Source organism: Dermacentor albipictus, chromosome 1 (assembly GCF_038994185.2).
Source record: "Dermacentor albipictus isolate Rhodes 1998 colony chromosome 1, USDA_Dalb.pri_finalv2, whole genome shotgun sequence".
Classification (NCBI taxonomy): domain Eukaryota; kingdom Metazoa; phylum Arthropoda; class Arachnida; order Ixodida; family Ixodidae; genus Dermacentor; species Dermacentor albipictus.
Window position 1 is genome coordinate 471,395,959 of NC_091821.1, and position 127,314 is coordinate 471,523,272.

Here is a 127,314-nt window from a genome sequence, read left to right on the forward strand (position 1 = left end):
CTCACTATATCAATAATGAGGGGCTGTTTTCATGGCGAAACGGAGTTACTAGCCTATAGGCGGAACAGGTTGTGTCCTAGGTATGTGGCATTGCATATGCAGCTGTCTTCAGCTGACCCATTTGACGCGAACGTGTTTTACTGCCTACATTTCGCTGATTACACGTAGATCTTTCATAAAATCAATGTAACCTCACTTTAAATGCGTTGCCGAGACGGGGTGTGTGCCACAATTCAATGAAAGTACATACCAGGAATCAGTGTGACTGAAAAGGAGACAGTTTTCGTGTGCTTTTCTTCAACAAAACGGGCGCCGCCAGACTTGCATGACTCAATAGACGAAAGCAGCCTAGTGCCAGATTCAATGTACATCTTTAACCTGATTGTCGGTCACATCATAGGTGCCACTGCCATGTGCTTTTCTTCAAACAACCTTATCTCACTTAAACTTGCATAAGTGAGTATACAAGACTAGGTGTGTACCAAGCTGCAATGAACTTGCGTGACGAGCGTTTGCGTCACTGGATATGGGCGACGAGGTTGTGCCCCTCTTTGATAAAGCTTGTTGACCCCAACATGCACCGCTACGTATGAGCCGCACTTCAATGTTGTGAAACTGGAAGATCAGGAAAGTAGTCAGTTATACAAAAAAGAAAGGCGTTCGTGCAACCTCGATGATTTGACCATTCCGTCTGCTCTCACTGGTACGTAAGATAATTCTTAGCCACATGGGCCGATCGCTGTGGCAAAATATAGGCGTTTTTTTAACAAGCTCGAGAAAAGAATTCTTTAGGAACAGACGCGGTAAAGTAACGATAGTTTTATAGCCAATAGGGGAGGGACATTACGTCCCGCGGACGCCGTAGTCGAGGTCTACGGAGAATTTTGCCCATCTGGGGATCTTTAACGTGCGCTACGATGTACACGGGCGTCTTCGCAGTTTGCTTCCATTCAAGCTGCAATCTCCAGAGCCGGGGATTAGCCCGCAATTTCGAGCCGAGTATACTAGCGCCTGAGGTACTCGGCTACCCCGAAGGGTGAGAGAGTAATGTTATACAGGCTTATGAATGTGATGAGTCCAGGTAGGTGTGCAGCGATCCTCCTGCACTGTGGGTCGAAAGTGTATTTGGCCCAGGTTCTCGAGCTAGTAGCTGAACATCTAGGCGTCGTCACGAAAGCGGCGGTTTGACATCATTAGGGCAGTTCCTGGACTTTCTCTGGTTTCTCGCCTACACGAACCGTTGGGTCGTCCACTATCCCCTCACTATATCAATAATGAGGGGCTGTTTTCATGGCGAAACGGAGTTACTAGCCTATAGGCGGAACAGGTTGTGTCCTAGGTATGTGGCATTGCATATGCAGCTGTCTTCAGCTGACCCATTTGACGCGAACGTGTTTTACTGGCTACATTTCGTTGATTACATGTAGATCTTTCATAAAATCAATGTAACCTCACTTTAAATGCGTTGCCGAGACTGGGTGTGTGCCACAATTCAATGAAAGTACATACCAGGAATCAGTGTGTCTGAAAAGGAGACAGTTTTCGTGTGCTTTTCTTCAACAAAACGGGCGCCGCCAGACTTGCATGACTCAATAGAGGAAAGCAGGCTAGTGCCAGATTCAATGTACATCTTTAACCTGAATGTCGGTCGCATCTTAGGTGCCACTGCCATGTGCTTTTCTTCGAACAACCTAGCTCACTTAAACTTGGATAAGTGAGTATACAAGACTAGGTGTGTACCAAGCTGCAATGAACTTGCGTGACGAGCGTTTGCGTCACTGGATATGGGCGACGAGGTTGTGCCCCTCTTTGATAAAGCTTGTGGACCCCAACATGTACCGCTACGTATGAGCCGCACTTCAATGTTGTGAAACTGGAAGATCAGGAAAGTAGTCAGTTATACAAAAAAGAAAGGCGTTCGTGCAACCTCGGTGATTTGACCATTCCGTCTGATCTCACTGGTACGTAAGATAATTCTGAGCCACATGGGCCGATCGCTGCGGCAAAATATCGGCGTTTTTTTTAACAAGCTCGAGAAAAGATTTTTTTAGGAACAGACGCGGTAAAGTAACGATAGTTTTATAGCCAATAGAGGAGGGAGGTTACGTCCCGCGGACGCCGTAGTGGAGGTCTACGGAGAATTTTGCCCATCTGGGGATCTTTAACGTGCGCTACGATGCACACGGGCGTCTTCGCAGTTTGCCTCCATTCAAGCTGCAATCTCCGGAGCCGGGGATTAGCCCGCAATTTCGAGCCGAGTATACTAGCGCCTTAGGTACTCGGCTACCCCGAAGGGTGACAGAGTAATGTTATACAGGCTTATGAATGTGATGAGTCTAGGTAGGTGTGCAGCGATCCTCCTGCACTGTGGGTCGAAAGTGTATTTGGCCCAGGTTCTCGAGCTAGTAGCTGAACATCTAGGCGTCGTCACGAAAGCGGCGGTTTGACATCATTAGGGCAGTTCGTGGAGTTTCTCTGGTTTCTCGCCTACACGAACCGTTGGGTCGTCCACTATCCCCTCACTATATCAATAATGAGGGGCTGTTTTCATGGCGAAACGGAGTTACTAGCCTATAGGCGGAACAGGTTGTGTCCTAGGTATGTGGCATTGCATATGCAGCTGTCTTCAGCTGACCCATTTGACGCGAACGTGTTTTACTGCCTACATTTCGCTGATTACACGTAGATCTTTCATAAAATCAATGTAACCTCACTTTAAATGCGTTGCCGAGACGGGGTGTGTGCCACAATTCAATGAAAGTACATACCAGGAATCAGTGTGACTGAAAAGGAGACAGTTTTCGTGTGCTTTTCTTCAACAAAACGGGCGCCGCCAGACTTGCATGACTCAATAGACGAAAGCAGCCTAGTGCCAGATTCAATGTACATCTTTAACCTGATTGTCGGTCACATCATAGGTGCCACTGCCATGTGCTTTTCTTCAAACAACCTAGCTCACTTAAACTTGCATAAGTGAGTATACAAGACTAGGTGTGTACCAAGCTGCAATGAACTTGCGTGACGAGCGTTTGCGTCACTGGATATGGGCGACGAGGTTGTGCCCCTCTTTGATAAAGCTTGTTGACCCCAACATGCACCGCTACGTATGAGCCGCACTTCAATGTTGTGAAACTGGAAGATCAGGAAAGTAGTCAGTTATACAAAAAAGAAAGGCGTTCGTGCAACCTCGATGATTTGACCATTCCGTCTGCTCTCACTGGTACGTAAGATAATTCTTAGCCACATGGGCCGATCGCTGTGGCAAAATATAGGCGTTTTTTTAACAAGCTCGAGAAAAGAATTCTTTAGGAACAGACGCGGTAAAGTAACGATAGTTTTATAGCCAATAGGGGAGGGACATTACGTCCCGCGGACGCCGTAGTCGAGGTCTACGGAGAATTTTGCCCATCTGGGGATCTTTAACGTGCGCTACGATGTACACGGGCGTCTTCGCAGTTTGCCTCCATTCAAGCTGCAATCTCCAGAGCCGGGGATTAGCCCGCAATTTCGAGCCGAGTATACTAGCGCCTGAGGTACTCGGCTACCCCGAAGGGTGAGAGAGTAATGTTATACAGGCTTATGAATGTGATGAGTCCAGGTAGGTGTGCAGCGATCCTCCTGCACTGTGGGTCGAAAGTGTATTTGGCCCAGGTTCTCGAGCTAGTAGCTGAACATCTAGGCGTCGTCACGAAAGCGGCGGTTTGACATCATTAGGGCAGTTTGTGGACTTTCTCTGGTTTCTCGCCTACACGAACCGTTGGGTCGTCCACTATCCCCTCACTATATCAATAATGAGGGGCTGTTTTCATGGCGAAACGGAGTTACTAGCCTATAGGCGGAACAGGTTGTGTCCTAGGTATGTGGCATTGCATATGCAGCTGTCTTCAGCTGACCCATTTGACGCGAACGTGTTTTACTGGCTACATTTCGTTGATTACATGTAGATCTTTCATAAAATCAATGTAACCTCACTTTAAATGCGTTGCCGAGACTGGGTGTGTGCCACAATTCAATGAAAGTACATACCAGGAATCAGTGTGACTGAAAAGGAGACAGTTTTCGTGTGCTTTTCTTCAACAAAACGGGCGCCGCCAGACTTGCATGACTCAATAGAGGAAAGCAGGCTAGTGCCAGATTCAATGTACATCTTTAACCTGAATGTCGGTCGCATCTTAGGTGCCACTGCCATGTGCTTTTCTTCGAACAACCTAGCTCACTTAAACTTGGATAAGTGAGTATACAAGACTAGGTGTGTACCAAGCTGCAATGAACTTGCGTGACGAGCGTTTGCGTCACTGGATATGGGCGACGAGGTTGTGCCCCTCTTTGATAAAGCTTGTGGACCCCAACATGTACCGCTACGTATGAGCCGCACTTCAATGTTGTGAAACTGGAAGATCAGGAAAGTAGTCAGTTATACAAAAAAGAAAGGCGTTCGTGCAACCTCGGTGATTTGACCATTCCGTCTGATCTCACTGGTACGTAAGATAATTCTGAGCCACATGGGCCGATCGCTGCGGCAAAATATCGGCGTTTTTTTTAACAAGCTCGAGAAAAGATTTTTTTAGGAACAGACGCGGTAAAGTAACGATAGTTTTATAGCCAATAGAGGAGGGAGGTTACGTCCCGCGGACGCCGTAGTGGAGGTCTACGGAGAATTTTGCCCATCTGGGGATCTTTAACGTGCGCTACGATGCACACGGGCGTCTTCGCAGTTTGCCTCCATTCAAGCTGCAATCTCCGGAGCCGGGGATTAGCCCGCAATTTCGAGCCGAGTATACTAGCGCCTTAGGTACTCGGCTACCCCGAAGGGTGACAGAGTAATGTTATACAGGCTTATGAATGTGATGAGTCTAGGTAGGTGTGCAGCGATCCTCCTGCACTGTGGGTCGAAAGTGTATTTGGCCCAGGTTCTCGAGCTAGTAGCTGAACATCTAGGCGTCGTCACGAAAGCGGCGGTTTGACATCATTAGGGCAGTTCGTGGAGTTTCTCTGGTTTCTCGCCTACACGAACCGTTGGGTCGTCCACTATCCCCTCACTATATCAATAATGAGGGGCTGTTTTCATGGCGAAACGGAGTTACTAGCCTATAGGCGGAACAGGTTGTGTCCTAGGTATGTGGCATTGCATATGCAGCTGTCTTCAGCTGACCCATTTGACGCGAACGTGTTTTACTGCCTACATTTCGCTGATTACACGTAGATCTTTCATAAAATCAATGTAACCTCACTTTAAATGCGTTGCCGAGACGGGGTGTGTGCCACAATTCAATGAAAGTACATACCAGGAATCAGTGTGACTGAAAAGGAGACAGTTTTCGTGTGCTTTTCTTCAACAAAACGGGCGCCGCCAGACTTGCATGACTCAATAGACGAAAGCAGGCTAGTGCCAGATTCAATGTACATCTTTAACCTGAATGTCGGTCACATCATAGGTGCCACTGCCATGTGCTTTTCTTCAAACAACCTAGCTCACTTAAACTTGCATAAGTGAGTATACAAGACTAGGTGTGTACCAAGCTGCAATGAACTTGCGTGACGAGCGTTTGCGTCACTGGATATGGGCGACGAGGTTGTGCCCCTCTTTGATAAAGCTTGTTGACCCCAACATGTACCGCTACGTATGAGCCGCACTTCAATGTTGTGAAACTGGAAGATCAGGAAAGTAGTCAGTTATACAAAAAAGAAAGGCGTTCGTGCAACCTCGATGATTTGACCATTCCGTCTGCTCTCACTGGTACGTAAGATAATGCTTAGCCACATGGGCCGATCGCTGCGGCAAAATATAGGCGTTTTTTTAACAAGCTCGAGAAAAGAATTTTTTAGGAACAGACGCGGTAAAGTAACGATAGTTTTATAGCCAATAGAGGAGGGAGGTTACGTCCCGCGGACGCCGTAGTGGAGGTCTACGGAGAATTTTGCCCAGCTGGGGATCTTTAACGTGCGCTATGATGCACACGGGCGTCTTCGCAGTTTGCCTCCATTCAAGCTGCAATCTCCGGAGCCGGGGATTAGCCCGCAATTTCGAGCCGAGTATACTAGCGCCTTAGGTACTCGGCTACCCCGAAGGGTGACAGAGTAATGTTATACAGGCTTATGAATGTGATGAGTCCAGGTAGGTGTGCAGCGATCCTCCTGCACTGTGGGTCAAAAGTGCATTTGGCCCAGGTTCTCGAGCTAGTAGCTGAACATCTAGGCGTCGTCACGAAAGCGGCGGTTTGACATCATTAGGGCAGTTCGTGGAGTTTCTCTGGTTTCTCGCCTACACGAACCGTTGGGTCGTCCACTATCCCCTCACTATATCAATAATGAGGGGCTGTTTTCATGGCGAAACGGAGTTACTAGCCTATAGGCGGAACAGGTTGTGTCCTAGGTATGTGGCATTGCATATGCAGCTGTCTTCAGCTGACCCATTTGACGCGAACGTGTTTTACTGCCTACATTTCGCTGGTTACACGTAGATCTTTCATAAAATCAATGTAACCTCACTTTAAATGCGTTGCCGAGACGGGGTGTGTGGCACAATTCAATGAAAGTACATACCAGGAATCAGTGTGACTGAAAAGGAGACAGTTTTCGTGTGCTTTTCTTCAACAAAACGGGCGCCGCCAGACTTGCATGACTCAATAGACGAAAGCAGCCTAGTGCCAGATTCAATGTACATCTTTAACCTGATTGTCGGTCACATCATAGGTGCCACTGCCATGTGCTTTTCTTCAAACAACCTAGCTCACTTAAACTTGCATAAGTGAGTATACAAGACTAGGTGTGTACCAAGCTGCAATGAACTTGCGTGACGAGCGTTTGCGTCACTGGATATGGGCGACGAGGTTGTGCCCCTCTTTGATAAAGCTTGTTGACCCCAACATGCACCGCTACGTATGAGCCGCACTTCAATGTTGTGAAACTGGAAGATCAAGAAAGTAGTCAGTTATACAAAAAAGAAAGGCGTTCGTGCAACCTCGATGATTTGACCATTCCGTCTGCTCTCACTGGTACGTAAGATAATGCTTAGCCACATGGGCCGATCGCTGCGGCAAAATATAGGCGTTTTTTTAACAAGCTCGAGAAAAGAATTTTTTAGGAACAGACGCGGTAAAGTAACGATAGTTTTATAGCCAATAGAGGAGGGAGGTTACGTCCCGCGGACGCCGTAGTGTAGGTCTACGGAGAATTTTGCCCAGCTGGGGATCTTTAACGTGCGCTACGATGCACACGGGCGTCTTCGCAGTTTGCCTCCATTCAAGCTGCAATCTCCGGAGCCGGGGATTAGCCCGCAATTTCGAGCCGAGTATACTAGCGCCTTAGGTACTCGGCTACCCCGAAGGGTGACACAGTAATGTTATACAGGCTTATGAATGTGATGAGTCCAGGTAGGTGTGCAGCGATCCTCCTGCACTGTGGGTCGAAAGTGTATTTGGCCCAGGTTCTCGAGCTAGTAGCTGAACATCTAGGCGTCGTCACGAAAGCGGCGGTTTGACATCATTAGGGAAGTTCGTGGCAGTCCAGGTAGGTGTGCAGCGATCATCCTGCACTGTGGGTCGAAAGTGTATTTGGCCCAGGTTCTCGAGCTAGTAGCTGAACATCTAGGCGTCGTCACGAAACCGGCGGTTTGACATCATTAGGGCAGTTCGTGGACTTTCTCTGGTTTCTCGCCTACACGAACCGTTGGGTCGTCCACTATCCCCTCACTATATCAATAATGAGGGGCTGTTTTCATGGCGAAACGGAGTTACTAGCCTATAGGCGGAACAGGTTGTGTCCTAGGTATGTGGCATTGCATATGCAGCTGTCTTCAGCTGACCCATTTGACGCGAACGTGTTTTACTGGCTACATTTCGTTGATTACATGTAGATCTTTCATAAAATCAGTGTAACCTCACTTTAAATGCGTTGCCGAGACTGGGTGTGTGCCACAATTCAATGAAAGTACGTGCCAGGAATCAGTGTGACTGAAAAGGAGACAGTTTTCGTGTGCTTTTCTTCAACAAAACGGGCGCCGCCAGACTTGCATGACTCAATAGACGAAAGCAGGCTAGTGCCATATTCAATGTACATCTTTAACCTGAATGTCGGTCACATCATAGGTGCCACTGCCATGTGCTTTTCTTCAAACAACCTAGCTCACTTAAACTTGCATAAGTGAGTATACAAGGCTAGGTGTGTACCAAGCTGCAATGAACTTGCGTGACGAGCGTTTGCGTCACTGGATATGGGCGACGAGGTTGTGCCCCTCTTTGATAAAGCTTGTTGACCCCAACATGCACCGCTACGTATGAGCCGCACTTCAATGTTGTGAAACTGGAAGATCAGGAAAGTAGTCAGTTATACAAAAAAGAAAGGCGTTCGTGCAACCTCGATGATTTGACCATTCCGTCTGCTCTCACTGGTACGTAAGATAATTCTTAGCCACATGGGCCGATCGCTGTGGCAAAATATAGGCGTTTTTTTAACAAGCTGGAGAAAAGAATTCTTTAGGAACAGACGCGGTAAAGTAACGATAGTTTTATAGCCAATAGGGGAGGGAGGTTACGTCCCGCGGACGCCGTAGTGGAGGTCTACGGAGAATTTTGCCCATCTGGGGATCTTTAACGTGCGCTACGATGCACACGGGCGTCTTCGCAGTTTGCCTCCATTCAAGCTGCAATCTCCGGAGCCGGGGATTAGCCCGCAATTTCGAGCCGAGTATACTAGCGCCTTAGGTACTCGGCTACCCCGAAGGGTGACAGAGTAATGTTATATAGGCTTATGAATGTGATGAGTCCAGGTAGGTGTGCAGCGATCCTCGTGCACTGTGGGTCGAAAGTGCATTTGGCCCAGGTTCTCGAGCTAGTAGCTGAACATCTAGGCGTCGTCACGAAAGCGGCGGTTTGACATCATTAGGGCAGTTCGTGGAGTTTCTCTGGTTTCTCGCCTACACGAACCGTTGGGTCGTCCACTATCCCCCCACTATATCAATAATGAGGGGCTGTTTTCATGGCGAAACGGAGTTACTAGCCTATAGGCGGAACAGGTTGTGTCCTAGGTATGTGGCGTTGCATATGCAGCTGTCTTCTGCTGACCCATTTGACGCGAACGTGTTTTACTGCCTACATTTCGCTGATTACACGTAGATCTTTCATAAAATCAATGTAACCTCACTTTAAATGCGTTGCCGAGACTGGGTGTGTGCCACAATTCAATGAAAGTACATACCAGGAATCAGTGTGACTGAAAAGGAGACAGTTTTCGTGTGCTTTTCTTCAACAAAACGGGCGCCGCCAGACTTGCATGACTCAATAGACGAAAGCAGCCTAGTGCCAGATTCAATGTACATCTTTAACCTGATTGTCGGTCACATCATAGGTGCCACTGTCACGTGCTTTTCTTCAAACAACCTAGCTCACTTAAACTTGCATAAGTGAGTATACAAGATTAGGTGTGTACCAAGCTGCAATGAACTTGCGTGACGAGCGTTTGCGTCACTGGATATGGGCGACGAGGTTGTGCCCCTCTTTGATAAAGCTTGTTGACCCCAACATGCACCGCTACGTATGAGCCCCACTTCAATGTTGTGAAACTGGAAGATCAGGAAAGTAGTCAGTTATACAAAAAAGAAAGGCGTTCGTGCAAACTCGATGATTTGACCATTCCGTCTGCTCTCACTGGTACGTAAGATAATTCTTAGCCACATGGGCCGATCGCTGTGGCAAAATATAGGCGTTTTTTTTAACAAGCTCGAGAAAAGAATTCTTTAGGAACAGACGCGGTAAAGTAACGATAGTTTTATAGCCAATAGGGGAGGGATGTTACGTCCCGCGGACGCCGTAGTGGAGGTCTACGGAGAATTTTGCCCATCTGGGGATCTTTAACGTGCGCTACGATGCACACGGGCGTCTTCGCAGTTTGCCTCCATTCAAGCTGCAATCTCCGGAGCCGGGGATTACCCCGCAATTTCGAGTCGAGTATACTAGCGCCTTAGGTACTCGGCTACCCCGAAGGGTGACAGAGTAATGTTATACAGGCTTATGAATGTGATGAGTCCAGGTAGGTGTGCAGCGATCCTCCTGCACTGTGGGTCGAAAGTGTATGTGGCCCAGGTTGTCGAGCTAGTAGCTGAATATCTAGGCGCCGTAACGAAAGCGGCGGTTTGACATCATTAGGGCAGTTCGTGGACTTTCTCTGCTTTCTCGCCTACACGAACCGTTGGGTCGTCCACTATCCCCTCACTATATCAATAATGAGGGGCTGTTTTCATGGCGAAACGGAGTTACTAGCCTATAGGCGGAACAGGTTGTGTCCTAGGTATGTGGCATTGCATATGCAGTTGTCTTCAGCTGACCCATTTGACGCGAACGTGTTTTACTGGCTACATTTCGCTGATTACATGTAGATCTTTCATAAAATCAATGTAACCTCACTTTAAATGCGTTGCCGAGACTGGGTGTGTGCCACAATTCAATGAAAGTACATACCAGGAATCAGTGTGACTGAAAAGGAGACAGTTTTCGTGTGCTTTTCTTCAACAAAACGGTCGCCGCCAGACTTGCATGACTCAATAGAGGAAAGCAGGCTAGTGCCAGATTCAATGTACATCTTTAACCTGAATGTCGGTCGCATCTTAGGTGCCACTGCCATGTGCTTTTCTTCGAACAACCTAGCTCACTTAAACTTGGATAAGTGAGTATACAAGACTAGGTGTGTACCAAGCTGCAATGAACTTGCGTGACGAGCGTTTGCGTCACTGGATATGGGCGACGAGGTTGTGCCCCTCTTTGATAAAGCTTGTGGACCCCAACATGTACCGCTACGTATGAGCCGCACTTCAATGTTGTGAAACTGGAAGATCAGGAAAGTAGTCAGTTATACAAAAAAGAAAGGCGTTCGTGCAACCTCGGTGATTTGACCATTCCGTCTGATCTCACTGGTACGTAAGATAATTCTGAGCCACATGGGCCGATCGCTGCGGCAAAATATCGGCGTTTTTTTTAACAAGCTCGAGAAAATATTTTTTTAGGAACAGACGCGGTAAAGTAACGATAGTTTTATAGCCAATAGAGGAGGGAGGTTACGTCCCGCGGACGCCGTAGTGGAGGTCTACGGAGAATTTTGCCCATCTGGGGATCTTTAACGTGCGCTACGATGCACACGGGCGTCTTCGCAGTTTGCCTCCATTCAAGCTGCAATCTCCGGAGCCGGGGATTAGCCCGCAATTTCGAGCCGAGTATACTAGCGCCTTAGGTACTCGGCTACCCCGAAGGGTGACAGAGTAATGTTATACAGGCTTATGAATGTGATGAGTCCAGATAGGTGTGCAGCGATCCTCCTGCACTGTGGGTCGAAAGTGTATGTGGCCCAGGTTGTCGAGCTAGTAGCTGAATATCTAGGCGTCGTAACGAAAGCGGCGGTTTGACATCATTAGGGCAGTTCGTGGACTTTCTCTGCTTTCTCGCCTACACGAACCGTTGGGTCGTCCACTATCCCCTCACTATATCAATAATGAGGGGCTGTTTTCATGGCGAAACGGAGTTACTAGCCTTTAGGCGGAACAGGTTGTGTCCTAGGTATGTGGCATTGCATATGCAGCTGTCTTCAGCTGACCCATTTGACGCGAACGTGTTTTACTGGCTACATTTCGCTGATTACATGTAGATCTTTCATAAAATCAATGTAACCTCACTTTAAATGCGTTGCCGAGACTGGGTGTGTGCCACAATTCAATGAAAGTACATACCAGGAATCAGTGTGACTGAAAAGGAGACAGTTTTCGTGTGCTTTTCTTCAACAAAACGGGCGCCGCCAGACTTGCATGACTCAATAGACGAAAGCAGGCTAGTGCCAGATTCAATGTACATCTTTAACCTGAATGTCGGTCACATCATAGGTGCCACTGCCATGTGCTTTTCTTCAAACAACCTAGCTCACTTAAACTTGCATAAGTGAGTATACAAGACTAGGTGTGTACCAAGCTGCAATGAACTTGCGTGACGAGCGTTTGCGTCACTGGATATGGGCGACGAGGTTGTGCCCCTCTTTGATAAAGCCCCGCAGGGGCCGTCTGCATCAGCAGGCGTTTGGTGCGTTGCGACACCACGGACCCGAGCACACGAGGGTTGGCCCCTCCCGCGTGTAGCCGTGCGCGGCTTAGCCGTGTCTGGGGAAAAGGGGATCCTGGGGGTTGAGCTGAAGCTGGGTGTTTGGACCTTTAAGGCCCCCCGGCGGAGGCAACACACCTCTTCGGCCTCGGCTTCACATAGACGGCACCTCCAGGCTGACCCACCTGGGGGAAATCGGCAGTCGCCTTTTCCTGTCTCTCTCTTCGCACACCTTCGTCTTTCCCTTTCCCTTTAAGTCTTTCCTGTCTTCTTTTTCTTCTGATAACTTCCAACATTCCTGGCGGCGAGGGTTAACCTGGTGTGCTATGACCTACCTTGGTTATAACATATGTGGTTATAGCGACGACGTACAGTTGGCATGGCAGGGCTTGTTTCACCACATACCTTGCCTTGTCCCCTTGTTGGGCTCGGTGGTGGGTGACTGGCGTCGTCGCAGAATACTCAACATATCTCATGGGAACTTCCAACCCTTTTTCAACCGATCGTCCCTCTAAAAGGGGGCGCACCGATGCTACATTTCAATTTTCTTTCAAAGCCACTCAGACATTCCCGAAATTTCACGTTGTTCACAGTGAAAAACCTGACAAGAAGGCAAGAACGATTTCACCATTCGTTGTGACGAAGTATCTCACAGAGACCATTGGAGGCGGTTATAAAATCACCAAGCTGGCCAGTGGCGACTTATTACTCGAATTGAAAGACAAAACACAACATGACAAGCTAACGAACCTTGTAGAACTTGGAGACATCCCCGTCAGTGTAACAGCCCACCGAACCATGAATTCGTCCAAAGGCGTAATTTCTGACATTGACTTAATGGACTTGACCGAAGAAGAACTTCTGGAAGGATGGAAGGACGAAAACGTCATAAACGTACAAAGAATAAAGATCAGACGGGACAACAAAGAGCTGCCAACTAAGCACCTGATAGTTACCTTTGGCTCTAGCACATTACCAGAGACATTAGAAACTGGATATATCAAAATCAGAGTACGACCGTACATCCCCAACCCGCGACGTTGTTTTAAATGCCAGAGGTTTGGCCACGCTTCCCAGAGCTGCCGAGGGCGGCTAACATGTGCGAAATGCGGCATCAACGATCATTCTGCAGATGACTGTAAGGCTGAGCCCCGTTGTAGCAATTGTAATGGTGGCCATCCTGCATACTCTCGAACATGCGAAGTCTGGAAAAAAGAAAAAGAAATAATTGCGATAAAGGTAAAAGAAAACATAACTTTCAGAGAAGCAAGACAACGCATCTCATCAACATTTACACAGACCGCATCTTTCGCCGAAGTGGTACGTCGGGGGGCAGCACCACAACGGCACTTGGCGAACGCCAGCACCACGCATAGCGAGCGTGCGGCAACGCCACCCGCCCCCACGGTGGGAGCAGCGAAGGCTGCCCTACCTCTCCCGAATTTGACCACAGTGGAGGCCTCTGCTAGTGCTGGCACCAGTCAGCCCAGCTCCGAGGCCAAGAAAAACCCACCAACCACCAGGATGGTGGGCTCCAAGGCCTTGTCTTCCGAGACTAGGCTTTCACGTAAAACACACCGCTCGCAAGAGCGGCTGTTCAGTGCCTCTCAAGAGGCCATGGACACAACACCGAGTCAGAAGGCGCAGTTGACGCCTAAGGAGCGGCGCGACTTTGTCGACCGCTCCAGGAAAGACAAAACTCCAATTACAGGGCCTCAAAAGGGCGTTTTAAGCTAAATCAAGTTCTCTTTGACACATAGCACAACATTTATTTTAATATGGATACACTAATTATTCAATGGAATATCAGAGGCCTGCTTTGCAACCTCGATGATATCCAAGAACTCCTCAAAGAACTAACTCCAAAAGTGCTGTGTGTCCAAGAGACTCATTTGAAATCTAATCATAAACACTTCCTACGTCAGTATGTTATTTTTCGGAAGGATCGCGATGATGCCCTCGCATCATCCGGTGGTGTAGCTATCATAGCTGACAAATCTGTAGCCTGTCAACACTTACGGCTACAAACACCCCTTGAGGCAGTGGCCGTTCGTGCTGTACTTTTAAATAAACTGATAACCATTTGCTCTTTATACATACCGCCGCATTTTCAGCTTCACAAACAAGAATTCCACACATTAATAGACCAGTTACCCGAACCATATCTTGTGCTTGGAGACTTAAATGCACACAGCAACCTATGGGGCGACTCGCGCTGCGACGCGAGAGGTCGCTTGATTGAACAGTTCCTTTTTTCCTCAGGTGCATGTCTTTTGAATGAGAAGGAGCCCACGTATTATAATGTGGCAAACAAAACATACTCCTCAATAGACCTTAGCATTGCATCTCCTACTCTTCTACAATACTTTAAATGGAAAGTTATTAAAAACCCTTACGGGAGTGACCATTTCCCTGTAGCTCTATGCACACCAATGTCTAATGAAGGTCCCCCACAATTACCTCGCTGGAAAACTGACTCAGCTGACTGGGAAAAGTTCAAAAAACTTGCTTCTTTATCCTGGGACGACATGAGTGCTTTAAGCATAGATGCTGCGATTCAATATTTTACGGGATTTCTCCTTGACACCTCCACCAAATGTATCGCTGTAACAAGTGGATTGTCCACAAAACGCCGTCTACCGTGGTGGAATGACGAGTGTCGATTAGCGCGTAAGAAGCAGAACAAGGCATGGCGTTTACTTCGGGATTCTCCGACGGCAGAAAATCTAGTCAATTTCAAGCAGGTCAAATCCCAGGGTCGAAGAACGCGGCGACAAGCTAGAAGAGAGAGTTGGAGAAAGTATATATCAGGCATTAACTCTTACACGGACGAAACAAAGGTTTGGAACAGAGTTAATAGAATAAAGGGTCGACAGTCTTACTCTCTGCCTTTAGTGAATACTCAAGGCGACAGCATGGAAGATCAGGCGAACTTTCTTGGCGCACATTTCGAACAAATATCCAGCTCGTCGCACTACTCTGAAACATTCCAAAGGTACAAAAGGCAAATAGAAGGACAACCATTAGAACGGAAAAGCACAAAATACGAGGCATACAATAGACCCTTTTGCATGGCAGAGCTTCAGGCAGCCCTAAACAGCTGCAACCAATCTGCCCCCGGATCTGACCGCATCCTATACGAAATGCTTAAACACCTGCCGCCTGAAACACAAAAAACCCTTCTTTGCCTCTACAATTCTATATGGTCGTCCGGCCGCATTCCCTCTGCTTGGAAAGAGGCCATCATAATTCCTATTTTGAAACAGGGTAAGGACCCTTCCTTGGCAAATAATTATAGGCCTATAGCACTGACGAGCTGCTTATGCAAAGTTTTTGAGAAGATGGTAAACAGCCGCCTGGTCCACTATCTAGAAATAAACAAGAAATTAGACCCATATCAATGTGGTTTCAGAGAAGGCAGATCGACGACAGATCAGCTTGTGCGCATGGAAATGTACATCAGGGATGCCTTTGTCCACAAACAGCTTGTATTATCAGTGTTTCTTGACATGCAGAAGGCGTATGATACTACGTGGCGCTTCGGGATCCTTCGGGATCTTTCTGCAATGGGTATTCGCGGCAACCTGCTGAGAATAATTGAAAGCTATCTCTCTGACAGGACATTTCGTGTTAGAGTTGGCAACGTGCAGTCTCGACCATTCACACAAGAGACAGGTATACCGCAGGGTGGAGTACTGAGCTGTACGCTATTTATTGTTAAAATGAACTCTCTCCACACCGTATTACCTCGCACACTCTTCTACTCCGTCTATGTAGACGATGTACAGATAGGGTTCAGGTCAGGCAATCTTAGCATTTGCGAGAGGCAGCTTCAACTCGGCTTGAATAGACTCTCAAAGTGGGCGGACGAGAATGGTTTTAAATTGAACCCCCAAAAAAGCACATGTGTCCTATTTTCAAATCGGAGAGGTGTATTACCACAACCAGACATTAACCTTAATGGAGAAAGACTAACTGTTAGCCCTGAACACAAATTCTTAGGTGTCATCCTGGACACAAAGCTTAACTTCGTTCCCCACCTAAAATATCTTAAAGAAAAATGCCTCAAGACCATGAACCTCCTCAAGTTGCTCTCTCGAACAACCTGGGGCAGTGACAGGAAGTGTCTGCTGAGCCTGTATAAAAGTCTCGTACAATCACACCTCGACTACGGAGCCGTGGTGTACCACTCCGCAACAGAGAGTGCGCTAAAGTTTCTCGACCCAGTCCACAACCTCGGTATACGACTGGCAACAGGCGCCTTTAGAACGAGCCCTGTTGAAAGTCTCTACGTTGAGTCCAATGAATTGTCCTTACATCTACGCAGAACATTCCTAAGTTTATCATACTACACGAAGGTAAAATCAGACACCGAGCATCCATGTCATTCCATAGTTAGCGACCTGTCCACTTCCAGACTTTACACTAACCGCCCACGTATTAGAACTCCATTGAGCTTGCGCTTGGAAGCAATGGCAGAAGAAACAGACATCCATATCCCAGAAAATATCCTTATGCCTCCCACTCGCGTGCCACCTCCTTGGGAATGGCAGACCATGCAATGCGATATCTCTTTTGTCGAAATAACAAAACATGCACCAGAGGCACACTTACGGTCACACTTCTTCGAACTGCAAGCGAAATACTGCTGTGCCTAGTTTTATACAGATGCTTCCAAGTCATCTGCAGGTGTCGCGTATGCAGCTCTTGGCCCATTTTTTTCCACCTCCGGTACTCTAAATCCCAACACAAGTATTTTTACGGCTGAAGCGTACGCAATACTTTCAGCTGTAAAGCACATCAGACATAAAAATCTGAATAAGGCAATCATCTTCACAGACTCATTAAGCGTAGTAAGGGGTTTAATGAGTTTTCGAAAACATAAAAACCCTATTTTTAATAATCTGTACACAAAACTATGCCTAGGCTTAACATACAACCAAAACATAGTCATATGTTGGGTGCCTGGCCATAGGGGCAGAAAAGGTAATGTAGCTGCTGACGAAAGTGCAACGTCAATCGTCTTTAATGAAACGGATGTGAATAAACCCATAGCAGCTACAGAACTTAAGCCATTCTTACGCCACAAACTGAGGAAGCACTGGCAGGACCAATGGGATAATGCAGTAGAGAATAAGTTACACCTTATCAAACCAAAATTAGGGAACTGGATATCTGAACGAACAGCAAGACATAAGGAAGTGCTTCTTTGTAGGTTAAGAATAGGACATACTTACGCCACTCACTCCTACCTTTTGACGGGAAGCGAACCTCCGACATGTACCAAATGTGGCAAGAGGCTTACAGTTATCCATGTTCTTATACAATGCACAGAAATAGAGGCAGAAAGAAAAAAGCACTTTCCCTCTGCTTATCTCCAACACACACCGTTACATCCAGCATTCTTTCTCAGCAATGAACCCCTTTTTACTTTTCAATCAGTATTAAACTTCTTAACTGAAACGGGCACCTTACAAGTGATTTGGCCAGGCTACCTGTAGCACGGCCTCCACCAGGAGGTCGTAGCTGCAACGAAAGCATTATTTAGAGCACGTGTCTCCCAGCCCTTGCTTTCAAGGCCTTGCTGAGGCACTAGTGCTACAGATTCTACATATTTTACTGATCATCCCTATCTCGTGGAACATCTATTGTCATCGGAGAAACGATCAATCACTGTCATTTTTAATATGTAGATATTCTTGTTTTACGCACTTTAGAGCGAATAAATTTTAGGTCCTTTTACATCTTCATTGCACCACATGCATGTTTTGCACATTTTAGAGAATATTTTAGGCCACTATACAGCCGCGTTTTATTACTCCTCGCATTTAACAGTCACAAATCATTGAGAAGCACTGATCATCGACTTGGCGCTCTTTGGCCACATCTGGCCCTTGCGCCAAAAAACTCTACTAATCAATCAATCTCTTTGATAAAGCTTGTTGACCCCAACATGTACCGCTACGTATGAGCCGCACTTCAATGTTGTGAAACTGGAAGATCAGGAAAGTAGTCAGTTATACAAAAAAGAAAGGCGTTCGTGCAACCTCGGTGATTTGACCATTCCGTCTGATCTCGCTGGTACGTAAGATAATTCTGAGCAACATGGGCCGATCGCTGCGGCAAAATATAGGCCTTTTTTCAACAAGCTCGAGAAAACAATTTTTTAGGAACAAACGCGGTAAAGTAACGATGGTTTTATAGCCAATAGAGGAGGGAGGTTACGTCCCGCGGACGCCGTAGTGGAGGTCTACGGAGAATTTTGCCCATCTGGGGATCTTTAACGTGCGCTACGATGCACACGGGCGTCTTCGCAGTTTGCCTCCATTCAAGCTGCAATCTCCGGAGCCGGGGATTAGCCCGCAATTTCGAGGAGGAGAGGAGGAGACAAAGGAGGGGAAAGACAGGGAGGTTAGCCAGTGTATAGTACCGGCTGGCTACCCAGCCGGTACTATACACTGGCTAACCTCCCTGTTTCGATCGAGTATTTCGAGCCGAGTATACTAACGCCTTAGGTACTCGGCTACCCCGAAGGGTGACAGAGTAATGTTATACAGGCTTATGAATGTGATGAGTCCAGGTAGGTGTGCAGCGATCCTCCTGCACTGTGGGTCGAAAGTGTATGTGGCCCAGGTTGTCGAGCTAGTAGCTGAATATCTAGGCGTCGTAACGAAAGCGGCGGTTTGACATCATTAGGGCAGTTCGTGGACTTTCTCTGCTTTCTCGCCTACACGAACCGTTGGGTCGTCCACTATCCCCTCACTATATCAATAATGAGGGGCTGTTTTCATGGCGAAACGGAGTTACTAGCCTATAGGCGGAACAGGTTGTGTCCTAGGTATGTGGCATTGCATATGCAGCTGTATTCAGCTGACCCATTTGACGCGAACGTGTTTTACTGGCTACATTTCGCTGATTACATGTAGATCTTTCATAAAATCAATGTAACCTCACTTTAAATGCGTTGCCGAGACTGGGTGTGTGCCATAATTCAATGAAAGTACATACCAGGAATCAGTGTGACTGAAAAGGAGACAGTTTTCGTGTGCTTTTCTTCAACAAAACGGGCGCCGCCAGACTTGCATGACTCAATAGAGGAAAGCAGGCTAGTGCCAGATTCAATGTACATCTTTAACCTGAATGTCGGTCGCATCTTAGGTGCCACTGCCATGTGCTTTTCTTCGAACAACCTAGCTCACTTAAACTTGGATAAGTGAGTATGCAAGACTAGGTGTGTACCAAGCTGCAATGAACTGGCGTGACGAGCGTTTGCGTCACTGGATATGGGCGACGAGGTTGTGCCCCTCTTTGATAAAGCTTGTGGACCCCAACATGTACCGCTACGCATGAGCCGCACTTCAATGTTGTGAAACTGGAAGGTCAGGAAAGTAGTCAGTTATACAAAAAAGAAAGGCGTTCGTGCAACCTCGGTGATTTGACCATTCCGTCTGATCTCACTGGTACGTCAGATAATTCTGAGCCACATGGGCCGATCGCTGCGGCAAAATATAGGCGTTTTTTTAACAAGCTCGAGAAAAGAATTTTTTAGGAACAGACGCGGTAAAGTAACGATGGTTTTATAGCCAATAGAGGAGGGAGGTTACGTCCCGCGGACGCCGTAGTGGAGGTCTACGGAGAATTTTGCCCATCTGGGGACCTTTAACGTGCGCTACGATGCACACGGGCGTCTTCGCAGTTTGCCTCCATTCAAGCTGCAATCTCCGGAGCCGGGGATTAGCCCGCAATTTCGAGCCGAGTATACTAGCGCCTTAGGTACTCGGCTACCCCGAAGGGTGACAGAGTAATGTTATACAGGCTTATGAATGTGATGAGTCCAGGTAGGTGTGCAGCGATCCTCCTGCACTGTGGGTCGAAAGTGTATTTGGCCCAGGTTGTCGAGCTAGTAGCTGAACATCTAGGCGTCGTCACGAAAGCGGCGGTTTGACATCATTAGGGCAGTTCGTGGACTTTCTCTGTTTTCTCGCCTACACGAACCGTTGGGTCGTCCACTATCCCCTCACTATATCAATAATGAGGGGCTGTTTTCATGGCGAAACGGAGTTACTAGACTATAGGCGGAACAGGTTGTGTCCTAGGTATGTGGCATTGCATATGCAGCTGTCTTCAGCTGACCCATTTGACGCGAACGTGTTTTACTGGCTACATTTCGCTGATTACATGTAGATCTTTCATAAAATCAATGTAACCTCACTTTAAATGCGTTGCCGAGACTGGGTGTGTGCCACAATTCAATGAAAGTACATACCAGGAATCAGTGTGACTGAAAAGGAGACAGTTTTCGTGTGCTTTTCTTCAACAAAACGGGCGCCGCCAGACTTGCATGACTCAATAGACGAAAGCAGGCTAGTGCGAGATTCAATGTACATCTTTAACCTGAATGTCGGTCACATCATAGGTGCCACTGCCATGTGCTTTTCTTCAAACAACCTAGCTCACTTAAACTTGGATAAGTGAGTATACAAGACTAGGTGTGTACCAAGCTGCAATGAACTTGCGTGACGAGCGTTTGCGTCACTGGATATGGGCGACGAGGTTGTGCCCCTCTTTGATAAAGCTTGTTGACCCCAACATGTACCGCTACGTATGAGCCGCACTTCAATGTTGTCAAACTGGAAGATCAGGAAAGTAGTCAGTTATACAAAAAAGAAAGGCGTTCGTGCAACCTCGATGATTTGACCATTCCGTCTGCTCTCACTGGTACGTAAGATAATGCTTAGCCACATGGGCCGATCGCTGCGGCAAAATATAGGCGTTTTTTTAACAAGCTCGAGAAAAGATTTTTTTAGGAACAGACGCGGTAAAGTAACGATAGTTTTATAGCCAATAGAGGAGGGAGGTTACGTCCCGCGGACGCCGTAGTGGAGGTCTACGGAGAATTTTGCCCATCTGGGGATCTTTAACGTGCGCTACGATGCACACGGGCGTCTTCGCAGTTTGCCTCCATTCAAGCTGCAATCTCCGGAGCCGGGGATTAGCCCGCAATTTCGAGCCGAGTATACTAGCGCCTTAGGTACTCGGCTACCCTGAAGGGTGACAGAGTAATGTTATACAGGCTTATGAATGTGATGAGTCCAGGTAGGTGTGCAGCGATCCTCCTGCACTGTGGGTCGAAAGTGTATTTGGCCCAGGTTCTCGAGCTAGTAGCTGAACATCTAGGCGTCGTCACGAAAGCGGCGGTTTGACATCATTAGGGCAGTTCGTGGACTTTTTCTGCTTTCTCGCCTACACGAACCGTTGGGTCGTCCACTATCGCCTCACTATATCAATAATGAGGGGCTGTTTTCATGGCGAAACAGAGTTACTAGCCTATAGGCGGAACAGGTTGTGTCCTAGGTATGTGGCATTGCATATGCAGCTGTCTTCAGCTGACTCATTTGACGCGAACGTGTTTTACTGGCTACATTTCGCTGATTACATGTAGATCTTTCATAAAATCAATGTAACCTCACTTTAAATGCGTTGCCGAGACTGGGTGTGTGCCACAATTCAATGAAAGTACATACCAGGAATCAGTGTGACTGAAAAGGAGACAGTTTTCGTGTGCTTTTCTTCAAGAAAACGGGCGCGGCCAGACTTGCATGACTCAATAGACGAAAGCAGGCTAGTGCCAGATTCAATGTACATCATTAACCTGAATGTCGGTCGCATCATAGGTGACACTGCCATGTGCTTTTCTTCGAACAACCTAGCTCACTTAAACTTGCATAAGTGAGTATACAAGACTAGGTGTGTACCAAGCTGAAATGAACTTGCGTGACGAGCGTTTGCGTCACTGGATATGGGCGACGAGGTTGTGCCCCTCTTGGATAAAGCTTGTTGACCCCAACATGTACCGCTACGTATGAGCCGCACTTCAATGTTGTGAAACTGGAAGATCAGGAAAGTAGTCAGTTATACAAAATAGAAAGGCGTTCGTGCAACCTCGATGATTTGACCATTCCGTCCGCTCTCACTGGTACGTAAGATAATGCTTAGCCACATGGGCCGATCGCTGCGGCAAAATATAGGCGTTTTTTTAAGAAGCTCGAGAAAAGAATTTTTTAGGAACAGACGCGGTAAAGTAACGATAGTTTTATAGCCAATAGAGGAGGGAGGTTACGTCCCGCGGACGCCGTAGTGGAGGTCTACGGAGAATTTTGCCCAGCTGGGGATCTTTAACGTGCGCTATGATGCACACGGGCGTCTTCGCAGTTTGCCTCCATTCAAGCTGCAATCTCCGGAGCCGGGGATTAGCCCGCAATTTCGAGCCGAGTATACTAGCGCCTTAGGTACTCGGCTACCCCGAAGGGTGACAGAGTAATGTTATACAGGCTTATGAATGTGATGAGTCCAGGTAGGTGTGCAGCGATCCTCCTGCACTGTGGGTCGAAAGTGTATTTGGCCCAGGTTCTCGAGCTAGTAGCTGAACATCTAGGCGTCGTCACGAAAGCGGCGGTTTGACATCATTAGGGCAGTTCGTGGACTTTCTCTGGTTTCTCGCCTACACGAACCGTTGGGTCGTCCACTATCCCCTCACTATATCAATAATGAGGGGCTGTTTTCATGGCGAAACGGAGTTACTAGCCTATAGGCGGAACAGGTTGTGTCCTAGGTATGTGGCATTGCATATGCAGCTGTCTTCAGCTGACCCATTTGACGCGAACGTGTTTTACTGGCTACATTTCGTTGATTACATGTAGATCTTTCATAAAATCAATGTAACCTCACTTTAAATGCGTTGCCGAGACTGGGTGTGTGCCACAATTCAATGAAAGTACATACCAGGAATCAGTGTGACTGAAAAGGAGACAGTTTTCGTGTGCTTTTCTTCAACAAAACGGGCGCCGCCAGACTTGCATGACTCAATAGACGAAAGCAGGCTAGTGCCAGATTCAATGTACATCTTTAACCTGAATGTCGGTCACATCATAGGTGCCACTGCCATGTGCTTTTCTTCAAACAACCTAGCTCACTTAAACTTGCATAAGTGAGTATACAAGACTAGGTGTGTACCAAGCTGCAATGAACTTGCGTGACGAGCGTTTGCGTCACTGGATATGGGCGACGAGGTTGTGCCCCTCTTTGATAAAGCTTGTTGACCCCAACATGTACCGCTACGTATGAGCCGCACTTCAATGTTGTGAAACTGGAAGATCAGGAAAGTAGTCAGTTATACAAAAAAGAAAGGCGTTCGTGCAACCTCGATGATTTGACCATTCCGTCTGCTCTCACTGGTACGTAAGATAATTCTTAGCCACATGGGCCGATCGCTGTGGCAAAATATAGGCGTTTTTTTAACAAGCTCGAGAAAAGAATTCTTTAGGAACAGACGCGGTAAAGTAACGATAGTTTTATAGCCAATAGGGGAGGGACATTACGTCCCGCGGACGCCGTAGTGGAGGTCTACGGAGAATTTTGCCCATCTGGGGATCTTTAACGTGCGCTACGATGTACACGGGCGTCTTCGCAGTTTGCCTCCATTCAAGCTGCAATCTCCGGAGCCGGGGATTAGCCCGCAATTTCGAGCCGAGTATACTAGCGCCTTAGGTACTCGGCTACCCCGAAGGGTGACAGAGTAATGTTATACAGGCTTATGAATGTGATGAGTCCAGGTAGGTGTGCAGCGATCCTCCTGCACTGTGGGTCGAAAGTGTATTTGGCCCAGGTTCTCGAGCTAGTAGCTGAACATCTAGGCGTCGTCACGAAAGCGGCGGTTTGACATCATTAGGGCAGTTCGTGGAGTTTCTCTGGTTTCTCGCCTACACGAACCGTTGGGTCGTCCACTATCCCCTCACTATATCAATAATGAGGGGCTGTATTCATGGCGAAACGGAGTTACTAGCCTATAGGCGGAACAGGTTGTGTCCTAGGTATGTGGCATTGCATATGCAGCTGTCTTCAGCTGACCCATTTGACGCGAACGTGTTTTACTGCCTACATTTCGCTGATTACACGTAGATCTTTCATAAAATCAATGTAACCTCACTTTAAATGCGTTGCCGAGACGGGGTGTGTGCCACAATTCAATGAAAGTACATACCAGGAATCAGTGTGACTGAAAAGGAGACAGTTTTCGTGTGCTTTTCTTCAACAAAACGGGCGCCGCCAGACTTGCATGACTCAATAGACGAAAGCAGCCTAGTGCCAGATTCAATGTACATCTTTAACCTGATTGTCGGTCACATCATAGGTGCCACTGCCATGTGCTTTTCTTCAAACAACCTAGCTCACTTAAACTTGCATAAGTGAGTATACAAGACTAGGTGTGTACCAAGCTGCAATGAACTTGCGTGACGAGCGTTTGCGTCACTGGATATGGGCGACGAGGTTGTGCCCCTCTTTGATAAAGCTTGTTGACCCTAACATGCACCGCTACGTATGAGCCGCACTTCAATGTTGTGAAACTGGAAGATCAGGAAAGTAGTCAGTTATACAAAAAAGAAAGGCGTTCGTGCAACCTCGATGATTTGACCATTCCGTCTGCTCTCACTGGTACGTAAGATAATTCTTAGCCACATGGGCCGATCGCTGTGGCAAAATATAGGCGTTTTTTTAACAAGCTCGAGAAAAGAATTCTTTAGGAACAGACGCGGTAAAGTAACGATAGTTTTATAGCCAATAGGGGAGGGACATTACGTCCCGCGGACGCTGTAGTGGAGGTCTACGGAGAATTTTGCCCATCTGGGGATCTTTAACGTGCGCTACGATGTACACGGGCGTCTTCGCAGTTTGCCTCCATTCAAGCTGCAATCTCCAGAGCCGGGGATTAGCCCGCAATTTCGAGCCGAGTATACTAGCGCCTGAGGTACTCGGCTACCCCGAAGGGTGAGAGAGTAATGTTATACAGGCTTATGAATGTGATGAGTCCAGGTAGGTGTGCAGCGATCCTCCTGCACTGTGGGTCGAAAGTGTATTTGGCCCAGGTTTTCGAGCTAGTAGCTGAACATCTAGGCGTCGTCACGAAAGCGGCGGTTTGACATCATTAGGGAAGTTCGTGGCAGTCCAGGTAGGTGTGCAGCGATCATCCTGCACTGTGGGTCGAAAGTGTATTTGGCCCAGGTTCTCGAGCTAGTAGCTGAACATCTAGGCGTCGTCACGAAAGCGGCGGTTTGACATCATTAGCGCAGTTCGTGGACTTTCTCTGGTTTCTCGCCTACACGAACCGTTGGGTCGTCCACTATCCCCTCACTATATCAATAATGAGGGGCTGTTTTCATGGCGAAACGGAGTTACTAGCCTATAGGCGGAACAGGTTGTGTCCTAGGTATGTGGCATTGCATATGCAGCTGTCTTCAGCTGACCCATTTGACGCGAACGTGTTTTACTGGCTACATTTCGTTGATTACATGTAGATCTTTCATAAAATCAATGTAACCTCACTTTAAATGCGTTGCCGAGACTGGGTGTGTGCCACAATTCAATGAAAGTACGTGCCAGGAATCAGTGTGACTGAAAAGGAGACAGTTTTCGTGTGCTTTTCTTCAACAAAACGGGCGCCGCCAGACTTGCATGACTCAATAGACGAAAGCAGGCTAGTGCCAGATTCAATGTACATCTTTAACCTGAATGTCGGTCACATCATAGGTGCCACTGCCATGTGCTTTTCTTCAAACAACCTAGCTCACTTAAACTTGCATAAGTGAGTATACAAGACTAGGTGTGTACCAAGCTGCAATGAACTTGCGTGACGAGCGTTTGCGTCACTGGATATGGGGGACGAGGTTGTGCCCCTCTTTGATAAAGCTTGTTGACCCCAACATGCACCGCTACGTATGAGCCGCACTTCAATGTTGTGAAACTGGAAGATCAGGAATGTAGTCAGTTATACAAAAATGAAAGGCGTTCGTGCAACCTCGATGATTTGACCATTCCGTCTGCTCTCACTGGTACGTAAGATAATGCTTAGCCACATGGGCCGATCGCTGCGGCAAAATATAGGCGTTTTTTTAACAAGCTCGAGAAAAGAATTTTTTAGGAACAGACGCCGTAAAGTAACGATAGTTTTATAGCCAATAGAGGAGGGAGGTTACGTCCCGCGGACGCCGTAGTGGAGGTCTACGGAGAATTTTGCCCAGCTGGGGATCTTTAACGTGCGCTACGATGCACACGGGCGTCTTCGCAGTTTGCCTCCATTCAAGCTGCAATCTCCGGAGCCGGGGATTAGCCCGCAATTTCGAGCCGAGTATACTAGCGCCTTAGGTACTCGGCTACCCCGAAGGGTGACAGAGTAATGTTATACAGGCTTATGAATGTGATGAGTCCAGGTAGGTGTGCAGCGATCCTCCTGCACTGTGGGTCGAAAGTGTATTTGGCCCAGGTTCTCGAGCTAGTAGCTGAACATCTAGGCGTCGTCACGAAAGCGGCGGTTTGACATCATTAGGGCAGTTCGTGGACTTTCTCTGGTTTCTCGCCTACACAAACCGTTGGGTCGTCCACTATCCCCTCACTATATCAATAATGAGGGGCTGTTTTCATGGCGAAACGGAGTTACTAGCCTATAGGCGGAACAGGTTGTGTCCTAGGTATGTGGCATTGCATATGCAGCTGTCTTCAGCTGACCCATTTGACGCGAACGTGTTTTACTGCCTACATTTCGCTGATTACACGTAGTTCTTTCATAAAATCAATGTAACCTCACTATAAATGCGTTGCCCAGACGGGGTGTGTGCCACAATTCAATGAAAGTACATACCAGGAATGAGTGCGACTGAAAAGGAGACAGTTTTCGTGTGCTTTTCTTCAACAAAACGGGCGCCGCCAGACTTGCATGACTCAATAGAGGAAAGCAGGCTAGTGCCAGATTCAATTTACATCTTTAACCTGAATGTCGGTCGCATCATAGGTGCCACTGCCATGTGCTTTTCTTCAAACAACCTAGCTCACTTAAACTTGCATAAGTGAGTATACAAGACTAGGTGTGTACCAAGCTGCAATGAACTTGCGTGACGAGCGTTTGCGTCACTGGATATGGGCGACGAGGTTGTGCCCCTCTTTGATAAAGCTTGTTGACCCCAACATGCACCGCTACGTATGAGCCGCACTTCAATGTTGTGAAACTGGAAGATCAGGAAAGTAGTCAGTTATACAAAAAAGAAAGGCGTTCGTGCAACCTCGATGATTTGACCATTCCGTCCGCTCTCACTGGTACGTAAGATAATGCTTAGCCACATGGGCCGATCGCTGCGGCAAAATATAGGCGTTTTTTTAACAAGCTCGAGAAAAGAATTTTTTAGGAACAGACGCGGTAAAGTAACGATAGTTTTATAGCCAATAGAGGAGGGAGGTTACGTCCCGCGGACGCCGTAGTGGAGGTCTACGGAGAATTTTGCCCAGCTGGGGATCTTTAACGTGCGCTACGATGCACACGGGCGTCTTCGCAGTTTGCCTCCATTCAAGCTGCAATCTCCGGAGCCGGGGATTAGCCCGCAATTTCGAGCCGAGTATACTAGCGCCTTAGGTACTCGGCTACCCCGAAGGGTGACAGAGTAATGTTATACAGGCTTATGAATGTGATGAGTCCAGGTAGGTGTGCAGCGATCCTCCTGCACTGTGGGTCGAAAGTGTATTTGGCGCAGGTTCTCGAGCTAGTAGCTGAACATCTAGGCGTCGTCACGAAAGCGGCGGTTTGACATCATTAGGGCAGTTCGTGGACTTTCTCTGGTTTCTCGCCTACACGAACCGTTGGGTCGTCCACTATCCCCTCACTATATCAATAATGAGGGGCTGTTTTCATGGCGAAGCGCAGTTACTAGCCTATAGGCGGAACAGGTTGTGTCCTAGGTATGTGGCATTGCATATGCAGCTGTCTTCAGCTGACCCATTTGACGCGAACGTGTTTTACTGCCTACATTTCGCTGATTACACGTAGATCTTTCATAAAATCAATGTAACCTCACTTTAAATGCGTTGCCGAGACGGGGTGTGTGCCACAATTCAATGAAAGTACATACCAGGAATCAGTGTGACTGAAAAGGAGACAGTTTTCGTGTGCTTTTCTTCAACAAAACGGGCGCCGCCAGACTTGCATAACTCAATAGACGAAAGCAGCCTAGTGCCAGATTCAATGTACATCTTTAACCTGATTGTCGGTCACATCATAGGTGCCACTGCCATGTGCTTTTCTTCAAACAACCTAGCTCACTTAAACTTGCATAAGTGAGTATACAAGACTAGGTTTGTACCAAGCTGCAATGAACTTGCGTGACGAGCGTTTGCGTCACTGGATATGGGCGACGAGGTTGTGCCCCTCTTTGATAAAGCTTGTTGACCCCAACATGTACCGCTACGTATGAGCCGCACTTCAATGTTGTGAAACTGGAAGATCAGGAAAGTAGTCAGTTATACAAAAAAGAAAGGCGTTCGTGCAACCTCGATGATTTGACCATTCCGTCTGCTCTCACTGGTACGTAAGATAATGCTTAGCCACATGGGCCGATCGCTGCGGCAAAATATAGGCGTTTTTTTAACAAGCTCGAGAAAAGAATTTTTTAGGAACAGACGCGGTAAAGTAACGATAGTTTTATAGCCAATAGAGGAGGGAGGTTACGTCCCGCGGACGCCGTAGTGTAGGTCTACGGAGAATTTTGCCCAGCTGGGGATCTTTAACGTGCGCTACGATGCACACGGGCGTCTTCGCAGTTTGCCTCCATTCAAGCTGCAATCTCCGGAGCCGGGGATTAGCCCGCAATTTCGAGCCGAGTATACTAGCGCCTTATGTACTCGGCTACCCCGAAGGGTGACAGAGTAATGTTATACAGGCTTATGAATGTGATGAGTCCAGGTAGGTGTGCAGCGATCCTCCTGCACTGTGGGTCGAAAGTGTATTTGGCCCAGGTTCTCGAGCTAGTAGCTGAACATCTAGGCGTCGTCACGAAAGCGGCGGTTTGACATCATTAGGGAAGTTCGTGGCAGTCCAGGTAGGTGTGCAGCGATCATCCTGCACTGTGGGTCGAAAGTGTATTTGGCCCAGGTTCTCGAGCTAGTAGCTGAACATCTAGGCGTCGTCACGAAAGCGGCGGTTTGACATCATTAGGGCAGTTCGTGGACTTTCTCTGGTTTCTCGCCTACACGAACCATTGGGTCGTCCACTATCCCCTCACTATATCAATAATGAGGGGCTGTTTTCATGGCGAAACGGAGTTACTAGCCTATAGGCGGAACAGATTGTGTCCTAGGTATGTGGCATTGCATATGCAGCTGTCTTCAGCTGACCCATTTGACGCGAACGTGTTTTACTGGCTACATTTCGTTGATTACATGTAGATCTTTGATAAAATCAATGTAACCTCACTTTAAATGCGTTGCCGAGACTGGGTGTGTGCCACAATTCAATGAAAGTACGTGCCAGGAATCAGTGTGACTGAAAAGGAGACAGTTTTCGTGTGCTTTTCTTCAACAAAACGGGCGCCGCCAGACTTGCATGACTCAATAGACGAAAGCAGGCTAGTGCCAGATTCAATGTACATCTTTAACCTGAATGTCGGTCACATCATAGGTGCCACTGCCATGTGCTTTTCTTCAAACAACCTAGCTCACTTAAACTTGCATAAGTGAGTATACAAGACTAGGTGTGTACCAAGCTGCAATGAACTTGCGTGACGAGCGTTTGCGTCACTGGATATGGGCGACGAGGTTGTGCCCCTCTTTGATAAAGCTTGTTGACCCCAACATGCACCGCTACGTATGAGCCGCACTTCAATGTTGTGAAACTGGAAGATCAGGAAAGTAGTCAGTTATACAAAAATGAAAGGCGTTCGTGCAACCTCGATGATTTGACCATTCCGTCTGCTCTCACTGGTACGTAAGATAATTCTTAGCCACATGGGCCGATCGCTGTGGCAAAATATAGGCGTTTTTTTAACAAGCTCGAGAAAAGAATTCTTTAGGAATAGACGCGGTAAAGTAACGATAGTTTTATAGCCAATAGGGTAGGGAGGTTACGTCCCGCGGACGCCGTAGTGGAGGTCTACGGAGAATTTTGCCCATCTGGGGATCTTTAACGTGCGCTACGATGCACACGGGCGTCTTCGCAGTTTGCCTCCATTCAAGCTGCAATCTCCGGAGCCGGGGATTAGCCCGCAATTTCGAGCCGAGTATACTAGCGCCTTAGGTACTCGGCTACCCCGAAGGGTGACAGAGTAATGTTATATAGGCTTATGAATGTGATGAGTCCAGGTAGGTGTGCAGCGATCCTCCTGCACTGTGGGTCGAAAGTGCATTTGGCCCAGGTTCTCGAGCTAGTAGCTGAACATCTAGGCGTCGTCACGAAAGCGGCCGTTTGACATCATTAGGGCAGTTCGTGGAGTTTCTCTGGTTTCTCGCCTACACGAACCGTTGGGTCGTCCACTATCCCCTCACTATATCAATAATGAGGGGCTGTTTTCATGGCGAAACGGAGTTACTAGCCTATAGGCGGAACAGGTTGTGTCCTAGGTAGGTGGCGTTGCATATGCAGCTGTCTTCAGCTGACCCATTTGACGCGAACGTGTTTTACTGCCTACATTTCGCTGATTACACGTAGATCTTTCATAAAATCAATGTAACCTCACTTTAAATGCGTTGCCGAGACTGGGTGTGTGCCACAATTCAATGAAAGTACATACCAGGAATCAGTGTGACTGAAAAGGAGACAGTTTTCGTGTGCTTTTCTTCAACAAAACGGGCGCCGCCAGACTTGCATGACTCAATAGAGGAAAGCAGGCTAGTGCCAGATTCAATGTACATCATTAACCTGAATGTCGGTCGCATCATAGGTGACACTACCATGTGCTTTTCTTCGAACAACCTAGCTCACTTAAACTTGCATAAGTGAGTATACAAGACTAGGTGTGTACCAAGCTGCAATGAACTTTCGTGACGAGCGTTTGCGTCACTGGATATGGGCGACGAGGTTGTGCCCCTCTTTGATAAAGCTTGTTGACCCCAACATGTACCGCTACGTATGAGCCGCACTTCAATGTTGTGAAACTGGAAGATCAGGAAAGTAGTCAGTTATACAAAAAAGCAAGGCGTTCGTGCAACCTCGATGATTTGACCATTCCGTCCGCTCTCACTGGTACGTAAGATAATGCTTAGCCACATGGGCCGATCGCTGCGGCAAAATATAGGCGTTTTTTTAACAAGCTCGAGAAAAGAATTTTTTAGGAACAGACGCCGTAAAGTAACGATAGTTTTATAGCCAATAGGGGAGGGAGGTTACGTCCCGCGGACGCCGTAGTGGAGGTCTACGGAGAATTTTGCCCAGCTGGGGATCTTTAACGTGCGCTACGATGCACACGGGCGTCTTCGCAGTTTGCCTCCATTCAAGCTGCAATCTCCGGAGCCGGGGATTAGCCCGCAATTTCGAGCCGAGTATACTAGCGCCTTAGGTACTCGGCTACCCCGAAGGGTGACAGAGTAATGTTATACAGGCTTATGAATGTGATGAGTCCAGGTAGGTGTGCAGCGATCCTCCTGCACTGTGGGTCGAAAGTGTATTTGGCCCAGGTTCTCGAGCTAGTAGCTGAACATCTAGGCGTCGTCACGAAAGCGGCGGTTTGACATCATTAGGGCAGTTCGTGGACTTTCTCTGGTTTCTCGCCTACACGAACCGTTGGGTCGTCCACTATCCCCTCACTATATCAATAATGAGGGGCTGTTTTCATGGCGAAACGGAGTTACTAGCCTATAGGCGGAACAGGTTGTGTCCTAGGTATGTGGCATTGCATATGCAGCTGTCTTCAGCTGACCCATTTGACGCGAACGTGTTTTACTGCCTACATTTCGCTGATTACACGTAGTTCTTTCATAAAATCAATGTAACCTCACTTTAAATGCGTTGCCCAGACGGGGTGTGTGCCACAATTCAATGAAAGTACATACCAGGAATGAGTGCGACTGAAAAGGAGACAGTTTTCGTGTGCTTTTCTTCAACAAAACGGGCGCCGCCAGACTTGCATGACTCAATAGAGGAAAGCAGGCTAGTGCCAGATTCAATTTACATCTTTAACCTGAATGTCGGTCGCATCATAGGTGCCACTGCCATGTGCTTTTCTTCAAACAACCTAGCTCACTTAAACTTGCATAAGTGAGTATACAAGACTAGGTGTGTACCAAGCTGCAATGAACTTGCGTGACGAGCGTTTGCGTCACTGGATATGGGCGACGAGGTTGTGCCCCTCTTTGATAAAGCTTGTTGACCCCAACATGCACCGCTACGTATGAGCCGCACTTCAATGTTGTGAAACTGGAAGATCAGGAAAGTAGTCAGTTATACAAAAAAGAAAGGCGTTCGTGCAACCTCGATGATTTGACCATTCCGTCCGCTCTCACTGGTACGTAAGATAATGCTTAGCCACATGGGCCGATCGCTGCGGCAAAATATAGGCGTTTTTTTAACAAGCTCGAGAAAAGAATTTTTTAGGAACAGACGCCGTAAAGTAACGATAGTTTTCTAGCCAATAGAGGAGGGAGGTTACGTCCCGCGGACGCCGTAGTGGAGGTCTACGGAGAATTTTGCCCAGCTGGGGATCTTTAACGTGCGCTACGATGCACACGGGTGCCTTCGCAGTTTGCCTCCATTCAAGCTGCAATCTCCGGAGCCGGGGATTAGCCCGCAATTTCGAGCCGAGTATACTAGCGCCTTAGGTACTCGGCTACCCCGAAGGGTGACAGAGTAATGTTATATAGGCTTATGAATGTGATGAGTCCAGGTAGGTGTGCAGCGATCCTCCTGCACTGTGGGTCGAAAGTGCATTTGGCCAAGGTTCTCGAGCTAGTAGCTGAACATCTAGGCGTCGTCACGAAAGCGGCGGTTTGACATCATTAGGGCAGTTCGTGGAGTTTCTCTGGTTTCTCGCCTACACGAACCGTTGGGTCGTCCACTATCCCCTCACTATATCAATAATGAGGGGCTGTTTTCATGGCGAAACGGAGTTACTAGCCTATAGGCGGAACAGGTTGTGTCCTAGGTATGTGGCGTTGCATATGCAGCTGTCTTCAGCTGACCCATTTGACGCGAACGTGTTTTACTGCCTACATTTCGCTGATTACACGTAGATCTTTCATAAAATCAATGTAACCTCACTTTAAATGCGTTGCCGAGACTGGGTGTGTGCCACAATTCAATGAAAGTACATTCCAGGAATCAGTGTGACTGAAAAGGAGACAGTTTTCGTGTGCTTTTCTTCAACAAAACGGGCGCCGCCAGACTTGCATGACTCAATAGAGGAAAGCAGGCTAGTGCCAGATTCAATGTACATCATTAACCTGAATGTCGGTCGCATCATAGGTGACACTGCCATGTGCTTTTCTTCGAACAACCTAGCTCACTTAAACTTGCATAAGTGAGTATACAAGACTAGGTGTGTACCAAGCTGCAAGGAACTTTCGTGACGAGCGTTTGCGTCACTGGATATGGGCGACGAGGTTGTGTCCCTCTTTGATAAAGCTTGTTGACCCCAACATGTACCGCTACGTATGAGCCGCACTTCAATGTTGTGAAACTGGAAGATCAGGAAAGTAGTCAGTTATACAAAAAAGAAAGGCGTTCGTGCAACCTCGATGATTTGACCATTCTGTCCGGTATCACTGGTACGTAAGATAATGCTTAGCCACATGGGCCGATCGCTGCGGCAAAATATAGGCGTTTTTTTAACAAGCTCGAGAAAAGAATTTTTTAGGAACAGACGCCGTAAAGTAACGATAGTTTTATAGCCAATAGAGGAGGGAGGTTACGTCCCGCGGACGCCGTAGTGGAGGTCTACGGAGAATTTTGCCCAGCTGGGGATCTTTAACGTGCGCTACGATGCACACGGGCGTCTTCGCAGTTTGCCTCCATTCAAGCTGCAATCTCCGGAGCCGGGGATTAGCCCGCAATTTCGAGCCGAGTATACTAGCGCCTTAGGTACTCGGCTACCCCGAAGGGTGACAGAGTAATGTTATACAGGCTTATGAATGTGATGAGTCCAGGTAGGTGTGCAGCGATCCTCCTGGACTGTGGGTCGAAAGTGTATTTGGCCCAGGTTCTCGAGCTAGTAGCTGAACATCTAGGTGTCGTCACGAAAGCGGCGGTTTGACATCATTAGGGCAGTTCGTGGACTTTCTCTGGTTTCTCGCCTACACGAACCGTTGGGTCGTCCACTATCCCCTCACTATATCAATAATGAGGGGCTGTTTTCATGGCGAAACGGAGTTACTAGCCTATAGGCGGAACAGGTTGTGTCCTAGGTATGTGGCATTGCATATGCAGCTGTCTTCAGCTGACCCATTTGACGCGAACGTGTTTTACTGCCTACATTTCGCTGATTACACGTAGTTCTTTCATAAAATCAATGTAACCTCACTTTAAATGCGTTGCCCAGACGGGGTGTGTGCCACAATTCAATGAAAGTACATACCAGGAATGAGTGCGACTGAAAAGGAGACAGTTTTCGTGTGTTTTCTTCAACAAAACGGGCGCCGCCAGACTTGCATGACTCAATAGAGGAAAGCAGGCTAGTGCCAGATTCAATTTACATCTTTAACCTGAATGTCGGTCGCATCATAGGTGCCACTGCCATGTGCTTTTCTTCAAACAACCTAGCTCACTTAAACTTGCATAAGTGAGTATACAAGACTAGGTGTGTACCAAGCTGCAATGAACTTGCGTGACGAGCGTTTGCGTCACTGGATATGGGCGACGAGGTTGTGCCCCTCTTTGATAAAGCTTGTTGACCCCAACATGCACCGCTACGTATGAGCCGCACTTCAATGTTGTGAAACTGGAAGATCAGGAAAGTAGTCAGTTATACAAAAAAGAAAGGCGTTCGTGCAACCTCGATGATTTGACCATTCCGTCCGCTCTCACTGGTACGTAAGATAATGCTTAGCCACATGGGCCGATCGCTGCGGCAAAATATAGGAGTTTTTTTAACAAGCTCGAGAAAAGAATTTTTTAGGAACAGACGCCGTAAAGTAACGATAGTTTTATAGCCAATAGAGGAGGGAGGTTACGTCCCGCGGACGCCGTAGTGGAGGTCTACGGAGAATTTTGCCCAGCTGGGGATCTTTAACGTGCGCTACGATGCACACGGGCGTCTTCGCAGTTTGCCTCCATTCAAGCTGCAATCTCCGGAGCCGGGGATTAGCCCGCAATTTCGAGCCGAGTATACTAGCGCCTTAGGTACTCGGCTACCCCGAAGGGTGACAGAGTAATGTTATATAGGCTTATGAATGTGATGAGTCCAGGTAGGTGTGCAGCGATCCTCCTGCACTGTGGGTCGAAAGTGCATTTGGCCCAGGTTCTCGAGCTAGTAGCTGAACATCTAGGCGTCGTCACGAAAGCGGCGGTTTGACATCATTAGGGCAGTTCGTGGAGTTTCTCTGGTTTCTCGCCTACACGAACCGTTGGGTCGTCCACTATCCCCTCACTATATCAATAATGAGGGGCTGTTTTCATGGCGAAACGGAGTTACTAGCCTATAGGCGGAACAGGTTGTGTCCTAGGTATGTGGCGTTGCATATGCAGCTGTCTTCAGCTGACCCATTTGACGCGAACGTGTTTTACTGCCTACATTTCGCTGATTACACGTAGATCTTTCATAAAATCAATGTAACCTCACTTTAAATGCGTTGCCGAGACTGGGTGTGTGCCACAATTCAATGAAAGTACATACCAGGAATCAGTGTGACTGAAAAGGAGACAGTTTTCGTGTGCTTTTCTTCAACAAAACGGGCGCCGCCAGACTTGCATGACTCAATAGAGGAAAGCAGGCTAGTGCCAGATTCAATGTACATCATTAACCTGAATGTCGGTCGCATCATAGGTGACACTGCCATGTGCTTTTCTTCGAACAACCTAGCTCACTTAAACTTGCATAAGTGAGTATACAAGACTAGGTGTGTACCAAGCTGCAATGAACTTTCGTGACGAGCGTTTGCGTCACTGGATATGGGCGACGAGGTTGTGCCCCTCTTTGATAAAGCTTGTTGACCCCAACATGTACCGCTACGTATGAGCCGCACTTCAATGTTGTGAAACTGGAAGATCAGGAAAGTAGTCAGTTATACAAAAAAGAAAGGCGTTCGTGCAACCTCGATGATTTGACCATTCCGTCCGCTCTCACTGGTACGTAAGATAATGCTTAGCCACATGGGCCGATCGCTGCGGCAAAATATAGGCGTTTTTTTAACAAGCTCGAGAAAAGAATTTTTTAGGAACAGACGCCGTAAAGTAACGATAGTTTTATAGCCAATAGAGGAGGGAGGTTACGTCCCGCGGACGCCGTAGTGGAGGTCTACGGAGAATTTTGCCCAGCTGGGGATCTTTAACGTGCGCTACGATGCACACGGGCGTCTTCGCAGTTTGCCTCCATTCAAGCTGCAATCTCCGGAGCCGGGGATTAGCCCGCAATTTCGAGCCGAGTATACTAGCGCCTTAGGTACTCGGCTACCCCGAAGGGTGACAGAGTAATGTTATACAGGCTTATGAATGTGATGAGTCCAGGTAGGTGTGCAGCGATCCTCCTGCACTGTGGGTCGAAAGTGTATTTGGCCCAGGTTCTCGAGCTAGTACCTGAACATCTAGGCGTCGTCACGAAAGCGGCGGTTTGACATCATTAGGGCAGTTCGTGGACTTTCTCTGGTTTCTCGCCTACACGAACCGTTGGGTCGTCCACTATCCCCTCACTATATCAATAATGAGGGGCTGTTTTCATGGCGAAACGGAGTTACTAGCCTATAGGCGGAACAGGTTGTGTCCTAGGTATGTGGCATTGCATATGCAGCTGTCTTCAGCTGACCCATTTGACGCGAACGTGTTTTACTGCCTACATTTCGCTGATTACACGTAGTTCTTTCATAAAATCAATGTAACCTCACTTTAAATGCGTTGCCCAGACGGGGTGTGTGCCACAATTCAATGAAAGTACATACCAGGAATGAGTGCGACTGAAAAGGAGACAGTTTTCGTGTGTTTTCTTCAACAAAACGGGCGCCGCCAGACTTGCATGACTCAATAGAGGAAAGCAGGCTAGTGCCAGATTCAATTTACATCTTTAACCTGAATGTCGGTCGCATCATAGGTGCCACTGCCATGTGCTTTTCTTCAAACAACCTAGCTCACTTAAACTTGCATAAGTGAGTATACAAGACTAGGTGTGTACCAAGCTGCAATGAACTTGCGTGACGAGCGTTTGCGTCACTGGATATGGGCGACGAGGTTGTGCCCCTCTTTGATAAAGCTTGTTGACCCCAACATGCACCGCTACGTATGAGCCGCACTTCAATGTTGTGAAACTGGAAGATCAGGAAAGTAGTCAGTTATACAAAAAAGAAAGGCGTTCGTGCAACCTCGATGATTTGACCATTCCGTCCGCTCTCACTGGTACGTAAGATAATGCTTAGCCACATGGGCCGATCGCTGCGGCAAAATATAGGCGTTTTTTTAACAAGCTCGAGAAAAGAATTTTTTAGGAACAGACGCCGTAAAGTAACGATAGTTTTATAGCCAATAGAGGAGGGAGGTTACGTCCCGCGGACGCCGTAGTGGAGGTCTACGGAGAATTTTGCCCAGCTGGGGATCTTTAACGTGCGCTACGATGCACACGGGCGTCTTCGCAGTTTGCCTCCATTCAAGCTGCAATCTCCGGAGCCGGGGATTAGCCCGCAATTTCGAGCCGAGTATACTAGCGCCTTAGGTACTCGGCTACCCCGAAGGGTGACAGAGTAATGTTATATAGGCTTATGAATGTGATGAGTCCAGGTAGGTGTGCAGCGATCCTCCTGCACTGTGGGTCGAAAGTGCATTTGGCCCAGGTTCTCGAGCTAGTAGCTGAACATCTAGGCGTCGTCACGAAAGCGGCGGTTTGACATCATTAGGGCAGTTCGTGGAGTTTCTCTGGTTTCTCGCCTACACGAACCGTTGGGTCGTCCACTATCCCCTCACTATATCAATAATGAGGGGCTGTTTTCATGGCGAAACGGAGTTACTAGCCTATAGGCGGAACAGGTTGTGTCCTAGGTATGTGGCGTTGCATATGCAGCTGTCTTCAGCTGACCCATTTGACGCGAACGTGTTTTACTGCCTACATTTCGCTGATTACACGTAGATCTTTCATAAAATCAATGTAACCTCACTTTAAATGCGTTGCCGAGACTGGGTGTGTGCCACAATTCAATGAAAGTACATACCAGGAATCAGTGTGACTGAAAAGGAGACAGTTTTCGTGTGCTTTTCTTCAACAAAACGGGCGCCGCCAGACTTGCATGACTCAATAGAGGAAAGCAGGCTAGTGCCAGATTCAATGTACATCATTAACCTGAATGTCGGTCGCATCATAGGTGACACTGCCATGTGCTTTTCTTCGAACAACCTAGCTCACTTAAACTTGCATAAGTGAGTATACAAGACTAGGTGTGTACCAAGCTGCAATGAACTTTCGTGACGAGCGTTTGCGTCACTGGATATGGGCGACGAGGTTGTGCCCCTCTTTGATAAAGCTTGTTGACCCCAACATGTACCGCTACGTATGAGCCGCACTTCAATGTTGTGAAACTGGAAGATCAGGAAAGTAGTCAGTTATACAAAAAAGAAAGGCGTTCGTGCAACCTCGATGATTTGACCATTCCGTCCGCTCTCACTGGTACGTAAGATAATGCTTAGCCACATGGGCCGATCGCTGCGGCAAAATATAGGCATTTTTTTAACAAGCTCGAGAAAAGAATTTTTTAGGAACAGACGCCGTAAAGTAACGATAGTTTTATAGCCAATAGAGGAGGGAGGTTACGTCCCGCGGACGCCGTAGTGGAGGTCTACGGAGAATTTTGCCCAGCTGGGGATCTTTAACGTGCGCTACGATGCACACGGGCGTCTTCGCAGTTTGCCTCCATTCAAGCTGCAATCTCCGGAGCCGGGGATTAGCCCGCAATTTCGAGCCGAGTATACTAGCGCCTTAGGTACTCGGCTACCCCGAAGGGTGACAGAGTAATGTTATACAGGCTTATGAATGTGATGAGTCCAGGTAGGTGTGCAGCGATCCTCCTGCACTGTGGGTCGAAAGTGTATTTGGCCCAGGTTCTCGAGCTAGTAGCTGAACATCTAGGCGTCGTCACGAAAGCGGCGGTTTGACATCATTAGGGCAGTTCGTGGACTTTCTCTGGTTTCTCGCCTACACGAACCGTTGGGTCGTCCACTATCCCCTCACTATATCAATAATGAGGGGCTGTTTTCATGGCGAAACGGAGTTACTAGCCTATAGGCGGAACAGGTTGTGTCCTAGGTATGTGGCATTGCATATGCAGCTGTCTTCAGCTGACCCATTTGACGCGAACGTGTTTTACTGCCTACATTTCGCTGATTACACGTAGTTCATTCATAAAATCAATGTAACCTCACTTTAAATGCGTTGCCCAGACGGGGTGTGTGCCACAATTCAATGAAAGTACATACCAGGAATGAGTGTGACTGAAAAGGAGACAGTTTTCGTGTGCTTTTCTTCAACAAAACGGGCGCCGCCAGACTTGCATGACTCAATAGAGGAAAGCAGGCTAGTGCCAGATTCAATTTACATCTTTAACCTGAATGTCGGTCGCATCATAGGTGCCACTGCCATGTGCTTTTCTTCAAACAACCTAGCTCACTTAAACTTGCATAAGTGAGTATACAAGACTAGGTGTGTACCAAGCTGCAATGAACTTGCGTGACGAGCGTTTGCGTCACTGGATATGGGCGACGAGGTTGTGCCCCTCTTTGATAAAGCTTGTTGACCCCAACATGCACCGCTACGTATGAGCCGCACTTCAATGTTGTGAAACTGGAAGATCAGGAAAGTAGTCAGTTATACAAAAAATGGCTGTGGCTTAGGTAAGGTTAAGCCCAGGATGCGAAGCATACTAGCCTTTATTTTAGTTGTTGAACCACTGTTTAGCCTGGTGAACTGCTGTTGCTTGGCTATATTTGGTTCGGCTAGACGAAGAAACAACTCATGCATTACTTCTTCGCCTTCAAGAGTGGAACGCGACAGCGTTCCCGTCGACCCGCCAAGGGGTGTAAGACAATGGGCTACAGGGCAGCGACTACGCGCCCCGCATTGGACGCGGTGAGCGTCGAGCAAAGCAGCGTTCGGCGCGGCAACGAAATGTGCGCCTGAGCAAGAGACGCACGCCTTAGAAACAGCGCGTTTCTAAGGCAACACCGCATTCACTAGAGGCGCTTTTGTACCGCTTTGAAGCGTTGTACTCGTGGCTCAGTGGTAGCGTCTCCGTCCCACACTCCGGAGACCCTGGTTCGATTCCCACCCAGCCCGTCTTGCAAGAGTTGAGCCAAAGCCACTTCTCCTCTGTCGTGACGTCACGGTGTCACGTGATTTCATGGTCACCGCCGCGCCTGAGGAGCTGGGTTGAGCCCTCGTAATATGCTTCGCATAAAAAGAAAGGCGTTCGTGCAACCTCGATGATTTGACCATTCCGTCTGCTCTCACTGGTACGTAAGATAATTCTTAGCCACATGGGCCGATCGCTGTGGCAAAATATAGGCGTTTTTTTAACAAGCTCGAGAAAAGAATTCTTTAGGAACAGACGCGGTAAAGTAACGATAGTTTTATAGCCAATAGGGGAGGGAGGTTACGTCCCGCGGACGCCGTAGTGGAGGTCTACGGAGAATTTTGCCCATCTGGGGATCTTTAACGTGCGCTACGATGTACACGGGCGTCTTCGCAGTTTGCCTCCATTCAAGCTGCAATCTCCAGAGCCGGGGATTAGCCCGCAATTTCGAGCCGAGTATACTAGCGCCTTAGGTACTCGGCTACCCCGAAGAGTGACAGAGTAATGTTATACAGGCTTATGAATGTGATGAGACCAGGTAGGTGTGCAGCGATCCTCCTGCACTGTGGGTCGAAAGTGTATTTGGCCCAGGTTCTCGAGCTAGTAGCTGAACATCTAGGCGTCGTCACGAAAGCGGCGGTTTGACATCATTAGGGCAGTTCGTGGACTTTCTCTGGTTTCTCGCCTACACGAACCGTTGGGTCGTCCACTATCCCCTCACTATATCAATAATGAGGGGCTGTTTTCATGGCGAAACGGAGTTACTAGCCTATAGGCGGAACAGGTTGTGTCCTAGGTATGTGGCATTGCATATGCAGCTGTCTTCAGCTCACCCATTTGACGCGAACGTGTTTTACTGGCTACATTTCGTTGATTACATGTAGATCTTTCATAAAATCAATGTAACCTCACTTTAAATGCGTTGCTGAGACTGGGTGTGTGCCACAATTCAATGAAAGTACATACCAGGAATCAGTGTGACTGAAAAGGAGACAGTTTTCGTGTGCTTTTCTTCAACAAAACGGGCGCCGCCAGACTTGCATGACTCAATAGACGAAAGCAGGCTAGTGCCAGATTCAATGTACATCTTTAACCTGAATGTCGGTCACATCATAGGTGCCACTGCCATGTGCTTTTCTTCAAACAACCTAGCTCACTTAAACTTGCATAAGTGAGTATACAAGACTAGGTGTGTACCAAGCTGCAATGAACTTGCGTGACGAGCGTTTGCGTCACTGGATATGGGCGACGAGGTTGTGCCCCTCTTTGATAAAGCTTGTTGACCCCAACATGTACCGCTACGTATGAGCCGCACTTCAATGTTGTGAAACTGGAAGATCAGGAAAGTAGTCAGTTATACAAAAAAGAAAGGCGTTCGTGCAACCTCGATGATTTGACCATTCCGTCTGCTCTCACTGGTACGTAAGATAATGCTTAGCCACATGGGCCGATCGCTGCGGCAAAATATAGGCGTTTTTTTAACAAGCTCGAGAAAAGAATTTTTTAGGAACAGACGCGGTAAAGTAACGATAGTTTTATAGCCAATAGAGGAGGGAGGTTACGTCCCGCGGACGCCGTAGTGGAGGTCTACGGAGAATTTTGCCCAGCTGGGGATCTTTAACGTGCGCTACGATGCACACGGGCGTCTTCGCAGTTTGCCTCCATTCAAGCTGCAATCTCCGGAGCCGGGGATTAGCCCGCAATTTCGAGCCGAGTATACTAGCGCCTTAGGTACTCGGCTACCCCGAAGGGTGACAGAGTAATGTTATATAGGCTTATGAATGTGATGAGTCCAGGTAGGTGTGCAGCGATCCTCCTGCACTGTGGGTCGAAAGTGCATTTGGCCCAGGTTCTCGAGCTAGTAGCTGAACATCTAGGCGTCGTCACGAAAGCGGCGGTTTGACATCATTAGGGCAGTTCGTGGAGTTTCTCTGGTTTCTCGCCTACACGAACCGTTGGGTCGTCCACTATCCCCTCACTATATCAATAATGAGGGGCTGTTTTCATGGCGAAACGGAGTTACTAGCCTATAGGCGGAACAGGTTGTGTCCTAGGTATGTGGCGTTGCATATGCAGCTGTCTTCAGCTGACCCATTTGACGCGAACGTGTTTTACTGCCTACATTTCGCTGATTACACGTAGATCTTTCATAAAATCAATGTAACCTCACTTTAAATGCGTTGCCGAGACTGGGTGTGTGCCACAATTCAATGAAAGTACATACCAGGAATCAGTGTGACTGAAAAGGAGACAGTTTTCGTGTGCTTTTCTTCAACAAAACGGGCGCCGCCAGACTTGCATGACTCAATAGAGGAAAGCAGGCTAGTGCCAGATTCAATGTACATCATTAACCTGAATGTCGGTCGCATCATAGGTGACACTGCCATGTGCTTTTCTTCGAACAACCTAGCTCACTTAAACTTGCATAAGTGAGTATACAAGACTAGGTGTGTACCAAGCTGCAATGAACTTTCGTGACGAGCGTTTGCGTCACTGGATATGGGCGACGAGGTTGTGCCCCTCTTTGATAAAGCTTGTTGACCCCAACATGTACCGCTACGTATGAGCCGCACTTCAATGTTGTGAAACTGGAAGATCAGGAAAGTAGTCAGTTATACAAAAAAGAAAGGCGTTCGTGCAACCTCGATGATTTGACCATTCCGTCCGCTCTCACTGGTGCGTAAGATAATGCTTAGCCACATGGGCCGATCGCTGCGGCAAAATATAGGCGTTTTTTTAACAAGCTCGAGAAAAGAATTTTTTAGGAACAGACGCCGTAAAGTAACGATAGTTTTATAGCCAATAGGGGAGGGAGGTTACGTCCCGCGGACGCCGTAGTGGAGGTCTACGGAGAATTTTGCCCAGCTGGGGATCTTTAACGTGCGCTACGATGCACACGGGCGTCTTCGCAGTTTGCCTCCATTCAAGCTGCAATCTCCGGAGCCGGGGATTAGCCCGCAATTTCGAGCCGAGTATACTAGCGCCTTAGGTACTCGGCTACCCCGAAGGGTGACAGAGTAATGTTATACAGGCTTATGAATGTGATGAGTCCAGGTAGGTGTGCAGCGATCCTCCTGCACTGTGGGTCGAAAGTGTATTTGGCCCAGGTTCTCGAGCTAGTAGCTGAACATCTAGGCGTCGTCACGAAAGCGGCGGTTTGACATCATTAGGGCAGTTCGTGGACTTTCTCTGGTTTCTCGCCTACACGAACCGTTGGGTCGTCCACTATCCCCTCACTATATCAATAATGAGGGGCTGTTTTCATGGCGAAACGGAGTTACTAGCCTATAGGCGGAACAGGTTGTGTCCTAGGTATGTGGCATTGCATATGCAGCTGTCTTCAGCTGACCCATTTGACGCGAACGTGTTTTACTGCCTACATTTCGCTGATTACACGTAGTGCTTTCATAAAATCAATGTAACCTCACTTTAAATGCGTTGCCCAGACGGGGTGTGTGCCACAATTCAATGAAAGTACATACCAGGAATGAGTGCGACTGAAAAGGAGACAGTTTTCGTGTGCTTTTCTTCAACAAAACGGGCGCCGCCAGACTTGCATGACTCAATAGAGGAAAGCAGGCTAGTGCCAGATTCAATTTACATCGTTAACCTGAATGTCGGTCGCATCATATGTGCCACTGCCATGTGCTTTTCTTCAAACAACCTAGCTCACTTAAACTTGCATAAGTGAGTATACAAGACTAGGTGTGTACCAAGCTGCAATGAACTTGCGTGACGAGCGTTTGCGTCACTGGATATGGGCGACGAGGTTGTGCCCCTCTTTGATAAAGCTTGTTGACCCCAACATGCACCGCTACGTATGAGCCGCACTTCAATGTTGTGAAACTGGAAGATCAGGAAAGTAGTCAGTTATACAAAAAAGAAAGGCGTTCGTGCAACCTCGATGATTTGACCATTCCGTCCGCTCTCACTGGTACGTAAGATAATGCTTAGCCACATGGGCCGATCGCTGCGGCAAAATATAGGCGTTTTTTTAACAAGCTCGAGAAAAGAATTTTTTAGGAACAGACGCCGTAAAGTAACGATAGTTTTCTAGCCAATAGAGGAGGGAGGTTACGTCCCGCGGACGCCGTAGTGGAGGTCTACGGAGAATTTTGCCCAGCTGGGGATCTTTAACGTGCGCTACGATGCACACGGGTGCCTTCGCAGTTTGCCTCCATTCAAGCTGCAATCTCCGGAGCCGGGGATTAGCCCGCAATTTCGAGCCGAGTATACTAGCGCCTTAGGTACTCGGCTACCCCGAAGGGTGACAGAGTAATCTTATATAGGCTTATGAATGTGATGAGTCCAGGTAGGTGTGCAGCGATCCTCCTGCACTGTGGGTCGAAAGTGCATTTGGCCCAGGTTCTCGAGCTAGTAGCTGAACATCTAGGCGTCGTCACGAAAGCGGCGGTTTGACATCATTAGGGCAGTTCGTGGAGTTTCTCTGGTTTCTCGCCTACACGAACCGTTGGGTCGTCCACTATCCCCTCACTATATCAATAATGAGGGGCTGTTTTCATGGCGAAACGGAGTTACTAGCCTATAGGCGGAACAGGTTGTGTCCTAGGTATGTGGCGTTGCATATGCAGCTGTCTTCAGCTGACCCATTTGACGCGAACGTGTTTTACTGCCTACATTTCGCTGATTACACGTAGATCTTTCATAAAATCAATGTAACCTCACTTTAAATGCGTTGCCGAGACTGGGTGTGTGCCACAATTCAATGAAAGTACATTCCAGGAATCAGTGTGACTGAAAAGGAGACAGTTTTCGTGTGCTTTTCTTCAACAAAACGGGCGCCGCCAGACTTGCATGACTCAATAGAGGAAAGCAGGCTAGTGCCAGATTCAATGTACATCATTAACCTGAATGTCGGTCGCATCATAGGTGACACTGCCATGTGCTTTTCTTCGAACAACCTAGCTCACTTAAACTTGCATAAGTGAGTATACAAGACTAGGTGTGTACCAAGCTGCAATGAACTTTCGTGACGAGCGTTTGCGTCACTGGATATGGGCGACGAGGTTGTGTCCCTCTTTGATAAAGCTTGTTGACCCCAACATGTACCGCTACGTATGAGCCGCACTTCAATGTTGTGAAACTGGAAGATCAGGAAAGTAGTCAGTTATACAAAAAAGAAAGGCGTTCGTGCAACCTCGATGATTTGACCATTCCGTCCGCTCTCACTGGTACGTAAGATAATGCTTAGCCACATGGGCCGATCGCTGCGGCAAAATATAGGCGTTTTTTTAACAAGCTCGAGAAAAGAATTTTTTAGGAACAGACGCCGTAAAATAACGATAGTTTTATAGCCAATAGAGGAGGGAGGTTACGTCCCGCGGACGCCGTAGTGGAGGTCTACGGAGAATTTTGCCCAGCTGGGGATCTTTAACGTGCGCTACGATGCACACGGGCGTCTTCGCAGTTTGCCTCCATTCAAGCTGCAATCTCCGGAGCCGGGGATTAGCCCGCAATTTCGAGCCGAGTATACTAGCGCCTTAGGTACTCGGCTACCCCGAAGGGTGACAGAGTAATGTTATACAGGCTTATGAATGTGATGAGTCCAGGTAGGTGTGCAGCGATCCTCCTGCACTGTGGGTCGAAAGTGTATTTGGCCCAGGTTCTCGAGCTAGTAGCTGAACATCTAGGCGTCGTCACGAAAGCGGCGGTTTGACATCATTAGGGCAGTTCGTGGACTTTCTCTGGTTTCTCGCCTACACGAACCGTTGGGTCGTCCACTATCCCCTCACTATATCAATAATGAGGGGCTGTTTTCATGGCGAAACGGAGTTACTAGCCTATAGGCGGAACAGGTTGTGTCCTAGGTATGTGGCATTGCATATGCAGCTGTCTTCAGCTGACCCATTTGACGCGAACGTGTTTTACTGCCTACATTTCGCTGATTACACGTAGTTCTTTCATAAAATCAATGTAACCTCACTTTAAATGCGTTGCCCAGACGGGGTGTGTGCCACAATTCAATGAAAGTACATACCAGGAATGAGTGCGACTGAAAAGGAGACAGTTTTCGTGTGCTTTTCTTCAACAAAACGGGCGCCGCCAGACTTGCATGACTCAATAGAGGAAAGCAGGCTAGTGCCAGATTCAATTTACATCTTTAACCTGAATGTCGGTCGCATCATAGGTGCCACTGCCATGTGCTTTTCTTCAAACAACCTAGCTCACTTAAACTTGCATAAGTGAGTATACAAGACTAGGTGTGTACCAAGCTGCAATGAACTTGCGTGACGAGCGTTTGCGTCACTGGATATGGGCGACGAGGTTGTGCCCCTCTTTGATAAAGCTTGTTGACCCCAACATGCACCGCTACGTATGAGCCGCACTTCAATGTTGTGAAACTGGAAGATCAGGAAAGTAGTCAGTTATACAAAAAAGAAAGGCGTTCGTGCAACCTCGATGATTTGACCATTCCGTCCGCTCTCACTGGTACGTAAGATAATGCTTAGCCACATGGGCCGATCGCTGCGGCAAAATATAGGCGTTTTTTTAACAAGCTCGAGAAAAGAATTTTTTAGGAACAGACGCCGTAAAGTAACGATAGTTTTATAGCCAATAGAGGAGGGAGGTTACGTCCCGCGGACGCCGTAGTGGAGGTCTACGGAGAATTTTGCCCAGCTGGGGATCTTTAACGTGCGCTACGATGCACACGGGCGTCTTCGCAGTTTGCCTCCATTCAAGCTGCAATCTCCGGAGCCGGGGATTAGCCCGCAATTTCGAGCCGAGTATACTAGCGCCTTAGGTACTCGGCTACCCCGAAGGGTGACAGAGTAATGTTATATAGGCTTATGAATGTGATGAGTCCAGGTAGGTGTGCAGCGATCCTCCTGCACTGTGGGTCGAAAGTGCATTTGGCCCAGGTTCTCGAGCTAGTAGCTGAACATCTAGGCGTCGTCACGAAAGCGGCGGTTTGACATCATTAGGGCAGTTCGTGGAGTTTCTCTGGTTTCTCGCCTACACGAACCGTTGGGTCGTCCACTATCCCCTCACTATATCAATAATGAGGGGCTGTTTTCATGGCGAAACGGAGTTACTAGCCTATAGGCGGAACAGGTTGTGTCCTAGGTATGTGGCGTTGCATATGCAGCTGTCTTCAGCTGACCCATTTGACGCGAACGTGTTTTACTGCCTACATTTCGCTGATTACACGTAGATCTTTCATAAAATCAATGTAACCTCACTTTAAATGCGTTGCCGAGACTGGGTGTGTGCCACAATTCAATGAAAGTACATACCAGGAATCAGTGTGACTGAAAAGGAGACAGTTTTCGTGTGCTTTTCTTCAACAAAACGGGCGCCGCCAGACTTGCATGACTCAATAGAGGAAAGCAGGCTAGTGCCAGATTCAATGTACATCATTAACCTGAATGTCGGTCGCATCATAGGTGACACTGCCATGTGCTTTTCTTCGAACAACCTAGCTCACTTAAACTTGCATAAGTGAGTATACAAGACTAGGTGTGTACCAAGCTGCAATGAACTTTCGTGACGAGCGTTTGCGTCACTGGATATGGGCGACGAGGTTGTGCCCCTCTTTGATAAAGCTTGTTGACCCCAACATGTACCGCTACGTATGAGCCGCACTTCAATGTTGTGAAACTGGAAGATCAGGAAAGTAGTCAGTTATACAAAAAAGAAAGGCGTTCGTGCAACCTCGATGATTTGACCATTCCGTCCGCTCTCACTGGTACGTAAGATAATGCTTAGCCACATGGGCCGATAGCTGCGGCAAAATATAGGCGTTTTTTTAACAAGCTCGAGAAAAGAATTTTTTAGGAACAGACGCCGTAAAGTAACGATAGTTTTATAGCCAATAGAGGAGGGAGGTTACGTCCCGCGGACGCCGTAGTGGAGGTCTACGGAGAATTTTGCCCAGCTGGGGATCTTTAACGTGCGCTACGATGCACACGGGCGTCTTCGCAGTTTGCCTCCATTCAAGCTGCAATCTCCGGAGCCGGGGATTAGCCCGCAATTTCGAGCCGAGTATACTAGCGCCTTAGGTACTCGGCTACCCCGAAGGGTGACAGAGTAATGTTATACAGGCTTATGAATGTGATGAGTCCAGGTAGGTGTGCAGCGATCCTCCTGCACTGTGGGTCGAAAGTGTATTTGGCCCAGGTTCTCGAGCTAGTAGCTGAACATCTAGGCGTCGTCACGAAAGCGGCGGTTTGACATCATTAGGGCAGTTCGTGGACTTTCTCTGGTTTCTCGCCTACACGAACCGTTGGGTCGTCCACTATCCCCTCACTATATCAATAATGAGGGGCTGTTTTCATGGCGAAACGGAGTTACTAGCCTATAGGCGGAACAGGTTGTGTCCTAGGTATGTGGCATTGCATATGCAGCTGTCTTCAGCTGACCCATTTGACGCGAACGTGTTTTACTGCCTACATTTCGCTGATTACACGTAGTTCATTCATAAAATCAATGTAACCTCACTTTAAATGCGTTGCCCAGACGGGGTGTGTGCCACAATTCAATGAAAGTACATACCAGGAATGAGTGTGACTGAAAAGGAGACAGTTTTCGTGTGCTTTTCTTCAACAAAACGGGCGCCGCCAGACTTGCATGACTCAATAGAGGAAAGCAGGCTAGTGCCAGATTCAATTTACATCTTTAACCTGAATGTCGGTCGCATCATAGGTGCCACTGCCATGTGCTTTTCTTCAAACAACCTAGCTCACTTAAACTTGCATAAGTGAGTATACAAGACTAGGTGTGTACCAAGCTGCAATGAACTTGCGTGACGAGCGTTTGCGTCACTGGATATGGGCGACGAGGTTGTGCCCCTCTTTGATAAAGCTTGTTGACCCCAACATGCACCGCTACGTATGAGCCGCACTTCAATGTTGTGAAACTGGAAGATCAGGAAAGTAGTAAGTTATACAAAAAAGAAAGGCGTTCGTGCAACCTCGATGATTTGACCATTCCGTCTGCTCTCACTGGTACGTAAGATAATTCTTAGCCACATGGGCCGATCGCTGTGGCAAAATATAGGCGTTTTTTTAACAAGCTCGAGAAAAGAATTCTTTAGGAACAGACGCGGTAAAGTAACGATAGTTTTATAGCCAATAGGGGAGGGAGGTTACGTCCCGCGGACGCCGTAGTGGAGGTCTACGGAGAATTTTGCCCATCTGGGGATCTTTAACGTGCGCTACGATGTACACGGGCGTCTTCGCAGTTTGCCTCCATTCAAGCTGCAATCTCCAGAGCCGGGGATTAGCCCGCAATTTCGAGCCGAGTATACTAGCGCCTTAGGTACTCGGCTACCCCGAAGAGTGACAGAGTAATGTTATACAGGCTTATGAATGTGATGAGACCAGGTAGGTGTGCAGCGATCCTCCTGCACTGTGGGTCGAAAGTGTATTTGGCCCAGGTTCTCGAGCTAGTAGCTGAACATCTAGGCGTCGTCACGAAAGCGGCGGTTTGACATCATTAGGGCAGTTCGTGGACTTTCTCTGGTTTCTCGCCTACACGAACCGTTGGGTCGTCCACTATCCCCTCACTATATCAATAATGAGGGGCTGTTTTCATGGCGAAACGGAGTTACTAGCCTATAGGCGGAACAGGTTGTGTCCTAGGTATGTGGCATTGCATATGCAGCTGTCTTCAGCTCACCCATTTGACGCGAACGTGTTTTACTGGCTACATTTCGTTGATTACATGTAGATCTTTCATAAAATCAATGTAACCTCACTTTAAATGCGTTGCTGAGACTGGGTGTGTGCCACAATTCAATGAAAGTACATAGCAGGAATCAGTGTGACTGAAAAGGAGACAGTTTTCGTGTGCTTTTCTTCAACAAAACGGGCGCCGCCAGACTTGCATGACTCAATAGACGAAAGCAGGCTAGTGCCAGATTCAATGTACATCTTTAACCTGAATGTCGGTCACATCATAGGTGCCACTGCCATGTGCTTTTCTTCAAACAACCTAGCTCACTTAAACTTGCATAAGTGAGTATACAAGACTAGGTGTGTACCAAGCTGCAATGAACTTGCGTGACGAGCGTTTGCGTCACTGGATATGGGCGACGAGGTTGTGCCCCTCTTTGATAAAGCTTGTTGACCCCAACATGTACCGCTACGTATGAGCCGCACTTCAATGTTGTGAAACTGGAAGATCAGGAAAGTAGTCAGTTATACAAAAAAGAAAGGCGTTCGTGCAACCTCGATGATTTGACCATTCCGTCTGCTCTCACTGGTACGTAAGATAATGCTTAGCCACATGGGCCGATCGCTGTGGCAAAATATAGGCGTTTTTTTAACAAGCTCGAGAAAAGAATTTTTTAGGAACAGACGCGGTAAAGTAACGATAGTTTTATAGCCAATAGAGGAGGGAGGTTACGTCCCGCGGACGCCGTAGTGGAGGTCTACGGAGAATTTTGCCCAGCTGGGGATCTTTAACGTGCGCTACGATGCACACGGGCGTCTTCGCAGTTTGCCTCCATTCAAGCTGCAATCTCCGGAGCCGGGGATTAGCCCGCAATTTCGAGCCGAGTATACTAGCGCCTTAGGTACTCGGCTACCCCGAAGGGTGACAGAGTAATGTTATACAGGCTTATGAATGTGATGAGTCCAGGTAGGTGTGCAGCGATCCTCCTGCACTGTGGGTCGAAAGTGTATTTGGCGCAGGTTCTCGAGCTAGTAGCTGAACATCTAGGCGTCGTCACGAAAGCGGCGGTTTGACATCATTAGGGCAGTTTGTGGACTTTCTCTGGTTTCTCGCCTACACGAACCGTTGGGTCGTCCACTATCCCCTCACTATATCAATAATGAGGGGCTGTTTTCATGGCGAAGCGCAGTTACTAGCCTATAGGCGGAACAGGTTGTGTCCTAGGTATGTGGCATTGCATATGCAGCTGTCTTCAGCTGACCCATTTGACGCGAACGTGTTTTACTGCCTACATTTCGCTGATTACACGTAGATCTTTCATAAAATCAATGTAACCTCACATTAAATGCGTTGCCGAGACGGGGTGTGTGCCACAATTCAATGAAAGTACATACCAGGAATCAGTGTGACTGAAAAGGAGACAGTTTTCGTGTGCTTTTCTTCAACAAAACGGGCGCCGCCAGACTTGCATAACTCAATAGACGAAAGCAGCCTAGTGCCAGATTCAATGTACATCTTTAACCTGATTGTCGGTCACATCATAGGTGCCACTGCCATGTGCTTTTCTTCAAACAACCTAGCTCACTTAAACTTGCATAAGTGAGTATACAAGACTAGGTGTGTACCAAGCTGCAATGAACTTGCGTGACGAGCGTTTGCGTCACTGGATATGGGCGAGGAGGTTGTGCCCCTCTTTGATGAAGCTTGTTGACCCCAACATGCACCGCTACGTATGAGCCGCACTTCAATGTTGTGAAACTGGAAGATCAGGAAAGTAGTCAGTTATACAAAAAAGAAAGGCGTTCGTGCAACCTCGATGATTTGACCATTCCGTCTGCTCTCACTGGTACGTAAGATAATTCTTAGCCACATGGGCCGATCGCTGTGGCAAAATATAGGCGTTTTTTAAACAAGCTCGAGAAAAGAATTCTTTAGGAACAGACGCGGTAAAGTAACGATAGTTTTATAGCCAATAGGGGAGGGAGGTTACGTCCCGCGGATGCCGTAGTGGAGGTCTACGGAGAATTTTGCCCATCTGGGGATCTTTAACGTGCGCTACGATGCACACGGGCGTCTTCGCAGTTTGCCTCCATTCAAGCTGCCATCTCCGAAGCCGGGGATTAGCCCGCAATTTCGAGCCGAGTATACTAGCGCCTTAGGTACTCGGCTACTCCGAAGGGTGACAGAGTAATGTTATACAGGCTTATTAATGTGATGAGTCCAGGTAGGTGTGCAGCGATCCTCCTGCACTGTGGGTCGAAAGCGTATTTGGCCCAGGTTGTCGAGCTAGTAGCTGAATATCTAGGCGTCGTAATGAAAGTGGCCGTTTGACATCATTAGGGCAGTTCGTGGACTTTCTCTGCTTTCTCGCCTACACGAACAGTTGGGTCGTCCACTATCCCCTCACTATATCAATAATGAGGGGCTGTTTTCATGGCGAAACGGAGTTACTAGCCCATAGGCGGAACAGGTTGTGTCCTAGGTATGTGGCATTGCATATGCAGCTGTCTTCAGCTGATCCATTTGACGCGAACGTGTTTTACTGGCTACATTTCGCTGATTACATGTAGATCTTTCATAAAATCAATGTAACCTCACTTTAAATGCGTTGCCGAGACTGGGTGTGTGCCACAATTCAATGAAAGTACATACCAGGAAGCAGTGTGACTGAAAAGGAGACAGTTTTCGTGTGCTTTTCTTCAACAAAACGGGCGCCGCCAGACTTGCATGACTCAATAGAGGAAAGCAGGCTAGTGCCAGATTCAATGTACATCTCTAACCTGAATGTCGGTCGCATCATAGGTGCCACTGCCATGTGCTTTTCTTCGAACAACCTAGCTCACTTAAACTTGGATAAGTGAGTATACAAGACTAGGTGTGTACCAAGCTGCAATGAACTTGCGTTACGAGCGTTTGCGTCACTGGATATGGGCGAGGAGGTTGTGCCCCTCTTTGATAAAGCTTGTTGACCCCAACATGTACCGCTACGTATGAGCCGCACTTCAATGTTGTGAAACTGGAAGATCAGGAAAGTAGTCAGTTATACAAAAAAGAAAGGCGTTCGTGCAACCTCGATGATTTGACCATTCCGTCTGCTCTCACTGGTACGTAAGATAATGCTTAGCCACATGGGCCGATCGCTGCGGCAAAATATAGGCGTTTTTTTAACAAGCTCGAGAAAAGAATTTTTTAGGAACAGACGCGGTAAAGTAACGATAGTTTTATAGCCAATAGAGGAGGGAGGTTACGTCCCGCGGACGCCGTAGTGGAGGTCTACGGAGAATTTTGCCCAGCTGGGGATCTTTAACGTGCGCTACGATGCACACGGGCGTCTTCACAGTTTGCCTCCATTCAAGCTGCAATCTCCGGAGCCGGGGATTAGCCCGCAATTTCGAGCCGAGTATACTAGCGCCTTAGGTACTCGGCTACCCCGAAGGGTGACAGAGTAATGTTATACAGGCTTATGAATGTGATGAGTCCAGGTAGGTGTGCAGCGATCCTCCTGCACTGTGGGTCGAAAGTGTATTTGGCCCAGGTTCTCGAGCTAGTAGCTGAACATCTAGGCGTCGTCACGAAAGCGGCGGTTTGACATCATTAGGGCAGTTCGTGGACTTTCTCCGGTTTCTCGCCTACACGAACCGTTGGGTCGTCCACTATCCCCTCACTATATCAATAATGAGGGGCTGTATTCATGGCGAAGCGCAGTTACTAGCCTATAGGCGGAACAGGTTGTGTCCTAGGTATGTGGAATTGCATATGCAGCTGTCTTCAGCTGACCCATTTGACGCGAACGTGTTTTACTGCCTACATTTCGCTGATTACACGTAGATCTTTCATAAAATCAATGTAACCTCACTTTAAATGCGTTGCCGAGACGGGGTGTGTGCCACAATTCAATGAAAGTACATACCAGGAATCAGTGTGACTGAAAAGGAGACAGTTTTCGTGTGCTTTTCTTCAACAAAACGGGCGCCGCCAGACTTGCATAACTCAATAGACGAAAGCAGCCTAGTGCCAGATTCAATGTACATCTTTAACCTGATTGTCGGTCACATCATAGGTGCCACTGCCATGTGCTTTGCTTCAAACAACCTAGCTCTCTTAAACTTGCATAAGTGAGTATACAAGACTAGGTGTGTACCAAGCTGCAATGAACTTGCGTGACGAGCGTTTGCGTCACTGGATATGGGCGAGGAGGTTGTGCCCCTCTTTGATGAAGCTTGTTGACCCCAACATGCACCGCTACGTATGAGCCGCACTTCAATGTTGTGAAACTGGAAGATCAGGAAAGTAGTAAGTTATACAAAAAAGAAAGGCGTTCGTGCAACCTCGATGATTTGACCATTCCGTCTGCTCTCACTGGTACGTAAGATAATTCTTAGCCACATGGGCCGATCGCTGTGGCAAAATATAGGCGTTTTTTAAACAAGCTCGAGAAACGAATTCTTTAGGAACAGACGCGGTAAAGTAACGATAGTTTTATAGCCAATAGGGGAGGGAGGTTACGTCCCGCGGATGCCGTAGTGGAGGTCTACTGAGAATTTTGCCCATCTGGGGATCTTTAACGTGCGCTACGATGCACACGGGCGTCTTCGCAGTTTGCCTCCATTCAAGCTGCCATCTCCGGAGCCGGGGATTAGCCCGCAATTTCGAGCCGAGTATACTAGCGCCTTAGGTACTCGGCTACCCCGAAGGGTGACAGAGTAATGTTATACAGGCTTATTAATGTGATGAGTCCAGGTAGGTGTGCAGCGATCCTCCTGCACTGTGGGTCGAAAGCGTATTTGGCCCAGGTTGTCGAGCTAGTAGCTGAATATCTAGGCGTCGTAATGAAAGTGGCGGTTTGACATCATTAGGGCAGTTCGTGGACTTTCTCTGCTTTCTCGCCTACACGAACCGTTGGGTCGTCCACTATCCCCTCACTATATCAATAATGAGGGGCTGTTTTCATGGCGAAACGGAGTTACTAGCCCATAGGCGGAACAGGTTGTGTCCTAGGTATGTGGCATTGCATATGCAGCTGTCTTCAGCTGATCCATTTGACGCGAACGTGTTTTACTGGCTACATTTCGCTGATTACATGTAGATCTTTCATAAAATCAATGTAACCTCACTTTAAATGCGTTGCCGAGACTGGGTGTGTGCCACAATTCAATGAAAGTACATACCAGGAAGCAGTGTGACTGAAAAGGAGACAGTTTTCGTGTGCTTTTCTTCAACAAAACGGGCGCCGCCAGACTTGCATGACTGAATAGAGGAAAGCAGGCTAGTGCCAGATTCAATGTACATCTCTAACCTGAATGTCGGTCGCATCATAGGTGCCACTGCCATGTGCTTTTCTTCGAACAACCTAGCTCACTTAAACTTGGAAAAGTGAGTATACAAGACTAGGTGTGTACCAAGCTGCAATGAACTTGCGTTACGAGCGTTTGCGTCACTGGATATGGGCGAGGAGGTTGTGCCCCTCTTTGATAAAGCTTGTGGACCCCAACATGTACCGCTACGTATGAGCCGCACTTCAATGTTGTGAAACTGGAAGATCAGGAAAGTAGTCAGTTATACAAAAAAGAAAGGCGTTCGTGCAACCTCGGTGATTCCATTCCGTCTGATCTCACTGGTACGTAAGATAATGCTTAGCCACATGGGCCGATCGCTGCGGCAAAATATAGGCGTTTTTTCAACAAGCTCGAGAAAAGAATTTTTTAGGAACAGACGCGGTAAAGTAACGATAGTTTTATAGCCAATAGAGGAGGGAGGTTACGTCCCGCGGACGCCGTAGTGGAGGTCTACGGAGAATTTTGCCCAGCTGGGTATCTTTAACGTGCGCTACGATGCACACGGGCGTCTTCGCAGTTTGCCTCCATTCAAGCTGCAATCTCCGGAGCCGGGGATTAGCCCGCAATTTCGAGCCGAGTATACTAGCGCCTTAGGTACTCGGCTACCCCGAAGATTGACAGAGTAATGTTATACAGAACTAGGGTGGTTGCTTGGGCTAGTTGGTAATTCATGATCAAAAATAATGTACAGCGCAACGGACAAGGACAGTGATAGACGACATACACAGCGCTGACTTCCAACAATATTTTATTGCGTCGCCACATCGTGTGTATATATACAAGAAGAGGCATGCGCAGTAAATATACGACAGTCACAGGGGCTGTCCTAACAGCAAGTCATTGAACAAGAACATGGTCACCAAAAAAATTAAGCAATACGATTACTATCTGTTTAGAAACGCGATTTCACCAGGGGTCAGCGCAATTGAGGGCGCACTAACGCACATACTGCCAAGTTTTCTGATGAAATCAGCTTCCACAATTTCCCTGGTGAGCTGTGAGCAGTGTCTCGCTAAAACTTGCGTATCTTCAAAGAATGGCACGCAGCCGCAGTCCCGGCAATGAATGCCCAAGTGGCCTTGTACAGTGTTGCGGACGTTGTTACAATGCTCTCTTAGTCGGTCGTTTAAGCACCTGCCCGTCTGTCCTACATATTTACTGCCGCAAGACAGGGGAATTTGGTAAACTACATTAGTTGCGCACGTCACAAACCGTTTTCTGTGCCCGACAGAACAACAACTCTGATGCGATTTTGGCGCGTTTACACGCTTACAGAGCTTTGCCAATTTTTCCGGGGCTGAGAAAACGACTGTGATCCCTGCACGCTGCCCTATTTTCTTCAGCCTATGGGATACATCATGCACATATGGCAGCACTGCAAACTTGCGTCTTTCAGCCCGCTGGTTCCCTGATTGAGCGGAATCATCTCGTTTTGTGCGCCTCAGAAGCTCTTCCGCTATGGCTGAAATTAAGGCCATTGGGTAACCAGCCCAAGAAAGACGATCAACCTGAGCAGCAAGACTATGTTGCATCTGGTGCGGGCACGATTTATTGAGGCTGTTAATGAGACATAGCTTTATAATACCTCGTTTAACGAGTTTTGAGTGTGCGGAATTAAAGGGCAAGAGTGGCTTCTTACTTCTCGGTTCGAAGCACCAGCACACATGTTTGTTAGCAAGGCTCATGCTGAGATCTAGAAAGCGCAAGGTATCATCGATGGGGACCTCATGCGTAAGTTCTAGAGGCTCCAGCTCTTTCTTAAAGATATCCAAGACTTCAGAAACAGCAGGCTCAAAAGCGGGATTAGTGCAATCAATAAACATCAGGTAGTCGTCCACAAACCTGCACACCTTGACAACAGAGGACGCGGCTAGGTGACCATGAATATTGCGATCATGATGAGCTAGGTAAATATCACTTAGTACGGGCGCAAGACATGATCCTATACAAACACCTTTCTTTTGTATGTAATTTTGTTCATTCCATGAGATGTAAGTTGATGTCAAGTAGAAGGCGAGCAATTCAAGAAAGCCACTAACAGAAACACCTGTGGCATTCTGAAAGCCAACTACTCCAAAGTCATCAATGCATTCTTCAACAACCAGAAGCAACTTGTCATGCGGAAGTGAATAGTAAAGATCTTTAACGTCGATCGAGAACATCTTGAGTCCCTTTTCATTCTCTTTTAAAAAACTAATAACTTCACCAGAATGTCTAATGAGAAAAGGATCGTCAATGGTTAGAAGGTTTAGTTTATCTTGCAAAAACAAGCCAACAGATTTCTGCCAAGTCGCTGCTTCAGTTACGATAACCCGCAGAGGGCAGTCATTCTTATGCGTTGATTCAGTTTTTAAACGTGATGACAGTGTTTCCCTTGCTAACGTGAAATTGAAAGCAAAAAAACTATGCAAATCCCTTAGCCTTGACAAGCTAGCAAAAGTGATAGAAAAAACTAAAAAGCTAAGCCTAGACATTTTCTTCTCAGCTAAGACGCATAAGAATGACTGCCCTCTGCGGGTTATCGTAACTGAAGCAGCGACTTGGCAGAAATCTGTTGGCTTGTTTTTGCAAGATAAACTAAACCTTCTAACCATTGACGATCCTTTTCTCATTAGACATTCTGGTGAAGTTATTAGTTTTTTAAAAGAGAATGAAAAGGGACTCAAGATGTTCTCGATCGACGTTAAAGATCTTTACTATTCACTTCCGCATGACAAGTTGCTTCTGGTTGTTGAAGAATGCATTGATGACTTTGGAGTAGTTGGCTTTCAGAATGCCACAGGTGTTTCTGTTAGTGGCTTTCTTGAATTGCTCGCCTTCTACTTGACATCAACTTACATCTCATGGAATGAACAAAATTACATACAAAAGAAAGGTGTTTGTATAGGATCATGTCTTGCGCCCGTACTAAGTGATATTTACCTAGCTCATCATGATCGCAATATTCATGGTCACCTAGCCGCGTCCTCTGTTGTCAAGGTGTGCAGGTTTGTGGACGACTACCTGATGTTTATTGATTGCACTAATCCCGCTTTTGAGCCTGCTGTTTCTGAAGTCTTGGATATCTTTAAGAATGAGCTGGAGCCTCTAGAACTTACGCATGAGGTCCCCATCGATGATACCTTGCGCTTTCTAGATCTCAGCATGAGCCTTGCTAACAAACATGTGTGCTGATGCTTCGAACCGAGAAGTAAGAAGCCACTCTTGCCCTTTAATTCCGCACACTCAAAACTCGTTAAACGAGGTATTATAAAGCTATGTCTCATTAACAGCCTCAATAAATCGTGCCCGCACCAGATGCAACATAGTCTTGCTGCTCAGGTTGATCGTCTTTCTTGGGCTGGTTACCCAATGGCCTTAATTTCAGCCATAGCGGAAGAGCTTCTGAGGCGCACAAAACGAGATGATTCCGCTCAATCAGGGAACCAGCGGGCTGAAAGACGCAAGTTTGCAGTGCTGCCATATGTGCATGATGTATCCCATAGGCTGAAGAAAATAGGGCAGCGTGCAGGGATCACAGTCGTTTTCTCAGCCCCGGAAAAATTGGCAAAGCTCTGTAAGCGTGTAAACGCGCCAAAATCGCATCAGAGTTGTTGTTCTGTCGGGCACAGAAAACGGTTTGTGACGTGCGCAACTAATGTAGTCTACCAAATTCCCCTGTCTTGCGGCAGTAAATATGTAGGACAGACGGGCAGGTGCTTAAACGACCGACTAAGAGAGCATTGTAACAACGTCCGCAACACTGTACAAGGCCACTTGGGCATTCATTGCCGGGACTGCGGCTGCGTGCCATTCTTTGAAGATACGCAAGTTTTAGCGAGACACTGCTCACAGCTCACCAGGGAAATTGTGGAAGCTGATTTCATCAGAAAACTTGGCAGTATGTGCGTTAGTGCGCCCTCAATTGCGCTGACCCCTGGTGAAATCGCGTTTCTAAACAGATAGTAATCGTATTGCTTAATTTTTTTGGTGACCATGTTCTTGTTCAATGACTTGCTGTTAGGACACCTCCTGTGACTGTCGTATATTTACTGCGCATGCCTCTTCTTGTATATATACACACGATGTGGCGACGCAATAAAATATTGTTGGAAGTCAGCGCTGTGTATGTCGTCTATCACTGTCCTTGTCCGTTGCGCTGTACATTATTTTTGATAATGTTATACAGGCTTATGAATGTGATGAGTCCAGGTAGGTGTGCAGCGATCCTCCTGCACTGTGGGTCGAAAGTGTATTTGGCCCAGGTTCTCGAGCTAGGAGCTGAACATCTAGGCGTCGTCACGAAAGCGGCGGTTTGACATCATTAGGGCAGTTCGTGGACTTTCTCTGGTTTCTCGCCTACACGAACCGTTGGGTCGTCCACTATCCGCTCACTATATCAATATTGAGGGGCTGTTTTCATGACGAAACGGAGTTACTAGCCTATAGGCGGAACAGGTTGTGTCCTAGGTATGTGGCATTGCATATGCAGCTGTCTTCAGCTGACCCATTTGACGCGAACGTGTTTTACTGGCTACATTTCCCTGATTACATGTAGATCTTTCATAAAATCAATGTAACCTCACTTTAAATGCGTTGCCGAGACTGGGTGTGTGCCACAATTCAATGAAAGTACATACCAGGAATCAGTGTGACTGAAAAAGAGACAGTTTTCGTGTGTTTTCTTCAACAAAACCGGCGCCGCCAGACTTGCATGACTCAATAGACGAAAACAGGCTAGTGCCAGATTCAATGTACATCTTTAACCTGAATGTCGGTCGCATCATAGGTGCCACTGCCATGTGCTTTTCTTCGAACAACCTAGCTCACTTAAACTATGAAAAACGAGTATACAAGACTAGGTGTGTACCAAGCTGCAATGAACTTGCGTGACGAGCGTTTGCGTCACTGGATATGGGCGACGAGGTTGTGCCCCTCTTTGATAAAGCTTGTGGACCCCAACATGTACCGCTACGTATGAGCCGCACTTTAATATTGTGAAACTGGAAGATCAGGAAAGTAGTCAGTTATACAAAAAAGAAAGGCGTTGGTGCAACCTCGGTGATTTGACCATTTCGTCTGATCTCACTGGTACGTAAGATAATTCTGAGCCACATGGGCCGATCGCTGCGGCAAAATATAGGCGTTTTTTTAACAAGCTCGAGAAAAGAATTTTTTAGGAATAGACGCGGTAAAGTAACGATCGTTTTATAGCCAATAGAGGAGGGAGGTTACGTCCCGCGGCCGCCGTAGTGGAGGTCTACGGAGAATTTTGCCCATCTGGGGTCTTTAACGTGCGCTACGATGCACACGGGCGTCTTCGCAGTTTGCCTCCATTCAAGCTGCGATCTCCGGAGCCGGGGATTAGCCCGCAATTTCGAGCCGAGTATACTAGCGCCTTAGGTACTCGGCTACCCCGAAGGGTGACAGAGTAATGTTATACAGGCTTATGAATGTGATGAGTCCAGGTAGGTGTGCAGCGATCCTCCTGCACTGTGGGTCGAAAGTGTATTTGGCCCAGGTTGTCGAGCTAGTAGCTGAATATCTAGGCGTCGTAACGAAAGCGGCGGTTTGACATCATTAGGGCAGTTCGTGGACTTTCTCTGCTTTCTCGCCTACACGAACCGTTGGGTCGTCCACTATCCCCTCACTATATCAATATTGAGGGGCTGTTTTCATGGCGAAACGGAGTTACTAGCCTATAGGCGGAACAGGTTGTGTCCTAGATATGTGGCATTGCATATGGAGCTGTCTTCAGCTGACCCATTTGACGCGAACGTGTTTTACTGGCTATATTTCGCTGATTACATGTAGATCTTTCATAAAATCAATGTAACCTCACTTTAAATGCGTTGCCGAGACTGGGTGTGTGCCACAATTCAATGAAAGTACATACCAGGAATCACTGTGACTGAAAAAGAGACAGTTTTCGTGTGCTTTTCTTCAACAAAACGGGCGCCGCCAGACTTGCATGACTCAATAGACGAAAGCAGGCTAGTGCCAGATTCAATGTACATCTTTAACCTGAATGTCGGTCGCATCATAGGTGCCACTGCCATGTGCTTTTCTTCGAACAACCTAGCTCACTTAAACTTGGAAAAGTGAGTATACAAGACTAGGTGTGTACCAAGCTGCAATGAACGTGCGTGACGAGCGTTTGCGTCACTGGATATGGGCGACGAGGTTGTGCCCCTCTTTGATAAAGCTTGTGGACCCCAACATGTACCGCTACGTATGAGCCGCACTTCAATGTTGTGAAACTGGAAGATCAGGAAAGTAGTCAGTTATACAAAAAAGAAAGGCGTTCGTGCAACCTCGGTGATTTGACCATTCCGTCTGATCTCACTGATACGTAAGATAATTCTGAGCCACATGGGCCGATCGCTGCGGCAAAATATAGGCGTTTTTTTAACAAGCTCGAGAAAAGAATTTTTTAGGAACAGACGCGGTAAAGTAACGATGGTTTTATAGCCAATAGAGGAGGGAGGTTACGTCCCGCAGACGCCGTAGTGGAGGTCTACGGAGAATTTTGCCCATCTGGGGATCTTTAACGTGCGCTACGATGCACACGGGCGTCTTCGCAGTTTGCCTCCATTCAAGCTGCAATCTCCAGAGCCGGGGATTAGCCCGCAATTTCGAGCCGAGTACACTAGCGCCTTAGGTACTCGGCTACCCCGAAGGGTGACAGAGTAATGTTATACAGGCGTATGAATGTGATGAGTCCAGGTAGGTGGGCAGTGATCCTCCTGCACTGTGGGTCGAAAGTGTATGTGGCCCAGGTTGTCGAGCTAGTAGCTGAATATCTAGGCGTCGTAATGAAAACGGCGGTTTGACATCATTAGGGCAGTTCGTGGACTTTCTCTGCTTTCTCGCCTACACGAACCGTTGGGTCGTCCACTATCCCCTCACTATATCAATAATTAGGGGCTGTTTTCATGGCGAAACGGAGTTACTAGCCTATAGGCGGAACAGGTTGTGTCCTAGGTATGTGGCATTGCATATGCAGCTGTCTTCAGCTGACCCATTTGACGCGAACGTGTTTTACTGGCTACATTTCGCTGATTACACGTAGATCTTTCATAAAATCAATGTAACCTCACTTTAAATGCGTTGCCGAGACTGGGTGTGTGCCACAATTCAATGAAAGTACATACCAGGAATCAGTGTGACTGAAAAGGAGACAGTTTTCGTGTGCTTTTCTTCAACAAAACGGGCGCCGCCAGACTTGCATGACTCAATAGACGAAAGCAGGCTAGTGCCAGATTCAATGTACATCTTTAACCTGAATGTCGGTCACATCATAGGTGCCACTGCCATGTGCTTTTCTTCAAACAACCTAGCTCACTTAAACTTGCATAAGTGAGTATACAAGACTAGGTGTGTACCAAGCTGCAATGAACTTACGTGACGAGCGTTTGCGTCACTGGATATGGGCGACGAGGTTGTGCCCCTCTTTGATAAAGCTTGTTGACCCCAACATGTACCGCTACGTATGAGCCGCACTTCAATGTTGTGAAACTGGAAGATCAGGAAAGTAGTCAGTTATACAAAAAAGAAAGGCGTTCGTGCAACCTCGGTGATTTGACCATTCCGTCTGATCTCGCTGGTACGTAAGATAATTCTGAGCCACATGGGCCGATCGCTGCGGTAAAATATAGGCGTTTTTTCAACAAGCTCGAGAAAAGAATTTTTTAGGAACAGACGCGGTAAAGTAACGATGGTTTTATAGCCAATAGAGGAGGGAGGTTAATTCCCGCGGACGCCGTAGTGGAGGTCTACGGAGAATTTTGCCCATCTGGGGATCTTTAACGTGCGCTACGATGCACACGGGCGTCTTCGCAGTTTGCCTCCATTCAAGCTGCAATCTCCGGAGCCGGGGATTAGCCCGCAATTTCGAGCCGAGTATACTAGCGCCTTAGGTACTCGGCTACCCCGAAGGGTGACAGAGTAATGTTATACAGGCTTATGAATGTGATTAGTCCAGGTAGGTGTTCAGCGATCCTCCTGCACTGTGGGTCGAAAGTGTATTTGGCCCAGGTTGTCGAGCTAGTAGCTGAATATCTAGGCGTCGTAACGAAAGCGGCGGTTTGACATCATTAGGGCAGTTCGTGGACTTTCTCTGCTTTCTCGCCTACACGAACCGTTGGGTCGTCCACTATCCCCTCACTATATCAATAATGAGTGGCTGTTTTCATGGCGAAACGGAGTTACTAGCCTATAGGCGGAACAGGTTGTGTCCTAGGTATGTGGCATTGCATATGCAGCTGTCTTCAGCTGACCCATTTGACGCGAACGTGTTTTACTGGCTACATTTCGCTGATTACATGTAGATCTTTCATAAAATCAATGTAACCTCACTTTAAATGCGTTGCCGAGACTGGGTGTGTGCCACAATTCAATGAAAGTACATACCAGGAATCAGTGTGACTGAAAAAGAGACAGTTTTCGTGTGCTTTTCTTCAACAAAACGGGCGCCGCCAGACTTGCATGACTCAATAGACGAAAGCAGGCTAGTGCCAGATTCAATGTACATCTTTAACCTGAATGTCGGTCGCATCATAGGTGCCACTGCCATGTGCTTTTCTTCGAACAACCTAGCTCACTTAAACTAGCAAAAGTGAGTATCCAAGACTAGGTGTGTACCAAGCTGCAATGAACTTGCGTGACGAGCGTTTGCGTCACTGGATATGGGCGAGGAGGTTGTGCCCCTCTTTGATAAAGCTTGTGGACCCCAACATGTACCGCTACGTATGAGCCGCACGTCAATGTTGTGAAACTGGAAGATCAGGAAAGTAGTCAGTTATACAAAAAAGAAAGGCGTTCGTGCAACCTCGGTGATTTGACCATTCCGTCTGATCTCACTGGTACGTAAGATAATGCTCAGCCACATGGGCCGATCGCTGCGGCAAAATATAGGCGTTTTTTCAACAAGCTCGAGAAAAGAATTTTTTAGGAACAGACGCGGTAAAGTAACGATAGTTTTATAGCCAATAGAGGAGGGAGGTTACGTCCCGCGGACGCCGTAGTGGAGGTCTACGAAGAATTTTGCCCAGCTGGGGATCTTTAACGTGCGCTACGATGCACACGGGCGTCTTCGCAGTTTGCCTCCATTCAAGCTGCAATCTCCGGAGCCGGGGATTAGCCCGCAATTTCGAGCCGAGTATACTAGCGCCTTAGGTACTCGGCTACCCCGAAGGGTGACAGAGTAATGTTATACAGGCTTATGAATGTGATGAGTCCAGGTAGGTGTGCAGCGATCCTCCTGCACTGTGGGTCGAAAGTGTATTTGGCCCAGGTTCTCGAGCTAGGAGCTGAACATCTAGGCGTCGTCACGAAAGCGGCGGTTTGATATCATTAGGGCAGTTCGTGGACTTTCTCTGGTTTCTCGCCTACACGAACCGTTGGGTCGTCCACTATCCCCTCACTATATCAATAATGAGGGGCTGTTTTCATGGCGAAACGGAGTTACTAGCCTATAGGCGGAACAGGTTGTGTCCTAGATATGTGGCATTGCATATGGAGCTGTCTTCAGCTGACCCATTTGACGCGAACGTGTTTTACTGGCTACATTTCGCTGATTACATGTAGATCTTTCATAAAATCAATGTAACCTCACTTTAAATGCGTTGCCGAGACTGGGTGTGTGCCACAATTCAATGAAAGTACATACCAGGAATCAGTGTGACTGAAAAAGTGACAGTTTTCGTGTGCTTTTCTTCAACAAAACGGGCGCCGCCAGACTTGCATGACTCAATAGACGAAAGCAGGCTAGTGCCAGATTCAATGTACATCTTTAACCTGAATGTCGGTCGCATCATAGGTGCCACTGCCATGTGCTTTTCTTCGAACAACCTAGCTCACTTAAACTAGGAAAAGTGAGTATACAAGACTAGGTGTGTACCAAGCTGCAATGAACTTGCGTGACGAGCGTTTGCGTCACTGGATATGGGCGACGAGGTTGTGCCCCTCTTTGATAAAGCTTGTGGACCCCAACATGTACCGCTACGTATGAGTCGCACTTTTATATTGTGAAACTGGAAGATCAGGAAAGTAGTCAGTTATACAAAAAAGAAAGGCGTTGGTGCAACCTCGGTGATTTGACCATTCCGTCTGATCTCACTGGTACGTAAGATAATTCTGAGCCACATGGGCCGATCGCTGCGGCAAAATATAGGCGTTTTTTTAACAAGCTCGAGAAAAGAATTTTTTAGGAATAGACGCGGTAAAGTAACGATGGTATTATAGCCAATAGAGGAGGGAGGTTACGTCCCGCGGACGCCGTAGTGGAGGTCTATGGAGGGAGAATTTTGCCCATCTGGGGATCTTTAACGTGCGCTACGATGCACACGGGCGTCTTCGCAGTTTGCCTCCATTCAAGCTGCAATCTCCGGAGCCGGGGATTAGCCCGCAATTTCGAGCCGAGTATACTAGCGCCTTAGGTACTCGGCTACCCCGAAGGGTGACAGAGTAATGTTATACAGGCTTATGAATGTGATTAGTCCAGGTAGGTGTTCAGCGATCCTCCTGCACTGTGGGTCGAAAGTGTATTTGGCCCAGGTTGTCGAGCTAGTAGCTGAATATCTAGGCGTCGTAACGAAAGCGGCGGTTTGACATCATTAGGGCAGTTCGTGGACTTTCTCTGCTTTCTCGCCTACACGAACCGTTGGGACGTCCACTATCCCCTCACTATATCAATAATGAGTGGCTGTTTTCATGGCGAAACGGAGTTACTAGCCTATAGGCGGAACAGGTTGTGTCCTAGGTATGTGGCATTGCATATGCAGCTGTCTTCAGCTGACCCATTTGACGCGAACGTGTTTTACTGGCTACATTTCGCTGATTACATGTAGATCTTTCATAAAATCAATGTAACCTCACTTTAAATGCGTTGCCGAGACTGGGTGTGTGCCACAATTCAATGAAAGTACATACCAGGAATCAGTGTGACTGAAAAAGAGACAGTTTTCGTGTGCTTTTCTTCAACAAAACGGGCGCCGCCAGACTTGCATGACTCAATAGACGAAAGCAGGCTAGTGCCAGATTCAATGTACATCTTTAACCTGAATGTCGGTCGCATCATAAGTGCCACTGCCATGTGCTTTTCTTCGAACAACCTAGCTCACTTAAACTAGCAAAAGTGAGTATCCAAGACTAGGTGTGTACCAAGCTGCAATGAACTTGCGTGACGAGCGTTTGCGTCACTGGATATGGGCGAGGAGGTTGTGCCCCTCTTTGATAAAGCTTGTGGACCCCAACATGTACCGCTACGTATGAGCCGCACTTCAATGTTGTGAAACTGGAAGATCAGGAAAGTAGTCAGTTATACAAAAAAGAAAGGCGTTCGTGCAACCTCGGTGATTTGACCATTCCGTCTGATCTCACTGGTACGTAAGATAATGCTCAGCCACATGGGCCGATCGCTGCGGCAAAATATAGGCGTTTTTTCAACAAGCTCGAGAAAAGAATTTTTTAGGAACAGACGCGGTAAAGTAACGATAGTTTTATAGCCAATAGAGGAGGGAGGTTACGTCCCGCGGACGCCGTAGTGGAGGTCTACGAAGAATTTTGCCCAGCTGGGGATCTTTAACGTGCGCTACGATGCACACGGGCGTCTTCGCAGTTTGCCTCCATTCAAGCTGCAATCTCCGGAGCCGGGGATTAGCCCGCAATTTCGAGCCGAGTATACTAGCGCCTTAGGTACTCGGCTACCCCGAAGGGTGACAGAGTAATGTTATACAGGCTTATGAATGTGATGAGTCCAGGTAGGTGTGCAGCGATCCTCCTGCACTGTGGGTCGAAAGTGTATGTGGCCCAGGTTGTCGAGCTAGTAGCTGAATATCTAGGCGTCGTAACGAAAGCGGCGGTTTGACATCATTAGGGCAGTTCGTGGACTTTCTCTGCTTTCTCGCCTACACGAACCGTTGGGTCGTCCACTATCCCCTCACTATATCAATAATGAGGGGCTGTTTTCATGACGAAACGGAGTTACTAGCCTATAGGCGGAACAGGTTGTGTCCTAGGTATGTGGCATTGCATATGGAGCTGTCTTCAGCTGACCCATTTGACGCGAACGTGTTTTACTGGCTACATTTCGCTGATTACATGTAGATCTTTCATAAAATCAATGTAACCTCACTTTAAATGCGTTGCCGAGACTGGGTGTGTGCCACAATTCAATGAAAGTACATACCAGGAATCAGTGTGACTGAAAAAGAGACAGTTTTCGTGTGCTTTTCTTCAACAAAACGGGCGCCGCCAGACTTGCATGACTCAATAGACGAAAGCAGGCTAGTGCCAGATTCAATGTACATCTTTAACCTGAATGTCGGTCGCATCATAGGTGCCACTGCCATGTGCTTTTCTTCGAACAACCTAGCTCACTTAAACTAGGAAAAGTGAGTATACAAGACTAGGTGTGTACCAAGCTGCAATGAACTTGCGTGACGAGCCTTTGCGTCACTGGATATGGGCGACGAGGTTGTGCCCCTCTTTGATAAAGCTTGTGGACCCCAACATGTACCGCTACGTATGAGCCGCACTTCAATGTTGTGAAACTGGAAGATCAGGAAAGTAGTCAGTTATACAAAAAAGAAAGGCGTTCGTGCAACCTCGGTGATTTGACCATTCCGTCTGATCTCACTGGTACGTAAGATAATTCTGAGCCACATGGGCCGATCGCTGCGGCAAAATATAGGCGTTTTTTTAACAAGCTCGAGAAAAGAATTTTTTAGGAACAGACGCGGTAAAGTAACGATGGTTTTATAGCCAATAGAGGAGGGAGGTTACGTCCCGCGGACGCCGTAGTGGAGGTCTACGGAGAATTTTGCCCATCTGGGGATCTTTAACGTGCGCTACGATGCACACGGGCGTCTTCGCAGTTTGCCTCCATTCAAGCTGCAATCTCCGGAGCCGGGGATTAGCCCGCAATTTCGAGCCGAGTACACTAGCGCCTTAGGTACTCGGCTACCCCGAAGGGTGACAGAGTAATGTTATACAGGCGTATGAATGTGATGACTCCAGGTAGGTGGGCAGCGATCCTCCTGCACTGTGGGTCGAAAGTGTATGTGGCCCAGGTTGTCGAGCTAGTAGCTGAATATCTAGGCGTCGTAATGAAAACGGCGGTTTGACATCATTAGGGCAGTTCGTGGACTTTCTCTGCTTTCTCGCCTACACGAACCGTTGGGTCGTCCACTATCCCCTCACTATATCAATAATGAGGGGCTGTTTTCATGGCGAAACGGAGTTACTAGCCTATAGGCGGAACAGGTTGTGTCCTAGGTATGTGGCATTGCATATGCAGCTGTCTTCAGCTGACCCATTTGACGCGAACGTGTTTTACTGGCTACATTTCGCTGATTACATGTAGATCTTTCATAAAATCAATGTAACCTCACTTTAAATGCGTTGCCGAGACTGGGTGTGTGCCACAATTCAATGAAAGTACATACCAGGAATCAGTGTGAGTGAAAAGGAGACAGTTTTCGTGTGCTTTTCTTCAACAAAACGGGCGCCGCCAGACTTGCATGACTCAATAGACGAAAGCAGGCTAGTGCCAGATTCAATGTACATCTTTAACCTGAATGTCGGTCACATCATAGGTGCCACTGCCATGTGCTTTTCTTCAAACAACCTAGCTCACTTAAACTTGCATAAGTGAGTATACAAGACTAGGTGTGTACCAAGCTGCAATGAACTTGCGTGACGAGCGTTTGCGTCACTGGATATGGGCGACGAGGTTGTGCCCCTCTTTGATAAAGCTTGTTGACCCCAACATGTACCGCTACGTATGAGCCGCACTTCAATGTTGTGAAACTGGAAGATCAGGAAAGTAGTCAGTTATACAAAAAAGAAAGGCGTTCGTGCAACCTCGGTGATTTGACCATTCCGTCTGATCTCGCTGGTACGTAAGATAATTCTGAGCCACATGGGCCGATCGCTGCGGTAAAATATAGGCGTTTTTTCAACAAGCTCGAGAAAAGAATTTTTTAGGAACAGACGCGGTAAAGTAACGATGGTTTTATAGCCAATAGAGGAGGGAGGTTACGTCCCGCGGACGCCGTAGTGGAGGTCTACGGAGAATTTTGCCCATCTGGGGATCTTTAACGTGCGCTACGATGCACACGGGCGTCTTCGCAGTTTGCCTCCATTCAAGCTGCAATCTCCGGAGCCGGGGATTAGCCCGCAATTTCGAGCCGAGTATACTAGCGCCTTAGGTACTCGGCTACCCCGAAGGGTGACAGAGTAATGTTATACAGGCTTATGAATGTGATGAGTCCAGGTAGGTGTGCAGCGATCCTCCTGCACTGTGGGTCGAAAGTGTATTTGGCCCAGGTTGTCGAGCTAGTAGCTGAATATCTAGGCGTCGTAACGAAAGCGGCGGTTTGACATCATTAGGGCAGTTCGTGGACTTTCTCTGCTTTCTCGCCTACACGAACCGTTGGGTCGTCCACTATCCCCTCACTATATCAATAATGAGGGGCTGTTTTCATGGCGAAACGGAGTTACTAGCCCATAGGCGGAACAGGTTGTGTCCTAGGTATGTGGCATTGCATATGCAGCTGTCTTCAGCTGATCCATTTGACGCGAACGTGTTTTACTGGCTACATTTCGCTGATTACATGTAGATCTTTCATAAAATCAATGTAACCTCACTTTAAATGCGTTGCCGAGACTGGGTGTGTGCCACAATTCAATGAAAGTACATACCAGGAAGCAGTGTGACTGAAAAGGAGACAGTTTTCGCGTGCTTTTCTTCAACAAAACGGGCGCCGCCAGACTTGCATGACTCAATAGAGGAAAGCAGGCTAGTGCCAGATTCAATGTACATCTTTAACCTGAATGTCGGTAGCATCATAGGTGCCACTGCCATGTGCTTTTCTTCGAACAACCTAGCTCACTTAAACTTGGATAAGTGAGTATACAAGACTAGGTGTGTACCAAGCTGCAATGAACTTGCGTGACGAGCGTTTGCGTCACTGGATATGGGCGACGAGGTTGTGCCCCTCTTTGATAAAGCTTGTGGACCCCAACATGTACCGCTACGTATGAGCCGCACTTCAATGTTGTGAAACTGGAAGATCAGCAAAGTAGTCAGTTATACAAAAAAGAAAGGCGTTCGTGCAACCTCGATGATTGGACCATTCCGTCTGCTCTCACTGGTACGTAAGATAATGCTTAGCCACATGGGCCGATCGCTGCGGCAAAATATAGGCGTTTTTTTTAACAAGCTCGAGAAAAGAATTTTTTAGGAACAGACGCGGTAAAGTAACGATAGTTTTATAGCCAATAGAGGAGGGAGGCTACGTCCCGCGGACGCCGTAGTGGAGGTCTACGGAGAATTTTGCCCATCTGGGGATCTTTAACCTGCGCTACGATGCACACGGGCGTCTTCGCAGTTTGCCTGCATTCAAGCTGCAATCTCCGGAGCCGGGGATTAGCCCGCAATTTCGAGCCGAGTATACTAGCGCCTTAGGTACTCGGCTACCCCGAAGGGTGACAGAGTAATGTTATACAGGCTTATTAATGTGATGAGTCCAGGTAGGTGTGCAGCGATCCTCCTGCACTGTGGGTCGAAAGTGTATTTGGCCCAGGTTGTCGAGCTAGTAGCTGAACATCTAGGCGTCGTCACGAAAGCGGCGGTTTGACATCATTAGGGCAGTTCGTGGACTTTCTCTGGTTTCTCGCCTACACGAACCGTTGGGTCGTCCACTATCCCCTCACTATATCAATAATGAGGGGCTGTTTTCATGGCGAAACGGAGTTACTAGCCTATAGGCGGAACAGGTTGTGTCCTAGGTATGTGGCATTGCATATGCAGCTGTCTTCAGCTGACCCATTTGACGCGAACGTGTTTTACTGGCTACATTTCGCTGATTACACGTAGATCTTTCATAAAATCAATGTAACCTCACTTTAAATGCGCTGCCGAGACGGGGTGTGTGCCACAATTCAATGAAAGTACATACCAGGAATCAGTGTGACTGGAAAGGAGACAGTTTTCGTGTGCTTTTCTTCAACAAAACGGGCGCCGCCAGACTTGCATGACTCAATAGAGGAAAGCAGGCTAGTGCCAGATTCAATGTACATCTTTAACCTGAATGTCGGTAGCATCATAGGTGCCACTGCCATGTGCTTTTCTTCGAACAACCTAGCTCACTTAAACTTGGATAAGTGAGTATACAAGACTAGGTGTGTACCAAGCTGCAATGAACTTGCGTGACGAGCGTTTGCGTCACTGGATATGGGCGACGAGTTTGTGCCCCTCTTTGATAAAGCTTGTGGACCCCAACATGTATCGCTACGTATGAGCCGCACTTCAATGTTGTGAAACTGGAAGATCAGCAAAGTAGTCAGTTATACAAAAAAGAAAGGCGTTCGTGCAACCTCGATGATTGGACCATTCCGTCTGCTCTCACTGGTACGTAAGATAATGCTTAGCCACATGGGCCGATCGCTGCGGCAAAATATAGGCGTTTTTTTTAACAAGCTCGAGAAAAGAATTTTTTAGGAACAGACGCGGTAAAGTAACGATAGTTTTATAGCCAATAGAGGAGGGAGGCTACGTCCCGCGGACGCCGTAGTGGAGGTCTACGGAGAATTTTGCCCATCTGGGGATCTTTAACCTGCGCTACGATGCACACGGGCGTCTTCGCAGTTTGCCTGCATTCAAGCTGCAATCTCCGGAGCCGGGGATTAGCCCGCAATTTCGAGCCGAGTATACTAGCGCCTTAGGTACTCGGCTACCCCGAAGGGTGACAGAGTAATGTTATACAGGCTTATGAATGTGATGAGTCCAGGTAGGTGTGCAGCGATCCTCCTGCACAGTGGGTCGAAAGTGTATTTGGCCCAGGTTGTCGAGCTAGTAGCTGAACATCTAGGCGTCGTCACAAAAGCGGCGGTTTGACATCATTAGGGCAGTTCGTGGACTTTCTCTGGTTTCTCGCCTACACGAACCGTTGGGTCGTCCACTATCCCCTCACTATATCAATAATGAGGGGCTGTTTTCATGACGAAACGGAGTTACTAGCCTATAGGCGGAACAGGTTGTGTCCTAGGTATGTGGCATTGCATATGCAGCTGTCTTCAGCTGACCCATTTGACGCGAACATGTTTTACTGGCTACATTTCCCTGATTACATCTAGATCTTTCATAAAATCAATGTAACCTCACTTTAAATGCGTTGCCGAGACTGGGTGTGTGCCACAATTCAATGAAAGTACATACCAGGAATCAGTGTGACTGAAAAAGAGACAGTTTTCGTGTGCTTTTCTTCAACAAAACGGGCGCCGCCAGACTTGCATGACTCAACAGACGAAAGCAGGCTAGTGCCAGATTCAATGTACATCTTTAACCTGAATGTCGGTCGCATCATAGGTGCCACTGCCATGTGCTTTTCTTCGAACAACCTAGCTCACTTAAACTAGGAAAAATGAATATACAAGACTAGGTGTGTACCAAGCTGCAATGAACTTGCGTGACGAGCGTTTGCGTCACTGGATATGGGCGACGAGGTTGTGCCCCTCTTTGATAAAGCTTGTGGACCCCAACATGTACCGCTACGTATGAGCCGCACTTTAATATTGTGAAACTGGAAGATCAGGAAAGTAGTCAGTTATACAAAAAAGAAAGGCGTTGGTGCAACCTCGGTGATTTGACCATTCCGTCTGATCTCACTGGTACGTAAGATAATTCTGAGCCACATGGGCCGATCGCTGCGGCAAAATATAGGCGTTTTTTCAACAAGCTCGAGAAAAGAATTTTTTAGGAACAGACGCGGTAAAGTAACGATAGTTTTATAGCCAATAGAGGAGGGAGGTTACGTCCCGCGGACGCCGTAGTGGAGGTCTACGGAGAATTTTGCCCATCTGGGGATCTTTAACGTGCGCTACGATGCACACGGGCGTCTTCGCAGTTTGCCTCCATTCAAGCTGCAATCTCCTGAGCCGGGGATTAGCCCGCAATTTCGAGCCGAGTATACTAGCGCCTTAGGTACTCGGCTACCCCGAAGGGTGATAGAGTAATGTTATACAGGCTTATGAATGTGATGAGTCCAGGTAGGTGGGCAGCGATCCTCCTGCACTGTGGGTCGAAAGTGTATGTGGCCCAGGTTGTCGAGCTAGTAGCTGAATATCTAGGCGTCGTAATGAAAACGGCGGTTTGACATCATTAGGGCAGTTCGTGGACTTTCTCTGCTTTCTCGCCTACACGAACCGTTGGGTCGTCCACTATCCGCTCACTATATCAATAATGAGGGGCTGTTTTCATGGCGAAACGGAGTTACTAGCCTATAGGCGGAACAGGTTGTGTCCTAGGTATGTGGCATTGCATATGCAGCTGTCTTCAGCAGACCCATTTGACGCGAACGTGTTTTACTGGCTACATTTCGCTGATTACATGTAGATCTTTCATAAAATCAATGTAGCCTCACTTTAAATGCGTTGCCGAGACTGGGTGTGTGCCACAATTCAATGAAAGTACATACCAGGAATCAGTGTGACTGAAAAGGAGACAGTTTTCGTGTGCTTTTCTTCAACGAAACGGGCGCCGCCAGACTTGCATTACTCAATAGACGAAAGCAGGCTAGTGCCAGATTCAATGTACATCTTTAACCTGAATGTCGGTCGCATCATAGGTGCCACTGCCATGTGCTTTTCTTCGAACAACCTAGGTCACTTAAACTTGGATAAGTGAGTATGCAAGACTAGGTGTGTACCAAGCTGCAATGAACTGGCGTGACGAGCGTTTGCGTCACTGGATATGGGCGACGAGGTTGTGCCCCTCTTTGATAAAGCTTGTGTACCCCAACATGTACCGCTACGCATGAGCCGCACTTCAATGTTGTGAAACTGGAAGGTCAGGAAAGTAGTCAGTTATACAAAAAAGAAAGGCGTTCGTGCAAACTCGGTGATTTGACCATTCCGTCTGATCTCACTGGTACGTCAGATAATTCTGAGCCACATGGGCCGATCGCTGCGGCAAAATATAGGCGTTTTTTTAACAAAAACGCGTTTGCGTCACTGGATATGGGCGACGAGGTTGTGCCCCTCTTTGATAAAGCTTGTTGACCCCAACATGTACCGCTACGTATGAGCCGCACTTCAATGTTGTGAAACTGGAAGATCAGGAAAGTAGTCAGTTATACAAAAAAGAAAGGCGTTCGTGCAACCTCGGTGATTTGACCATTCCGTCTGATCTCGCTGGTACGTAAGATAATTCTGAGCCACATGGGCCGATCGCTGCGGTAAAATATAGGCGTTTTTTCAACAAGCTCGAGAAAAGAATTTTTTAGGAACAGACGCGGTAAAGTAACGATGGTTTTATAGCCAATAGAGGAGGGAGGTTACGTCCCGCGGACGCCGTAGTGGAGGTCTACGGAGAATTTTGCCCATCTGGGGATCTTTAACGTGCGCTACGATGCACACGGGCGTCTTCGCCGTTTGCCTCCATTCAAGCTGCAATCTCCGGAGCCGGGGATTAGCCCGCAATTTCGAGCCGAGTATACTAGCGCCTTAGGTACTCGGCTACCCCGAAGGGTGACAGAGTAATGTTATACAGGCTTATGAATGTGATTAGTCCAGGTAGGTGTTCAGCGATCCTCCTGCACTGTGGGTCGAAAGTGTATTTGGCCCAGGTTGTCGAGCTAGTAGCTGAATATCTAGGCGTCGTAACGAAAGCGGCGGTTTGACATCAATAGGGCAGTTCGTGGACTTTCTCTGCTTTCTCGCCTACACGAACCGTTGGGTCGTCCACTATCCCCTCACTATATCAATAATGAGTGGCTGTTTTCATGGCGAAACGGAGTTACTAGCCTATAGGCGGAACAGGTTGTGTCCTAGGTATGTGGCATTGCATATGCAGCTGTCTTCAGCTGACCCATTTGACGCGAACGTGTTTTACTGGCTACATTTCGCTGATTACATGTAGATCTTTCATAAAATCAATGTAACCTCACTTTAAATGCGTTGCCGAGACTGGGTGTGTGCCACAATTCAATGAAAGTACATACCAGGAATCAGTGTGACTGAAAAAGAGACAGTTTTCGTGTGCTTTTCTTCAACAAAACGGGCGCCGCCAGACTTGCATGACTCAATAGACGAAAGCAGGCTAGTGCCAGATTCAATGTACATCTTTAACCTGAATGTCGGTCGCATCATAGGTGCCACTGCCATGTGCTTTTCTTCGAACAACCTAGCTCACTTAAACTAGCAAAAGTGAGTATCCAAGACTAGGTGTGTACCAAGCTGCAATGAACTTGCGTGACGAGCGTTTGCGTCACTGGATATGGGCGAGGAGGTTGTGCCCCTCTTTGATAAAGCTTGTGGACCCCAACATGTACCGCTACGTATGAGCCGCACTTCAATGTTGTGAAACTGGAAGATCAGGAAAGTAGTCAGTTATACAAAAAAGAAAGGCGTTCGTGCAACCTCGGTGATTTGACCATTCCGTCTGATCTCACTGGTACGTAAGATAATGCTCAGCCACATGGGCCGATCGCTGCGGCAAAATATAGGCGTTTTTTCAACAAGCTCGAGAAAAGAATTTTTTAGGAACAGACGCGGTAAAGTAACGATAGTTTTATAGCCAATAGAGGAGGGAGGTTACGTCGCGCGGACGCCGTAGTGGAGGTCTACGAAGAATTTTGCCCAGCTGGGGATCTTTAACGTGCGCTACGATGCACACGGGCGTCTTCGCAGTTTGCCTCCATTCAAGCTGCAATCTCCGGAGCCGGGGATTAGCCCGCAATTTCGAGCCGAGTATACTAGCGCCTTAGGTACTCGGCTACCCCGAAGGGTGACAGAGTAATGTTATACAGGCTTATGAATGTGATGAGTCCAGGTAGGTGTGCAGCGATCCTCCTGCACTGTGGGTCGAAAGTGTATTTGGCCCAGGTTCTCGAGCTAGGAGCTGAACATCTAGGCGTCGTCACGAAAGCGGCGGTTTGATATCATTAGGGCAGTTCGTGGACTTTCTCTGGTTTCTCGCCTACACGAACCGTTGGGTCGTCCACTATCCCCTCACTATATCAATAATGAGGGGCTGTTTTCATGGCGAAACGGAGTTACTAGCCTATAGGCGGAACAGGTTGTGTCCTAGATATGTGGCATTGCATATGGAGCTGTCTTCAGCTGACCCATTTGACGCGAACGTGTTTTACTGGCTACATTTCGCTGATTACATGTAGATCTTTCATAAAATCAATGTAACCTCACTTTAAATGCGTTGCCGAGACTGGGTGTGTGCCACAATTCAATGAAAGTACATACCAGGAATCAGTGTGACTGAAAAAGTGACAGTTTTCGTGTGCTTTTCTTCAACAAAACGGGCGCCGCCAGACTTGCATGACTCAATAGACGAAAGCAGGCTAGTGCCAGATTCAATGTACATCTTTAACCTGAATGTCGGTCGCATCATAGGTGCCACTGCCATGTGCTTTTCTTCGAACAACCTAGCTCACTTAAACTAGGAAAAGTGAGTATACAAGACTAGGTGTGTACCAAGCTGCAATGAACTTGCGTGACGAGCGTTTGCGTCACTGGATATGGGCGACGAGGTTGTGCCCCTCTTTGATAAAGCTTGTGGACCCCAACATGTACCGCTACGTATGAGTCGCACTTTTATATTGTGAAACTGGAAGATCAGGAAAGTAGTCAGTTATACAAAAAAGAAAGGCGTTGGTGCAACCTCGGTGATTTGACCATTCCGTCTGATCTCACTGGTACGTAAGATAATTCTGAGCCACATGGGCCGATCGCTGCGGCAAAATATAGGCGTTTTTTTAACAAGCTCGAGAAAAGAATTTTTTAGGAATAGACGCGGTAAAGTAACGATGGTATTATAGCCAATAGAGGAGGGAGGTTACGTCCCGCGGACGCCGTAGTGGAGGTCTATGGAGGGAGAATTTTGCCCATCTGGGGATCTTTAACGTGCGCTACGATGCACACGGGCGTCTTCGCAGTTTGCCTCCATTCAAGCTGCAATCTCCGGAGCCGGGGATTAGCCCGCAATTTCGAGCCGAGTACACTAGCGCCTTAGGTACTCGGCTACCCCGAAGGGTGACAGAGTAATGTTATACAGGCGTATGAATGTGATGAGTCCAGGTAGGTGGGCAGCGATCCTCCTGCACTGTGGGTCGAAAGTGTATGTGGCCCAGGTTGTCGAGCTAGTAGCTGAATATCTAGGCGTCGTAATGAAAACGGCGGTTTGACATCATTAGGGCAGTTCGTGGACTTTCTCTGCTTTCTCGCCTACACGAACCGTTGGGTCGTCCACTATCCCCTCACTATATCAATAATGAGGGGCTGTTTTCATGGCGAAACGGAGTTACTAGCCTATAGGCGGAACAGGTTGTGTCCTAGGTATGTGGCATTGCATATGCAGCTGTCTTCAGCTGACCCATTTGACGCGAACGTGTTTTACTGGCTACATTTCGCTGATTACATGTAGATCTTTCATAAAATCAATGTAACCTCACTTTAAATGCGTTGCCGAGACTGGGTGTGTGCCACAATTCAATGAAAGTACATACCAGGAATCAGTGTGAGTGAAAAGGAGACAGTTTTCGTGTGCTTTTCTTCAACAAAACGGGCGCCGCCAGACTTGCATGACTCAATAGACGAAAGCAGGCTAGTGCCAGATTCAATGTACATCTTTAACCTGAATGTCGGTCACATCATAGGTGCCACTGCCATGTGCTTTTCTTCAAACAACCTAGCTCACTTAAACTTGCATAAGTGAGTATACAAGACTAGGTGTGTACCAAGCTGCAATGAACTTGCGTGACGAGCGTTTGCGTCACTGGATATGGGCGACGAGGTTGTGCCCCTCTTTGATAAAGCTTGTTGACCCCAACATGTACCGCTACGTATGAGCCGCACTTCAATGTTGTGAAACTGGAAGATCAGGAAAGTAGTCAGTTATACAAAAAAGAAATGCGTTCGTGCAACCTCGGTGATTTGACCATTCCGTCTGATCTCGCTGGTACGTAAGATAATTCTGAGCCACATGGGCCGATCGCTGCGGTAAAATATAGGCGTTTTTTCAACAAGCTCGAGAAAAGAATTTTTTAGGAACAGACGCGGTAAAGTAACGATGGTTTTATAGCCAATAGAGGAGGGAGGTTACGTCCCGCGGACGCCGTAGTGGAGGTCTACGGAGAATTTTGCCCATCTGGGGATCTTTAACGTGCGCTACGATGCACACGGGCGTCTTCGCAGTTTGCCTCCATTCAAGCTGCAATCTCCGGAGCCGGGGATTAGCCCGCAATTTCGAGCCGAGTATACTAGCGCCTTAGGTACTCGGCTACCCCGAAGGGTGACAGAGTAATGTTATACAGGCTTATGAATGTGATGAGTCCAGGTAGGTGTGCAGCGATCCTCCGGCACTGTGGGTCGAAAGTGTATTTGGCCCAGGTTGTCGAGCTAGTAGCTGAATATCTAGGCGTCGTAACGAAAGCGGCGGTTTGACATCATTAGGGCAGTTCGTGGACTTTCTCTGCTTTCTCGCCTACACGAACCGTTGGGTCGTCCACTATCCCCTCACTATATCAATAATGAGGGGCTGTTTTCATGACGAAACGGAGTTACTAGCCTATAGGCGGAACAGGTTGTGTCCTAGGTATGTGGCATTGCATATGCAGCTGTCTTCAGCTGACCCATTTGACGCGAACATGTTTTACTGGCTACATTTCCCTGATTACATCTAGATCTTTCATAAAATCAATGTAACCTCACTTTAAATGCGTTGCCGAGACTGGGTGTGTGCCACAATTCAATGAAAGTACATACCAGGAATCAGTGTGACTGAAAAAGAGACAGTTTTCGTGTGCTTTTCTTCAACAAAACGGGCGCCGCCAGACTTGCATGACTCAACAGACGAAAGCAGGCTAGTGCCAGATTCAATGTACATCTTTAACCTGAATGTCGGTCGCATCATAGGTGCCACTGCCATGTGCTTTTCTTCGAACAACCTAGCTCACTTAAACTAGGAAAAATGAATATACAAGACTAGGTGTGTACCAAGCTGCAATGAACTTGCGTGACGAGCGTTTGCGTCACTGGATATGGGCGACGAGGTTGTGCCCCTCTTTGATAAAGCTTGTGGACCCCAACATGTACCGCTACGTATGAGCCGCACTTTAATATTGTGAAACTGGAAGATCAGGAAAGTAGTCAGTTATACAAAAAAGAAAGGCGTTGGTGCAACCTCGGTGATTTGACCATTCCGTCTGATCTCACTGGTACGTAAGATAATTCTGAGCCACATGGGCCGATCGCTGCGGCAAAATATAGGCGTTTTTTCAACAAGCTCGAGAAAAGAATTTTTTAGGAACAGACGCGGTAAAGTAACGATAGTTTTATAGCCAATAGAGGAGGGAGGTTACGTCCCGCGGACGCCGTAGTGGAGGTCTACGGAGAATTTTGCCCATCTGGGGATCTTTAACGTGCGCTACGATGCACACGGGCGTCTTCGCAGTTTGCCTCCATTCAAGCTGCAATCTCCTGAGCCGGGGATTAGCCCGCAATTTCGAGCCGAGTATACTAGCGCCTTAGGTACTCGGCTACCCCGAAGGGTGATAGAGTAATGTTATACAGGCTTATGAATGTGATGAGTCCAGGTAGGTGGGCAGCGATGCTCCTGCACTGTGGGTCGAAAGTGTATGTGGCCCAGGTTGTCGAGCTAGTAGCTGAATATCTAGGCGTCGTAATGAAAACGGGGGTTCGACATCATTAGGGCAGTTCGTGGACTTTCTCTGCTTTCTCGCCTACACGAACCGTTGGGTCGTCCACTATCCGCTCACTATATCAATAATGAGGGGCTGTTTTCATGGCGAAACGGAGTTACTAGCCTATAGGCGGAACAGGTTTTGTCCTAGGTATGTGGCATTGCATATGCAGCTGTCTTCAGCTGACCCATTTGACGCGAACGTGTTTTACTGGCTACATTTCGCTGATTACATGTAGATCTTTCATAAAATCAATGTAGCCTCACTTTAAATGCGTTGCCGAGACTGGGTGTGTGCCACAATTCAATGAAAGTACATACCAGGAATCAGTGTGACTGAAAAGGAGACAGTTTTCGTGTGCTTTTCTTCAACGAAACGGGCGCCGCCAGACTTGCATTACTCAATAGACGAAAGCAGGCTAGTGCCAGATTCAATGTACATCTTTAACCTGAATGTCGGTCGCATCATAGGTGCCACTGCCATGTGCTTTTCTTCGAACAACCTAGGTCACTTAAACTTGGATAAGTGAGTATGCAAGACTAGGTGTGTACCAAGCTGCAATGAACTGGCGTGACGAGCGTTTGCGTCACTGGATATGGGCGACGAGGTTGTGCCCCTCTTTGATAAAGCTTGTGTACCCCAACATGTACCGCTACGCATGAGCCGCACTTCAATGTTGTGAAACTGGAAGGTCAGGAAAGTAGTCAGTTATACAAAAAAGAAAGGCGTTCGTGCAAACTCGGTGATTTGACCATTCCGTCTGATCTCACTGGTACGTCAGATAATTCTGAGCCACATGGGCCGATCGCTGCGGCAAAATATAGGCGTTTTTTTAACAAGCTCGAGAAAAGAATTTTTTAGGAACAGACGCGGTAAAGTAACGATGGTTTTATAGCCAATAGAGGAGGGAGGTTACGTCCCGCGGACGCCGTAGTGGAGGTCTACGGAGAATTTTGCCCATCTGGGGATCTTTAACGTGCGCTACGATGCACACGGGCGTCTTCGCAGTTTCCCTCCATTCAAGCTGCAATCTCCGGAGCCGGGGATTAGCCCGCAATTTCGAGCCGAGTATACTAGCGCCTTAGGTACTCGGCTACCCCGAAGGGTGACAGAGTAATGTTATACAGGCTTATGAATGTGATGAGTCCAGGTAGGTGTGCAGCGATCCTCCTGCACTGTGGGTCGAAAGTGTATTTGGCCCAGGTTGTCGAGCTAGTAGCTGAATATCTTGGCGTCGTAACGAAAGTGGCGGTTTGACATCATTAGGGCAGTTCGTGGACTTTCTCTGCTTTCTCGCCTACACGAACCGTTGGGTCGTCCACTATCCCCTCACTATATCAATAATGAGGGGCTGTTTTCATGGCGAAACGGAGTTACTAGCCCATAGGCGGAACAGGTTGTGTCCTAGGTATGTGGCATTGCATATGCAGCTGTCTTCAGCTGATCCATTTGACGCGAACGTGTTTTACTGGCTACATTTCGCTGATTACATGTAGATCTTTCATAAAATCAATGTAACCTCACTTTAAATGCGTTGCCGAGACTGGGTGTGTGCCACAATTCAATGAAAGTACATACCAGGAAGCAGTGTGACTGAAAAGGAGACAGTTTTCGCGTGCTTTTCTTCAACAAAACGGGCGCCGCCAGACTTGCATGACTCAATAGAGGAAAGCAGGCTAGTGCCAGATTCAATGTACATCTTTAACCTGAATGTCGGTAGCATCATAGGTGCCACTGCCATGTGCTTTTCTTCGAACAACCTAGCTCACTTAAACTTGGATAAGTGAGTATACAAGACTAGGTGTGTACCAAGCTGCAATGAACTTGCGTGACGAGCGTTTGCGTCACTGGATATGGGCGACGAGGTTGTGCCCCTCTTTGATAAAGCTTGTTGACCCCAACATGCACCGCTACGTATGAGCCCCACTTCAATGTTGTGAAACTGGAAGATCAGCAAAGTAGTCAGTTATACAAAAAAGAAAGGCGTTCGTGCAACCTCGATGATTGGACCATTCCGTCTGCTCTCACTGGTACGTAAGATAATGCTTAGCCACATGGGCCGATCGCTGCGGCAAAATATAGGCGTTTTTTTTAACAAGCTCGAGAAAAGAATTTTTTAGGAACAGACGCGGTAAAGTAACGATAGTTTTATAGCCAATAGAGGAGGGAGGCTACGTCCCGCGGACGCCGTAGTGGAGGTCTACGGAGAATTTTGCCCATCTGGGGATCTTTAACCTGCGCTACGATGCACACGGGCGTCTTCGCAGTTTGCCTGCATTCAAGCTGCAATCTCCGGAGCCGGGGATTAGCCCGCAATTTCGAGCCGAGTATACTAGCGCCTTAGGTACTCGGCTACCCCGAAGGGTGACAGAGTAATGTTATACAGGCTTATTAATGTGATGAGTCCAGGTAGGTGTGCAGCGATCCTCCTGCACTGTGGGTCGAAAGTGTATTTGGCCCAGGTTGTCGAGCTAGTAGCTGAACATCTAGGCGTCGTCACGAAAGCGGCGGTTTGACATCATTAGGGCAGTTCGTGGACTTTCTCTGGTTTCTCGCCTACACGAACCGTTGGGTCGTCCACTATCCCCTCACTATATCAATAATGAGGGGCTGTTTTCATGGCGAAACGGAGTTACTAGCCTATAGGCGGAACAGGTTGTGTCCTAGGTATGTGGCATTGCATATGCAGCTGTCTTCAGCTGACCCATTTGACGCGAACGTGTTTTACTGGCTACATTTCGCTGATTACACGTAGATCTTTCATAAAATCAATGTAACCTCACTTTAAATGCGCTGCCGAGACGGGGTGTGTGCCACAATTCAATGAAAGTACATACCAGGAATCAGTGTGACTGGAAAGGAGACAGTTTTCGTGTGCTTTTCTTCAACAAAACGGGCGCCGCCAGACTTGCATGACTCAATAGAGGAAAGCAGGCTAGTGCCAGATTCAATGTACATCTTTAACCTGAATGTCGGTAGCATCATAGGTGCCACTGCCATGTGCTTTTCTTCGAACAACCTAGCTCACTTAAACTTGGATAAGTGAGTATACAAGACTAGGTGTGTACCAAGCTGCAATGAACTTGCGTGACGAGCGTTTGCGTCACTGGATATGGGCGACGAGTTTGTGCCCCTCTTTGATAAAGCTTGTGGACCCCAACATGTACCGCTACGTATGAGCCGCACTTCAATGTTGTGAAACTGGAAGATCAGCAAAGTAGTCAGTTATACAAAAAAGAAAGGCGTTCGTGCAACCTCGATGATTGGACCATTCCGTCTGCTCTCACTGGTACGTAAGATAATGCTTAGCCACATGGGCCGATCGCTGCGGCAAAATATAGGCGTTTTTTTTAACAAGCTCGAGAAAAGAATTTTTTAGGAACAGACGCGGTAAAGTAACGATAGTTTTATAGCCAATAGAGGAGGGAGGCTACGTCCCGCGGACGCCGTAGTGGAGGTCTACGGAGAATTTTGCCCATCTGGGGATCTTTAACCTGCGCTACGATGCACACGGGCGTCTTCGCAGTTTGCCTGCATTCAAGCTGCAATCTCCGGAGCCGGGGATTAGCCCGCAATTTCGAGCCGAGTATACTAGCGCCTTAGGTACTCGGCTACCCCGAAGGGTGACAGAGTAATGTTATACAGGCTTATGAATGTGATGAGTCCAGGTAGGTGTGCAGCGATCCTCCTGCACAGTGGGTCGAAAGTGTATTTGGCCCAGGTTGTCGAGCTAGTAGCTGAACATCTAGGCGTCGTCACAAAAGCGGCGGTTTGACATCATTAGGGCAGTTCGTGGACTTTCTCTGGTTTCTCGCCTACACGAACCGTTGGGTCGTCCACTATCCCCTCACTATATCAATAATGAGGGGCTGTTTTCATGGCGAAACGGAGTTACTAGCCTATAGGCGGAACTGGTTGTGTCCTAGGTATGTGGCATTGCATATGCAGCTGTCTTCAGCTGACCCATTTGACGCGAACGTGTTTTACTGCCTACATTTCGCTGATTACACGTAGATCTTTCATAAAATCAATGTAACCTCACTTTAAATGCGTTGCTGAGACGGGGTGTGTGCCACAATTCAATGAAAGTACATACCAGGAATGAGTGTGACTGAAAAGGAGACAGTTTTCGTGTGCTTTTCTTCAACAAAACGGGCGCCGCCAGACTTGCATGACTCAATAGATGAAAGCAGGCTAGTGCCAGATTCAATGTACATCTTTAACCTGAATGTCGGTCGCATCATAGGTGCCACTGCCATGTGCTTTTCTTCGAACAACCTAGCTCACTTAAACTTGGATAAGTGAGTATACAAGACTAGGTGTGTACCAAGCTGCAATGAACTTGCGTGACGAGCGTTTGCGTCACTGGATATGGGCGAGGAGGTTGTGCCCCTCTTTGATAAAGCTTGTGGACCCCAACATGTACCGCTACGTATGAGCCGCACTTCAATGTTGTGAAACTGGAAGATCAGGAAAGTAGTCAGTTATACAAAAAAGAAAGGCGTTCGTGCAACCTCGGTGATTTGACCATTCCGTCTGATCTCACTGGTACGTAAGATAATTCTGAGCCACATGGGCCGATCGCTGCGGCAAAATATAGGCGTTTTTTTAACAAGCTCGAGAAAAGAATTTTTTAGGAACAGACGCGGTAAAGTAACGATGGTTTTATAGCCAATAGAGGAGGGAGGATACGTCCCGCGGACGCCGTAGTGGAGGTCTACGGAGAATTTTGCCCATGTGGGGATCTTTAACCTGCGCTACGATGCACACGGGCGTCTTCGCAGTTTGCCTCCATTCAAACTGCAATCTCCGGAGCCGGGGATTAGCCCGCAATTTCGAGCCGAGTATACTAGCGCCTTAGGTACTCGGCTACCCCGAAGGGTGACAGAGTAATGTTATACAGGCTTATGAATGTGATGAGTCCAGGTAGGTGTGCAGCGATCCTCCTGCACTGTGGGTCGAAAGTGTATTTGGCCCAGGTTGTCGAGCTAGTAGCTGAATATCTAGGCGTCGTAATGAAAGCGGCGGTTTGACATCATTAGGGCAGTTCGTGGACTTTCTCTGCTTTCTCGCCTACACGAACCGTTGGGTCGTCCACTATCCCCTCACTATATCAATATTGAGGGGCTGTTTTCATGGCGAAACGGAGTTACTAGCCTATAGGCGGAACAGGTTGTGTCCTAGGTATGTGGCATTGCATATGGAGCTGTCTTCAGCTGACCCGTTTGACGCGAACGTGTTTTACTGGCTACATTTCGCTGATTACATGTAGATCTTTCATAAAATCAATGTAACCTCACTTTAAATGCGTTGCCGAGACTGGGTGTGTGCCACAATTCAATGAAAGTACATACCAGGAATCAGTGTGACTGAAAAAGAGACAGTTTTCGTGTGCTTTTCTTCAACAAAACGGGCGCCGCTAGACTTGCATGACTCAATAGACGAAAGCAGGCTAGTGCCAGATTCAATGTACATCTTTAACCTGAATGTCGGTCGCATCATAGGTGCCACTGCCATGTGCTTTTCTTCGAACAACCTAGCTCACTTAAACTAGGAAAAGTGAGTATACAAGACTAGGTGTGTACCAAGCTGCAATGAACTTGCGTGACGAGCGTTTGCGTCACTGGATATGGGCGACGAGGTTGTGCCCCTCTTTGATAAAGCTTGTGGACCCCAACATGTACCGCTACGTATGAGCCGCACTTCAATGTTGTGAAACTGGAAGCTCAGGAAAGTAGTCAGTTATACAAAAAAGAAAGGCGTTCGTGCAACCTCGGTGATTTGACCATTCCGTCTGATCTCACTGGTACGTAAGATAATTCTGAGCCACATGGGCCGATCGCTGCGGCAAAATATAGGCGTTTTTTTAACAAGCTCGAGAAAAGAATTTTTTAGGAACAGACGCGGTAAAGTAACGATGGTTTTATAGCCAATAGAGGAGGGAGGTTACGTACCGCGGACGCCGTAGTGGAGGTCTACGGAGAATTTCGCCCATCTGGGGATCTTTAACGTGCGCTACGAAGCACACGGGCGTCTTCGCAGTTTGCCTCCATTCAAGCTGCAATCTCCGGAGCCGGGGATTAGCCCGCAATTTCGAGCCGAGTATACTAGCGCCTTAGGTACTCGGCTACCCCGAAGGGTGACAGAGTAATGTTATACAGGCTTATGAATGTGATGAGTCCAGGTAGGTGTTCAGCGATCCTCCTGCACTGTGGGTCGAAAGTGTATTTGGCCCAGGTTGTCGAGCTAGTAGCTGAATATCTAGGCGTCGTAACGAAAGCGGCGGTTTGACATCATTAGGGCAGTTCGTGGACTTTCTCTGCTTTCTCGCCTACACGAACCGTTGGGTCGTCCACTATCCCCTCACTATATCAATAATGAGTGGCTGTTTTCATGGCGAAACGGAGTTACTAGCCTATAGGCGGAACAGGTTGTGTCCTAGGTATGTGGCATTGCATATGCAGCTGTCTTCAGCTGACCCATTTGACGCGAACGTGTTTTACTGGCTACATTTCGCTGATTACATGTAGATCTTTCATAAAATCAATGTAACCTCACTTTAAATGCGTTGCCGAGACTGGGTGTGTGCCACAATTCAATGAAAGTACATACCAGGAATCAGTGTGACTGAAAAAGAGACAGTTTTCGTGTGCTTTTCTTCAACAAAACGGGCGCCGCCAGACTTGCATGACTCAATAGACGAAAGCAGGCTAGTGCCAGATTCAATGTACATCTTGAACCTGAATGTCGGTCACATCATAGGTGCCACTGCCATGTGCTTTTCTTCAAACAACCTAGCTCACTTAAACTTGCATAAGTGAGTATACAAGACTAGGTGTGTACCAAGCTGCAATGAACTTGCGTGACGAGCGTTTGCGTCACTGGATATGGGCGACGAGGTTGTGCCCCTCTTTGATAAAGCTTGTGGACCCCAACATGTACCGCTACGTATGAGCCGCACTTCAATGTTGTAAAACTGGGAGAGCAGGAAAGTAGTCAGTTATATAAAAAAGAAAGGCGTTCGTGCAAACTCGGTGATTTGACCATTCCGTCTGATCTCGCTGGTACGTAAGATAATTCTGAGCCACATGGGCCGATCGCTGCGGCAAAATATAGGCGTTTTTTCAACAAGCTCGAGAAAAGAATTTTTTAGGAACAGACGCGTTAAAGTAACGATGGTTTTATAGCCAATAGAGGAGGGAGGTTACGTCCCGCGGAAGCCGTAGTGGAGGTCTACGGAGAATTTTGCCCATCTGGGGATCTTTAACGTGCGCTACGATGCACACGGGCGTCTTCGCAGTTTGCCTCCATTCAAGCTGCAATCTCCGGAGCCGGGGATTAGCCCGCAATTTCGAGCCGAGCATACTAGCGCCTTAGGTACTCGGCTACCCCGAAGGGTAACAGAGTAATGTTATACAGGCTTATGAATGTGATGAGTCCAGGTAGGTGTGCAGCGATCCTCCTGCACTGTGGGGTCGAAAGTGTATTTGGCCCAGGTTGTCGAGCTAGTAGCTGAATATCTAGGCGTCGTAACGAAAGCGGCGGTTTGACATCATTAGGGCAGTTCGTGGACTTTCTCTGCTTTCTCGCATACACGAACCGTTGGGTCGTCCACTATCCCCTCACTATATCAATAATGAGGGGCTGTTTTCATGGCGAAACGGAGTTACTAGCCTATAGGCGGAAGAGGTTGTGTCCTAGGTATGTGGCATTGCATATGCAGCTGTCTTCAGCTGACCCATTTGACGCGAACGTGTTTTACTGGCTACATTTCGCTGATTACATGTAGATCTTTCATAAAATCAATGTAACCTCACTTTAAATGCGTTGCCGAGACTGGGTGTGTGCCACAATTCAATGAAAGTACATACCAGGAATCAGTGTGACTGAAAAAGAGACAGTTTTCGTGTGCTTTTCTTCAACAAAACGGGCGCCGCCAGACTTGCATGACTCAATAGACGAAAGCAGGCTAGTGCCAGATTCAATGTACATCTTGAACCTGAATGTCGGTCACATCATAGGTGCCACTGCCATGTGCTTTTCTTCAAACAACCTAGCTCACTTAAACTTGCATAAGTGAGTGTACAAGACTAGGTGTGTACCAAGCTGCAATGAACTTGCGTGACGAGCGTTTGCGTCACTGGATATGGGCGACGAGGTTGTGCCCCTCTTTGATAAAGCTTGTTGACCCCAACATGTACCGCTACGTATGAGCCGCACTTCAATGTTGTAAAACTGCAAGAGCAGGAAAGTAGTCAGTTATATAAAAAAGAAAGGCGTTCGTGCAAACTCGGTGATTTGACCATTCCGTCTGATCTCACTGGTACGTAAGATAATTCTGAGCCACATGGGCCGATCGCTGCGGCAAAATATAGGCGTTTTTTTAACAAGCTCGAGAAAAGAATTTTTTAGGAACAGACGCGGTAAAGTAACGATGGTTTTATAGCCAATAGAGGAGGGAGGTTACGTACCGCGGACGCCGTAGTGGAGGTCTACGGAGAATTTCGCCCATCTGGGGATCTTTAACGTGCGCTACGAAGCACACGGGCGTCTTCGCAGTTTGCCTCCATTCAAGCTGCAATCTCCGGAGCCGGGGATTAGCCCGCAATTTCGAGCCGAGTATACTAGCGCCTTAGGTACTCGGCTACCCCGAAGGGTGACAGAGTAATGTTATACAGGCTTATGAATGTGATGAGTCCAGGTAGGTGTTCAGCGATCCTCCTGCACTGTGGGTCGAAAGTGTATTTGGCCCAGGTTGTCGAGCTAGTAGCTGAATATCTAGGCGTCGTAACGAAAGCGGCGGTTTGACATCATTAGGGCAGTTCGTGGACTTTCTCTGCTTTCTCGCCTACACGAACCGTTGGGTCGTCCACTATCCCCTCACTATATCAATAATGAGTGGCTGTTTTCATGGCGAAACGGAGTTACTAGCCTATAGGCGGAACAGGTTGTGTCCTAGGTATGTGGCATTGCATATGCAGCTGTCTTCAGCTGACCCATTTGACGCGAACGTGTTTTACTGGCTACATTTCGCTGATTACATGTAGATCTTTCATAAAATCAATGTAACCTCACTTTAAATGCGTTGCCGAGACTGGGTGTGTGCCACAATTCAATGAAAGTACATACCAGGAATCAGTGTGACTGAAAAAGAGACAGTTTTCGTGTGCTTTTCTTCAACAAAACGGGCGCCGCCAGACTTGCATGACTCAATAGACGAAAGCAGGCTAGTGCCAGATTCAATGTACATCTTGAACCTGAATGTCGGTCACATCATAGGTGCCACTGCCATGTGCTTTTCTTCAAACAACCTAGCTCACTTAAACTTGCATAAGTGAGTATACAAGACTAGGTGTGTACCAAGCTGCAATGAACTTGCGTGACGAGCGTTTGCGTCACTGGATATGGGCGACGAGGTTGTGCCCCTCTTTGATAAAGCTTGTGGACCCCAACATGTACCGCTACGTATGAGCCGCACTTCAATGTTGTAAAACTGGGAGAGCAGGAAAGTAGTCAGTTATATAAAAAAGAAAGGCGTTCGTGCAAACTCGGTGATTTGACCATTCCGTCTGATCTCGCTGGTACGTAAGATAATTCTGAGCCACATGGGCCGATCGCTGCGGCAAAATATAGGCGTTTTTTCAACAAGCTCGAGAAAAGAATTTTTTAGGAACAGACGCGTTAAAGTAACGATGGTTTTATAGCCAATAGAGGAGGGAGGTTACGTCCCGCGGAAGCCGTAGTGGAGGTCTACGGAGAATTTTGCCCATCTGGGGATCTTTAACGTGCGCTACGATGCACACGGGCGTCTTCGCAGTTTGCCTCCATTCAAGCTGCAATCTCCGGAGCCGGGGATTAGCCCGCAATTTCGAGCCGAGCATACTAGCGCCTTAGGTACTCGGCTACCCCGAAGGTTAACAGAGTAATGTTATACAGGCTTATGAATGTGATGAGTCCAGGTAGGTGTGCAGCGATCCTCCTGCACTGTGGGGTCGAAAGTGTATTTGGCCCAGGTTGTCGAGCTAGTAGCTGAATATCTAGGCGTCGTAACGAAAGCGGCGGTTTGACATCATTAGGGCAGTTCGTGGACTTTCTCTGCTTTCTCGCATACACGAACCGTTGGGTCGTCCACTATCCCCTCACTATATCAATAATGAGGGGCTGTTTTCATGGCGAAACGGAGTTACTAGCCTATAGGCGGAAGAGGTTGTGTCCTAGGTATGTGGCATTGCATATGCAGCTGTCTTCAGCTGACCCATTTGACGCGAACGTGTTTTACTGGCTACATTTCGCTGATTACATGTAGATCTTTCATAAAATCAATGTAACCTCACTTTAAATGCGTTGCCGAGACTGGGTGTGTGCCACAATTCAATGAAAGTACATACCAGGAATCAGTGTGACTGAAAAAGAGACAGATTTCGTGTGCTTTTCTTCAACAAAACGGGCGCCGCCAGACTTGCATGACTCAATAGACGAAAGCAGGCTAGTGCCAGATTCAATGTACATCTTGAACCTGAATGTCGGTCACATCATAGGTGCCACTGCCATGTGCTTTTCTTCAAACAACCTAGCTCACTTAAACTTGCATAAGTGAGTGTACAAGACTAGGTGTGTACCAAGCTGCAATGAACTTGCGTGACGAGCGTTTGCGTCACTGGATATGGGCGACGAGGTTGTGCCCCTCTTTGATAAAGCTTGTTGACCCCAACATGTACCGCTACGTATGAGCCGCACTTCAATGTTGTAAAACTGCAAGAGCAGGAAAGTAGTCAGTTATATAAAAAAGAAAGGCGTTCGTGCAAACTCGGTGATTTGACCATTCCGTCTGATCTCGCTGGTACGTAAGATAATTCTGAGCCACATGGGCCGATCGCTGCGGCAAAATATAGGCGTTTTTTCAAGAAGCTCGAGAAAAGAATTTTTTAGGAACAGACGCGGTAAAGTAACGATGGTTTTATAGCCAATAGAGGAGGGAGGTTACGTCCCGCGGACGCCGTAGTGGAGGTCTACGGAGAATTTTGCCCATCTGGGGATCTTTAACGTGCGCTACGATGCACAAGGGCGTCTTCGCAGTTTGCCTCCATTCAAGCTGCAATCTCCGGAGCCGGGGAATAGCCCGCAATTTCGAGCCGAGTATACTAGTGCCTCAGGTACTCGGCGACCCCGAAGGGTGACAGAGTAATGTTATACAGGCTTATGAATGTGATGAGTCCAGGTAGGTGTGCAGCGATCCTCCTGCACTGTGGGTCGAAAGTGTATTTGGCCCAGGTTGTCGAGCTACTAGCTGAATATCTAGGCGTCGTAACGAAAGCGGCGGTTTGACATCATTAGGGCAGTTCGTGGACTTTCTCTGCTTTCTCGCCTACACGAACCGTTGGGTCGTCCACTATCCCCTCACTATATCAATAATGAGGGGCTGTTTTCATGGCGAAACGGAGTTACTAGCCTATAAGCGGAAGAGGTTGTGTCCTAGGTATGTGGCATTGCATATGCAGCTGTCTTCAGCTGACCCATTTGACGCGAACGTGTTTTTCTGGCTACATTTCGCTGATTACATGTAGATCTTTCATAAAATCAATGTAACCTCACTTTAAATGCGTTGCCGAGACTGGGTGTGTGCCACAATTCAATGAAAGTACATACCAGGAATCAGTGTGACTGAAAAGGAGACAGTTTTCGTGTGCTTTTCTTCAACAAAACGTGCGCCGCCAGACTTGCATGACTCAATAGACGAAAGCAGGCTAGTGCCAGATTCAATGTACATCTTTAACCTGAATGTCGGTCACATCATAGGTGCCACTACCTTGTGCTTTTCTTCGAACAACCTAGCTCACTTAAACTTGGAAAAGTGAGTATACAAGACTAGGTGTGTACCAAGCTGCAATGAACTTGCGTGACGAGCGTTTGCGTCACTGGATATGGGCGACGAGGTTGTGCCCCTCTTTGATAAAGCTTGTGGACCCCAACATGTACCGCTACGTATGAGCCGCACTTCAATGTTGTGAAACTGGAAGATCAGGAAAGTAGTCAGTTATACAAAAAAGAAAGGCGTTCGTGCAACCTCGGTGATTTGACCATTCCGTCTGATCTCGCTGGTACGTAAGATAATTCTGAGCCACATGGGCCGATCGCTGCGGCAAAATATAGGCGTTTTTTTAACAAGCTCGAGAAAAGAATTTTTTAGGAACAGACGCGGTAAAGTAACGATGGTTTCATAGCCAATAGAGGAGGGAGGTTACGTCCCGCGGACGCCGTAGTGGAGGTCTACGGAGAATTTTGCCCATCTGGGGATCTTTAACGTGCGCTACGATGCACACGGGCGTCTTCGCAGTTTGACTCCAATCAAGCTGCAATCTCCGGAGCCGGGGATTAGCCCGCAATTTCGAGCCGAGTATACTAGCGCCTTAGGTACTCGGCTACCCCGAAGGGTGACAGAGTAATGTTATACAGGCTTATGAATGTGATGAGTCCAGGTAGGTGTGCAGCGATCCTCCTGAACTGTGGGTCGAAAGTGTATGTGGCCCAGGTTGTCGAGCTAGTAGCTGAATATCTAGGCGTCGTAATGAAAGCGGCGGTTTGACATCATTAGGGCAGTTCGTGGACTTTCTCTGCTTTCTCGCCTACACGAACCGTTGGGTCGTCCACTATCCCCTCACTATATCAATATTGAGGGGCTGTTTTCATGGCGAAACGCAGTTACTAGCCTATAGGCGGAACAGGTTGTGTCCTAGGTATGTGGCATTGCATATGCAGCTGTCTTCAGCTGACCCATTTGACGCGAACGTGTTTTACTGGCTACATTTCGCTGATTACATGTAGATCTTTCATAAAATCAATGTAACCTCACTTTAAATGCGTTGCCGAGACTGCGTGTGTGCCACAATTCAATGAAAGTACATACCAGGAATCAGTGTGACTGAAAAGGAGACAGTTTTCGTGTGCTTTTCTTCAACAAAACGGGCGCCGCCAGACTTGCATGACTCAATAGACGAAAGCAGGCTAGTGCCAGATTCAATGTACATCTTGAACCTGAATGTCGGTCACATCATAGGTGCCACTGCCATGTGCTTTTCTTCAAACAACCTAGCTCACTTAAACTTGCATAAGTGAGTATACAAGACTAGGTGTGTACCAAGCTGCAATGAACTTGCGTGACGAGCGTTTGCGTCACTGGATATGGGCGACGAGGTTGTGCCCCTCTTTGATAAAGCTTGTTGACCCCAACATGTACCGCTACGTATGAGCCGCACTTCAATGTTGTAAAACTGGAAGAGCAGGAAAGTAGTCAGTTATATAAAAAAGAAAGGCGTTCGTGCAAACTCGGTGATTTGACCATTCCGTCTGATCTCGCTGGTACGTAAGATAATTCTGAGCCACATGGGCCGATCGCTGCGGCAAAATATAGGCGTTTTTTCAACAAGCTCGAGAAAAGAATTTTTTAGGAACAGACGCGGTAAAGTAACGATGGTTTTATAGCCAATAGAGGAGGGAGGTTACGTCCCGCGGACGCCGTAGTGGAGGTCTACGGAGAATTTTGCCCATCTGGGGATCTTTAACGTGCGCTACGATGCACACGGGCGTCTTCGCAGTTTGCCTCCATTCAAGCTGCAATCTCCGGAGCCGGGGATTAGCCCGCAATTTCGAGCCGAGTATACTAGCGCCTTAGGTACTCGGCTACCCCGAAGGGTGACAGAGTAATGTTATACAGGCTTATGAATGTGATGAGTCCAGGTAGGTGTGCAGCGATCCTCCTGCACTGTGGGTCGAAAGTGTATTTGGCCCAGGTTGTCGAGCTACTAGCTGAATATCTAGGCGTCGTAACGAAAGCGGCGGTTTGACATCATTAGGGCAGTTCGTGGACTTTCTCTGCTTTCTCGCCTACACGAACCGTTGGGTCGTCCACTATCCCCTCACTATATCAATAATGAGGGGCTGTTTTCATGGCGAAACGGAGTTACTAGCCTATAGGCGGAACAGGTTGTGTCCTAGGTATGTGGCATTGCATATGCAGCTGTCTTCAGCTGACCCATTTGACGGGAACGTGTTTTACTGGCTACATTTCGCTGATTACATGTAGATCTTTCATAAAATCAATGTAACCTCACTTTAAATGCGTTGCCGAGACTGGGTGTGTGCCACAATTCAATGAACGTACATACCATGAATCAGTGTGACTGAAAAGGAGACAGTTTTCCTGTGCTTTTCTTCAACAAAACGGGTGCCGCCAGACTTGCATGACTCAATAGACGAAAGCAGGCTAGTGCCAGATTCAATGTACATCTTTAACCTGAATGTCGGTCACATCATAGGTGCCACTGCCATGTGCTTTTCTTCAAACAACCTAGCTCACTTAAACTTGCATAAGTGAGTATACAAGACTAGGTGTGTACCAAGCTGCAATGAACTTGCGTGACGAGCGTTTGCGTCACTGGATATGGGCGACGAGGTTGTGCCCCTCTTTGATAAAGCTTGTGGACCCCAACATGTACCGCTACGTATGAGCCGCACTTCAATGTTGTAAAACTGGGAGAGCAGGAAAGTAGTCAGTTATATAAAAAAGAAAGGCGTTCGTGCAAACTCGGTGATTTGACCATTCCGTCTGATCTCGCTGGTACGTAAGATAATTCTGAGCCACATGGGCCGATCGCTGCGGCAAAATATAGGCGTTTTTTCAACAAGCTCGAGAAAAGAATTTTTTAGGAACAGACGCGGTAAAGTAACGATGGTTTTATAGCCAATAGAGGAGGGAGGTTACGTCCCGCGGACGCCGTAGTGGAGGTCTACGGAGAATTTTGCCCATCTGGGGATCTTTAACGTGCGCTACGATGCACACGGGCGTCTTCGCAGTTTGCCTCCATTCAAGCTGCAATCTCCGGAGCCGGGGATTAGCCCGCAATTTCGAGCCGAGTATACTAGCGCCTTAGGTACTCGGCTACCCCGAAGGGTAACAGAGTAATGTTATGCAGGCTTATGAATGTGATGAGTCCAGGTAGGTGTGCAGCGATCCTCCTGCACTGTGGGGTCGAAAGTGTATTTGGCCCAGGTTGTCGAGCTAGTAGCTGAATATCTAGGCGTCGTAACGAAAGCGGCGGTTTGACATCATTAGGGCAGTTCGTGGACTTTCTCTGCTTTCTCGCATACACGAACCGTTGGGTCGTCCACTATCCCCTCACTATATCAATAATGAGGGGCTGTTTTCATGGCGAAACGGAGTTACTAGCCTATAGGCGGAAGAGGTTGTGTCCTAGGTATGTGGCATTGCATATGCAGCTGTCTTCAGCTGACCCATTTGACGCGAACGTGTTTTACTGGCTACATTTCGCTGATTACATGTAGATCTTTCATAAAATCAATGTAACCTCACTTTAAATGCGTTGCCGAGACTGGGTGTGTGCCACAATTCAATGAAAGTACATACCAGGAATCAGTGTGACTGAAAAGGAGACAGTTTTCGTGTGCTTTTCTTCAAAAAAACGGGCGCCGCCAGACTTGCATGACTCAATAGACGAAAGCAGGCTAGTGCCAGATTCAATGTACATCTTGAACCTGAATGTCGGTCACATCATAGGTGCCACTGCCATATGCTTTTCTTCAAACAACCTAGCTCACTTAAACTTGCATAAGTGAGTGTACAAGACTAGGTGTGTACCAAGCTGCAATGAACTTGCGTGACGAGCGTTTGCGTCACTGGATATGGGCGACGAGGTTGTGCCCCTCTTTGATAAAGCTTGTTGACCCCAACATGTACCGCTACGTATGAGCCGCACTTCAATGTTGTGAAACTGGAAGATCAGGAAAGTAGTCAGTTATACAAAAAAGAAAGGCGTTCGTGCAACCTCGGTGATTTGACCATTCCGTTTGCTCTCGCTGGTACGTAAGATAATGCGTAGCCACATGGGCCGATCGCTGCGGCAAAATATAGGCGTTTTTTTAACAAGCTCGAGAAAAGAATTTTTTAGGAACAGACGCGGTAAAGTAACGATGGTTTCATAGCCAATAGAGGAGGGAGGTTACGTCCCGCGGACGCCGTAGTGGAGGTCTACGGAGAATTTTGCCCATCTGGGGATCTTTAACGTGCGCTACGATGCACACGGGCGTCTTCGCAGTTTGACTCCAATCAAGCTGCAATCTCCGGAGCCGGGGATTAGCCCGCAATTTCGAGCCGAGTATACTAGCGCCTTAGGTACTCGGCTACCCCGAAGGGTGACAGAGTAATGTTATACAGGCTTATGAATGTGATGAGTCCAGGTAGGTGTGCAGCGATCCTCCTGCACTGTGGGTCGAAAGTGTATGTGGCCCAGGTTGTCGAGCTAGTAGCTGAATATCTAGGCGTCGTAACGAAAGCGGCGGTTTGACATCATTAGGGCAGTTCGTGGACTTTCTCTGCTTTCTCGCCTACACGAACCGTTGGGTCGTCCACTATCCCCTCACTATATAAATAATGAGGGGCTGTTTTCATGGCGAAACGGCATTACTAGCCTTTAGGCTGTGGTAATGGTAATGGTAAGGCTGTGGTATGTGGTAATGAAGTTTAGGCAAGTTCCATCAGCAGCACTATCTCTTTCAGAATTTGCCTCAGTTCATTCAGTATCAGCATAGGTGACGTGAACTTCGCAACTAGTTAATGGTAAATCAGTCTGGAACATCAGAAACGTATTAAAAGAAAATCTTGCCGTCAGAAATGTAAGTGCAAAATTATTTTCAACTTAAACAAACAAGACAGCACTTTAGCTTGGAAAAGCATTCTTGGGCACCCATTAAACAGAGCACTCAGTAGGATGCGCTGTGCCCTTTGTGTGCTGAGAAACACACTGTAGCCATACTGAGGAATTTCGACCACACATGTTTATGATCCAGTGCTTTGAGTTTATGAGGACGTCTTTTCTAGTAAGTAAAAAGGTGGCAATTCAAAGATGTAATTTGGGAGCCACATCTAAATAAATCAAAATTAAGCCTAAAATGCTGATCAAAACTTGTAAAAATACAATATCTATCAAAAATCTGCTTCACTTGTCTTTGAAATTCTAGCTGGTCATTACTCACTGGAATTTGATATGGTTGTATCACTACAATGCTGGATTTTAAATGCTACATGTGCTAAACCTACTTGTATGATACTGCTGTTTTAGCATTTTTGCTACCTAGTATTTAAAAACATTTACCAAAATGCGAAAGCAATGCGGGATCAATGCAGTGTGTACAGTTAGGATGATTACTCTTAGAATGCACATCATACAGCTTGGTGATACCCTAGTGATGTTTCTTTTAAGTAATGCTGTTCGTTGCTGTTTTGGTCTTTCAGATGAACCCCTGCAGTATATGTGGCTGTGTTAGCTCTACACTTTCCGAATTTCTCAGGCAGGTGGCTTTGCACAAAAATGTGAACAATTTTTATGTGAAATGCCCCTTTCAAGACTGCTACAAGAAATTTTGCAAAGTTGGCTCGCTCTAGAGTAACTTCTGTCGTGAACACAGACGGTTTAGACGTGCTGAACAAGAATGCTGTGTTTCCATCAGTGTGCAGCGTTGCGACTTCGTCTGCACTCTGGGCAGCTGCGTGCAAGCTTGTAAAGATTATAAAGCTCTAATTGCCCACCTGAAACTTAACATTGTCCAAGGTGCAAAAGTGACATGCCAATTATGTAAGAAAGCATACAATAAGAAGGCATCTTTTTGCTCCCATGTTTCACTTTACCACGGGAAGTACCTTTGCTCAGTATCATATGTGGAAGTTCAAGAGCCTAGGCCTGTTTCAGCAACTGTTATGACCCCTCCACATGATGCTGAACAAACTGGAAGCAATTCATCTGAGGAGGAAGCGCTGCCTAGTACACTAACACCGCGTCAAGGCAGCATGCAAAAAAGCTGTAAGAACCACGTTAGCAGTGCTTTTGCCCATCTGTACCTGCGACTCTAATGTAAGCGCCATGTGCCAGCATCTACAGCTCAAATTATTTCTGAGGCTATATATGACATACAGAATGCAAATGCTTCTTGTCTCAAAGAAAAGCTCAGGGAAAAAGCTGTTAACATTGATGACATAGATAAGCTGATAGAAGAAAAATTTGAAAGTGATTATCTTTTGGCACTGCATCGAGCACCACATGGTGTGTTCAGGACAGAACATAGCCATTCCTCTTTCTTCAAGAAGGAGTTTCTGTATGTACCACCTGTAGAAATATTGTTGGGGGAAAACAAAAAGAACAAGAATGCTACCTTTCATTACATACCAATTCGAAGTACACTTGAAGCCATGCTTGAAATGAAGATGTGATGTCACAGTGTGATAGGATACTGCCCGAGACCCCTGGTGTCCTGAAAGATTTCACTGGTGGAAACATGTTCCAGTTTATTCCACTTTACAAGGAGCATCCTGAAGCAGTGAAGCTTATACTCTTTCAAGATGCATTTGAGGTCATCAATCCAATTGGTTCTGCAATGAAATACAAACTTCTTGCTGTTTATTTAATCCTCGGTAATCTCTACCCATGGAAAAGATATCCAGCTCATTCTCTCAAGTTCTGCTTGCTCTGCAATGAAAATGATTTTGCATATTTTGGGCAGGCCAAAGTGCTTATGCCTTTGCTCGATTATCTGAAGAAGTTGGAAGCTGGCCATTTCGTAACTTCAAGAGGAATGTGTTTGTTTGGCACTGTGACTGCCATTCTTGGAGGCTGAATTTGAGGCTTTCTGGAAATTTTTAGCTCTGCAAGTCACATCTTTACGTTTTGCATAGCTGAAAGCGCTTACCTTTTTTCTCCAAGTGCACTGTGAGGTATTTCAGAAATCAGAACATTGGCCAATTACAATAGTGCTTTATTAGCCCTGCAAGCCAATGATTCAAGTATCGAAAAAGGCATGAAGTTCAATTCCTTATTCAATCAACTGAAGTACTTCTATGTGTGTGCTCCAGGTCTCCCTCCTTGTTTGGCACATGATTTATTTGAGGGTGTTGTTTTATTAGACCTTTCTTTGTATATTAAGCATTTTGTAACCGTTCTCAAGTGTATTTCGCTTGAAGACCTTAATCAGCGCATAACATGTTTTTTTTTTCATTTTAAACATGATGATTCGGCGGACCGGCCGTGTGAAGTACACTTCAAGAAACCGCTAGAAGGCCATGCGGTTCAAAACTGGAACATGTTGCGCTTTTTTCCATTGTTTCTACTTGGTTCAATTCAGCCTACTGAAAATTATATCTGGAAACAAGTACTTTTGCTTTCTGAAAGTGTACAGCCTGTTACTGCACATAGTATAACACTCGCCATAGTTATGAGGCTGCAAGACCTTATAGAGGACTACATGACGGGCAGACCACACCTCTTCCCTTATGTTGCCATGAAGCCTAAGCATCATTACCTGCTTCATTACCTGTTTCTGATTACACAGTTTGGCCCACTGATTAAGATGTGAACAATGAGGTGTGAAAGTAAGCACAGCTATTTCCGTAAGTGTGCAAGAAATTGCCAAAATTTCAGGAACTTGACGCACACACATTCTGAGCGCCATCAGGTTTACCAGGCATATAAGAACACAGGAGCAGGTATTCATGGTATAAAGGAGGTTTATTGGGGTTCGCAGCGACCGCCGGTTCTACGATGGACCGAGCACAGTCCCCGAGCTCGAGCTTCTGCTGCGCGCTTGATGCTGCCAATGCTGCTGACTGCGCGCACGTTCATCTTTCTTACAATGGCCCCGCGGAAATAAAGGAGCCATCCCGGCGACTTAGTTTTCTGGAAGGGCGGTAGAATTGTGATACGGCTTGAGACGCTGAACGTGAAGGACTTCGTGGTTACGACGTCGGATGTCGGACGGCGGCGTTAGCGGCTCAACCAGGTAATTAACGGCTGATGTTCTCTCGAGAACGCGGTATGGACCGTCGTACTTCGGAAGGAGCTTTGAAGCGAGCCCAGGCGTGCGGTGTGGCACTAACAACCAGACGAGAGCGCCCGGGAGAAAAGTGGGAGTCGAGTTCTGGGCATCGTGAACGGCTTTTTGGCGGTGCTAGTCGTCCGAGGTGAATCGGCGGGCAAGCTGGCGACATTCCTCTGCTTGTCTGGCGGCTTCCGAGATCGGCAGGCATTCGGATGGGTCCGGCCGGTAGGGCAGAATGGTGTCGATGGTGTGCGAAGGATGACGGCCGTAAAGAAGGTAAAAGGGTGAGAATCCGGTAGTGGCCCGAGTCGCGGTGTTGTAGGCGTAGGTGACAAACGGAAGAACTAGGTCCCAATTAGAGTGATCAGGTGAGACATACATGGCGAGCATGTCACCAAGAGTTCGATTAAAGCGTTCCGTAGTACCGTTAGTCTGTCGGTGATAAGCAGTGCATTTACGATGAACAATAACGCATTCAGCAAGCAGTTGTTCGATGACTTCAGATAAGAAGGCGCGGCCTCTATCGCTTAAAAGTTCACGTGGACCCCCATGACGAAGGAGAAATCGGTGAAGTAGGAAATTGGCGACCTCCTGCGCTGTAGCATTTGGTAGAGCAGCAGTCTCCGAATAACGGGTTAAGTGGTCTACCGCAACGATTATCCACCTGTTGCCGGCAGGAGTCAACGGAAGTGGCCCGAAGAGATCTATGCCCACGCGATCAAAGGGTCGGGATGGGCATTGTAAAGGCTGGAGTTCACCGGCGGAGTTGTGCGGTGGCGCTTTCCGGCGTTGGCACTCATGACAAGAGCGGACGAACTTTCGCACGAAATTATAGATTCCGCGCCAGTAATAGCCGTGTCGAAGTCTTTCGTAGGTCTTGAAGACTCCCGCATGGCCACAGTGAGGGTCGACGTGGAACGAGGAGCAGAGCTCTGATCGCAAGATTCGCCGAATGACGAGTAACCAGGTGCGTCCCTCTGGGGCATAGTTGCGTCGATATAGTAGCTGGTCGCGAATCGCAAAATGAGGCACTAGGCGCCGAAGCGTGCGTGACGCTGGAACTTTCGACGTATCCGAGAGAAGGTCGAGCAGAGATGCAGTCCAGGGATCATTACGCTGTGCAGCAGCGATAGTGTCAACGTCCAGAGAGGATAGTGTGCACTCGCAGGGGGAGTCGTGACTGGCCTTCGGGGGAAGCGGTGATCGGGATAGCACGTCAGCGTCGAAGTGCTTTCGCCCGGAACGGTACACCACGCGGATGTCGTATTCTTGGATTCGCAATGCCCAGCGGGCAAGGCGGCCCGATGGATCTTTGAGCGTCGACAGCCAACATAGTGCGTGGTGGTCGGTCACTACGTCAAAAGATCGGCCGTATAAATATGGGCGAAACTTGCCAAGCGCCCACACAATGGCCACACACTCCTTTTCGGTAACGCTGTAATTGGTCTCCGCCTTCGTTAACGTGCGACTCGCGTATGCGACGACGTATTCTGGGTGGCCAGGTAGACGCTGTGCCAACACAGCGCCAAGGCCTACACCACTTGCATCGGTATGGATTTCGTTTGGCGCTTGTGGGTCAAAATGGCGAAGAATGGGTGGCGTCGTGAGAAAACGGCGCAACGTTGTGAAGGCGTCGTCACACTCTGGAGACCATGATGAGATATCTCGGGCTCCACCAAGGAGCTGCGTGAGAGACGATATATTTGACGCAAAATTTCGAACGAATCGCTGGAAGTAAGAGCAGAGGCCGATAAAACTGCGTAGCTCTTTCATAGTAGCAGGTTTTGGGAACGCAGTAACAGCACGTAGCTTCTCGGGATCCGGGCGAATGCCCTCCTTTGACACGACATGGCCTAAAATTGTTAGCTGACGAACAGCAAATCGACACTTCTTCAAGTTAAGTGGCAACCCGGCGTTTGTCAAGCAAGTGAGTACGTGCTGGAGGCGGAGCAGGTGGGTTGGGAAATCAGGGGCGAACACTACAATGTCGTCAAGATAGCAAAGACATATTTTCCATTTGAGGCCACGCAGCACATTATCCATCATTCTTTCGAACGTAGCAGGTGCGTTGCAAAGTCCGAAAGGCATGACGGTGAATTCATACAAGCCGTCTGGTGTAACAAAGGCAGTTTTCGGGTGATCGGGCTCTGCCATGGGAACCTGCCAGTAGCCTGACCGCAAATCCAGCGAAGAAAAGAACTCGGCTCCCTGCAAACAGTCCAGAGCGTCATCGATGCGTGGTAATGGATAGACGTCCTTCACTGTGATCTTGTTCAACCGTCGAAAGTCAACACAGAAGCGGATGGAACCGTCTTTCTTTGTGACGAGGACCACGGGAGAGGCCCATGGGCTTTGGGAAGGTTAAATGACGCCTCGACGGAGCACGTCATTGAACTGGTCTGCAATGACGCGACGTTCCGTAGCGGACACGCGATATGGTGTTTGTCGCTGGGGTGAGTGAGTGCCAATGTAATGTTTGACTGTCGATGCACGGCCAAGGGAGGTTTGCGCAACGTCGAGAGAGAGGCGCAAGTGCTGAAGGATGGCGACAAGTTGAGTCTGGTACAGAGAGGGCACTCAGTTCATGGGCGGCAGTGGAAGACACTTCGTCGAGGACGGAGACAATTCGTGTGGAATCGACCGACTCGACGTAACCAAGGCATTCGCGGCGGAGCAGTGATAGCGGCGATGAAAGATGATTGTAAATGGGCATCGTGCTCACACCGTCGGCAAGGTCAAGAGCTGCAAAGGGCAAAGGAAGCGCTTTTCGGGTAACAAAGTGATGAGATGGCATGAAGAAGACCGTCCCATCGGATATGGTACTACAGAAGACTGGTACGAATGCTGACGAGCACGGGGGGATACAGGTGTCTTCTGTAACGACAAGTTTAGCGGCAGGATGAGCATCGACCGAGGCCAGGTCACCAAGGTGGAAAAGTTCAATCTCAGCCCGAGCGCAATTGATGATCGCACAGGCTGCTGGAAGCGACGCACGGGCACACTGCGAGGGGTCATTGCAGCAACCGTAGCATAAGTGACTGCTGTAGTCACGACATCCTGCTGGTGAACAGCCGGCAGCACTTCCGCGACCTCTTCATGGATCACGTTACGGATATGAGACTGCAAAGTGCTGGCAGACTCCTGAGTGACGGACACCAGAGATAGCTGTCGTGCGACTTCTTCGCGGACGAAATCCTTGATTTGCGTTATCAGGGAGGCTTGTTCTGGGCCGGTGGTAAGGCTGCAGAGGGATGCCGCATGTGGTGTGGGATGTCGCCTTGTCAGAGCTCGCTGCTTACGCAATTCATCAGAGCTCTGGCACAAGCTGATGACGTCTCCAACAGTGCGCGGGTCCTTGGCCAGAAGCATTTGGAACGCGTCATCGTCGATTCCCTTCATGACGTGCTTGATCTTATCCGCTTCCGTCATGGCAGCGTTCACGCGCCTGCACAAATCGAGAACGTCTTCTATGTAGCTGGTGAATGTCTCACCCGTGTCCTGTGCGCGTGTACGCAAACGCTGCTCGGCTCGGAGTTTCCTGACGGCGGGTGGGTCAAATACTTCTGTAATCGACGTCTTGAGCGCCGACCACGTTCGGATATCCCTTTCATGATTTCTGAACCAGAGACTGGCCACGCCCGCGAGGTAGAATGAGACGTAAGCCAGCTTGTCCGAGTCATTCCATTTGTTGTGAACGCTCACCCGTTCGTAGGACGACAGCCACTCTTCAACGTCGTTGTCGTCGGTTCCGCTGAAGATGGGAGGTTCCCGTTGGAGAACGGTGCCAGCGCAAGGGACGGGTGGCGATGGAAGAGTCTGCTGGTCGGCGTCCGGCAGGGCAGAGGGTAGCGTCCGAGAACGGAGTTCCAGGATGGTAGAGTGGAAGGTTACCCCGCACGGCTTCACCACTTATAAAGGAGGTTTATTGGGGTTCGCAGCGACCGCCGGTTCTACGATGGATCGAGCACAGTCCCCGAGCTCGAGCTTCTGCTGCGCGCTTGATGCTGCCGATGCTGCTGACTGCGCGCACGTTCGTCATCTTCCTTACAATGGTTTAGTCAACAGTTCCTTATTCTCTAGTGATCTTTGTACACCAGAAATACAAAAGGAAGTACGCGATGCGATCATTGAAGAAGGTAATATATTCTCGGCCAGTCAAGCTACTATTCGTGGCATGCTATAAAAGCAGGACATGCTTATTGTTATGAGGCGGACGGATGGCGCTCCTGTTTTTGATGAGATTAGGCTTATTCTTGCCAGTAAAGCGATCACTTTTTCTTATTAGGAACTGTCCACACATGATATGAGCCAGCTATTCTCTTCTACAGCATTATCAGTAGTGATGGTTCTTTCAAATGCATGAAGCTTGAAAGCCTCCTTGATTACACTTCATTGATGCAGTATAATCTTGCCACAACAAGTACCCTGTTGTTGTGTTGAACCATGCTATATTAGATTTTCTTTGATTTCATGCTTTTGACAGGCAAAATGGACTTGCGACAGCATGTTTCTAGTTGGCTGCAGCACTTGGACAATGAAGTGATCGAACTTATTGTACAGAAACTGCTGGACTGTGGTGTTCAGTCACTTGAGCACCTCAAGTATGTAGTGGAGGCTGACATAATGTTCCTGAGTGTTGTCAGTAGACGCATCCTGCTCGAAAATTCCCAGACAGCTGCTTCACCAGCCGTGCAAGTGTCCATTCCACAAGGAAGCGAAGCTTCGGTGGGAAGCGAACATTGTTTAACTGCGCGAGCAAACGAACCACAAAGACAGCGAGAGGCAGCGAGGGAGTTCTACTAAACTTCGGTGAGCATGTTGGGCCAGGCTTTTGATATTCCATGGGACGCATTTCCACCCGAACTCATAAAAGCATGTCAAGAAGGCAGGCGCCCACTGAAAAGTGATCTGAATGAAATAATTAGGACACTAAGTGACAGGGTACTTGCCTGCTACCAGAAGCCTGGGCGCAAAGTGCTGCGAGTCATTGTGAGTGAAATTGTCAGCAAATGTCCAAGAACTTTTGATGACATTCTCAATGGCGCCATCATTGCTACAGGACTAGAAACGCTTCTATGGAAGCTAGAGAATTGTATTAACAACAAAAGAAGGCGCAGTTCTGAGTGTTTGTAGCGGTGTTTTTCGGAAGATGAAGAGGTGACCACAAAGACACCACAACTCCAAAAAGATTCTTATGGCTGTCTAGCCTGGCAGCCTGATCTTCCGTCTACGGAAACAGCTGACGCTCAAGAGAACAAAAGAAAAGAGTTGCAAGTCCAATTCAGGCTAGCTTCCCCGAACAGTTCTCGAGTCACACAGCTAATGGCCGAAACATATTGTCACAGAGGCACGTGATCAATGCCAGCAGAAGCGTGGTGAACGTGAACGAAAAGTGGCCTTTCCTCTTTGAAGAAGCACACATGTGTTCACATGTGAATATACTGCTAGGGTTCCGTGCCTCGCAAACATTTGACGATCAAGTTAAGACTGTTGGGCGACATGTTTTTAGGTATCATCATCAGCTGCAGCAGCAGTCTGGTTACGCCCACTGCAGGGCAAAGGCCTCTCCCATACTTCTCCAACTACCCCGGTCATGTACTAATTGTGGCCATGTTGTCCCTGCAAACTTCTTAATGTCATCCGCCCACCTAACTTTCTGCCGCCCCCTGCTACGCTTCCCTTCCTTTGGAATCCAGTCCGTAACCCTCAATGACCATCGGCTATCTTCCCTCCTCATTACATGTCTTGCCCATGGCCATTTCTTTTTCTTGATTTCAACTAAGATGTCTAACTCGCGGTTTGTTCCCTCGCCCAATCTGCTCTTTTCTTATCCCTTAACGTTACACCCATCATTCTTCTTTCCATAGCTCGTTGCGTCGTCCTCAATTTAAGTAGAACCCTTTTCGTAAGCCTCCAGGTTTCTGCCCCGTAGGTGAGTACTGGTGAGACACAGCTATTATACACTTTTCTCTTGAGGGATAATGGCAACCTGCTGTTCATGATCTGAGAATGCCTGCCAAACGCACCCCAGCCCATTCTTATTCTTCTGATTATTTCAGTCTCATGATTCTGATCCGCGGTTACTACCTTCCCTAAGTAGATGTATTCCCTTGTCACTTCCAGTGCCTCGCTACCTATCGTAAACTGCTTTTCTCTTCCTAGACTGTTAAACATTACTTTAGTCTCCTGCAGATTAATTTTCAGACTCACCCTTCTGCTTTGCCTCTCCAGGACATTGAGCATGCATTGCAATTGGTCTCCTGAGTGTACTAATCAAGGCAATATCATCAGCGAATCGCAAGTTGCTAAGGTATGCTCCATCAACTTTTATCCCCAATTCTTCCCACTCCAAGTCTCTGAATACCTCCTGTAAACACGCTGTGAATAGCAGTGGAGAGATCGTATCTCCCTGTCTGACGGCTTTCTTTATTGGGATTTTGTTGCTTTCTTTATGGAGGACTACGGTGGCTGTGGAGCCGCTATAGATATTTTTCAGTATGTTTACATATGGCTCATCTACGCCCTGATTCCGTAATGCATCCATGACTGCTGAGGTTTCCACTGAATCAGACGCTTTTTCGTAATCATTGAAAGCTATATATAAGGGTTGGTTGTATTCCGCACATTTCTCTATCACCTCATTGTTAGTGTGAATATGGTCTATTGTTGAGTAGCCTTTACGGGATCCTGCCTGGTCCTTTGGTTGACAGCAGTCTAAGGTGTTCCTGTATCTATTTGCGAGAACCTTAGTAAATACTTTGTAGGCAACGGACAGTAAGCTGATCGGTCTATAATTTTTCAAATCTTTGGCATCCCCTTTCTTATGGATTAGGATTATGTTAGCGTTCTTCCAAGAAACCGGTACGCTCGAGGTCATGAGGCATTGTGTATATAGGGTGGCCAGTCTTTCTAGAATAATGTTCCCACCATCCTTCGACAAATCTGCTGTTACCTGATCCTCCCCAGCTGCCTTCCCCCTTTGCATAGCTCCCAGGGCGTTCTTTACTTCTTCCGGCGTTACTTGTGGGATTTCAAATTACTCTAGACTATTCTCTCTCACATTATCGTCGTGGATGCTACTGGTACTGTATAAATCTCTATAGAACTCCTCAGCCACGTGAACTATCTCATCCATATTAGTAACTATATTCCTGGCTTTTGCTCTTAACGCATGCTCACAGCTTAATAAAGAAGCCGAACGTCAGGACATGCCTAGAGGAAATTTAAAAGGCCAGAATTGAAATGAAATCAATGGCTGTATAGTATGAAGCCACTCCCCTCCTCCTACTTTCCATCTCCGTTGAAGAGCGGGAGCTATTCTGCAAGGTAGTCGAGGTAAGCATTGCAATCTTAGAAGTAATTCTTAAAGAGAAAATCAGACATGCACCCGTTCATAGCAATTGCTACAAAGGAAACTCATACGGGAGACTCGAAAGAAAAGCCTCACAGTTGAAGAAAAATTCGTCGTGGTCCGGGACTCGAACCCGGGACCACCGCCTTTCCGGGACAGCCGCTCCACCAACTGAGCTAAACAGGCGGCTAGCAGATGGCAGGCGGAAACCCGCAAGGTGGAGAGAAATAATTAATAAAGGGAAATCACAATTGTGGGTTTCCGCAGAACTATTACCTCAAACTCTTGCCTTTGCTTCTAGTTGTTGACAAGTTCGACTTCGCCCTGCCATCTGCTTGCCGCCTGGTTTGCTCAGTTTGTAGAGCGGCTGCCCCGGAAAGGCGGCGGTCTCGGGTTCGAGTCCCGGACCAGGACGAAGTTTTCTTCAACTGTGAGGCTTTTCTCTCGAGGAACCCGTATGGGTTTCCTTTGTAGCAGTTGCTTCGAACGGGTGGATATCTGATTTTCCCTTTATTAATTACTTCTCTCCACCTTGCGGATTTCTGCAGAACTATGACCTCAATCTTAGAAATATATCAAATCCGTACCTGTCCGCTATGACAACTCTCATAGCTCATGTGTCCGTTTTGTACATATAACCCCACTTATCATACTATATTGTATTTTTTGTTGTCTACATTACTGTTAAATATAGTGCTACGGAACAGTATTTGCGATGACGAAGAGGCGAGCAGTGTGACGACGACGATTAGAGGCGGGCGCGGGCTGTTGCCTCTTGGCCAAGTGCGGCGTATTTCCTTGTAAATATGCTTGTATATAGCTTTCCATCTGCGTCTTCTTACGTAACAATATAAAGCTAACATTGTCAAATACAATTAGATAAGGCAACATTGCGTAAAGCTGGGTTCAATGTAAAAATGAAGCAGTAAATGCCTCTCAAAGAAGCCAGTCAATGATGAGATTGTCATGACATAGTTAATCCCCTTTCGCCTGTTAGCATGACCTTCCAAGGGGCTGGCAAGTGAAAAGTGATCTGGTGGTAAACCAGATTAACTGCAATGCCATGATTGTCTCTTGACATCAATGGACAGGAGGCCTCTTCTGCTATTCAGTTGTATTTAACTATAATAATGTAACATGTGTCCTGATGCGGGCAGCCCACTCATAACTGGTGGCATTGTACTGGGGAGACAGCACTTAGTTGAGCCAAGAGCTGCGCTTAATACCTCTTTCTCTTATATTGTTCTTCACATTCGCTCTCTTCTCATTTTCTGTACAGTGCTCAAGGAATGAAACGCATCTTTTTAGGGCTAAGTAATGCGCATACTTCCGTTTCCACTGGCTGCAGTTCGTGTCGCGACGACGTAATTCTGGCGCATACACCTACGTCGGAGTCCACACCTTCGGTGATCAAATTCCTTGCGACATGACATGGTGCCTCTCGCGTACGTTGCACATATGCAGGGTTCTACTAAATGCTCCCGTGTCGCGTTTCATTCCGTGAGCACTGTACTTATACCATTTCCACGTCCCCTGTTTCTGTGTTAGTCGCAGTCTTATGCTGCCATGACTGCTTTGAGGGTCGTGCAATATTGCATACGGTCGCTTGCCTTCACTCTCAAGTGTGTGAAGGTGGGGATCACACTTCCTCGCTTGTTCTGTGTCCTTATATTGGTCGAACGGAATCGTTGTAAACTAGCCCTGACGAAGGGAATACCATTCCAAAAATTGTTGGCAAAATTAACCTTAAAAACGAACAATAGTCATTTTTGTCGTAACATTATAATTCCTTTAGTGAACTGGCCGATAGAAACCTTTGATGATTATATATATATATATATATATATATATATATATATATATATATATATATATATATATATATATATATATATATATATATATACAGTATATATATCGTATAATAAGAAGCCAACAAAGACACTAAGGACATCATAGGGCATATTACTTGTACTTCCTAATTGAATTAAAGAAATAATAAATTCATGTAAATGAACGTGGATGAAAAACCAACTGACCACAGGTGGGATACGAACCCACGTCTTCGCATTATGCATGCAATGCTCTATATATAGCTGTATATTAGTCGCAGTATTGTAAATAATTAAGCCAACGTGTTTAAATGGCTGTGCTGGTATTTAGGGCATTAACATGTGGCCAGCACCTATTTACATATAAGCGGAAGCATTTAATTCACTACAGAGTGTCGGGGAAGGACATTATCATGAGCCTGAGCAAGCACTGAAACGCCTTATTCAAACTTACGCTTTGCCAGATGCTTATTTGTAACCAGTGTAAGGTTCAGCTTTCACATAGTGCTACTTTGGCAGACATTAATTCTTATCTGCCTTTAAATTTCTCTTACACCAGGATTCTGCCAGTGATGATGATCTTGGCGACATGCCATGTTCTCCCTTCATCATGGCAAAAGGTATAATTTTCTGTGGTACCACATTCGGGCAAGCATTCCTGACTTAAAACTTGTTTTGTGGAGGAGGCAGTTTTCTTACCGCAAAGAGCTTCACCGAATGCGTTGACAACCTCCCAGTGATGAATCGAACCAACCCATGCCAGGCATTCAAGCTGTGCACTTTCCTTCCAATGTTGCATACCCCAAAGACACAATCCTCTGCTTGGAATTCACACAGCGGTAAGTATTGAGGTTTCTTGTTAACTGAGCTGTCATAATCTTGTTTTGGTTCTTGCACTTCTCACATGGGGAGTGATGATCGAAGTTGTAGGCATATTCATTTTTTATAGGACCCTTTTATGACACTGCTTATAAATACAAAAAGCAATCTTGAAAAAAGAAGGTGTTTGCTGAACCCAAACAACTAATCAGCTAGGGAATGAAATTTAGATGCTGCTATTGTTTCGTTACTGCCTAGTAAAATAGTGCCCTATGGAACTTCATGTACACAAGTAAAAAGAAAAGCCAGAAAAAACAATTTTTTCAGGAGTTAGCGTTCAACCAGTGGTGTAGCCAGAAATTTACTTTGGGGTGAGGATTACCGCTGACAAGTACCACTTCTCCCCATTCTTCACCTCTCTCTCTCTCTCTCTCTCTCTCTCTATATATATATATATATATATATATATATATATTGCTACGGCATGAGCCGGGCGAGGAGAAGAGGAAGAAGAAGTGAGCTGGTGCAGCCTCAGGACGCCATCTTGACTTTACGATCCATCTCGTCCCTTGAATAAAGCCGGTTTAACATTAACCGTAACAGTTTTGTGGTGGAAGTGCTGGGTACTTCAACCAAGACGACGGAGCTGCTGCAGCAAGTGCCACGCCGGAGCCGACGCCTCGCTCGACTGCCTCCAACACCACTTGAGATCCCGATGTCCCACAGCAGCGACGAACAGCCTTCTCTGGCTGCTCCAGTGCGAACAACCGGCGCCTGGATGCATCAGATGGAGCCCCGCCCTTTCTCTGGAAAATTCGGCGAGGACGTGGAGGAATGGCTCACCCACTACAAGCGTGTGAGCAAGTACAACGGCTGGAACTCCACGACTCAGCTCGACAATGTGGTTCTGTTCCTCACAGACACGGCGCTAGTGTGGTTCGAGAACCATGAAGATACGTTCACAACGTGGGACAGCTTCGTTACTCACCTCACAGAGTGCTTTGGCGATTCCACCACGAAACGGAAGCGGGCGGAGCAGACATTGCTTCAGCGCGCTCAAGTCCCAGGTGAGACCTGTACTACGTACATAGAGGCGATCCTGAAGCTTTGCAAGACTGTCAATCCTCGAATGTCCGAAGAGGACAAGGTTGGACACCTTCTCAAAGGCATAGCCGAGGATGTGTACAATTATTTAATCGGCAAGGAGAGTCTCGCCTCGGTCGCCGACCTCATCAAACATTGCCGCACATTTGAGGCCTTGAAGCTGCGCCGTATCACGCCAAAGTTTGGCAGGCTAGCCAATGTCACCACGGTGGCAAGCGTTGACGAAAACAACTACAGCTTTCAATTTGACCTTGCGGCAACTATAAGGCAAATTGTCCGTGAAGAACTTGAACGACACACCAAAGGGGCGGATGTCGAACAGCTTGGTTGCACTTCCAACCAACCTCAAGAACATGCATCTGCTGTGTCAGCATTGTCTGCCACGCCAGGCGTTGCAGACTGTCGAGTTGATCAGCTGCGACAGCACCGACGTACCTTTCCCGACGACATGACGCACGATCAACGAACTCGTCGAGCTACCACCACGAATCGCAATTCGGAAGATCGCGTTTATAATTCGCAGCGTCCCAGGGTTGACTCCGAGGCATACAACGTCGGTCGCGCATCTCCTGTATGTTACAGCTGTGGCGCCTCAGGACACATTGCTCGTTTTTGTCGCCGGCGCCGACAGACAACAACATATGGCCCACCACCAACTTGGCATAATTTTGAACGTGATAGTTACGACGACCGTTGGCCGATAGACCCTGCAAACACCACAGGCGCGCCACCTCGGAATACCTTCCGTCTGTATAGTAGAAGGAGTGGCTCGCCAGCTTCTGACCGCAGCCTGACGCCCCCAACCAGTCGCCAACGCCGTTCACCGTCACCACGGCGACGTGCTACGTCTCCACCGCCGTCGGGAAACTAGCCGGCGCGGCCGATGGAGGTAAGGTCGCCGGACAGTCTGTGTATCTGCGAAATACTCCTCTGCCTATTATGATGGTGAAGAACAAAGTGCGTGTGTTAATTGATAGTATACCTGCAACGGCATTAGTGGACACTGGTGCTACCGTTTCCGTCATGAGTGTGACTTTCAAAGAGAGGCTGGGTAGGAAAGTTATGTTCCCGTGGAATGATGGTGTGACGTTTCGTGGTGTCAGCGGAGAGTGCCTAGTTCCCCTTGGTATTTGTGTTGCAAGTGTTTTATTCGGAGGAGAAGATCTTAAAACAGAATTTCTCGTACTGCCGCGATGCACTCACGATGTGATTCTCGGGATTGACTTTCTTCAGGATTGTGGTGCATCCGTTAACTGTGGCACAGGCGAAATTACTTTGAATAGCGCGCTTCTCGCCACCCTTGCCGACACATCCTTACCAGTGAAAAACTATTGTGTCGTTTCGAACGATTTGCTGCTACCGCCTTGGTCGCTGTCACGTATCCCTGTCAATTTCGCTGCTGCCGACCTTTCATCGTTTGACGCGCAAGTCCAGCCACTTACGTCGAGCTGCGCAAAGAAAGATGTACTTGTACCACGCTCTGTCGTGAGAGTAGTGAATGGCGCCTCCAATTTGTGGGCTTTCAATTGTTCTTGCGTCCCTGCCGTTCTCCCGCGTGATATGAAGCTTGCTGAATTTGACGAGATTACTTACAGCTCCATTACAGTGCTAAGCGAGGAGGAGCAGTCTCATGCTAGCGATCCCCAAAGAAGCATTTCTGAAGAGCAGATCCTACGAATGATCAACAAGGCACTGCCCTCACATGAGTGCCGCGCTCTCGCACAAGTTTTGTGGGCACATCTTTCTGTATTCGATTTCGCACAAGGCGACAAGCAGGCTTCACTCCCTCGTTCCCGTGCTCGCCACAGAATTGACACCGGATCTGCGCACCCCATTCGGCAAAAGCCTTACCGCGTTTCTTCAGCAGAGAGGACAGTTATTGCTGAACAGGTGAAAGACATGCTGCGGAAAAGGGTTGTCCAAGAGTCTTCTAGTCCGTGGGCAGCACCAGTAATCTTAGTAAAGAAAAAGGATGGATCGTGGCGGTTTTGCGTTGATTATTGGAAACTGAATGCGGTCACCAAAAAGGATGTGTATCCGCTTCCTAGAATTGATGATGTCATCGACTGTCTACATTCCGCAGCCTACTTCTCATCACTGGATTTGCGATCAGGGTATTGGCAGATACCCATGCACCCAGACGATAAGGAGAAAACGGCCTTCGTGACACCAGACGGTCTTTATGAATTTAACGTTATGCCGTTCGGCCTTTGTAACGCGCCAGCAACATTCGAACGATTCATGGATACTATCCTCCGAGGACTTAAATGGGAAATTTGTTTGTGCTACCTCGATGATGTGGTGATTTTTGGCAGCACATTGAGTGAACATAACAGCCGTCTCAATCTTGTTCTGGATTGTGTCAAACAAGCCGGCTTGATCCTAAATGCCAAGAAATGTCGTTTTGGAGAAACCGAGACGTTAGTGCTTGGGCATCTGGTCGACAAAAACGGTGTGAGGCCAGATCCACGGAAGATTGAGGCAGTCAACTCCTTCGAAGCACCGAAGTCAGTGCGGGAGTTGAGGAGTTTCTTGGGCCTGTGCTCGTATTTTCGGCGCTTCGTCCCAAGATTCGCCGACGTGGTGTACCCCCTAACATGTCTTCTCCAAAAAGCCGTCCCTTTCAACTGGACATCGGCTTGCGACGACGCGTTCCGTCAGCTAAAATTTCTCCTAACATCAGGGCCCATATTGCGTCACTTCGATGCATCCGCACCTACGGAAGTGCACGCTGATGCCAGTGGCATCGGCATCGGTGCCGTACTTGTGCAACGTCATCAAGGAGCTGAACACGTTGTGGCTTATGCTAGTCGCTCTTTGACTAAGGCGGAACGCAATTACACTGTGACCGAGCAAGAATGCTTGGCAGCTGTTTTCGCTGTCCACAAATTTCGACCTTATATCTACGGACGCCCGTTCACTATCATTACTGACCACCACGCGTTGTGCTGGTTGGTGAATCTCCGTGACCCGAGTGGACGACTGGCACGTTGGGCTCTTCGACTGCAGGAGTACGACTTCGTTATTTCCTACAAGTCCGGGCGTCGCCACGCAGATGCGGACTGTCTCTCCCGCCTTCCTCTGACGACGACGGAGTGTGACGAAGACAATTTTGATGACTGTTTTGCTCCCATTTCTTCTACATTCCCAGACTCGATGACTTTCAAAGCAGAGCAGGAAAATGATATTGGTTTGGAACCTATATTTGTAGCCGCATCGCGTCCTGGAGCCACCGGTCGATTTTGTGTCCGTGACGGCCTGCTTTACAAGACCAATTATTCTGTTAAAGGCGCACGCTTCCTTCTGGTGGTGCCGCAGAGTCTGCGAACGGACATACTGAGAGCCATGCACAACGATGTGACCTCTGGCCATCTAGGATTCATAAGAACTTTGAACCGGACACAGGAGCGTTTTTACTGGCCCAGAATGCGGGACACGGTCAAGCACTACGTCGCCAGTTGCGAACAATGTCAACGCTACAAGCGCCCTACGACCGCTCCGCCAGGTCTTCTCCAACCTCTGCCGCCGCCTCGCCTGCCATTTGAACAAGTGGGTATCGATCTTCTGGGCCCATTTCCCGATCATCTAATGACAACCGATGGGTGATCGTATGTGTCGACCATCTGACCCGTTACGCGGAAACGGCGGCCGTGCCATCTTCAACAGCTGCGTCCGTTGCAACGTTTTTGCTTCGATTCATTATTCTTCGACATGGTCCCCCCCCCGTGTGATCATTAGCGATCGCGGTCGTCAGTTCGTTGCGGACGCCGTAGAAGAACTGCTTCGTCTCTGCAGTTCGCAGTTCCGTCATTCAACGCCTTATCACCCTCAGACAAATGGGCTTGTCGAACGTACGAACAGAACTCTAACTAACATGCTGGCCATGTACGTATCTTCCGATCACAAGGACTGGGATGACGTACTCCCCTTCATCACCTATGCGTATAATACTGCAAAGCATGAGACGACCGATTACAGTCCTTTTTATCTCCTTTACGCCCGTTCACCGCTAAGCTGCATTGACACTATACTACCGTTTGACTTTCACAGCGAGTACTCTGTTGCCAAGACGCTTTGTCTTGCCGAAGAAGCCCGGCGTATCGCTCGTCTTCGTACTGTGGCATCCCAAGACCGATCGGAAGAGCGCTATGACAGCCGACACCAGTCTGTCTCGTACGCCAAAGGAGACTTTGTGTGGTTGTGGACTCCGCAACGTAAACGTGGCTTATGCGAAAAGTTTTTACCCCAATACACGGGCCCATTCGTCATTGTAGATCCCTTGAGTGACTTGACGTACGTAGTGGCACGCTTGACGTCGACTGGTCGTCGGTCTAGCCGGACCCAGTTAGTACATGTTGCCCGTCTTAAGCGGTTTCACCCTACGCCTTCCGAGTGATTTGGACTTGCCCAGCGGGCTTCGTCTGGCAACCGGGGATTGCTACGGCATGAGCCGGGCGAGGAGAAGAGGAAGAAGAAGTGAGCTGGTGCAGCCTTAGGACGCCATCTTGACTTTACGATCCATCTCGTCCCTTGAATAAAGCCGGTTTAACATTACCCGTAACAATATATATATATATATATATATATATATATATATATATATATATATATATATATATATATATATATATATAGGGTGTCCCAGCTAACTTCGGCCAAGATTTTGAAAAAACGCATGCGCCCTACAGAACAGAAATTGCGTCGATGTTAGCGTTTATCTGAACTTACAGTAGCATTTTTGCTCATCTTTGTTTTAGTAATTAGCCGAGATAAATTCATTAACATAATAAATATAGCTTGAAACGTTCAGGCGGCAATAGGAAAGCTGTGGAGCTTCGCAAATATTGCCCAACCCAGGTACTTCCAACGAGATAGGCTTAGCGTGGCCGTTTTTATTCGGGAAAAACGAAAGCCCGCGGAGTTTAAAAAATACCACATGACAGTGCGCCCGAATGCGCCGCGATTACAGCGACCTAATGAGTGATTTGTAAGAACATCAGCAGTGCCGCGCATATCCTTCAATTACGAGAAAGGGCTTCAACCTTTGCTCGGCTCTGACATTTCGGGCAGCGGCTGGCGACGGCGCTCCGAAAGTGCTTCGTCAGCAGCCGCTCGCGCCTGTCGCTGGAGAATGCACCGTCATCAGCTCTTTATTCCGATATGACGAGAAGCGCAATTTTTTTCAGTGTTCAAGTTGATGCGGAATAGAAAAAAATACACACAAAAGATGCATCATACATCTAGAACCTGTGCTAGAGAGAGCATCCTTTGTTATAATGCCGCTTTTCTTCCAAGCTGTGCCAGCGGCTAGATGCATGTGAGCTCGGCTATCTATTACTGTCCTGCCGCGCAACTGTTTCGAAGAATTTGTTTGCAGTGCCTAAAGCATGCCGTACTCAAGCGAGCAGATGGCAAACATGGTCTTAGCCTTGGGAGCGGCATGGAGCGACAAGAGGAAAGCTGCCAAGGTATGCCGAAATTGGCCATGTGGGGGAAGACCTAGCGCTTACACAATTATAAGGAGTTACTTGACGCCGAAAGAAAGAGGTAGCTTCAAGAAGACGCAGCACAGTAAGAGGACCAACAGTGAAGAGTCTGAAGGAGACATTTTGGCTTTCATGACTGCAAACCCTCATTCCAGTGTGCGTGATGTGAGAAGTGAGGTTGGAATTTCAGTCTTCAATGCCAAGAGTTTTTAGGAAGGCCGAAATGTATCCATATCACCTCCAACTGCTTCAAAAGCTGCAAGAAAGAGACTTGCAATGGCAGCTTGATTTCTCAAACTTGGTCCATATGAAGAGTGTCGAAATACCGGATTTTGTTGACAAAGTGCTCTGGACAGAAGAAAGAACCGTCTCCAGAAATTCTCAAGTCAACATCCATAATGCGCATTACTGGAGCGATACGAACCCGCATAGGGTGGCGCAAACCATACACAAGTACCAATGGCCATTCAGTGTGTGGTGCGGTATCTTTGACGGAAGGATAATTGGCCCCATATGTTTTGACCGCATGATCCCTGCTCAGTGGTACGTGAACTACATCTTGGAAGCCCCAGTCGAATATTTTCGCTGTGATCTTCCTCTTGCATTTTTAAAGCGAATGTAGTATCGCACGACGATGCACCAGCTCACAGCAGCAGCCTTGCTCGAGTCTGGCTTGACAAAGCCTTTAAACGACAGTGGGTCGAGCGGCCTGAACCTGTGGCATGGTCTGCAAGGTCACTGGACTTGATACCTCTTGACTTCTCGTGGGAACACGTGAAGGACCGAGTGTCCTGCAAACATACAACTACACCACAAGCACTAAAGGCAGAGATTGCTGGGGCCTGCAGCGAGATACCGTATTGTGTCATCAGAAAAGTTACCTCGGAAGTGCTGAAAAGGTGCCAATACTGCATTAGGGCAGAGGGCGACTTGTTTGAACACAATCTTTAGACAGACATCCCAGCGAATAAATCTCTACAACCGTTATCCATGAAAAGAGCCATCTGTTTGAAACGTTCGTACGACATGGAAAAGGCACGTAATATGAAATTACAAATTCTCTGCCGACAAGGAATGGACAGGAAGCTAAAAAGCAACCGTCCATGTCAGTTTACAATTCTTCCGTTTGTGACAACCAGCGTAATTCACACGCGTTATCAAACTTCTTATAACGCATGTTTGCTTATTGGGGCCTTGCTCCCGAATTCGAACTCATGAGCTTGTCATTTTTCCTCCGCATTTATTCTGCTAGGGTGAGAGTGCAATTATCGCCGCAGAAATGGGAGCCGCGCTGTATTTCAACTGCCACCTGAAGCCACTGGCGTTTATCTCGGAACCAAGCATAATGCGAAGCTCTGTCGTGGGCAGCACGAAAGGCATGAAGCGAGCGATGTTATTACAAAGCACGGTTGAAAGCACTGTAATTGTGCCGCATTTGAGCGCACAAAGCGCGCTGTCACGTGGTATTTTTTAAACTCCGCGGGCTTTTGTTTTTCCCGAATAAGAACGGCCACGCTAAGTCTATCTCGTTGGAAGTGCCTGGGTTGGGCAATATTTGTGGAACTCCACAACTTTCCTTTTGCCGCCTGAACATTTCAAGCTATATTTAAAAAGTTGATTAATTTATCTCGGCTAATTACTCAAATATAGCAGAGCAAAAATGGTGCTGTAAGTTTACATAAACGCTAACAACATCCACCCGATTTCTGTTCAGAAGAACGCATAGGCTTTCCCAATATCTTGGTCCAAGTTAGCTGGGAATCTGACTGTGTGTATATATATATATATATATATATATATATATATATATATATATATATATATATATATATATATATATATATATATATATAATAACTGGATTTCACAATGGGCCAAGCGTATTGAGAAAGATGAGAAGCACAACTTTTAGGTTATTTTTGATATATTTACCCAACAGTTTCGGTCAGTGGACCGACCTTTCTCAAATGATACCCTTGAAAAAGGTCGGTACACCGACAGAAGCTGTTGGGCAAATAAACCAAATATAACCACGAAGTTGTGCTTCTCATCTTTCTGCGTGCGCACGCGCGCGTGTGTGTGTATGATTGTGCATCACGCAAAAACACTTCTGTCTAGCACTCCCCAGACAAGAATGCTTTAACGAAGGTGCACATTTTTGTGTTGCTCATACAACACTTCTGACAGAAGTTTTTCATTGCTACTGCGTGAAGCCACTTTGCTTCTAAATATGCTATCATCCTTATTCTATTTTAAGAAGGAGGATATTCTTTTCAAAGAATAAAATTTTGTTTACGAATTTATGCATTTATTAAAGTATATCGATGATCTAGCTGGTACATATCTTGGAAAAACGAAAATTGTGGAAAATGGGTCAGTGTCACTCAACATTCACTGGGTTGTACGGCACGGTGGCTACTAACATTGCTATATTTCTGTTCTTGCGTGGACTTCGAAGCCATTCACCAACCTGCACTACCACCTGTTTGTTGTGGCTTTCATAGCTTCCCTTCCCTGGCCAAGCACCTCCGTCCTTGATATATTTTAGCGTACACAAATCAGTTTTTTGTGGGTCTTTCTTTCTTGTCCTGCTCTTTGCCCTATAAGAAAAGTCCGAGACAAGGTGGGGAAAAAAAGAAAAAAAGGGGGTGTGCTTATTGTGGGTATCCTAGATAAAAGGAAGTCGCACTATTTTCGGAATGCTTTTCTTCCACAATGCAAAATAGAAGTGAGGCGTGCAGACAGGACACAAGAGTAGAGAAGTGGACAACACGAACGCCGACTATCAACTGAAGGGAGCACTGAGGCGAAAAATGAAAGAAGACACAAAACTCATCTGCGCATGCTCAGGAATGGTAACACCACGTGTCAATCGGGTACACGTGCTGGTCTACGTGAGAGATAACTGTTAAGGCACTTAATCTCTTCCTTATGTAAAGTAATCGAAGGCTGACTCACGCACGCACTTCCACCATTATAGATATGCCATGCCTCTACCATAAGACGCGTATCTTCATTCTTATGCCTGTACAGTATCGCGCATTCATCTAACTCTGGCTTGCAGTTACAATCTCGGCAATGTAGCGAAAGATTAGAGGGCGATCCACCGGTTAACGACCTTTTATGCTCCATTAGCCTCTGATTGATACACCGTCCCGTTTGCCCTACGTAGAACTGGCCACAGCTAAGGGGAATTTGATAAACCACACCCATACGACATTCAGTAAAACTGTTGTTCTTATTGTGCTTCACTGGACAAATATCTGTTCGTTTTTTGCCTTTAACCCGCTCCTTTTTATTCTGTACGGCAGCGCATATCTTACCTAGCTTATTGGGAGCAGTGAAAGCAACATTAACATCATATCTACTAGCAACTTTTTTAAGCCTGTGCGACACTGAATGAATATACGGAATAGCCACTACTCTTTTTTTGCGATTACTACTCTCTGTAATTACGTCCGTCCCTCTCGAAACCGACTTCTTTAGGCGCTCAGCTACAGTGGCCACCGCTACACTAGGATAACCTGCTTCTAATAGGCGCCGGACCTGAGCATTAAAACTGGCGCTCATTTTGTGCAAGCAAGATCTTGTGAGGGAAGACTTAAGGCACGACACGGCGATTCCGTTTTTTACTAATTTAGAATGCTTGGATTGAAAGTTTAGCAACGGCTTCGAAGATCTTGGGGAGTACTTCCAACAAACATGATTTTGTTCGAAGATCAAGGAAAAGTCAAGAAACTGAATTACGCGTCGCTGAGGTAATTCCTTGGTAAAATTTAATCCTACCCCATAAAGTTTAAATTGCTCACTTACCGAGGTAGCAGCAGAGTCTAATTCTTCCCTATTGCAGAAAATCAGGTAATCATCAACGTAACGAAATATCTTGATAACGCTATCACCTAAGGCTTTCTCTAAGCAGTTGTCAACCTTACTCAGGTAAATGTTGCTAAGAATAGGGGCAACCTTTGAGCCAATGCAAATGCCTGATTTCTGCAGAAAAACGCCATCTCTCCACCCAATCAGCGTCGACTTCAAGTAGATTGAAAGAATTTCTAGAAAAGCTCCCGTGGAAACACCGCATCTGTCAATAAAAGCTGCGCAGCTGCCACGCTGCGCAGGCGACAATTCAGTCAGGTTCCAGAAATGAGAAGGTCTTCAACGACACAAAGGTCCGGTTGGGAGCAACAATGGCCAAGTTTTATGCACGCGCTCGTCCCATAATTATCTGTGCGTGGAATATTTAGCGCTGATCCCCCCTCAGCAGTTATGGTTAGCATCCGGAATGAGGTAGAGGTGTGCCATGAGTGGGGCCGCAATGTTGTGTACAGGAGAGAGGGGATCACTCCCATGGCAACCCCTCCCCCTGTTTGAACTGTCACTAGCCCTTGCCTTGCTTTCACATTCAAGCTTTCTCTTCCACCCATGTTGTTCTTTTGGAGCCCACTTCCTGAAGCTTTCTGTTCCGTGATGACGGGGGGGGGGGGGGGTCGAGGTGCATTCAAAGCCACATGCTGATTGTTCATATTATTCTTGTTGTTTCTGCAATATTTTGTTCTCTCACTCACAGACATTCATAAATGTGCATTCAGCACATGGGCGTTCGCATGCAGCATATGAGAATTTGCCTCCCTTTTTAGCTACCCCTGCCTTTCATCTGCACTCTAGCTTGAGGGTTGGCACACGCACAGCAGGTGTGTTATATTAGCATTATATACACAGTGACATTTGATTGATGCCTGGAGCATACGAGATCGCAGCCAACATTCAGTTACTTGGAGTCAGCGATAGTACTGGGTGGACGAGTCGGCATTACACTGAACCAGTAAACTGCCCAGGATAGCCACACGGAGAAAGATTCCCTAAAATACCGTATATACCTGTCTAATAGCTACATGTTTTTTTCCGAGATTTGGGGTGAAAGTCGGGCGTGCCTCCATTACACTGAGAAAGCCATTTTTTCCGTAAATATTTTCTGGCGTACTAGCCTTTATTGAACTACAGTACTCGCTCCTACTGGCTCTGGCTATTCTTGGCCGTTCCCATAGCGCGTCGCATGCCAGCTGGAATAAATGGTGATGCCCGACGGTGATGGTGAATAAATGGTGATCAGCGATGGCAGCATCTCGGAGGCTGTACTTTTGGTACTGCCAGCACCAAGAAGTCGGCACTGCTGCCTTGTTTTTTCGCCAATTAAAAAAAAACGTAGGAATTCTCACACTACACTACAGCTAAGATTGCCAACCTTCTAAGAAATCAAGGTTAGTCTTATACACGGGCAATTCTTAAATATATTTTTAGAGCATTCTTCTTATAAAGTGCTAGGTGCGGCTTATACCCGGCTGAGGCCATTACACAAGAATACGCGGTATGTTCCAAGTCATCAGCCTAGTCTTCATGTTTACTACAGGTTTCTAACATAGAGTGAAAGAGTGAGGCAACTACGGAACGCTTGGGAAACTGATCGCACAGTGCTCAAAACCTGTTGCAGGTTTTCTGAAAATGCTTATTGTTATTTGTGAAGATGCTTGTAAAGCAAGCACATCAAGAAAAGGCGAGGCTTCTATCATCGCCTTAAAGAGTAAACTGGATTACTAGTTCCAGGTTGTTCAGATATTTAGCAAAGGATCCAATGGGGATTTATTCAAGATACAGAAGCAGCTGTTCATGTACCTCATACTACATGGCACATGGACATACTTGAATGATGGCTTTTCTATCTTAAACAATGGATTCCTTTCAACACCTCTTCGTCATCATCAGCCCAACTACCGTATGTCCACTGCAGGACAAAGACCTACCCAATATTTCTCCAATTATTTCTGTCCTCTGCCACCTGCGCCCAGCTCACCTCTGTAAACTTCCTCATTTCATCTGCCCACCTAGTTCTCTGGCACTCCCTGTTACATCTTTCTCTTGGAATCCATTCCATTTTCCTAACAGACCATCGGTGATCTCGCTTCGAATCATATGCCCTACTCATGCTCATTTCTCCTCACTTTCAGCTGGACCCGCTGTGGTTGCTCAGTGGCTATGGTGTTAGGCTGCTGAGCACGAGGTCGCGGGATCGAATCCCGGCCACGGCGGCCGCATTTCGATGGGGGCGAAATGCAAAAACACCCGTGTACTTAGATTTAGGTGCACGTTAAAGAACCCCAGGTGGTCAAAATTTGCGGAGTCCCCCGCTACGGCGTGCCTCATAATCAGAAAGTGGTTTTGGCACGTAAAACCTATATATTATTACTTTCAGCTGGGATATCACTGGCTGATTTGTTACTTGACCCAGTAGCTCTCTTCTAGTCTCCTAGCGTTACACCAATAATTTTCGTTTAATTGTCTGCCGTGCTATCCTCAGTGTTATTTCAATCCTTTTCGTTCAGTTTCTGCACCAGAGATTACTAGACAAGGTACAGCTGTTATATACTTTCATTTAAAGGGCCTCTCACCAGACTTCATAGCAAATTTTGGTTGTAAGCTGGAAGTTGTTACGTGTCCTCAAGGGAGCGCTCTGCCATAAAACATTTTCAAATGAGCTCATAAATAGCAGAAATAGAAATATTTCAGTGCCACGAACCCATGATTTCAGGTGTGCTCTACTGCCCAGCAAGACACTCTCTCCACTTGCCCCGTCTAGACTCCGCAAGCGAAATTCTTTCCCTACGTTCTCCCATACCGGACCTCGAGGATCGCGTTTTTTCTTCTCGCTTTTTTTTTTCAGTGCTGCGCACTCCCGCCTATAGCGTCGTGCACTAGCTGTTGTGATTGTCTAGTTTCACATAGCGCACGATTTTGCGCGCTGTGCACCAGGACAGATGACTTGCAGCATAATTCAGTGCTCCATGAATACTGAGGCAGAACAAGTGGATTGGAGAGTGCGATCACGCGCTGGAACACGCTTTTGCTTCGGCGCACAGTAAAACAAAAAACTTGCAGGCATTCCATTTGTGTATTTTAGTATTTCTCTGAACTTCCATTCGTCAATTCAAGCAACAGATCACACAAATAACAGATGTTGCCTTGAATAATTCTCGAAGTCACGTGCCGCCACGAGCGATGTCACACTGCGGACATGAGTATGTAGACGCAGGGTTACTACGCAGGGTACGTCACCATCGAGTTTAGAATGTGGTCGCCATGAGGGAAAGGAATAACGGCGTTGGGATTGAAATTTCAGACCTTTCCGTGGTTCGTAGCGATGTAATTCTTTGCAAACACGATCATTATCACGCATTGTATGCTCTGCGCTTGTCAGGCTTGATGAGGGGCCCTTTAAGGGATACTGGCAAGCTGCGGTTCATAATCTAAGAGTGCCTGCCAAAAGTGTTCTGCCCGATTCTTACTCTGATTTTTTGTGGGAAAGTAAAGCTTCTTTGATTGATTATTGTTGTTTGACAAACGTATTGATTTATTGTGAGGCTGCCTTCTTTTTGTATGCATGCTGCTATCGTGGACACTCGCTGATTCAGTGGAACACCAGCTCGCATGCTTAGCACTGCATTAAACACCAGGTACCCAGAAGTGCACCCTCATAAGAAAAGTATACAACAGCTGCATCTTACTGGTACTTACGGGGTGGGAAAGTGGAGGCTCGCGAAAGGGTTCAACTGGAATTGAGGATGTCACAGCGAACTAATGGAAAGGAAAATGATAGGTGTAATGTTCACCGACAAGAACAGAGTAGAATTAGTCGGGAAACAAATGCGGATTAAGGACATCTTATTCAAAATCAAGAATGGGCATGAGCAGGCCATGCAATGAGAAGGCAAGCTAACCGATGGTCTTAATAGCAATGAATAGCGCGCAGAGGACGGGACAGTAAAATTCAGACACCTGGACAGCATTCTTTTTAATCCTTGTTAACAGTGGCTCTGGCTCACTTGAGTCGAAGGCTCTAAGCATTTTAACCATCACGAAAGAGTGTTTTATTTCGCTTGTTCTAGCAAGTGAATTGCCCATTAATGATTCTATCAGATTTTTAGACCTGAACTTCATTTTTCACACTAGTTGCTTTTGCTGGGCCTACCAGCCACGAAGTAACAAACCTGTGCTGCCATACCATTCTGCGCGCTCAAAACATTCAAAAGAGCTATTGTCAGCACGTGCTTCCAAAACTCTCTCCGAAAATTGTGCACACACATGATGAGTGACAGTTTTAAACAGCAGTCGAAGAGGCCGACTAATGCTGGTTACCCCACGCACGTTCAAGTGTCTGTTGGCAAGAAGCTTCTGTGGAAACTAAAATCATAAATAAAATGTCATCCGAATCCGGTGCTTGGTGAATGGAAGCATTTTGTTGTCTTGCCTTACATGCATAAGATTTCCCACAATCTGAAAAGAATTGGACAACTGGCGAATGAAACTGTCGTGTGTTCTCAGCTCCGAAGAAACTTGCCACAGTGTGCAAGATAGGAACGGCTGACAACAAAGTGCGAGGATGCATGGTCAGGCATCAGAAACCTTACGTCACTTGCGATGAAGGTGTGTACCGAATTCCCTTGTCATGCGGGAAGCACTATATCGGACAAACCGGTGGGTACTTGAACGAACGGCTTATGGAAGGTGCTCGCAATATCAAGTATGGGTGAGGGGGAACACTTCCTGATTACATGCTTTCTTGCAAGTAAAAAACGTGCAAGCCGTTCCTTGATAAATGTGTTGTCATTAAGAAGGAGGAAAGATAGGGTCAGGGGCGTAGCCAGGGGGGGGGGGCTTATGGGGCTTGAGCCCCCCCCGAAATTTTTTCGTGCTGTCATGCGCCGCCGACAAAAACAACTCTCGGCGCCGGAAATCATGCTCGATTTTGTCTAGAATGTCCTAAATTCGCGCTCGAAAAGACATTTTAGAGCGAACATTGCGAAATCGGGCTGGATTTCGCGGAAACGCCCATGCATCGGGAGTCACATATGGTAACGCAAGGAGACCCACCGAGCACAAAATTTCAAGGGCGTTTTGATGGCGAGCGGGCTCGTCTCGGCATCTCGTGGAGGCCGCGGAATCTACGGAGCACTTGGATTTCAATTCTGAAACTTTGCGGGTATAAAGTTCTCATAACATTTTGATGCGAAAGGTGCATTGACATTTCCAAAGTCGTGCTTTAGATGTTCGATTAAGGAACTTTGTGGTTTTAATGCTGTTGTAAACATTTGACGCCAAAGGTGCATCGACCTTTCTAAAGTCGTACGTCGGGATACAAGTTGACAAAGCACGCAGCGAGGTCCGGTGAGACAAAGCGTTGTGGTGGTTCATTTGTGCCATCAGGTGACAGAAAAGAACATGAATTTTTTTTCACCTGCGCCAAAGCATCCATGTCAAGACACTAAATCCACCATTGTAACTAAGTTTTTATTTATTTTTCTACCTAGACTTTTATTCGCGAGGATACATAAGACCTCTTTCTCTTTTTTTTTTTTTTCTCGCAACCCGTGGGCTGCCGATCCAGCCAGAGCGCATGCGTTTTTCTCGTGCTGCATCGACAACCGCGCGGCGCACTTGGATGCGCGTTCGTTTTTCTCTGGCCGACTGCAATTTCACCTGGCAGAGTTTTGGACGCTTTCTGGCTAGCAGACGAGAAAAAGAAACAATGCATAGTCGCTCGCCGCCAGCACTGCGGGGACTCGACGGATTGCAACGCGTTCGCTTGTGTGTACAAGGGAGAAAAGCAGGGAGGAAGCGCGCCGCCTTTTGCCGCACGTGATGCATTTTGGGAGTGGAGGGAGGGGGGGGGGAGGGTGTGCTGTGATCTGTGAATCTGTGGTTGCGCAACCTGTTTATTTGCCTTGTTTGACGCATTATATTTGGTGACTTTTTCTTAGGTACGTAGATTTATTGGAGACTTATACGTATATTTAAACATCTTGTTGCGAGGTTTTCTTTATATGCGCAGTGAACTTTTGTTTCCATTGCCAATTTTTGCCCTGTATCACGCTGCATCTTCACATTTGTATGCTCCATTGGATCTTCGCATTTCTAATGTACGAAGGCGAGTCAAATGAAGTGAGACAAGCCGCCCCGCGTAATAATGGTTCGGTTCATTATTTTCGAGGCATGCGCGTAGCACATACGCATCTCATTTACAAGTGACATGCAGAGGTGAGGTTAAATGTTCTTTAATGTTCTCATACACTGGGTTGAACAGGGTTACGTGACATAATGGACACTCCAAAAGTTGAACACCTTGGTGTCGTGAGGTTTCCCAAAAAGAAATTATTCGCCATATGGCTGCCGTATGCGTTGAACATTGCGTTTCATTGGCCACTTTGAAGCATTGTAGCAAACTGTTCAAAGAAGGACATGAAAATTACAAAGACGATCCTTGGCCGGGCCAAAGCCACCGTGCAATCATCCCCCACACAATTGAAAATGCCGTGGTTGCTCAGTGGCTATGGTGTTGGGCTGCTGAGCACGAGGTCGCGGGATCGTATCCCGGTCACGGCGGCTGCATTTCGATGGAGGCGAAATGCGAAAACACCCGTGTACTTAGATTTAAGTGCACGTCAAAGAACCCCAGGTGAGGGTGACGACATTTTGTCTGCAATTGTGACCGGGGATGACTCATGGTGCCGCTACTACTAGCCTGAAACACTACGGCAAAGCTTACAGTGGAAGAATTTGAATTCACCACTACCAAGGAAAACAAAGGCCGTCATTTCTGCCGGAAAAGTGCTGACTTCTGTTTAGATCGTTAGGGGCCATTATTGATCGAATTTCCTAAACCTGGAGAGACCCTAAATCGTTTCAGATATTGTGAAAGGTCGGATCGGCTGCGTGTCGCACTCAAGAACAAATGACGTGGAAAATTGAGCATTGGAAACATCTTGCTTCA

At 47.5% G+C, this 127,314-nt stretch overlaps 1 pseudogene; it reads left to right on the forward strand.

Annotated features, from left to right (window-relative positions):
• Positions 1-57,353: 57,353 nt before the first annotated feature.
• LOC139054506 (uncharacterized) lies at positions 57,354-105,193 on the forward strand (annotated as a pseudogene).
• Positions 105,194-127,314: the final 22,121 nt, after the last annotated feature.